Source organism: Phyllostomus discolor, chromosome 8 (genome assembly GCF_004126475.2).
Source record: "Phyllostomus discolor isolate MPI-MPIP mPhyDis1 chromosome 8, mPhyDis1.pri.v3, whole genome shotgun sequence".
Taxonomy (NCBI): domain Eukaryota; kingdom Metazoa; phylum Chordata; class Mammalia; order Chiroptera; family Phyllostomidae; genus Phyllostomus; species Phyllostomus discolor.
In genome coordinates, this window is record NC_040910.2 from 102,665,622 (window position 1) to 102,802,462 (window position 136,841).

The 136,841-nt window shown below is 52.8% G+C and overlaps 9 protein-coding genes and 2 long non-coding RNA genes across 21 annotated transcripts; 9 read left to right on the forward strand and 2 right to left on the reverse strand.

The window, feature by feature from the left end:
- The first annotated feature begins 12,217 nt into the window (after positions 1 to 12,217).
- On the forward strand, positions 12,218 to 17,421 carry HOXB9 (homeobox B9). The gene is made up of 2 exons (XM_028522091.2): positions 12,218 to 12,841; positions 15,503 to 17,421. The coding sequence occupies exons 1-2, from the start codon at positions 12,325 to 12,327 to the stop codon at positions 15,736 to 15,738; spliced, it is 753 nt and encodes a 250-aa protein (XP_028377892.1). The 5' UTR covers positions 12,218 to 12,324; the 3' UTR covers positions 15,739 to 17,421.
- A 5,913-nt stretch (positions 17,422 to 23,334) lies between these two features.
- HOXB8 (homeobox B8) lies at positions 23,335 to 26,293 on the forward strand. Of its 3 annotated transcripts, XM_028522093.2 has the most exons (3): positions 23,335 to 23,577; positions 23,859 to 24,333; positions 25,144 to 26,293. In XM_028522093.2, exons 2-3 carry the CDS (start codon positions 23,910 to 23,912, stop codon positions 25,449 to 25,451), a joined length of 732 nt encoding a protein of 243 aa, XP_028377894.1. In that variant the 5' UTR covers positions 23,335 to 23,577; positions 23,859 to 23,909; the 3' UTR covers positions 25,452 to 26,293. The 3 variants fall into 3 exon arrangements, with proteins under 3 accessions (XP_028377894.1, XP_028377893.1, XP_035889706.1); XM_028522092.2 differs by having other exon boundaries at positions 23,335 to 24,333; XM_036033813.1 differs by having other exon boundaries at positions 23,335 to 24,333; positions 25,147 to 26,293.
- A 727-nt stretch (positions 26,294 to 27,020) lies between these two features.
- HOXB7 (homeobox B7) lies at positions 27,021 to 30,569 on the forward strand. Its single transcript, XM_028522099.2, is given in 3 exon segments — positions 27,021 to 27,805; positions 27,807 to 28,095; positions 30,256 to 30,569. Coding segments are annotated over 3 exon segments (654 nt in total). The 5' UTR covers positions 27,021 to 27,694; the 3' UTR covers positions 30,510 to 30,569.
- A 3,205-nt stretch (positions 30,570 to 33,774) lies between these two features.
- On the forward strand, positions 33,775 to 42,432 carry HOXB6 (homeobox B6). 3 transcript variants are annotated; one of them, XM_028522098.2, is made up of 4 exons: positions 33,775 to 33,862; positions 37,584 to 37,835; positions 40,060 to 40,551; positions 41,527 to 42,432. In XM_028522098.2, exons 3-4 carry the CDS (start codon positions 40,137 to 40,139, stop codon positions 41,784 to 41,786), a joined length of 675 nt encoding a protein of 224 aa, XP_028377899.1. In that variant the 5' UTR covers positions 33,775 to 33,862; positions 37,584 to 37,835; positions 40,060 to 40,136; the 3' UTR covers positions 41,787 to 42,432. The 3 variants fall into 3 exon arrangements, with proteins under 3 accessions (XP_028377899.1, XP_028377898.1, XP_028377895.1); XM_028522097.2 differs by lacking the exon at positions 37,584 to 37,835; XM_028522094.2 differs by lacking the exon at positions 37,584 to 37,835 and having other exon boundaries at positions 33,779 to 33,862; positions 40,028 to 40,551.
- HOXB3 (homeobox B3) lies at positions 33,793 to 89,132 on the forward strand. Of its 6 annotated transcripts, none has more exons than XM_028522084.2 (5): positions 33,793 to 33,862; positions 64,312 to 64,490; positions 82,392 to 82,479; positions 85,384 to 85,982; positions 86,824 to 89,132. In XM_028522084.2, exons 4-5 carry the CDS (start codon positions 85,535 to 85,537, stop codon positions 87,648 to 87,650), a joined length of 1,275 nt encoding a protein of 424 aa, XP_028377885.1. In that variant the 5' UTR covers positions 33,793 to 33,862; positions 64,312 to 64,490; positions 82,392 to 82,479; positions 85,384 to 85,534; the 3' UTR covers positions 87,651 to 89,132. The 6 variants fall into 6 exon arrangements, with proteins under 6 accessions (XP_028377885.1, XP_035889705.1, XP_028377887.1 ...); XM_036033812.1 differs by having other exon boundaries at positions 64,422 to 64,490; XM_028522086.2 differs by lacking the exon at positions 33,793 to 33,862 and adding an exon at positions 48,022 to 48,129.
- LOC118502217 lies at positions 42,289 to 48,040 on the reverse strand. Its single transcript, XR_004904918.1, has 2 exons — positions 47,679 to 48,040; positions 42,289 to 43,050 (listed from the first exon to the last, which is right to left on the reverse strand). It is a non-coding gene; the product is annotated as an uncharacterized LOC118502217 (long non-coding RNA).
- On the forward strand, positions 43,046 to 46,913 carry HOXB5 (homeobox B5). The gene is made up of 2 exons (XM_028522089.2): positions 43,046 to 45,018; positions 45,688 to 46,913. Exons 1-2 carry the CDS (start codon positions 44,457 to 44,459, stop codon positions 45,933 to 45,935), a joined length of 810 nt encoding a protein of 269 aa, XP_028377890.1. The 5' UTR covers positions 43,046 to 44,456; the 3' UTR covers positions 45,936 to 46,913.
- Positions 59,779 to 61,886, forward strand: HOXB4 (homeobox B4). The gene is given in 3 exon segments (XM_028522090.2): positions 59,779 to 60,330; positions 60,332 to 60,440; positions 61,302 to 61,886. Coding segments are annotated over 3 exon segments (756 nt in total). The 5' UTR covers positions 59,779 to 59,982; the 3' UTR covers positions 61,601 to 61,886.
- On the reverse strand, positions 86,760 to 87,667 carry LOC114504319. Its single transcript, XR_003685120.1, has 2 exons — positions 87,582 to 87,667; positions 86,760 to 86,960 (listed from the first exon to the last, which is right to left on the reverse strand). It is a non-coding gene; the product is annotated as an uncharacterized LOC114504319 (long non-coding RNA).
- A 3,487-nt stretch (positions 89,133 to 92,619) lies between the features above and the next one.
- On the forward strand, positions 92,620 to 95,295 carry HOXB2 (homeobox B2). Of its 2 annotated transcripts, none has more exons than XM_036033814.1 (2): positions 92,620 to 93,478; positions 94,227 to 95,295. In XM_036033814.1, the coding sequence occupies exons 1-2, from the start codon at positions 93,097 to 93,099 to the stop codon at positions 94,892 to 94,894; spliced, it is 1,050 nt and encodes a 349-aa protein (XP_035889707.1). In that variant the 5' UTR covers positions 92,620 to 93,096; the 3' UTR covers positions 94,895 to 95,295. The 2 variants fall into 2 exon arrangements, with proteins under 2 accessions (XP_035889707.1, XP_028377630.1); XM_028521829.2 differs by having other exon boundaries at positions 92,621 to 93,478; positions 94,230 to 95,295.
- Positions 95,296 to 103,922: 8,627 nt separating this feature from the next.
- Positions 103,923 to 105,437, forward strand: HOXB1 (homeobox B1). The gene is made up of 2 exons (XM_028520943.2): positions 103,923 to 104,592; positions 105,073 to 105,437. The coding sequence occupies exons 1-2, from the start codon at positions 104,001 to 104,003 to the stop codon at positions 105,399 to 105,401; spliced, it is 921 nt and encodes a 306-aa protein (XP_028376744.1). The 5' UTR covers positions 103,923 to 104,000; the 3' UTR covers positions 105,402 to 105,437.
- The last annotated feature ends 31,404 nt before the right edge of the window (positions 105,438 to 136,841 follow it).

Sequence of the window (136,841 nt, forward strand, 5' to 3'; positions counted from 1 at the left end):
GCAAAGGGAAAGGCTCACTGAGAATTGTGAAGGGAATATGTCACCACTCCCCAGACCCTTTCCACACCAGATCCAGATACTTCAGGCTAAAGGGTGTTTGAGAAATGAGCCAGATAATTGCTCCAATTCCGTGTTCCTCATGGAAGAGGGAGTTCCAGGCCAAGGGGTTCAAGTGGCCTCGCTCATATGGACGTTGCTCTCTAAGTCAAAGAATTCATTATACATATCCAGGCTGAGAGGCACACCCTCCAACACAGTCTGGTTCTCTGAGAACAAAGCAAGCTTCTTCCTCCTCCTCCTTCGCCACCTCCTCCACCTCTTCCCCCCTCCTCTTCCTTGTTATTAACAGTTACTACTTACTATAAATGCTCCCAGTTCACCTGGCATTGTGCTAAACCCCAGACACGTTGTTCATTAGTTCATCTTTACAAGGGTCCTAAGAGTTGCCATATCCAGAATTTGCAGATGCAGAAGCCTCAGTGTGTGTATGTGTGTGTGTGTGTGTAAGAATATTGGTGTGACACTGGCAGATCCGAATGCTCGAGAGGTATAACAGGGATGGAAATAAAATTGACAATGAAAAGCTCCAAGTTTTTGAAATATGGAACGTTTTAATAGAACACAGATAATTTCTCCTGCCCTAAAGTAAACAAAGAAGGGATGCAATTAACTGGCTAATTCCAAGCCCCACATGCTTTCCCTTGAAATGGGCGGATAATGAGGCTGACAGTATGTTTGCAGTTGAATTCGCCTGATGTCGCTCCATTCCGGCCCGCCCCCCTCCACTTTTGTGAATCCGTTGGGCAATCACACACATTCTCATACGCAGGAATGCTGACACTCATGAGCCCGATTTCATCCTGCCTCCAGAGTCTTTTACGACTCAGCCCCGGGAGTCATGTGCCCGAGGCTGTGCAGGGCGCAGGTGCTCCAGATGGGCACCCTCCTAATTAGGCACCTGGCAGGGCCCCCCGCCTGGCTGGGAAGGGCACGTCTCCTGAGCCCCGGGCCTGGGCAGGCACTGCACCCTAGTCTACCGTGGTGAGCAAGCGCCTCTGCCGCCCCAGGCCCCAGTGGTCTTCTAACCCTTTTCTTCCCTTGTTTCCCTGTGGACTGTTGTCGGGGACCGCTGTCCTGAGAATACCTTTGGAGAAACTTCTGGAAGACAGCTGTGAAACATAAAAGTATCTCTGCCTTAGGGGAAGGAAAAGAGGGAACCCAGTTTCTCCTGCACCATGCTTCTCAGATCCTGGATGTCTCTGAGTGCAGTCTCAGGCAGGAGGGGAGGGGGGCGGGGGGGGGGGCTTGGTACAGGATAAGGTTTCTTTTTCCTCACCCTACCCTGTAACCCATAGGCTCCACTGGCGCCAAGGGAGCTAGCTGCCTGCCCTAAATGACCTTCTCTTTCTGGTTTATAGGACAGTCATAGAGTTGACTCCTTCTCTTAGTCATCAGAGCCTCTTTTATAAAGTATTCAAACCTCACAACATCCAGTCTTATAGGTCTGTTTTCACTGGGCCTTTGAGGGCCTGAGACACTTGCTCACAGTCACACGCAGCTAGAAGTCTTATACACCCTGAGCCGGCCTTGTCCTGGAAGGGAGTGGGCCGGGCTTGTCTTGGATTCCAGTCCTAGCTGAGCTCCTCCAATTCCCTTATGTGCTCTCCAAATCTTAGACCCAGAAACCCCTAAACTTCCAACATAGACAATCCACAAAGGTTGCCTTTCTGGAAGTGAATTTTGGTTACAGGAAAGACGTTGCTCAGATCATCATAATTTGGGAGTAAGAATATTCCGCTCGAGTCGAGGATACATTCCCCCCCAGTCCTGTCTCACCGTTTTTAATAGTCGCTCTCATTCTGGCTAACCGCTTCACTTCCTCGGGCCTCCGTGTCTTCTTTTGCATGTGAGGAGTGGAGGTCGAGTATTCTGGCGCTGCCCTTGAGCTGGCTACCGCGGAGATCAAAGGAGATTTGGGCTGTGGAAGGCTCCTTGGAGTCGGGATGGGGGTAGGGGATGCGGAGCGGATGGAGCATGAGTAGCTGTCGATTCCTTTCCCAGCCCTCACTCATTTAATTGTGTTTCTTTCGCTTGGCAGAGGGCGCCAAAGGCGACGCGCCGGCGGCCAGCCCCAGGCCAAACCCAGTACGTCCGCAGGAACCTCTGCAGGAACCGGCTCTTTCACCCCTGCGTGGGACCCGGAGCTGCGCGAAGATCTTTCTCGTTCAGCGCAGACTCAACACCAAGGCGCCGCCTAGAGGTCAGCCGCGGCCACAGCCTCAACCCGCCAGCGACCACAGAGCTGGAGCCCCAAGCCGTGGCCAGAAATGGGGGCGCGGGTGGGGTGGAGTCGGGTGGGGAATCCAGCCCAGGTCTCAGGGACGTGGCTGCCCGCACCTCTGACTTCTCTGAGATCCGCCCCTCGCCCCGCCCTTGCCAACGAACCCTAAGAGGGGACCAGGAAGGCCTAGAAATATTTATTCTTGTGTCTCTTCCTAAATGAAAAGGAGTGATCATTTCCGTTTCTCTGAGGATCCCGTGTTCACACTGCCTTCTCCCGCTATCCAAACTGTCCAGCCCCCCTCCAGTTACGCTAAAACTCTGCTTATCTTCACCGAGAAAAGGGAGTAGGGAAAAGTGGCCCCTGAATCTGACGTCATAGTTATCCACGTTTTCAACTTTCTGCATAATGTGGAGATCGATATGCTTTTGGAAAGTATTCAGAAAACTTTCGAGGGTGAAAAGAAACATCGCCTGAGTGGTCTTTACTCACCAAGTGGCCATCAGCTGGACTAGTGTGTGAGTGACACGCCGGATGGTGCATGCTCGTTGGCACTAGCGCCCCTGTCGGTGGGTGTCTGTGCTGACCATTTGAAAGTTGACTCCTCTGGGGGACGAGTTGACCTGGGAATGAGGAAGCTGGCTGAGGTCTCTGGGAATGGGTTTGAGGTGTTGCTGTTTCGCCCCTTGCGGAGAGTTTTCTTTTGAAAACTGGGGTGCATGGCCTGGGTTCTGGGAACAGGGGCTGGGAGAAAGCGGCCAAGTCCCTGAAAGGTGCACGCAAAACTTGTGTGTGCACAGGTACGTCATTCTAAGGCCGTGGCCTATTCAGACTTTCTAGAGTCTAAGACTGAAATAGTTCAATCCCCTTTCCTGGGCCCAGGGAGCCAGAATCCTAGTTCAAGGAGCCAGTTGCTGAGCTGCCCCCACTGCAGCCCTGGGGGTGGGGCAGGGGCTGGGTAATAACAGTCTTGAATGGTGTGGAGACTGCTGGCCCCTCAGTTCTGCACACCACCCCCCCCCCATCACTGACAGCTCCCAGAGGCGAACCCTGAGCGGAGGGAGACTGCGGGTGCTGCCATCACGGTATCTTTAATAACATTGTAGCACGATACAGTGGGAAATGGGGGAGTTCGGGCAAGCAGTGAGGAGGGGAGCTGGAGGGGCCTCTCCATGCATATCCTGGCATAGGAACGTTAGGATGGAAATCAGCTACTTCTGGTTCTCCGGCTGTTAAGGAGTGCCCCCCTCTTCCTCTTTCTTTGTTCAAGGAAGGGGCCAGGGGGCACCCCCACCACCTGCAGCAGAGTGAGACTGTCTGCATCCAAGTCAGCCTTTCAGAAGATTCAGGAACTGTAGCCCACAGCCTAGTATTTCCCCTGCCTATTCCACTTTTACCCATTTAAAAAGAAATCCCCAGCCGCGCTTTGGCACCATTTCTGGGAAGGAGGGGGCATGGAGGGCCGCACCTGTGTGTCTGTGGAAGGAAGGTGCCCTCGGGGCACCAAACTGCCCCCACCCCAGTCTGCAGCTGGGCCCCAGTGTTGTACCCACGCCCGGCCGGGGCCTGAGCTCCTCTTGGCCTCCAGCGCCTCTAAGACCTGGCCCTTTGGTGTTTTGTTGGTGAATGACTGAGGTGTGACCCAATTCCTTTGCTCTCCCACCCAGAAGCGCCCCTAACCAGGCCCCACCAGCAGACAAAGTGAGCAGAAAATCAATAACTTCGCTCCCAGTCAGCTGGAACCCAAGGCGCAGACGGGTTTTTCCTAGTTTGGGTTCACGAAGGCCTAACGGCGATTCCAAACTCGGAGTCCACCAAGTTGTATAAGAGCCCAACGGTCCAGAGCCGGGAGGAACTGGTACGGAGAGGGCCGTAAGGGTCCAGGTAGTGGCTGTTTCCGTTTGATCTTGAGGCTTTTTAGGAGCCGGAGAGGAGCCGGCGGCAGAGCTCGGCAGAGGCTAACTGGGACCCTACTCCGCGCCCGCCGTCACTTGCGCTTCCCCGAAGACAGCCCCTCGGTTTCTCCTCTGGAAGCCCCTGCCGGCTCCGGCCTTCTGACCCCCTCTCCGCGTCTCTCCAGTACCTGGCAGTAAACGGGCGGGGCCGGGCAAAGGTCTGGCTGCTGGAGAGGAAAAGAGAAAAAGAAAACAACAAAACCCGCTTTCAGCGGACAGAGGCAGAGAACGGAGGTCCAGGGCGTGGCTGGCAGAGCCGGGGTTTCAGCCTAGAAATGCCGGGGCGCCTAACTGTTTTGGCGAAGACGGGGAGTCTCGCCCGCGCCGGTGAGCCGAGCCGGCGATGCGCGCGGGGCGCGGGGCCTGTAGTTCGGGCGGTGGCGTCCAGTCCCGGCCGCGTGGCCGCCCGGGTCCCCGCGCCGGCCAGGGCAGCGCGGCGGCTCCTCCTTGGAGGGAAGGGCCCATCCGGCAGCGGGGACGCCCGGAGCGGGGGCCGGGGGCCGGGGCTGCTGCTCTCCACGCAGACGGTCTGCTGCGGAAAAAAAAAAAAAAAAAAAAAAAGAGGAAAAAAGAAAAAAAAGGGGGGGCCGAGGCGGGGGCTTTTGCGGCTCGTAAATTTGTTTCCCCTGCCTTTTAACCCGCCCCCCGGCCGTCTTTCTTTTCAGGACGCGAGGGGATGTAAACCGTTTGAAGTTCATCAACACGGTGAAGTTTTATTGTATTTCCGGTCCCCAAGATTTATACCCGGGAGGGGGAGCGGGCGGCCAGGCGGACTTCTCCGCTCCCTAGGACTTCCCCGCCGGACACGTGGCCACTCGGACACTCGCCTCCGGGGCGAGGGCGGGAGGGAGCTGGGCCCGACAGGACGCGGACGCCCGCGCCGTCCGCCTTCCGACGGCCGCCTGCACCCGGCGCCGCCACGGCCTGCAGGTAAGTGCGCCGCCCCGGCCCGCCGGCCGCGCGCGCGGGGTGTCCATGCGTGCGCACCTGCGCGGCTGCGGGCGTCTGGGGGCGCGCAGGTGGCAGCAGAGGGCTTCGGTGGGGCCTGGAAGAGGAGGGCCCAGGCGGAAGGTCAGGAAGACGGAAGCGACGTTGTTCTCTGCGGTCCCATCTGAGTCCTCAGCCTGCGGGTCTCATTGGTGAATTCGGAATAGATGGTCTTACCTGGGACAGCTCCGCCTCTGCGGAGCCACGACGTTCCCGGCTGGGCGACTTCACAGCCACCGCTCCCTGCAACCCGCTTTCCCTCGCAGTCATGTTCTTCGGTTTCCGCCCTGGTCGCCCTGGCACTTTCTCACACTCTGTTCTTCCCTCTGTCTCTCCCACCGTCATTTTCTCAGGACGCCTGTCCACTCTCCTGTCTAGATCCCCGTCTTAACGCTGGGGTTTGAGGTAGGGCTTGAAGACGTGGCCTTTCGGATCTACCCTGGGTGACCCTGGAATATGATGAGCACTAATAAGATGGTGAACATAGCTGCACCTTGATAAGTTTGAAGTTGAGAAATCTTTTGATCTGTGAAGACCTCCAGCTGCATAAAAACAGAGGCTGAGAGGCAATAATGACCACCCAGGTATGTCCACCCATGAGGCCCTGTCCAGCCCTGGGGCTGGGCCTCCGGCCCCTCCGGCTAGGCCTCCTGAAAGGGAGCAGAAGTTCTTGGAATCTGAGCTGCCAAGACCAGCTCCAAAAACGCTTCTGCCTAAAGTCTTGCCTCCCGTTCTTTGGCTGTGTTTACTGGCAACTGGGTTCTAGCTGGGGAAGAGGTAGAGGGAAACGAACACAGTTAGCCGCCCAGCCGTTTTGGCCCAGAAAATGGCTGCAGGGGCCTGCCCCCGGTGAGCCTGTGGCCCAGAGCATGAACTGGAACTGCTGAGTGAATTAGGTAGTTTCATGTTGTTGGGCCTGGATTTCTGAACACAACGACATTAAACCACCCGACTCACGGCAGTTACTGCTCCTCGCTTAGCTGGAGGAGTGGGGCGTGGGGCGTGGAGCAGAGTCCGGACTGGTGCAGACCGGTGCAGAGGGCTGGGGCCCCTCGCCCAGCAGCAGCCAGTGTGCTCGCCAGGGAGGAGCCCTGGGAAGTTCTCGGGTGTCTCCCCACTTGTGTGTGTTTTTACCGCGTGTCGGGAGAGAAGGGCACCGAAAGGCACCTTGCTGGGCTGCTCTGTAGAGCCCAAGGATGACAGTTGGGGCCTCAAGCGGCCTTCCTTGGGGTCTGGGGCTCCTTTCTGCATCCAGACTTTCCAAAGAAAGTCTCCCCAACTTGGCAAGTGCTTGATTTCAAGAGACGCAGGGAGCCCTTGAGGTCTTTGTAACCCTTTGGGGCAGAGGGCTCCACCTTAACAGGGAGCTTTAGGTCCTTGAGGAGGGCTCAGTATGGTCCTTTCCAAAAGGAAAAAAAACCCCAAAACACCAGGATCCCTTGCAGTTTCAGCCTCTAGGCCTCCAGGGTCCTTGTAGGCCCCCTAGTGGGGCAGAGGTGGGTTTTTTTAAAGTCCTTTTCCCAGTCCCACAGTTGGCTCCTTCCCCGCCTAGAGGCCAAGGCATCCTCACAGACCCTGGGTCTGGGCTGCAGGTTTATGTAGGTGTTGAGAGCCAACCCCTGGGAAAGGGGCCTGACTTGTAGGCTACTGGGGAGCCCAGGCTGTTGGGCAGCTCATTCAGACGGATGGAGTGACAGGAGATGGAGAAGGGGGTGGGGTAGGGGCAAAGCTGTGATACCCTCTTTGACCCCAGCCCTCTCCGGGCTCCTGGCTCTCTGCCCAGGAAAGGAATAACTACAAGTGCTGGCGGAAGGCGTGGGATGGTCCAAAGCATAAGCTAACTTTTGTTCCCAAATTCCACCCCCCAGCCCCCACCCCTGCTCGAGGCAGAGGAAATGTGGAAAGGGGCCCAACCGGATGGGGCTCCGGCGCCAGGCTGACTTGGAGGGTAAAGGAGGGGGTCTTTGAACAAGGGGCCTCTGCTAGGGTGGAGGGGCCCCTTGGGAGACCCACTCCCAACCCAGGGGAAATGCAGCCTTTACCCCGCTGTCCTGCTGAGCCAAGGCCCACAGCACCGTCTCTGGATATTTTCTCGCCCTCGCGTCTGGGTGAAGGGAGTCTGGAGTGCCTACTGCCTTACCTTGCTTCTCCCTGGGCCTCTTGCAAACCTGCCCAGCCCAGCCGCTCGGAGCCTCACTGTCTTCCATCCGTTGCGTTCCTAGGCCACCCCCTCCCAGGAACAGTGCTGTAAAAAGAGAAAAAAAAAGGGGATGTTAGAGAGAAAGGAGGAAATAAAGTCTTTGGAAAGCAGAGAGTTTTACAACAGCCACAGGTTTTATGGAAGCAATTCCGTAATAACCTTCTACCTGCTCAGCTCCTTTCCGCCCGGCCTGCCGCCCACCCCGTTTGGCCTCCTGGATGCTCCCTCCCAAGGAGTCAGCCGCCCCCACCACCTTCCGAGTCCCTGATGTCTGAGGGTTGGTAAGAAGAGATTCCAGACATGTGCTTGGGCCGCTGACCTCTCAGTCCTTCCTTTCGTCTCGGACATGTTGGAAGGGATGTTGCACAGTGGATTGCGTTACTTTACGATTAAAATCCCCATGTGCAGGGTGTGGAGACACCGAGGCTTGAATTCCTGTGTGCAGATCTGGTGTGATTCGTTTTGGAGGTGGTTTTGTATGAGGGGCGGAGGTTCTGGAGACCTCAGTGTCCTCCCCCATGGAGCAGCTGTCCCGTCTCCTTTCCCAGAGTGGGTCTGGGCTCTGTGATCCTGGGTCAAAAGAAATATCTTGGGGTGCTTGGGGGCATAGACTGGGGGACTTCTCTAATTTCGTTGTCCCCAGCCGTGCTTTTGTGTGACCTCCACAGTTACCTGAGGGCTTTCACATTACACTCAAACATTGGCATCCTGGTCAGATTCGCACTATGGAGAACACGCTCATGCACAAATATGGTTCCTCCGTCTGGGGCCCATCCCTACCCTGAAGTAAGGACCACACAACGTACACTGGCCCCTGCAGCTTTAGGTAAGATACGCAGCCAAGGATGTTTGGTGGGACAAAACATGTCACGGAATTTCATGACCTCCCTTGGAACAACTCGGGGTATATTTCCCTCATTTTCCAGATACATATTTCAGAAGGCAGTTGTAAAAGAATTCCACCTTAAGTCACATGCAGTTGTTGGAGGCTGCGGTATACATTTCACTTCAATATCAAGTCAACAGGCGGGTTTTCAAGTGAAGCTTCCAAATCAGCTAATGTTTTATAGCCTCAATTCAAGTACGCAAACACTCAAGTTTTTGCCCTTTTCACAGGGGGTGTGATGTTTATAAAAATGTGCACACAAGCTTTTGGATCATAGATCTTGTACAAGTAAAATTGTAAACCTATATAACTCAGGGGTTGTTCATGCATCTGCTTATGAACCACTAGATTGTACATGCGAAAGCTGAAGCACACCCAGTATTATGGTTGGGCAGATTTACTTATTACATATTCGATACACAGCATAGAGCACAGCACATTTGCACACTGGATTCGATATTGATTTGAAATATACATCCAGGATGTCAGGATATACACATCTACTCAAACACAGCATGCATACATTTCAGCTTAGTTCACCCATGCAAAACAAACTTTCCCTTCTCCCATGTATTGTTTTTGGGGTTTTTTTTCCTTTCTCTCCATTTTCCCCCTTTGTCTACATTTTCTTTCTCTTCTTACTGACAAGGACCCTTCTGAAATCCGCCCCTAAATCTAGGCACTCACCGGCTGGTCCTGGCCATGTTCAGCCTCACTCAGCTGTGCTCTGGGCCCCAGTGCGGCCAGGGGCTGCCGAGTTACCCTCCCTGCTCTTCCCGGAGCCACCCGACACTGGCCCCAGCTGTGTGCAGGCTCCGCTCCTGTGCAGGGAATGGCAAGAGGCTTGGAGGGGAGGCAGGGTTTTCCTTGTTTCTCTTTAGGATTGGGGGTGGGGTGGGGAGCAGTTTGCTCCCTCAGGACACTGTGACCCCCACTCAACCAACCCCTATTAAGCATCTTTAGACACTGTGCTCCAGGGGCCGCAATCCTGTTCGCCTCCCTCGGGCCTGGTAGGTGCCATTGTCTGGGAGAAAAAACAAGGTTTGGGGGGGAGGTGGTCACAGGCCCTCAACACCCAAACAAGGGGCTCCTTCTCAACCAACCATGTAATCATTTGCCTGAACTGGAGCTGAGCTCCGATTTGGAGCAACAGTGCTTTCTAGAAAAGCCTGTCTGCGTGGGACTCATTGCCTGGCGCATCGAGTCCCCACCTGGAGGGAGGTGAGCTGCGGTGCAGACGCCAGGGCCCGGTGCTGGCTCATGCTTTTCCTCTCAGTCACCTCTGCTGAGGGGCCTGAGGCCCGCAGAGCCTGTCACTTTGAAACTGTTCCCACCCTCCAGCTTCTTTGTGAGCTAAGGCCAAGCTCTGGTCTCAGAAAAGAGGTCTGGGTCCTCTCCTTATTCAACACCCAGGAGCCACCAGGGGGTTCGGGGCAACTCCCCAGGCAGACAGGAACCCCCAACCTGGACGCTGCCTGCTGGGACGCCCCACGCTGGTAGGGCAGGGGCCATGGCCTAAATGCTCTTCCAGCTCTAACTTCCTCCCTGCGCTAAATGGCCCTCTTGACTGCTCTCTTGAGCGACAAATCCAGGGTGGGGAGTGGCAACCAGAGGGCTGCAGTCGGAGTCCAGTGCCCGCGCAGCCTGCGTCTTTAGAGCAGCCTAGCGCTGTGACTTCTCCATAAATTAAAAAAAAAGTCCCTGCCCCCAGTCCGCATGTCCTTTTGGGCCCTAATTTATATATTGCACAAAGCCATATACTCAGCCCGCCATGCTTCATAACACCATTATTTATGGCAGGAGAGATCTTTTTCCTGAAGAATATATTTATTACAGGTAAAGCCAACAGCAGACTCCATACATCTGGCAAATTGAGAACAGGTGCTTTGCCTTAAAACTGTGATTCATTCACACTGCGCCCAGCTTTCTCGCTGGCGAGTCCGGTAGCTCCCTCCACTTTCCCAAGCGTCCTACCGCTACTTAGAAGAATTTGCATGTGGTTTTTTTTTTTTTTTTTTTGTCTCCACACTTGGGTCCCATGGAAAAAGCAGATCTTCCAGCTGTTCAGTTCTGGATATGCTGGGCTGTCGCCCTCGGAGCGCTGGGGTGGAAAAGGAGGGGGGCGGCTGGGCGCCTGCATTGATCTTTAAAAAATCATTTTGAAATCGCCATAATGTGAAGAAATATGGCGCTTCGCCCTCGTATTTCACACGTAATGACACGAGATGGCTTCATTTGGAAAGAAGGGCGGGTGGGAGGGTGCGCGTGTGCGGAGGTGATCTGCAGCCTTCTGCACGGGCAGAGGGGTAAATGGCCAAAAAGATAAAACATCAAATTAGAATGGCCCCACTTTCGTTAAAATAATGGGGCTGGGGACAGCTTGTGTGTTAAGGACCCAGGGCCGGAGAAGGCTGAGAAAAGCTGCCCCTGCCTGCCCCTAAATGCCACGCGAGGGCCACCCTCCCTGGGCACCCACACCACAAGAAGTGGCTGTGTCCAGGGTGGAGACTGGAAGAGCAAAGAGGAGCCAGGGAGCCAGCCAGTGGGGTTCGGGGTGTGTGTGTGTGTGTGTGTGTGTGGATCCCAGCTCGGGGCTGGAAGGATTGATAACAACAAAACAGGGGGCTTGGCAGCTCCAGTGAGAGAGTCGCAGGAGGGAAGGCAGCCGCGGAGCAGGAGGCTGACCCCGCGGGCTCACTGTCCGTGCTGGCGCCCAACCCCGGTGTCTGGGAACCTCTCCGAGGGACAGTGTCAGGTGAAAGGAGCCGGAGGAGAGAGGGGAAAGGCTCCATCCTCACCGGGTGCAAGAGGGGAGATCACTCTGAACCCCTTCCCGCACCTCCGCTCCACTGACACCTTAGGGGAAGTTCCCTCAGTCCTTTGTCAGTTCAGCTCCCCCATCTGGGCGGTTCTCAGGGCCTGGCCTGTTATTCAGCTGAGGAAAGGAGAAATGGCTGTCCCCCTCACCCCCATACTTCCTTTTGGCCAGGGCCAGAGGGAGGCCCGAGACATTTAAAGGAGCTTTGGCTAGTTGCATCAAAGTCAGAGGCTCAACTTTCCAGGGCCTGGTGGATCCCTTTAAACTCACGACGGTTCTGATGTCAGGACAGCTGCATTTTAGGACAGGGTTTTTGGACATTGACCCCCTTACATCCTCCTCTCCCCTCTCAGCTACTGAGGGGTCAGGAGAAGACCCTGGGCCCTTCAGCCTCCTCAAACGGCCACAGAGAGCCCCCTCCAAAAAAGAAGAACGTCTCAAAAATGCCCAACTTCTATCCCCCGTCATTTCCAGTGGATGGCTGCTGCGCAGTTGTCTAATAAACATTTTGTGTCAAGGGGACAGAAAAGAGGAAACGAGGGCCCGCGGGGCGGAGTGGAGGTGCGTATGCAGGGAGTGGGGGGACAGGACCACTTCCTCTTTAATCGTGCTGTGGGCCCCTCTGGCTGCTCCCAGGCTGGGGCTCTCTCCCTCTCAGGCCCGCCTGGGGAGAGGGCTCCGCAGCCCGCGTCCCTCCCGAGGCAGCCCGCTGCTTTCCCTCCGCCTCTCCTCCGCCCCCGCCGCCCCACGTCGAGAACTAGCCCCCCTTCCTGCAAAAGGCGGGGGGACCGGGAGGCCGGCTGCTCGGGCTGAGGTTACGTGGCCGCCCGAGCCCTGACGTGGTAGCACATTGCATCAGCATAAAACAATCCATCCTCGATATGGAATGCGGTGCGGACGCATGACAGGGAGAGCGCAGCCCCCTAGCCGGATTGATTTATGTCGGAGCTGACGCTTTATCAGGCAGTCGGAAAAACTTTGACCAATCATTTTGCAAGGAGCGCGGAGCCGGGCTGCTCCACTGTACTTTGTTGGCTGAGAAGTTGAGCAGGGGGTGGGGGTGGGAGGGTGGGGGGCTGGGGGGGGGGTCGCGTCCGAAAGCCCTCACACCGGTCTGGGTGCCACCTCTCTCCCTGCTTGGGCGCCGCCGCGCGAGCGCTTCCCTTCCCCCTGCGAGCGCCCGGATAATGTCTGAGAATGTCCATTTCTGGGACGCTTAGCAGCTATTATGTCGACTCGATCATAAGTCACGAGAGTGAGGACGCGCCTCCAGCCAAGTTTCCTTCCGGCCAGTACGCGAGCCCCCGGCAGCCGGGCCACGCGGAGCACCTGGAGTTCCCCTCGTGCAGCTTCCAGCCCAAAGCGCCGGTGTTCGGCGCCTCCTGGGCGCCGCTGAGCCCGCACGCGTCCGGGAGCCTGCCGTCGGTCTACCACCCCTACATCCAGCCCCAGGGCGTCCCGCCGGCCGAGAGCAGGTACCTCCGCACCTGGCTGGAGCCGGCGCCGCGCGGCGAGGCGGCCGCGGGGCAGGGCCCGGCGGCGGTGAAGGCGGAGCCGCTGCTGGGCGCGCCGGGGGAGCTGCTCAAACAGGGCACGCCCGAGTACAGTTTGGAAACTTCGGCGGGCAGGGAGGCCGTCCTGTCTAATCAAAGACCCAGCTACGGGAACAATAAAATTTGCGAAGGAAGCGAGGACAAAGAGAGGCCGGATCAAAGTAAGTTATAAAAAGTGAGGGATACCCAGGCCGAAGGCCAGGCGAGGGGGAGGGGACGGGAGAGGCAATAAACTGCGGACAATGTGAAGGGAAACCGCGGCGGTGGCCGGAGAGCGAGCCGGGAGGAGGGGAGAGGGCGGAAGGAAGGAAGGAAGGAAGCAAGCCGGGTGCCCCGAAGGGAGCCCGAGGCCGCGGGAGGAGCGACGCCCCCACCACGCCGAGTCCTGGGGGGACCTGGGGCGCTGGGACCGGCTCCCCGCTCTCGCGGCCTCCCTTGCCCCGCACTCCCGGGGACCTGGCTGGAAGCTCGGGAAGAGGCTGGGCGGAGACAGGAGCTGGCGGGGCCGGGGAGGCAGCCAGCGAGGCGGAGTGCCCGCGCGCGCGGGCCAGGGTGGGAGCGCATGGGGCTGCCCGGGCCCGCGCGGCTGGCAGAGCTCCCCGCGCCACGCTCAGACCGTAAAAGCCGGCCAAGGGGAAGTGGGAGGGGGCTCATTAGGATTTTATTTGCGATGCAACAGCTTGGCGGAGAACTGAGCCTAGCAGCTCTCGCGCAGTAGCGGCTGAGGGTCGGCAGCCGGCGCCCGGAGGGGCGGGGAAGCCCAGCAACCGGTGACGGAGCCCCCTCCCCGGATGCGCCGGCCCCTCCCCGGAGCCTTCCCCCGGCCTCCTCCTCCCCTCCTTGGCATCCACTCCAGGGTTGCGGCTTCCTTTTCTGCAGCGCCCCGCTGCTCTCCACGGGGCTCCCTGGCCCCAGCTGGTGCTGCCCGCCTCGCAGGGAGTCGGGGATCTCTTCCGAACTTTGGGGCCGACAGCCGGAGGGAGAAGGAGGGATCCCAGAGGGACCCTGGGGAGAGGAAGGATGGGGAACGAGGCTTGCGGAGAGGTGGAGGACGGTGCCCTCCGACAGTAGTCCCTCATCACCCCCCAGCTCCTCCTCAAGTGCCCCCGCCAGGAACCCAGGTCTGGAGGATCAGTTCCTGGAGGTGCTGCTGGCTGAGGGTGGTGGTGGTGAGGCTCGTGTGTTTGGTTTTCAGGGCTGAAAAGAGAACATTCGTTGGGGGCTTTTAACCCCAACCCATAACCCTCGGGCTGGTGGGGACAAGTCCTCACCTCTTACTCTTTAGGGAGAGTGGGGACCCGATTTTTTTTAACTCTCTCCTTGCCTGGCCAGATTTCCCACCAACAGAGCGGGGCACAGGCCCTTTGGGGCAGCCCTACTGCCCCACTCCCCTGAGGTCCCTGTGGGGTCCCAGCAGCCAGGTTGAATCATAAGAGCCGGCATTTGAGTAACCCTGATTCTTCCCGAAACAGACCCCCCCTTCTTCTGCTCACACCCAAACAGACACCCCCCCACCCCCCAAACCCCAACTGCCTGGAAAACCCATTATTGCAAGGCAGCAGTTTGGTTAGAATCAATTATTAACATTTTCTTCCCTCTTTCATATTTAATGCGAATGTGGGTCCCATCACAGGCAATCACATTAAGGAAATAGCGCTGCAAATTGGTAAGACATGGTACTTAGTGTAGGATGAACCAGATTATTTTTAAAATAATATATTCCGTGCTTTTTTATTTGGAGAGAAGGAATCAAGCAGAGGGCGGCTATTATTTCTAATAGCTCTGCTTCGTGTGGCAACTTTTCTTGAGTTCCAGGGTGGGAAGAGAGACAGTGAGGAGAAGAGAAGCCTGGATATATTTTTTATTTCCTCTCCCCCTGCAAACCTTCCACTCGATTACCCTGCTCTCAGTTCCCCTTTGCCACACGGAGCCCGCTGGAGTTCGGTGTGCTGTGAATGACTCTCTGTTACCCCCCTCCCCCCATTATCCATGGCTCCCCACAAGGGGACCGGCACATTCTTGCTTCCCCATTTCCCTGAACTTGCTTTAACCAAAATGTGAGCTGAGCAGGAGCGGAAAAGGGGAGACTATTGCAACCATAAGTTATCTGTGAGCCCCTGGCGCTCCCTCGTCCACAGACCGGAGTTGATGGATGGTTGCAATTGGGGCTGCTTGTGAACTGGAGTGTGCTGGGTGTTGGTGCCTCTCCGTGCGGACCTGTGTTTGTGGTATGTGTGTGTGCGGGGGGGAGATGTCTACACAGACACACATGCCTGCTGCCATGTGGCCAAGGGACTCGAGCTTGTGACCAGGGCACAGTGTCCTGGGGCTGAACTGAAGGGCCGAGCCGTCCCGTGGCTGTGGCTGAACAGGAGCTGCTCTCCCCCAGCCTGGTCCTTCTCTGACCTCGCAGGCCTGGAGCCAGGGCCCTTCAGGTCGCCCACCCCTGGTTAGACCGGCCCATGGTGCTGGGAGGGGCTGGCCACGCTAGGATCGGACTGAGTCCTCACCGTTTGGGACACGAGTGTAGGAAGAGACTGAATGAGGACCCGAGACAGGCAAGGCTTTGGGCATGCGGAGCAGCCTGGCACGTGGCTGGCTCCCTCCTGTCCAACTGACCTCTCACCTGGAGCCGTCCCTAGCAACCCATGGCCCATTGCTGAGGCCCCTCCTTGGAACCTGAAGGCCCAGGTGCCCCTTTCTCCAACGTGAGGTGGGAAGTGGAAACCAGGGGTGAGCCTTCTTGGAAGGAGAACTGGAGGGCCCTTCACCCCCCACCCCCTCCCTTCCTTTCTTTGATTCTATCGCTGCTTCTCTTTCAGCCAACCCTTCTGCCAACTGGCTGCACGCTCGCTCCTCCCGGAAAAAGCGCTGTCCCTACACCAAATACCAGACGCTGGAGCTAGAGAAGGAGTTTCTGTTCAATATGTACCTCACCAGGGACCGTAGGCACGAAGTGGCCAGACTCCTCAATCTGAGTGAGAGACAAGTCAAAATCTGGTTTCAGAACCGTCGGATGAAAATGAAGAAAATGAATAAGGAACAGGGCAAAGAGTAAAGATTCTCCCCCCCCATACACTTCCCACCCCTTTCCCCCCTCACGCTTATTTATGAGTGGCGGCTGCAAAGCCAGGGCTGTCTGGGATACAGTCAAGTGAGTGGGGAAGGGAGTCCTTCTCCTCAAAGTCCTTTCCTGCCACCCAGAGCCTCTCTCCTTGGCTCTTACCAGCCCTCTTCTCCCTGGACCTCAGGAGAAAGTTTTGTTAATTTAGAAGCTAGATGTAGTTGGTTGCTAAGAAGGGGATGGGCCACGAGGAAAGGAAGACCCTAGTCCAGCCCCTAGCAGTCCCCTCTGATGTTTGTGGGAAGCCCCAGCCCCTGGCTTCCAGCCTTCCGGTCTCCCCCACACCTATCCCAAAGTCACCGAGGGACACCCCAACTGCAAACAGCCCACCAGATGCCCGCATGCATACAGCCTGGAGCCTGCAGCAGTGCAAGGGGGGAGCTCACAGCCAAGGCTCCAATGAGGTGGCCTCCCAAGTGCACCTCAGATCTGTCAGAACAGCCGGCAGACCATCAGGCGAGATTCTGTCCCTGATGCAAACACACAGCAAGATGTCTAGGGACACACCTCGGAATGAGGCATTGCAGCCCAAAGGGCGGACCACCCCAACACTGACCCCACAGAACCCTCCACTCCACCCCGCCCTGCCCGAGGGCCAGGGGTATGGTAAACGCAGCCCCCAAGCGGGTGGGCTAGAAAGGGCAAGGAAAGGCAGCGGCGGTCTGAGGAAGGTATCTTAGGTTTTATGAAGGTATTCCACACACACACACACACACACACACACGTGTTGTTGCAGGATCTGTCTAATTCTGCATGTTGTTTTCCTCTCCTCCCAACAAAAGGAGGTCAGATCGTGGGTCGTAAGCCTTGACAGTGTTGTCCATCTGTTCATCCGCGCCCCGCTTGACTGAGACTGTAGCTTCTCTCGCTCTCCACCGGCCCCTGCATTCTTCCGCATCCTCCCGGCTCTGAAATCATCTCTGTTCGGTCGAATCCACCTTGCACCAGCGAGTCAAGCCTCCCCCTTGTAGAAAACCCCTCCGCCCTCCGTCCCCTGCTAGGTCGACCCCGCCACAGGCGAGAAAGCCAGGGCAGCGGAGTCCCATGGAGAATTTATTGAGAATCGATTCCTGAGCTCCCTTCCTGGGTAAGTTATAGGGGAGAAGGAGAGCGAGGCCTCCAGCGAGTGGCATTAGGCGTGTTCCTTCCTCCCCACCCCGCCCACGTCCGGAGGAACCCCCGGCTTGGCGGCTGCCCGCCCCAGCGCAGAACGAGAAGGGCCCCAGCGCCCATCTTTGCTTCCGGCGACGCGGGCCTGGATGGCGATCTGCGCGGCTGCTGAGCGCACGCTTCTGGGGAACGGTCCCGCGTGCAGAGGAAAGAGGCGGAACGGCACCTAACAATCATCGCGCCGAAGCTCACCCTCTGCTCCCCTTCCGCCCCCTGCTCCCCCACCTCTCCAGCCCCTTTCAGTTCCGTGGACTCTTGCTTCTGCGTCTCCCGCCCCTGCAAGGGGACATTCCAGTAGAACTTTTTGGCTTTGTCGGTGGCTGTCGTGAAATTGTGCTGTGTTTTGTGATTTCTTTGGGGGGGGGGGTGATTGTCTCGCCTGTCTTCAGTTGTTGCTTCTGTAGGAGGGTGGTGGGTGGGAACGGGGAGGGGAAGGGGCCTAGAGCTCTGATTGTTTTTGGAAGAAAAAAAAAACTGAGAAAAACAACAAAAATATATATCACTCTAGAAAACAAATCTCTCCTGTGTCTTATTCTGTGTTGGCTCTCCTCACCCAGCCAGGGGTAGAGATCCTAGTTCCAAGGGGGTAGTGTGAGGAGAAAACGAGAGACAGAGGCCCCTGTGCCCAGGAAGTTTCTCCTTAGACCTTGCAGAGCAGGCTTCCTGGGGAGCTGATGGAGCAGAGCCTTCCGGCAGGAGAGCTGGGCGACTGGAGGCAGAGGAAAGGGAAGATGAGCAGTTGGGAAGGGGGTCTGCTTTTGCTTCCTCCGAAGTTGCGCTGGGGGGTCTCCCCACAGACTCCAGAGTGAGAGGGAAGGCAGGGCCGGCCGTGCAGCTCCGGGAGGCAGTTACTCCCTCGCGGGTAGAGAGGGGAGGCCAAGGGTGTCACCTTGGTTTGGCCACTTTAAAACACCATGCAAGCAAAGAAGGCAGTAACTTTTTTTCCCCCCCGCTGTTCCCCACAGCAGGGCAACTGGGTAGGCAGAGGCCTCCGGAAGGCTGTGCTGTCCTTTCTTCCACTCCGAAGGAGCCCCACCTGGAATGTGAGGCGCCAGTTTGAGCCAAAGGAAGCTGCCTTGGTTTAAAGCGGGTGGAGGTGGGTAGGGGTGGAGGCTTGAGAAGGCTGCTCCCAAAGGCAGAAAGAAAGGGTGGACTGTGGGACAGCATCGTCTCAGGAGAAAACCCCCTTTCCAGCTGGACCCCAGAGCTGCACCCTGTTGAGGGAGGCACCTCTCTGGCCCTGTCAGACTCTGGTGTCCCCACTCGAGTTCCTTGGAAGATCGCTGTTCTCAGGCAGCTCTGCCCCTTCCATCCAGGCTTTGGGATTTGGCTTCTGCCGGGCTGGCGCTTGGGAGCCCGCCTCCCACCCCCTGGAGACTCCCACGCTGCCACCCCAGAGCAGCCTGCAAGGACCCTGCGGTCCGGGTAGAGGTAGGGACAAAGCATAACCTATAACCCGATTGAAAGGATCCTGGAAGTGAAAAGGCCAGGCCTACCCCTCTCCAGCGAACAAAAGGATGTACTAATCAGAGACCCAGCCGGAACTGGAGAAGGTGGAGCTCCAGGATGTGGTGGGGCCTGGCACCCCATCCTGCAAGGGTTCCTTCCATTCCGGATGGAAAAGGAATCTGGCTTTAGAGCTTGTGTGGACTCGTCTTCCTCCACTGCCCCGGCTCCCTGGAGCCAGCTGGGGCTGCGCGTGGCGGAGAAGGCCGGGTTCAGCCCAGAGGAAAGGCAAAGAACGAGGCTGGGACCAGACGCAGTGTTGCAGGGTAGGGCGTGAGGGCGCGGGGGAAGCCTCCAGCCGCGTCTGGGCCCTTAGCCGTGGTGGCTTCTTTAAAGACAAACAAAGGCGAAGATGCGGAGGCTGGGAAGCCGGAGATGGGGAAATCTGTTGTCATAAAAGAGAGCCGAGATAGTCAGGGAGGAAGACCGAGAGAGTGCGAGACAGAGAAGCCGGGAGAGGAATTCAATGCCGTGTGCGCGGCAATAAAAGAATATGACCGCTATAAAAGTTTATAGCGTATAAATTTCTGAAGGTTAAGAAACTAAACAGCAGCAAAGCAAACAGTGAGGGGAAACTTTCTGAGCTCAGAGAGCCGCAGCTGGGTCTGGGCTCGGGCCTGGGGGTGGGGGGCTGTCACAGCCCCCACCTTCAACGTCCAGTAACTGGGCTTGGGGTTTCCGGGGCCCCAGGGCGCAAAGAGGGGAGAAGAGGGAACGGGGACAGAAAACACTTTGTTGTCGCAAATGTCTTAGAGAACGCAATCGGGACTCTTGTCTTTGTTCCTCACACCCCCTCCAGAATCGGACGTCATAAAGACCCCCCCCCCCGCGCGCACACACACTCACACACTCACACACACTCACACACACTCAGGTCCGGCGGGGCCAGACGTCTGGGCGCGGGCAACCGCCTGGTCCTTTTCCAGCCCCACGGCACCCTCTCAGGCTTCCTCTCCACCCCCTACTAAAAAGCCCAATTGTTTCTCGTCGGAATTTGAAACAAATCGTATTCGTTTGAAAAGGGCTCGGCTCCCCCTTTTACGGGCCAGAAACGGCGCACTGCTTGGCCGTCTCCGCCAGAACTTGGGGTCTTGAAATGGGGAGCAGGAGAGCAAGAAGCTCAGGCTTTTTTTTTTCCTTCTCACCCCCTCAACCTTTTTATTTTTTAAAGCTTATCTTCACGATTGTATGAACCATTTCCTGGCTTTCGATGCATTTTCTCTCGCCTGCTCTTGTTTCCCTCTCCCTTTGCTGCCAATAGCGAAAGTTTCTCCCCGCTTGTCGCCGGGGTGGCCGGCTCCCAGGGAAACTGGCAGAGTCGGGGGCGGCGGCGCCTTTTCTCAGGACGGCCGCTAGATGGCAGCCTTGCTCCACGCGAAAATCCCGGGAGCGGCGGCTGCGGGCGCCGGCGGCTGCACGGCGCACCTTGGTCGGCCCTGAATCTACGAACTGAGCGCTACCAGAAGTCATGAATAATTTGCGCGTAATAAAAATAGCAGCTTCATTATGGCTGTTTCCCCCATTTTATAGATTTCAGATGTGCTCGTATTGCCCCCCTCTCCTCAAATGGTCAATTTTCTGAATTTCCCCCAGGAGGAGGGCTCAGCGCTTCTTATCCACCCAGTTTCTGTGTTCGGTGGGGCAACAAATGCATAAGGACGGGGAATAATAGTAATAGTAGTAGCAATAATAATAATAACAATAATAGGAATAGTGGGTCTAAATAAAAGAGGAGAATTGGTTCGGGGGAAGTGAGAGTTTTCCGGGGAGGGGGCAGCAGGGACGCCCGCGGACGCGGGCGGGCCAGTCAGGTGAGCGGGGAGAACCGGCAGGAAAAGGTCAGAGGAAGAGGAAGCTGCGGGGAACCTCCTGCCCGAGTCGGCGGCAGGAGAGGGAGCCGGGTGAGCCAGCCTGGGGGTGGGGCGGGGGTGGGGACAGTTTTGGGGGAGATGGATCCGTGGCTCCGGTGGGGGTTGGAGGCGCCGGGAGTCGGCGGCGGGGCGCGCAGCGCAAGAGCCTTTGTAAGTGTCGGGGTCGGGGCTGGGCGCGCGTCGAGGGTGTTGGGGGGGACCCGCGCGCGGGGCAGGGCCTCCCCGGAACGGCGAGGTGCAGGAAAGCTCCGGGGTTTCTTCAGGGGGTTCTGTGCGCCCCGAGTTGGGCCGCGGAAAACTTGCGCGGTTTGCAGCAGCGTGGAGGGGCAGAAGCGGCGGCCGGGAGCTGGAGCTCGGTTTTCCCTGCGGTCCGCGCGATCTCCAGGTGTGCGCTCGGGCTCGGTGCGCAAACGTGGGCTGTACGGCTCCCTTCCCAGTTTAGCAGCTGGAGGCCTGGGCTCCGGGAGTTTTTCGTTCTGAGACCCGTGCGCTGTCTGCCCATACCCCCTTGGATTCCACATCTGTTTCCTCCTGGCCCAGTCCCGTCCGGGCCCGCTGTCGGGACAGACCTGAGCGAGAAATAGATCCCCCCCGCCTTAAAACCAGCCCGGCCGCAGCCTCCCCTCTTTTCCCCTAGGAGCAGGTGCGAAGAGGCCGGCGGAGTTTCTCCAGTTGAGTTTCTCTAATAAATCTGCGCTCCGTTGGGTGTTTATAAATTATCTCCTCGCTCTTTCTTGTTTTTCCTTATAATAGAAACATTTTCCTTCCATCAGGAATTTCTGGCACGGTGTAGGGATGATTTAGAACAAGCCATTGAATTTCTGCCTCACCGGTGAGTCCTCAAATCATGACCATAAAATCCGCCGCACTTGATAAAAATGTTCGCTTCGGCAACAACTTAACTCGCCCTTCCACTGCCTCGCCGCCCTCTTAGTCCCGGGCTGCAGACTCGAGACCTCCCCCCTCCTTTTCTCCTGTCTCCCCCCTAACCCCGTCAGCCCTCTCTCATTCTTCACATTCACTTTTGAAGGACCAAGTGGCCGCAATGGTAACTTCCCCTTAGAATGGCGATGGTTTCATTTTTACAAAGGTTGGGGTGAATCTGATCCCCAAAAAGCACTCCTCTGAATACAGGGCAAACCTCTCCCCTAACTGAACAATCAATTGAATGTATTTGGAAAACCTCCACTTTTGTTGCTAGAAATTTTCTCTTCGTTCTCTCCCTTCCTCCTTTCTTTTCTTTCCTTCCTTTGGCCAGTGAGCTCCTTCCGGAGACTGTTGGCTCAGACCCTCAGACCAGGGCCTTCTGAAGCCTAGTCACCATTGTCACTAGGCCTGATAGGCCGGAAAAGGCCACCGGCCTGGGAGCATGGCACCGAGTCAGTTCGAAACTGCAGTCCGTGTCAGCCCCGGGGACTCAGGTCTGGAGAGAGAGCTCAGGGGGAGGAGGGAGAAAATGGGGTGCCCAGTGGCCTTGCTGCATCCCTATCCCCTCAACCCCAAGGTCAGTTTAGGCAGTGACAATGGCTCAAAGGACACTGAGAGCTAAAAGGTGTCCCCTTCTTATACGCCATACAGCCACTGGCTAGGGCAGAGGAGGGCACAGGACAGCGGGCAGCCAGGCCAGGTGCCAGGGCCTTGGTGCCCAGCAGTGGCCCCTACTTCCCTTTGATGTGCGGGCAGTTTGAGCTGTGCCCTCTCACCCTAGGATGCTGAAGCCTGGCCTGCGAAGGCTGGGAGCCCACTGGGCTTGCTCACTGGGTCCCAGGGCCTGGGTGCAGAGGTGGGGCAGCCCAACTGGCTGTCACCCTGCTGGTGGCATCAGGCCCCTCTCCCATCACACATAGTTGGCCCCCCAAAGTGCTGAGTGGGGGCCGAAGTGCCTTCTAGAGACCTCCTCCCCACTCCAGCACTCCCCAAAATGAGGCTGTGCAACACTGCAAAACCCTCAGTTGCAGGGGGCAACTTTGCTCAGTGCTTCACCACTGCCCATTAACCAGAAAGTTTCTTCTCCCCGCCCCGGTCCCTCCTCAAGCCCTCCCAGACCCCTTCTCCAAAGAAAACCTGCGCTTGTTTGTTTAATAGGGGAAAGCTGGTGAGTGGCCTGGGTGGGGCCGGGAGGGGGCGGCTTGGGGGCTGCAGAGACGGGGTGGGACAGGTGCTGTCACAGCTGAGGAGGCAAAAAATCTCGGAAAAGTCACCGTTTGCGCCGAAAAAACCCATAATCGTTTTCATTTCGGCTTCGTCACCCCCACCGTGCTGCAGCCGGGCGGCGGGGGCGATCGAAGCTGCAGTTTTATAGCTGTAGAGGAAAGAACTCGTAAAATGCTAACAGCTTTTATGCGCTGCGGCATAAACAACAACAGACTCCGGCTTTATTGCGTTTTATAGTTTGTTAAAGAGTTTACAGCCGTTTTTTGGGGGGGGGCCGGTTACCCAGCCAATTCCCTCTACAGGATAGTTAAACCTTTATCAATAATAAGGAAATTGATCATTAAAGCTTTAAATATGACTACCTCGTTTGTTTGAAAATATGTTTAGGAGAGGAAGCTGTATGATTTGATAACTTGTATTAAAATACCAATTACATTTATAGGACCTTTTAAAACTCGGCGCAATTAAACCGTGTTCTTTTACATTTTTCCGAAGCGACCCTGACATTTAAAAAGACTCCAACTGCCTCGTTAAAATCACGAAATTAACAGCGTGCTTACGCCTGGCGCGTTGTGTCTGTGTGTGTGCGTGGTTTTTTCCGTGACTCCCCCACATCAGTCTTTGGGGGTGGTCTGCGAAGGTATTTGATTTGTTGTGAGGCGAGAGATATCTCATTAATGTAGGTAGTTAAACAGATTTAATCCGTATTCATTCTCTCTCACCCCCTCTCCTCTCCCCCTCTCTCTCCCCCTCTCTCTCTCCCTGGGTGTGTGTTTTTTTTTTTCTTCCCCTCCTTTTTTTCCCCCCTCGCTCTCTCCTCACTCCCTGGCGCTCTCTCGCTCTAGCTCTCTCTCTCGCTCGCTCTCTCTCGCTCGCACCCTCGCTCTGCGTTCTGTCCGGGAGGAGTACGGAGAAGCCAATAGGATGCGGGGTCTCTAATGGATGCAAATGATCATGAAAAGACAGTGCAAAATATGAAACAACTCATTTGCAGGGAAGTAAATCACCGAAAACTGTTTATGAACTGGCATCCTTTCTTCGAAATGTAAAGCGAGGACCTCTTTAAGTGGCGGTATATTTTTGTTTGGGGGGTGGGGGGTGGGGGGAGGGCGAGCGAGCCGCGGCTGCCATGCAAGCTTAGACTTTTGGAGGCTTCGCCGTCCTTTTCTATTCCTGGAAATCACAAAAAGTGTGGTGGCTTCGAGATCTTCTTCGCCTTTTCTTTCTTTTCTTTTTTTTTTTTCCTCCTCCCTTTCCCTCTCCTTTCCTGGCGAGGGTGACTAGGAGCCGGCGAATCCGCGTTTTTTTTCTCTCTCTCCCTCCCTTTCCCCCTCCCCACCCCCTCCCCAACAGCCCCCAACTACAGCCGCCGCCGCCGCCGCCGCCGCTTCAAAATTCAATAAAATGAGCTCTTATTTCGTCAACTCACTGTTCTCCAAATACAAAACCGGGGAGTCCCTGCGCCCCAATTATTATGACTGCGGCTTCGCCCAGGACCTGGGCGGCCGACCCACCGTGGTGTACGGTCCCAGCAGCGGCGGCAGCTTCCAGCACCCGTCGCAAATCCAGGAGTTCTACCACGGGCCGTCGTCGCTGTCCACGGCTCCCTACCAGCAAAACCCGTGCGCCGTGGCGTGCCACGGGGACCCAGGCAACTTCTACGGCTACGACCCGCTGCAGCGGCAGAGCCTGTTTGGCGCGCAGGATCCAGACCTGGTGCAGTACGCCGACTGCAAGCTCGCCGCCGCCAGCGGCCTGGGCGAGGAGGCCGAGGGGTCCGAGCAGAGCCCGTCGCCCACCCAGCTCTTCCCCTGGATGCGCCCGCAAGGTGAGCTCGCCGCGGGGCGGGAGGGAGACCTGAGGGCCCAAGGCCGGCCATGGGGCCGGACAGGCCGGGGCGCATTTCCTCCAGCTCCTGCTGGACCTGCCTGTTCCGTTCAGATGGCCTCCCTCTTCTTGGCTTCCTTCCTTCCTTCCTTCCTTTTTTTCTTTCTTCCTTTCTTTTCTTTTCTTTTTTTTTTTTGTTCCCCTTGAAGGAGGGTCTCTAAGAGACATTTCCTGAATCCATAAACCCCTCACCCCGCCTTACTTTTCTTCTTCTCCCCCTCCTCTTCCCCCCTTTTACTGTTTTATGGGGGGTAGTGGAGAAAGGGTGGTGGGAGTGGGGGCGCTCAACTTTTGCACTTCTCAATTGCTTTATAGTTTAATTACCCTGAAGAAACTTTTCTTCTGGGGCAGAGGCTGTGGGGGCTTTTCAAGGTGGGTCCATTCGTTCCCATCCCGGCTTTTTTATTCTTATTTTCCCCCTCCTTCACATCCTTCCTTCTAAAGTTTATGGCACTTTTAATAGATTTGAACCACCCTTACCCCACTCTCCGGGGCTTGTTACCGGGGGAGAGGGCTTCCCTTTCTGGTTCCCTTAAATTCAGTGGTGTCTGATCCCCCTCACCACCACCCCCCCCCCGCCCCCGCTGACCGCGGCCTCCTAGCGCCCCCTCCCCCGCGCGCGGGTAGAAGGTCTCTTCTGCCCTTATTATACTGGTCTCCAAGGCTGGTTCACGAATCTTCCAACCTTCTCCGTCTCCGTCCCCTCCCCCACCCTCCCCTCCCTCTGTCTCGCCCTTTCCCCCATTCCCAGCAGCCGCCGGACGCAGGCGAGGCCGACAGACCTACAGCCGCTACCAGACCCTGGAGCTGGAGAAGGAGTTCCTATTTAATCCCTATCTGACTCGCAAGCGGCGGATCGAGGTATCGCATGCGCTGGGACTGACAGAGAGACAGGTCAAAATCTGGTTCCAGAACCGGAGGATGAAGTGGAAAAAGGAAAACAACAAAGACAAGTTCCCCAGCAGCAAATGCGAGCAGGAGGAGCTGGAGAAACAGAAGCTGGAGAGGGCCCCGGAGGCGGCGGAGGAGGGCGACGCGCAGAAGGGCGACAAGAAGTAGGCTCCGAGTGGGACTGCCAGGGCCGCGGCGGCCCCCCGTCCGTCCGCCGGCCTCCCGGCCGCGCCGCCACCACCACCGCCCGCCCCGGCCCGAGAGAGCTCCGGTCCCGCGAGCGGGGCCCGGAGCCGGGCCTCCCACCGCAGCGTCCCCACCGCGCCAGTCCCCGCTAGTGGTAGTATCTCGTAATAGCTTCTGTGTGTGAGCTACCGTGGATTTCCTTCCCTTCTCTCGGGGGTCGTGGGGAAAGACAAGGATTGTAAGCAAGGACTCCCTCGCCCAGCGAGGGTGAGCGGCTGCGGCTTGGCTGAGCCCCCGCCCCCGCCCCCGCCCCCTGTAAAAAGCCTCCTTGTGCAATGGTCTCTTTTCCTTTGAACGTGCTTCTTTGTAATGACCGAGGTACCGATTTTTGCTAAGTTCTCCCAACAACATGAAACTGCCTATTCACGCCGTAATTCTTTCTGTCTCCCTCTCTCTCTCTCTCTCTTTCTCTCTCTCTTTCCCCCTCCTCATTTTCTCCTCCCTCCCCTCTCTCCCTGTTGCCCTGCCTAGCTCGCTGGCTTTCTCTCTTGCTTCTCTCTTTTCCTCCCCACCTTTTTGGTTTGACAGTTTTGTCTTAAGTGTTTCTCAAAAGAGGTTACTTTAGTTAGCATGCGCGCTGTGGGCAATTGTTAAAAGTGTTCTTAGGTTTACTGTGAAGAGAATGTATCCTGTATCCGTGAATTGCTTTATTGGGGGGGAGGGAGGGCTAATTATATATTTTGTTGTTCCTCTATACTTTGTTCTGTTGTCTGCGCCTGAAAAGGGCGGAAGAGTTACAATAAAGTTTACAAGCGAGAACCCGAGGCTGGCCGGGCCCGCGCTCCTCATTTGCTCCCGGCGCCTTGCAGAGCTGTGGGAAGCCGGTCACCGGCCTCCTGCGCCCGCCAGGCCGGGCCGGGCCGTGCGGAGGAGGGGGCGGGGGCTGGAGGCAGGTGGTGCGAGTCCCTTGGCTCAGGGGCGCAAGGGGTGAGGGAGGCGGCTGCGCGTGATTGGAGGAGAGAGGAGCCAGGGAGGGGAGCCAAGAGAAACCCCCACCCTTCGCGTTCCGAGGCTGCGTGGCCCTGGAGACCCCGAGACCTGGCCACGCTGGAGAGACGCGCTTGGACTGGTGGCTCTGTCCTCACCACCTTCCTCTTTTGTTTCTGTGTGCCCTCTCGTGTGTGTGTGTGTGTGTGTGTGTGTGTGTGTGTGTGTGTGGTGGGGAGGGAGGTGGAGGGCAGGGCTGCTAAACCAAGCGTATATGTATTTTATTTTCCCCGGACTCTGGTGGGGGGAGCAGGAGGAGAGGAGCGTTGTTCTTCCTTGCCTCTTCCTCGCTGGGACTGGCCACCGAGGCCCCGCTCCCCGGCGTGTGGCTCGCCGCCTTCCTTCCTTCGCCCCCTTCGCCTCTCCACCGAGGCATCCGCCTCCCGGAACCAGAAGAGCAGCCTACCGAGCCGCCCTCCTCCCTTCCTTTCTCTTCCCACCCACCCCACCCCCTTCCTTTTTTTTTTTTTTTTTTTTGTTTAATTTTTAAGCCACCAGAAACCGCGGCATCCAATGCCCGTGGGCTGGGTCCCGCGCCTCTAGGACACCCACGAAGCCTGGCTCCTTCCCTGCCGGTGTGTCTGGGGCACCGAGGGCGAGCCTGGCGCCAGGCTCACCTCGTTTCTCACCTGAGAGACCCCGGCTGAGTTGCCCCAAAGGCCCAGCCAAGCCGAACTGGTCTCGATTAATAAAGATCTGACCTGCACACGCACCCACCCGCCCCGTGGCGTGCGACCCCTGAGTTTGTTTCTCGCTGGGTAACGGGCTGAGGAGGAGAGGTGGGGGGCGACAACATGGGTCGCTCAGAGGCTATTTATTTTCTTCTCCACTCAAACCCTTCCTCTCCAAATCTCGCCTGCAAGCTGCCTCCAGCCCACGGGGGTGGACAGCGGCCCTTGAGCCCCCGGTCCCAATCCACAGGGCTTGGCTTCCCCATTCATTATTGATCATATTTTATAAATCCAACGCCACACAATTTTTTCCACATTACCGGGAGCCGTGGGGAGGCTGCCCATCTATTGGCGGAGGGGAAGTCACGTGGGAGGGGGTCACGTGGTCCAAAGAGGAAAAAGGGGGTCCTTTTTGGTGTAAATCTGGACTCTAATTCTGTAATATATCAAGGAATCTCGTAAAACCGACACTAAAACGTCCCTGCCTACAAATCATCCGGCCAAATTATGAGTTCATTGTATTATGCGAATGCTTTATTTTCTAAATATCCAGCCGCAAGTTCGGTTTTCGCCACCGGAGCCTTCCCCGAACAAACTTCTTGTGCGTTTGCTTCCAACCCCCCCGCGCCCGGGCTATGGAGCGGGGTCGGGCGCCTCCTTCGCGGCCTCGATGCAGGGCTTGTACCCCGGCGGGGGGGGCATGGCGGGCCAGAGCGCAGCCGGCGTCTACGCGGCCGGCTACGGGCTCGAGCCGAGTTCCTTCAACATGCACTGCGCACCCTTTGAGCAGAACCTCTCCGGGGTGTGTCCCGGCGACCCCGCCAAGGCGGCGGGCGCCAAGGAGCAGAGGGACTCGGACTTGGCGGCCGAGAGTAACTTCCGGATCTACCCCTGGATGCGAAGCTCAGGTAACGCCGCGCACCGAGCCGTCCCGAGACGCAGTGGCCCGGGCACACTCCCTGGAGGGCGCCCCCTTTCCGGTCAACCGCCCCATTCCACGTCCACAGTGCGCCCGGCAGGAGGTGGGCCCTGGGGACGCGGCACCCCCTTGACCGCGACCCGGCGCTCGGCCTCCACCCCCCTTGTCGCTCGGTGCTCTTAGGCTCGCTCTGCTTCCCGGCGGATCCCTCTCTGCCGACGCCGCGGCGCTCCGAACCCCCAGCTCACCCCCCACTCTTCCTCCCGGCCTTTTAGCTTTAAATATTTATCAGCCAGGCCGGCACGGGCTGGAGACGAGGCCGTTTGTCTTGCGGAGGAAGGCTGGGGTTTGCAGAGAATAGCCATTAAGGTCCTCCCCCTCCCCTCTCCCTTACCCCGCTGGGGGATCTCGGCTCTGGGTGTGTCCCCCAGTCCCAGCTTTGATAAGGTCTACAGGAGGGGGCTGCAGCACTGAGCAATTCTTCCCTCCCCCTTCCTTCCCGGCCAACCCTGCTCCCCCATTATTCCCTTCTGGACAATTAGAGGTGGGCTCTAGAGGCCTGGCAGGAGGAGGGGGCATGAGAGATGAGGATTCAGTCTGGGACACAGAGGCAGTGAGGCAGGTGGAAAGAGGGGGGCGCTGAGGCCCAGAGAGATGAGGCTCCTGACCCCCCAGTGAACTTGGGAAGAGGGCGGCAGGAGAACTAGAGGAAAGGGCAGAGGCCGCATGGAAATACCTCTGGCTTCCTTGGGTGCCCTTCCTGGGGCTCCTAAGCATCCTGGAGACCTGGCCAACAAGTTGGCGGGTATTATTCCAGAAGAGTGACTGTCCTCTTGGGGGAGTCACTAGGACCTTATGGAGCCAAAGCAAGAGTTAGAAAGTATAGACCACTGGGCCAGTTGCTGCAGGAACCCCAAGAGACCAGGTGTCCACGGGGTTTCCTGACACATCTTTCCCAGACAGCCGTCTTAATGCTGCCCTAGACTCAGGGCCAACCCCCAGGTTCAGAAGGCCCAAGACTTGTGCTCCAGCCAGGGTTGAGGGCCGGGAGAAGCCCCGCTCTTACACCATCAGCACTGGTGGTCACGGTCTCCATTACCTGCTCCGCAATTCAGCTGCCTTTCCAGCTGATGTATCAAAGCCCAAATTTTTCTGCTCATAAACATTTCAACTTGGCTTTTATCTGACTTGAAATCAGGGCCCCCAGTCCCTCCTCCCACAGGCTACCTCCCTGGAGGGCTGGCACCAGCACCTCCTCCAGTAAACTGCCCCCTAAGTCCCCTCAAGGTTTGGGCCTAACCTGGGAAGCTTTCATCTGCCCCTCGGCCCCCACCACCTGGATACTTTTTGTTCCGCCCCACCTCAGGCTGCTGTCTGTACTCTCCTCCTGCACCTTCCTGGAGGCCCATGGGTTGCTTTGGAGAGCTGGGCTGTCTGGGCAGGTGGACAGGTGGGCAGGCGGGAGAGCCTGGCCCTGTCAACGCCTCAGCCACTCACTGGAAAACAGGCATCAGAGGGCAGCTACTCTCAGACAAACTCCATGCTCCAAGGAAATCTGCAAATTCTCACCAACTCCTCATTCCACAACAGGCTGGGGGGAGGGAGGGAGGGAGGAGAAGGACTGGACCTGTGAGGGTCCTTTGTCTTTTCTGGGGGGGTGGGGGGTGGGGAGGATAAACAACTCAGGCCAGACCTAGAGCCTTACTTACTTCAGGGTCACTTGCATGGTTCCTATTGTCCCTACCTCAAAGACCATCAGAGTCTGCATCCAAGAGGGAGGCTTGGGGTCCCTGGACCTGATGGTGACCAAAGGATTAAGGTCCCTGCATTCCACATACACCCCTTAGGTGCTGGCCCTTTAACAGCCAGCAGTTTAGATGTTAGGTTCAGAAGCTCTAGGCTGGAAGACTTCCTGGCTGGAAAATGGCAACATTTGCCTCTGGAAACCTGTAAAAGTGTGCACGGAGGAAGAGGGCAAGCACAGGCTGGGGCATGGAAAGGGAAAATTTGGTTTAGTGGAAACATGGACCCTTCCAACTTCTGACTTCAAATCACACACAGGGCCTAAGAGAGAGATAGGAACTCTCGTGGCTTTTTCCCTCACGCACTGATTTTTCTCTCTCTCTCTCTCTCTAAACACTGGGCACAGGAACCGACCGCAAGCGAGGCCGCCAGACCTACACGCGCTACCAGACCCTGGAGCTGGAGAAGGAGTTTCACTACAACCGCTACCTGACGCGGCGGCGGCGCATCGAGATCGCGCACGCGCTCTGCCTGACCGAGCGCCAGATCAAGATCTGGTTCCAGAACCGGCGCATGAAATGGAAAAAGGAGAACAAGACCGCAGGCCCCGGCGCCACGGAGCAGGACAAGGCAGAGGCGGAGGAGGACGAGGAGGAGTGAGGGGTGGAGAAAGGGCAGAAGAGGAAAGAGATGAGAAGGGGAGAGAGGAGGAAGCCCAGCTCTGGGAACCGAACCAGGAAACTCCAATCAAATAGGGGGAAAACTCTGCTTCAGTGAAAAGCAGTTCAATTTTTTTTTTTGTAAGGAGAGCAAGTGAAATTTTGTTTTCTTAACACTGAAAAAAAATAACTACCTATAGAAAAGTCTTGCCGGGGGTTTTGTTTTGTACAATATGGGAAGGACATCGTCTCCCTGTCCTATAGCTTTCTGGAATTTGCCTCCCTTTTCTATGTCGCTATTGTCAGGTCTTTGTAAAATTTTGCTGTTTTGTAAGCCCCCTTCTTTGACGCTATCTTTTGTGGTCTGTGGGTCTGAACTAAGGTGTGTCGTTCCCTTGCCCTCCTGAGCCACCCCCACCCCGTGCCCTTCCCAGTAGCCGCACTGAGGGGGCCTTCGGGAGCCCGGAGGACCCACTAAGTCCATTGTCCTCTCTACGCACCTGCCCTGCCCGATGCTCCTCGCTCCTCCCATCCCGTTATCCTCTTTACATCCTATGTGTATCTGAAGAATGCAGAAATAAAACACAATTAAAAAAACAAGCAAACAGATGCTCTGTTTTCTGGGGAAGGGTGAGGGTCAGCCATGCGTCCCAGCACCCCTGTCTCGTAGCTCTGCCGCTGGCCCACTTCTGTACCGGGGCCTGCCCTTGTTCATGGTGCCCCTGCGCTGGGGGGTGCCAGCCAGTGAACCTTGACATCACACACACATTCCCTTTCCTTTTTTTTTTTTTACATATAGTGACATACACAGATGCACACAACCACACACATTTACAGGCTGATGTCACACACACACATACACACGGTCACCTACAGTCACAAAAAAACACTCAGTCAAGTATTCACAAATCCACGCACAGGCACTCACACGTCCCAACTGCACACCCAGACACATGCATTCAGGTTTACACACACTCACAAGTCCACGCACATTCACACTCACTCACAGACACATTTATACATGGCCATGTACATTCACACACACTGGCTTATAAACACACAGACTCCCATGTGCCGCCCCCAAGTAAACACATCGATGAGCCCACATGTTCAACCACACGCATTCACAGAACAAAACAAAAGTAAACCTTTCCGCTTCCACAAACTTCCTCACCGAGGCCTTCAAGCCAGACTGGCGCGGAGGCCGTGCCTCCAGCGCACACGCAGCCGAATGCAAAGCGCTGGGCCTCAGACACGGGAGGAGCAGAAGGAAAGGGAAGATGACCACCCGAACCCACTGGGGTTCTTGGGCGCGCGGGGCCGAGGCCAGGCCGGCAGCGGAGACCCGGAGAGGCCTCCAGCGCCAGGGCGCTCCTGGCGCCCCGCTCGCTCGGCAAATATTTTCCGCAAGAGCTATTCGGTTATTTTATTTCCATTTATTTTGTTTCACTTATTTTAATATAATATTCTAATTTAACACTGTGACCCAAACAAAACTTTAAAATGGGGGGAGGGGACAGCCGAGCCGCGAGATCGCGAACCCGAGCGGTGCGAGTTTACCCGCTGATGTGGCCGCGTCCCGGCACCCGGAGCCTGCCGCGCCGCCCGCCCGGCTCCGCCGGCTTCCTCCGTGCCCTTCTCCCCGTTCTCGGCGCTTCCAGCCACCTGGAATCTTCTCCGGAGCACAGAGAAAGAGAGAGAAAAAAGAAAAACATTTTGGGAGAAGTTATTTCGTTTCTAAATTTGGGTGCTAGTAGCTCCATTCAAAATACCGGAGTATTTCAGGGGGGCTGGGAAACACGAGGTGAATTTTGTTGTTCTTGTGGTTGCTTTTGCTCCCCCCAAACACCCCCTAATTGAGGCACAGAACCCCAGAGGTTGGCGTCTACGCAGCTAGACCTGCAGAGCTGATTTTTAGTATTTATTCCATGATAAACCCTAGATGACTTAAATTTAAAGAACAGTATTCGGACAGACTGGGGAAAGAGGATCGGAAGGGAAACACGTTTTAGAATCGGTTTGACTTGAGTTCGTAAGTAAAAGGCCCCTAAACGCGCAGTTTCCCCTGTGAATAACCGCAGAACCCCCGGAGAGCACAGCGAGCTGTCACGGGGACCCCGAGCAGGCGGGCATTTGGGCGGCAGAGGCTGGGATCCCGCTTTAGCCTCCTCCAGTTTCTGGGGTGCGGAGGCGAGAATCCCGCTGCTGCACTGTCTGTCTTGGCCTCCATCAGGGCCTCCTTACCTCCTTGGGGGAAAGCTAAGCCCTAGGGAGCCTTCAGCCCCCACACCCGCAAAGCCCTACGCTTCACAGGTGGGGGTCCCGCCGTCAATAGGGCTAAGAACGAGAGGGGCGTTCAGAGGAGTAGGGGGGCACGGAAGCTTTCCTTTTGCCTTGATGCGAGTGGCAACTCTGAACACCAGCTGCTGCCCCGGACTCACCCCAAAATTGCCTTGGAACAGACCCTGTGCGGGGAACTGGGGGTGATTTTTTACTAGAAGAGAGGGCAGAGTTCCTGTGAGAATAGGGAGGTTCCAAAAAGAACCCCCTTTCCAGGCTGGACCCTTGGGGCTCCTCAACCTGATGGCCTGCACCCCAAATCTGACTCCTTTTCAGACTGGGGTTTCCCCAAAAAGCGAGGAGGAGAAGAAAAGAAGATGGCGACTGAGAAAAGGGTTGCTGGTGGAGCAGCCATGAAGAAATGCAATAAATTCCTTGTTGTTTTATGAAAATTTACAACTTTGTGATAGAAGTTTATGAGTGGTTGAATCCAGCGATTGGCCGGCGCCGGTCATGTGGCCGGGCGATCGTGAACATGAACTTTTTATCATTTCCCTGGTGGTTATAATGCAGCATTCTTTTGGACACCACACCTAGGTCGGAGCACTGTCGTCCTTCAGGGCTCCAGCCTCTTGATATTTTTATACTTGAGTATCAGTTTGATAAAGCAAAAGAGAGAGAGAGAGGAAGAAAGAGGGGGAGAAGAAAGAAGAGAGAGAGAGAGGGGGCAGGAGGGGTGGGAATTACACAAAAGAGAGAACCAAAAATAATTTAAATTCCTAAGTTAATTTCTTTGCTGAGCTGGGATTTTAGTCATCATGGAGGGCAAATGGACAATCTGCCCAGGACTGCAGCCTGATACCATTTTTCAAAGCCAGAACTTACTTCATTTTCTATGCAAATATCAGAAAAGCGAAACACCCTCTCTCCCAAGTCGGAGAAGGGGAAGCGACGGCTCTCAGGTTGGGACAATATTATATGGAAGATGAAGCAGAAACCGAACGCTCTTTTTCTCCCCCCTCCTTCCTCCCCACCCCTTTCAATCGGAGGAAAGAAACCTCGAGGTCTGCAAAGGTAAGGGAGATTCTACAATTCTCTTCTTATTATTTTGCTTTGATTTTTGTAGGTGGGGCTTCGGTTTGTCTCCCCCCTCCCCTGTCCAAGACAGGGCTGAACCCCACCTCTGGGTGCTACAGGGAGAGGCTTCCCAGGAAATTCGGTGGCAGAGAGAAGGGTGGCCGCTTCCTGGAGGGAGAGCCGAGGCAGGGAAGATGGGAGGAGGAACTGAAAGAGGCCACGGACAGAAAGAGGCCGCAGTCGCCTGTAAGCTGGGAGGAGAGGCTCAAGCGAGGGGGTCGCCAAAGAGAGGATGGGGGTGTCTGAGCTTCAGGGCACCCGCAGAAGCCGGTCGCTGCGGCCTCGGTGGATTTGTGCCCCACCCCCTCCCACCGTGCCTCCCTCCCTCCCTCGTTTCCGCCTCCCCCAATTGCCCCCCGTGTTGTTCTCTTGCCCGGTTCAGGTATCGGCAGTTTCCCTGCTGCATTGGCATGAGGGGCGGTGGCCTGAGGGACGTCCTGGTCTCTGGAGGGCCTGGAATCTCCAAAGAGGCCAGCGAGGGCTAGGAGGCGGCTAGAGAGAGAGACAGAAAGAACAATTTACAGAGAAATGCTCATTTACCTCCCTACGGAGACATTTCTGAAATTAAAGGGCTGTAAGTGGAGGCACCCAGATCGAGGGACACCCCCAGGAAGCCTGCCCGACAATGCCCAGGTCTCTCGCCACTCCCACAGGAGGGAGCCTCGCTCTGCAGGGAGACAATTTTGTGGTTTTTAATGCGGTAGGTCACAGTGTGTTGGTTTCTGTGCAATATTGATTCTATTACAGTACTTGTGTTTTATTGGTGTGTGTGTGGGGGGTGGATTTCCGCGGAGAAAATCGCCATGTGTGTGTCTGATGTTGAAACATTTCGAACTTTCCTGCGTCCAAACCTGGTGATTGTGAAGAAGCTGTTTAGTGTGTTGTTGTTTTAGGCTTGTAAACAAATCCAAAAAAGAGAAGAAAATGAAAAGAAAGCCCAAGTAGGGGACCTAATGGTGTCAGGACTAGAAAGCTGCCTAGCGCTGAGCTTAGAAAACTAGTCCTATCCCTCCGGCGCCTGATTTCATTGCCCAGGCAGGCCTCCTAGGGGGTGGGGGGTGGGGAACCTTTGGGCTAGAGACCCAGATTCCTCAAGTAGCTGGTGGGGTGGAAGAAGGCGCAGCCTCTAGGTGAGGAATTAAAAATAGAGCGAGAGGGCTTCTGAGGAAGCTGCAAACCAAGAGATAAGCGACTTTGGGCGCGGAGGGCAGGAGAGACTGAATTAGTTTGGTTTGCACAACGAGGTGATTGCTTTTCTCTTCTTAAAGCCCAGACGCAGAAGCGTGTAGCCTCAGGCCTCTGGTTGCCTAGGGATTGCAGGGTCTGGGGGCTGTGTAAGGGGATATTGGCCCTCTCAATTCTGAGCTGGGAAGAGGACTCAGCCACTTGTGGCGCGGGAGGGGGCCCGTGGAGGCCCAAGTAGATGCCCTCCCAGCAGGCCGGGGCTGGGTGCCTGGAGGGACCCCTCGCTGCGCGCAGCCACAGAAGTTCTCGGTCAGCACCCAGGGCACTTGGAGCCCAGTCTCAAAGGGAAAATTCCCCAAACCCACCCAGACTAAAGGTCTTTTTCTCCTGTAGCCTCGGCAGGGTATAAATCATCCCTTAGACAGTTTGCTGTGTGACCCAAATTATGCGGTTTGCTGCCATCTACCGTCCGTTTGGAGACATGCGGTTTCGGCGCCGCGAGCCGGGCGACGCGCCGCCTGGATGGTGCCCGACGCCTGGAGCCTGGACGCTCAGGTTTGGCGGGATTCGTGGGACTCCGGGCCCAGATTGTCGCTTTCCGCCGAATCCCGGTCCTCGCGCGCCTGTGTGTGGATTAGCGAACAAGTGTCCCCTCCTGCTCGCCCGCTCCATCCTGGCTCCAACCCTGGTGGCTGGCCGGGACAGCGGCTCTTCCTAGGGCGTGTTTAAAGAGGACTAGTAACTGCATCCCGCGGGCAGAGGGCCCCGGGCGCGCGAGCCTCCGCCCCCCACCGCGAGCGCGAGAGGGGATCCTCCGGGCCGCTCGCGGGATCCGAGGCCAAGGCTGTTCAAGGTTTATTTGGTTTTCTTTTCGGCCAAGGGAGGGGCTGGCGGAGGAGGCGCCGGCCGGCCCGGCAGTTCCACTCGGTTGTCAAAAGACAACCGGGCCAGTGTTCTCCCGGTGTGCCGGTGGGTCCTGCCAGTGCCTCGGCTGGAGGGTCCGTGGTGGAGGCACCGGGCCTAATTCTCCGGAAGCTGTTGGTGTCTGAAAGTGAGTGCGGGCTCTCCTTTGCTCCCGATCGTTTCGAGCGAAATGGACAGATATGCTTTGGGGAAAAGCCGGGAGTGGGAGTGAGGAGCGCTCATTAAGGAATCAGCCCGTTGTGATCTCCGTCCCTGCCGTACCCCTCACACCCGCTGAACCGGACCGCCTTCCCAGAAGGGGTGGCGAGGGCGGGGGTCCGCGCCTCTGCCGCCGCGTTTGAATATTGGCCCCGGCCTCACGGGTTACTGATTAGCTCGGGCTTTCAAGCCGCTGGAGGAAGCTCTGGCCATTCCTTTCAAGGTGCTGTGGCCCCGGTTCCTGGGCGGGGGGCTCCAGGAAATTGCCTATGGTGCCAGGCAGGCCGAGGTGTTACTAGGGTCTGGCCTGGAGCTGGAAGAGCTGCAGAGGTCGTGCGGCCCCGCCGTTCTGAGAGCAAACACCAGGGCTGCCGCCCCCCCCCCCCCCCCCGCGCGCCTTTGGCGCCTCAGGAGTCTGAGCCTGAGCCGCAGGGGCAACCCTTTCAGCTACTCCGCAGCGAGAGTGACTTTCCTGCGGTTAGAAGGCCCGGCCCCGCGCGGAAGGCCCCGAGGGAGCGCGCCCCGAAAGTATTGGGCCCCTCGAGGATTTCTCTTGTAGGCAATCTAAAGGACAGGTAGGGAGGGGAAGGCGTTTAGTACAGAGGGTTAAAACACTTCAGGGCTCTTAGGGTGCTGGTGGACCTGGGGGGAGGGAACTGGGACAGCCAGCTCAGTGCCTAAGCCTTCCCCACCTCCAGATCCGAGACAAGGTCGTTCATTTGCATGATGGAAATGAGGTCTTTGTACCGAGCTCTGGATCGGCCCATTTTAAGGCCCTGTCCCATATAAGCAGCTCCCAAAGACTGGGGGCCACCACATGACTCCCTCTGGGGACATTTATGTTTCCCAAACCCAGAGAATCGGAATTGGGTAGACATCTTCATTTGCCACACCCCAGCCAGAGTTGGAAGTGGGGTGGGGGAAGGTGCCTATGACCCAAAGAGCTGGGGCTGGGGGTGGGGGGGAGATTTGTAGCTGAGAGGAAGGAGGAAGCCTGGACAACGTCTCAGCCTCCCCTCCCCTCCACATGCAAACAGGCACATAGCCCTCCCTGAGGTGGGTGGTGGAGGAGAATTTTCCTCCTGAGCCGAGCACAACTGAGACATTTCCCTGGGAGCTGGGACGTGTGTCCATCCGCAGGGCTGCAGATTCCCAGCACAGAAAACTACAGTTACAAATCCTGTGTGTGGGCTTTCTGAGCGATCCCTGTGTTGTGCGCTCAAGAACGGGTGCACATTTGTATCCACCTCTCCATACACGTGCTTCCTCGCTGAGGCAGGAGGGGCACCCCGGAGGGGCAGACGGCGGTGCCTGCCGTGTATTTACATATTCCCCCCTTGGAGACAGACAGACAGACAGACGCGGCAGTGGATGGAACCACAGACAGATTCGTAGAGATCTGGCTCCAGAAACCAGGCGGCCTCTGGCCCAGCTCTGCCTGCCTGCTCTTTCTCCCAAACAAACGGATCAGAGGAATAAACGCTCATAAATACCTCTGGGCTTAGATAAGAGCGATGAGGCGCTATTTCCTTTCATGCTGGACTACAGGCGCCCAGGCCCTGCCTTTGCGGCTCCATCTCGTGACCACAGGCAACCTGCAGAGGTGAGGTTAATTTGGGGCTGTGACTCTAAGGATAAGGCGATTATTTTCCTGCTTCTATCACAGGGGAATCTTACTTTGTGCAGACTCCACAGGCAAGCCCACACAGTCCCCAGATGGAGACTCTGTGGCCGGGGAGGGGCAGGGATGTCTGAAGCCCAAGGCCCAGCCTCAGTGGCAGGGAGGGGGGAGGTGCACACACAGGCACTACCCCACCCTGCTCACCTTGCCCAAACGCTCCTCACGCTCCTGTGGGAATAGGCCCAGTCACAGCTAGATTGGAGCATTTATGATTCCCCATCGTTAGGAGGCTTGAGTTTACTTTTATTAAAAGATTTAACGACTGTTTCATCTTAAAAGATGAAAAGACTGTAGAGTCTGGCTGGGAAGGGATGGCCTCTCGGCCATGAAGGGGCAGCCCAGAAGTTATCCCGAGTTCAGGAAGCCTTGTAGGCCACTGTGCAACCAGCCAAGTCCCCACCCTTAGTCCCCAGCCCCAGTCCCTACCACTCTCCCGTGTGTCTTTCACCATCTGTCGTGGGCAGAGCTGGCCCACAGAAAGAAGCCCAAAGGGCAAGGGAGAGAGGAGGCTCAGCCTGTCCCCTTCGTCAGATTTTGCCCCACACCCAGGCCCATTCCCAGCTCAGGTCCCAGGGTTGTCACTCTTTGCTGCCTGGCCTCCACGTGCACATTAAAATGTTGGAAACACATTGCGGCTCAGTCCTCCAACCTGGCTTCAATGTTCATTTTCTCTAGACGAGAGAGCCGGAGACACACACTCTCGCTCTCACTCAAGCTTGGGAGGCAGCAAAAGTGGTGATACAAAAAAAAGGGACGGGGGTGGGAGGGGACTGTACAGATGCTGAGAGAGACAGAGTGGTGAGCATCTGGAGAGGGGATTCAGGCTGATAGTTGTGAGCTGCCTGCTGAGTCCCCAGGAGAACCCCAACACCCCTCCCTCATCAAACTAAACTAAAATCGAGTCTCAGGAAATAATGCATTTTTAAAGGACACCCGCCAGCTTCTGGAGAGACTTAGAAGAGGTGCGAGGTCCTCTCTCTTCCTGATGTTTCTGATCACCTCAAGTATCAGGAGGATTTGAGGACCCCAAATTGGAGGAAGACCAATTTCTTTCCTATACCCACTTTCCGAGACAACCTTGATTCCTGAGAATCTGTAGCCCAGGATATCCTTCTGTCTTTGTGGGTAGGAGCTGGGGGTGAAGGTGGCAGGCAGGACAGGGGTCAGACACACCTAGGCTGGGGGAATGCCCCTCACACCTCCTCTCCTTGTCCCCAAGCGAGGAGAGGGCTAGTCCCTGTCCCCAGTGCCCCTTCCCACGCCGAGAGTGAGCGGGGCACACTCGAACCAGGTGAGAGAGAGGGCTGGGGCAGCAGCAGGCACAGCCCTCCGGGAAGCTCCTAGCCTAGCTGCAGAGCCAGAGGGAGAAGCTTGGGCGCAGACACTCCTCCCATTTCCCGGCCTTCCGTGTCCTCTGGGCAGCAGGCTGTGACCTTACTCTCAGACCACGCGAGTTGTGGAGAAGCAGAAATAATAATCTGGGACTCGGGGGAGACAGAGTAGACCTAAGAAATGGGGGGAAATGGTTTCCCAAACCTGGGAAGGAGACAGTTTCTTCTCGGCCTCTCTCTTTCCGAAAACGATGCTAGTTAGCAGAGAACTCTTCTCCGCTTCAACCAACACAAAACCCTAGAAATAATCCTTCCCCTTTGGTTCTCCCCTAGCCTGATTAAGATTCGCGAGATTCAGGGATGAGTAGCCACCCTTCCTTTCAGGGAATGGGGCTCAAGCAACGCAGGGGTTAACTTTTCTGAAAACACAATTAACTTTTTCCTATCCTGCGTGGAAAAGGAGGGATATATTTATTTAATCACTGGGGGATGGGGTGGTGTCAATTCAAAGCTCCCTCCTCCCTCAAAGGCACAGACGCCTTTTTCGCAGATCCTACGTAGGTGGAACAGGACGGGTCGTGTTGTTGGTTGGGGGGGGGGAGAAAGGAGAAGGAGAAGAAGGAGGGGGAAAAAAGGTTGATAGGTTTGTGCGCGGGTCCCTCGTGCGGGCTGCGCTCCTCCTGGGTGCTATTTGACAATTCCTGCCTCTGCCATTGGTCAGTGTTGGATCAGATGGTTGTATTTCCTTCTGGCCCTCACTGGCACCTCGCCATCCCCCCTCAGCTAAAACCCAATCTCAGATATACTACTAATAGGCGCGGCGCTCGGACTATAAAACACAACAAATCATAAACCCGGCGGAGCAGCAGCGGCCGTGCGCGCCTCCCTCCCAATGAGTTCCTATTTCGTGAACTCCACCTTCCCCGTCACTCTGGCCAGCGGGCAGGAGTCCTTCCTGGGCCAGCTACCGCTCTACTCCTCCGGCTATGCGGACCCGCTGAGACACTACCCCGCGCCCTATGGGCCCGGGCCCGGCCAGGACAAGGGCTTTGCCGCCTCCTCCTATTACCCGCCGGCGGGCGGCGGCTACGGCCGAGCGGCGCCCTGCGACTACGGCCCGGCACCGGCCTTCTACCGCGAGAAGGAGTCGGCCTGCGCGCTCTCAGGCGCCGACGAGCCGCCCCCCTTCCACCCCGAGCCGCGGAAGTCCGACTGTGCGCAGGACAAGAGCGTGTTTGGCGAGCCAGAGGAGCAGAAGTGCTCCACGCCCGTCTACCCGTGGATGCAGCGGATGAATTCATGCAACAGTGAGTGAGACTCCGTCGTTGCCGTGGAGCTGGCGGGCACCCACCCGGGGAGACAGAACTACTGAGCCCCCATTCTCTCACGGGGTACGGGCTGGGCACCTTAGTTAGGATCCAAGGGGAGACGGGGCGCCAGCACAGGGTCTGCTGCTCTGTCCTTTTGCCCTCAGGAGTTACAAAGTTTGCAAAGTCCCAGCCACACTCTGAGCCAGGGAGGCGAGTGGGCTCTCTGGAGCACCAGGCCAGATCCGGGATCTCGGGTCAGGGGTCGCAGCCAAGGGCTTGGCTTTCCCTTGCGCCCCTCTCCTGGTCGGGTTCCCCACCCCAAGGCTGTTCCATTAAAAACCGACTGCGTCACGGGAAGGGGGGCGCCGTGACGCTGGCAAGGGAGAGTGGAGTCTGCCCCCGGACTGTGTTTCCCTGGGGGTCGGGGGCTGGGGAAAGATGTGGCACCAGGAAAGGGGTCGCAGTCAGAAGAGGGAGGGAGAATTAGAAGTAGGAAGAGGGGGGAGCGGGCGGAGGGGAGAGCCGGAGAACCAGGCGCCTGGGTCTCAGGTTGGATTATTTGTCGGCCTTAAGTCCCAAATTGATGTCCATTAGCGGGACACGAGAGTGAGAGCCGTTAATGCCGACTATGGATCGATCCACGTCATTACGGATTAAGGGCTGGAATCTATCACACGGTGGTGGGGGAGCCACATGTATGGGGGGAAAAATTGCAGCTAGGAAGAAACACACCTGGTCGGTACTTCCCCAGCCCCTCCCCCTAGGCTCAGGTGGGATTTTAAACTGCTCCTCCCATCCCCCCACCGAGAGTCTAGACTGGAGGCGCAAGCCGAGGAGGCCCGGAGGGAATCTGGAGGGGGCGCTGCAGGGAACAAGAAAGTAGAGGCTGGAGTCCATGTTTGAGGGTCGAGTGAGGAAGGGGGCTCTGACCCTGGTGACCCCAGGCCTCAGCATCTCCTCTCTGCGTAACAGGTTCCTCCTTTGGGCCCAGCGGCCGACGCGGCCGCCAGACCTACACGCGCTACCAGACCCTGGAGCTGGAGAAGGAGTTTCACTACAACCGCTACCTGACGCGGCGGCGGCGCATCGAGATCGCGCACGCCCTGTGCCTGACCGAGCGCCAGATCAAGATCTGGTTCCAGAACCGGCGCATGAAGTGGAAAAAGGAGAGCAAACTGCTCAGCGCATCTCAGCTCAGTGCGGAGGAGGAGGAAGAAAAACCAGCGGAGTGAAGGCGCTGGAAAGGGAGGGGGGACGCGAAGGGAGAGGCCCGTGGGGAGCTGAGGGCATCGAGGAGCTCGAGGAGGCTCTGCGGGCGGGCGGGGGAGCCCGGGGACCTGCTCTTCCGCACAAGACAGGCGGGGCCCAGCGCTCTCCTGAACGCCCCCATCCGCAGAGCTCTCGCTGGGCGTTGAAAGGCCGTGCCGCCTGAGGCCACCCAGCACTCCTCGCGCCCCCTCCATCCCCGCGGAACCCGCCTCAGCCCGATCAGGCTCCCCCGCGTGAGAACTAAGGACTGGACTCACTTGATGTTTCCTGGAAGCAGAGCAAAACACTCTTGTCCGTGTCGCGTCTCATTTCGTCCATGTCCCCCGAGCACGGTTCAATGGTAGCTTCGCAGTCCCCTCAGCGGGGGCCTCGAAGACTCCCTGACCCCAGACCTCTCTCCCCACCCCCTCCTGAAAGCCACTGGAAGGAGCACACACTACCTAGAAGTAAGAAGAGGAGCCTGAGAAGAAAACAAAGTTCTATTTTATTAATTTTCTATGTGTTGTGTTTGTAGTCTTCTTGTCTTAGCTCTGGACGTGAAATACTGCGGTAATAATATTAATATTATTAATAATGATGATGATGATGATAATAAAGATGTAAAAACTCGCCGCTCAGTCACCTCTGCTCCTCCCTGCCACTCCCCACCCCCGCCACCGCCCGGCGGTCTCTGTGCCGGAAACTCCGCAGCGGAGCCTGGAGCCTGGCGGGCCCCAGCCGGCATGACTTGACCTCGGAAGTTACAGTCGAGATAAAGGCTGGCGCGGTCCTTCTCAGTCTCAAGAGCTGCGCCCCGGCTGTGCTGAGGCTCGGAATGGCCTCTCTAGGCTCAGACTTGGGAGACAGAGAAGGGCCGTTTCCCCCGTATTCTCTAGCTTTCGCTCGTTTGTCTGTGGCACGAGGGACACCGCCGAGGCCCCCTAGCCCGAGCCCTTGCAGAGACGGAGCCAAGAGGGTCCGGCACCTGAGCAGCGCTTTTCGGTCCTCCTGCTTGCTGAGGCCGTGGCTTTGGCCTGCCCACGCGGCCTGGTCTCTGCTGGCCTTGGCCCTCTGCTCCTGGCCTGTGGCTCCGGAGACCAAATCAGGGTTGCGGGATATCTCTCCGCCCTCAGCTGAAAGCTCCAGGCGCCTTTTCCTGCCTCAAGGAGGAGTTCAGCGACAAGTAAGGGAATGCGAAGCCATCAGCAGTCGCCGGCTGAAGGGCACGACTTTTTCCTCCTTGGAGACCTGAGGGCAGGAGGCCAGGTTATAGGAGTTTGGTCTCACCCCCTCTACAAAAAAAAACCGATCCATTCTCTCGTACCCCCACCCTCACACGGGCGACAAGTTGCACGCTGTTTTCCTTTCTTCCTCCTTCTCTCTCTCCCTTTTTTATTTTTAAAGAAAATAGCTGTTCAGCAGAAGGGGCCCAGCTGCGGCGGTCTCCGGCCGCCCAGCGCGCTCAGCATGGCACCGCCGGTCCTCAGAACCCCTTCCCAGGGAAGGTGTGGGCCGCCGGGCGCATTCAGAAACTACCCAGACGCCAGCGAGGGGCTTCGAGCGGGGCCTCCCGATGCAACAGCGGGCATCTGGCGAGGCGGCTAAAGACTCCCGCCTTGGTCCCGTGCTCTCGAAATCACGTTTTCACCCAGACCCCAGACGCGATGTGGTCGCCGCCACCGGTTTCCCTACAACTAGGCCGCTTAGCACCAGCCAAGCTCCGCCTCTGAGGTCCCTGTCCTTCTCTGCTATTCCCCAGGCTGGGCTAAGGATAAGAAGGAGGTCAGGAAACAGATTCCAAACTTCTAAAAGACACAGGAGAAGCGAAAGTTTTTCCTTCGAACCCACAGGCCGGCCCTGTCTGCTGGGCCTGAGCGCAGTGGAAGGGCCCCTGCAGCCCCTTAGGAACCAGGAGAGAACGAGGGGGTGCGGGAAGTGGTTGGAAACCTCCGTGTCAATCACTGTTTTTCACACATATCTTCCAACCCTCTCCCCCATTTCCGCCCCCAACTCGGATATTTGCAAAACGCGAGTAAGGGAAAAGCAACTCAACGATCCTCTCAGCTAGAGTTAAAAATAATAAGGACAGGGAGAAGAATGCAAATAAAGAGAAGTCACTACACTCCCAAGAAAGCGAGGAAAGGCTCAACCGGGTCCTTCCTGCGAAGATTCAACCTTGCGGGTGACTCTAGGCCAGGTTTCTTTCTCTCCCGGCGTTTGCGCGGAGCCAGCAGGGAGGCAGCCTTCGCCGCCATGGCGGTCTGCGGCCCGCGCTCCCGACGATTGCCGGGAGGTGGCGCGCTCTGCTCAGAGGCCGCCGCCAACCTTCTCCCCGTTTCTCCCCCTTCTTTTTCCCCCTCTCTCGGAGGCTCGCATTGAATCGGCCCTAACGATTCTCGGATCGTCATTATTTGTAACCATAGAGCATGAATTACCTCTTGAGGTCATCAGCGAGAATTTACGACTGGTCAACAAAAGCACGTGATTCCCTAACGCCCCCCCATCCCCCTTTCAACCCCCCCCCCCATATTTGGCCGCATACATAGCAAAACGAAGTACAGTGCATCGCTATAATTCATTAATACATCATAAATCGTGAAGCACAGGGTTATAACGACCACGATCCACAAATCAAGCCCTCCAAAATCACCCAAATGAGCTCGTACTTTGTAAACTCCTTCTCGGGGCGTTATCCAAATGGCCCGGACTATCAGTTGCTAAATTATGGCAGTGGCAGCTCTCTGAGCGGCTCTTACAGGGATCCCGCTGCCATGCACACCGGCTCTTACGGCTACAATTACAATGGGATGGACCTCAGCGTCAACCGCTCCTCGGCCTCCTCCAGCCACTTTGGGGCGGTGGGCGAGAGCTCGCGCGCCTTCCCCGCGCCCGCCCAGGAGCCCCGCTTCAGGCCAGCGGCGTCGAGCTGCTCCCTGTCCTCGCCTGAGTCCCTGCCCTGCACCAACGGCGACAGCCACGGCGCCAAGCCCTCTGCCTCGTCCCCCTCCGACCAGGCGACCCCGGCCAGCTCCAGCGCCAATTTCACCGAAATAGACGAGGCCAGCGCGTCCTCGGAGCCCGAGGAAGCGGCGAGCCAGCTAAACAGCCCGAGCCTGGCTCGGGCGCAGCCAGAGCCCATGGCCACCTCCACAGCCGCGCCCGAGGGGCAGACTCCGCAGATATTCCCCTGGATGAGGAAGCTTCACATCAGCCATGGTAATTCTCGCTCTCTCCCTTTTTTGTCTTCTCGGTGTTCCTTCTCTGCGTTGGGGTGGGGGGGCAAGGAGAGCTTGGCTTTTCCTCGAATATAGATATATTTTTTTTATAGAGGGACTCTAAGAGAGTCCTTACAGCTCAGGGGACAGAGCCAAAGAAGCTCTTTAGCTGCGGGGGGGGGGGGTGTTGGGGAGTAGTATTTTAAATAATTTGTTCCCAGGCTCGGCTTAGGTTTTATTCGCCCAGCTGCACTGGCTTTGGGATGGAGGATAAGGTTTATGTAAGGTGGGGAAGGGTCTTGCTTACCCCCGAAATTCTGAGACTACCGCTAGCAAAGGAGGGGCGAGCCAAGGAAATTTCCAGGGCAAAAGTGCAGCCGCTCTCCTCCCTCCCGGGGGCCAGCGGCCGCCTGAGCCCAGCCAAGGGTGAGGCACAGGAGGGAGCCAGAGACAAAGCCGGGCGCTTCGCTGCCGGCAGAAGTGGGGGCTGCAGGAGAAGGGGGTGCAGGAAGGGAGCTTGGATGCGGGGCGTCTGGAGTGGGGAGGATTGGAGCTGCGGCGAGCTGGAGGCCGGGGATGCCTGGGTCCTGCTCCACGCCCCCCTCCCACCCAGTGCCCCCTCCCTTAACCGGAATAACGTTGCTTCGCGGCTCTCCTCTGTCTGCTCCAGATATGACCGGGCCAGACGGAAAAAGGGCCCGGACCGCCTATACCCGCTACCAGACCCTGGAGCTGGAGAAGGAGTTCCACTTCAACCGCTACCTGACGCGGCGGCGGCGCATCGAGATCGCCCACGCGCTCTGCCTGTCCGAGCGCCAGATCAAGATCTGGTTCCAGAACCGGCGCATGAAGTGGAAGAAAGATAACAAACTGAAAAGTATGAGCCTGGCTACAGCCGGCAGCGCCTTCCAGCCCTGAGCCCTCCGGGAGGAGCCCTGGGCGGCCCAACTGCCCTCGCCGCCCCCAGCCCCAGCCCCTCAGAGCCTCCCCGTGCTGCCGCCGCCCGCTGGGGACTGGTTCCCTCGAGCCTGCCTCGCCCCGGCCTTGTGTTACGATTTTTCGTTTGGTCTTAGATCTTCCTGTGGCACTCTCTCTCCTGGACTGGTTAATCTTGTTATTATTGTTAATAATAATGATAATTATTATTTCCCCCCCACGCTCCTCGCTCCCCTCCGCTCACCCCAAATCCACCAGTGTTTCTGAATGTTCGTGTCTGTGGTTGCACTCCTTCCTCCAGGAAGAAAAGAAACTCGCATGTTTAATGTGAACTTTCCCGTCCCCATCTTGTTCTCCTAACTTATTTATAAAAGGACGATTGCTGTATTTTGAGTTTCAGCTCAAAACTTCTCTAAGGGGCAGCAGTTAAGGTGGGGCGTTGCCGCAGTGCCGGGGCCCAGCTGAGCTGGCCTCGAGATGGAGTCCATGACTGTGTCTCTTTCTGCCCTCCTCTTCCTCCTCCCTCACCACTCCCCAGGCCCAAGTCTCTTAGTGGCTTGGGCCTGGGGTGGGAAGGGGCCAGGGAGGACCAAGGGGATGGTGTTGAGAAGAGGGAAGGTATATAGTGATATTTGAGTTCCTGCCGCCTGGGTAGGCCCCACAAGGCCTGGTCTGGGAGTGTACGGAAACAAAAATAATCTTCAGTGTAAAATGTTTTGTGTATTTCTCTGTGAATCCGTGGGTCTGGTGTAGAGGGCCCAAAGCTTGTAAATATGGGGATAGTCTGGGTCAGACCCATCTCCTCCCCCCCTACCCATTTCGCTTCCAAAACATTTGTAGTGAGCGAGTGGATACTGTGCTAAGTGTGAAATCTGTCTCTGCCGGACCTGTCTCAGTGATTCGCTTTTGATATTTGTTTGTAGCTTTCCTTGAAGTCAAATAAATGTTTCCCCTACTCCATTGCCCTTCCTTTTGTCTTTTCTCTGGGGTGGGGGTGCCTGTGCCATCCCTGGGCACACCCTAGACCATTCTTGGTAGATCTGGGGTACAGGGAAGGGAAAGCAGGATGCCCACCAGCAAGCCCCTCCTAGCCCCCTAAGTCCCTGGCTTGGTCAGCGGTGCTTGGGCCTGAGGACACAGGGCACGCTTGGGGCGTGCCTGGGGGGACTGAGAGGCCCAGAAACCTCAACATGGAGCCAGGGCAAGGAAGGGCTGAGCTGGGCTTTGCTCTGGCCTTCCACCAGCTGGTCAGCAAAGCCTCTGGAAACCTCTTCAAGGAAAGTAATTTGGGCCTAAGTCCTGAGCAGGAGGCTCCTGGCCAGCTGGGAGTGGTGCAGGCCTACCCAGCCCCCCTGTCCCCTGCTCCAAATCCCAATTCAGTTCTGCCACCCACTAAGGCAAAAAAAAAAAAAAGAAAAAAAAGAAAGAAAGAAAAGAAAAAGAAAGAAAAGGAAAAGAAAAAAGAACGAAAGAAAAAGGAAGAAAGAAAAGAAAATCAGCTGGATTTCAAAGGTTTTCTCTCACCCTTAGCCTTCTTTGCACTTATCAAGTGCTCGCTCTCTCTCCAGAGGCCTAACTAACCCTCCTTCTTGATCAGGAATGGAGCTCCCTCCTGGAAGGCCCCTGGTTCCCGCTCCAGGCAGAGTGGCCCAGGGCCAGGGCCCAGTCCTACACCATCCAAGTCAGCCTCCACCCTAAGCACAAGAGTCAAGTCTGGACACTTACCCGCTCATCCCTTCCAGCTTGGCCCAACTTCTTACAGGACTTGGGGGGGAGGGGGAGGCTGGTGAGGAGGCAGCCCAGGGCCTTGGAGGCTCTACTGGGCCCTCCTTCCCCCTCACCCCTTGACTTTGTCCCCCTTTGTCCATAGCAAACTATCCCAAAAGTCGCTATGACATTTAGATGTCAAATGGATAGGGGTTTTATCTCGAAGTTAGATCGTAAAAATCACCGAGAAGTCAGACAGATACCCCTCACTGGCTCGAGAAAGTCACGTGAGGTCCATAAAGTTAGTTTTATGGTTTTGGGGAGTTGACACCGCGCGGTATATTTCACATTCTCCAGAATGTTAAGTGACACTTTAACTGCTCGCTGTGGTGGGGAAGGGGGCAGAGGTAGGTGAGGGCTCTCCCAGCCCAGAAGGCGGTGGCAGCGGCGGAGGCCCAGCGTTCCCGCAGTAAGTGGCTTCCAGCTTTCGCTTTTCCCCCTCGCAATTTGGGGCTTGGAACTGGGGAAGGAAATCATGCCTCCGGCAGGGCTGTAGGATTAGTGGGTGAAATTCAGTCTGCTTTTTGCACCCAAATCTGACAAGCTGGGTGTCTGCAGTGAGAGGCGGTTACTCAGTCCGATAAGGCCTCAGCGGTTGGGGCGCCTGGTTTTTATTTGCAGTAGGGTCTGACTCTTTGTGGAGAAAAGGGCTTGTGTGGGGGTTCCTTCAGTGCCCTTGGATATTTAGGGGGTAAGGAGGAGGGGTGTTGTACTGCTGAAAGAAGGCTCCCCCCTTATGGGGGCCACTTCACTGCTGGATATCTTCAGAAAGACATATCCCACCCCCAGGAAAGAAACTTTATGACAGTCATCTGTCAGGGGTGTGTGGGGTGCGCTGCTGGGCACTTTTCTCTGGATACATGTGAACCGAGCAAAAGCATGGGGAAGGGGAAGGTAGCTGCTGTGGGCTGCCTTGCGTTGAAACACTCTCCGGCTTTGAGATCTCTGAACCCCATGGAAGGGGCACCACTGATTCACCACAGCCGCATCAGGGTTGTCCTAGATGGGGCTCGTAGCTCTTCTGCACCCCACTTCAGCCTGTTGGTCCCAAGCCAACCCTTCTGCTTGGTTCTAAGGAGGGTACTGAGCTCCGAGTGGGGAGTGGATGGGGGGTAGTCCCCTCAAATCCAAAACCTAACTCCCGGCCAGCAGCGGGCAAAGGAAAGGAGCTTCTCCCCTTGCCTGGAGGACTTAAATGCTTAAGCAGGTCCTTGGAAAATCCTTCCATGGATCAAACTTGCTCAACAAAACAGGCCTCGACTGTCGGGAGAGAAAAAAAGGGGGGACTCAGGAGCTGGGAGAGAAAATGGGAAAGGTGCTGTCTTTCCTGCCCTCCGCTCTCCTCTCCTCCCTCCACCAGACCCCTGAAAGCCCCTTTGTTCTGGGACACCACAGATCGGGGGGATTTCATTATTTGACCTTCAGGGGCTTATTTTTTCCCCCTAAGGATAAGTCACCCTTCTAAAACCTGGAGGCCTCTCCTCCACCAAACTGACCCCCAGTTTGGAGACCTGTGGGGTCAACCACCCTGTCACTCCCGCTTTTGACAGCCCACCGCCCCTCGCCTCAGCTTCCTAACTCCTGTGGATAGTGCTTGAATTGGACGTGTGACACCTTAAGGGGCTTCTGATCTTTGGGACGAGGAGAGGGTCACAGGGTCCCCGCCACTGCCCGTGAACGGACATGCCCACTCTGTCCCCCTGTCCTCTCTCTGCTGCAAGCTGCTCTCTGTCCCCTGAGCTCTTCAATCCCGGCCCAGGCCTGACTTACAGAAGGCCATTCCCAGGCTTTGAGAGCCAAAAGGACATCTCCCCAAGAATGGTGGGGCATCTGTATACCTTGGGAAGGATGCTCTTCTGCCAAAAGATTCGCAGCACTGTAGAAAAGACTAGTAAAGATCGCAGCCATAGCTTCCACAGGCTTCCACGCTGGGTGAGCCCACTGAGTTGAGGGAGGTGCACAGGAAGCTGGTGCAGGGGCAGAATCCGACCTGGGCCCTCCTGGGAAGCTCCATCCCACTGTGTCCCTTGCTTCTCTCTCTCAGGAACCCCAGACCGTCATGTGCATCCCTGGAGGTTTTTTCCCCCCTCCCACGTCAGTTTTGCTAATTCTAACAAAGGGTGTGTGGGGCAGGCGGCCCAGGGATATCTGCTAGGCGTATCTAGACAGACCTTCCGGAATGGCAAAGAGCGGCCCCGGACTGGCAGGCGGAGTGTCCATCTCTGCTGCGGAGGCCCAAACCCTTGGAGGGTCTTCTGCTTTAAGCGGGTCCTGGAGAAGGCACCCTAGCTGGGATTTCCTCTTCCCCACTTCGGGCTCTCGGGCCAACAGTCTCCCTCGAACCCCAGCACGGACCTGTTGGGAGAGGGGATGAGAGGTGAGAAGGGGTTTCTGGCGCAAAGGAACTCTCTCTTGCCCCAGACCCACACGCTTTTCTCCTGCCTTCTTCAAACAATCTCAGGGAAAGAGAAAGCTGCTTCTCCCTCTCTCTCTCTCTCTCTCTCTCTCACCTTTCTCTCCTTCCTCTCCCACCCGCTTCCCCTTGGTGCAGGCCTCCACCTTCTGAGCTTCAGGCGGGTACCATCTGTTCAGATCTTCGCCCCCAGCCTCCTCGCCCAGGCACAGCCTCCACCTGGGGCAGGGCTGAGGAGGCAGCCGTGGGGCTTTAAGCCTACAGTTTCCCTTTCTCCCCCAGAAGCCAGCCTGACGACCACTCAGTAGACAACTTGATTGTTTTGTTATATTTGGTTATTCTGTTTTGTTTTGTGTTGTTTCTTCATGGCCACAGGGTGGGAGGAAGTATAAAGAAGTGTAAACAGGAAAGCCGGCCGGGCCTGGAGTTCTGAGGGCCCATATTTCATCGGCTTCCTCTCCATAAGTGCAGCAGGGACACTTAACCCTTCCCTGCCTGGGAGAGTGTGTTCACCGGGGACTGGCGGGGGCAGGGTGTGCGGACACGATCCGAGATGGAAGCTCCTTTCTCCGCTGGCTTCCTTTCATCTCCGAGGTCTGGATGCTGGCGTGAAGGCCAAGGATTCTGAGCAAGGGGCAAGACGGCCCTCTCCGCACAGTCCCCCAAGCTCAGGCCCCTCAGGGACAGAGAGGAGAAGGCTCAAGCCATGTGCTTCCCTGCCTGGGGACCACCCAGGGCCGACCAAGGAGGGCAGAGCCGGCAAGAACCACTCCCTTCTGTGAGGGGAGAGCCCACTGGTCAATCTCTCCATTTTGGGAGAGTCTAGGAGTAATCAGATTTCAGGCTGGGATCTGCCCACAGCCGGGGTTTATCGATTGCTGCGGTGCTGTTACACATCCATATTAATTAACCCAGACACCGCCTGGACGCCGGGGAGGGGGAGGGGAGAAACAGGGGCCCCTTAAGGAGCAGGGACAGACCTCTCTGAGCGTCCCTAGGTTCCAGATTGGAGAGCCCTTCCCCACAGGAGCCATCGGTCTTCCCCAAGCTCAGTCCCGACCCTTCTCTGCAGGGGTGGGACCGACTCTCTGCACTGGGAGCCCACACCGAGTCTCCTGGGGGAGGGTTCGGAATTAAAGGCTCCGAGGCCTGACTGGCTTTTCCTAGTTAGAGCTAGGATGCCCCAGTCCTGCATGGGCGGAGGTCCCGGGAAATGTGCCCAGCCCAGCCTTTTTAGAGTGGTGAACACCCCTCACCACCTTCCTTGGAACTTCTCCAAGGTAGAAGCTTTTTCTAGTTTGGGAGATTGTTTTGTTCGGTGTTTGGTAGTGGTGGTGGCGATGGCCTACCCCTTCCACCCACCCCTCCCTCCAAAAAGTGATTAAAATCTGTTAAAGGATTTAATTAAGAGAGTTAAATGAAAAGGAAGGAGGCAGCAAATGAGTTGGGGGAAAAAAACCCACACCAAAGCTATTCTCAACGATTAAATCGCCATTTTAACAATATAATGGAGTTTGCATCCTGAAAGGGGAAATCAACGCTCATATCTCATCAATAATTCATAGAGTCCGGGATCACGCAGAGGTCAGCAGACGGGGCCGGAGCGACGGCCTACTTGGGGCTGCCAGCCGCTGCCGCATACATTACTCGCCACGGGTCGCACCTCCACCGCCACCGCCGCCGCTCTGCTGGGGCAGGGGCATGCCGACAGGTTTAAGCGGATTTTGCGTTCTTTCATTTTGGCGAATGTATCGAGCCTCAGATTTCGGGCTTCAAGGGGAAATGGGGGATTCAGGAGACTGGAGAGGGTTGGACTTCAGGCAATTCGGGCCTGGTCGACCTCGAATATCACCACCCACCCAAGTTTTCATCTCTCTTCCTCTTATTTCCCCTCCTCTTTTCTCTGTTTTAGGTGTCCTCTGTCCTGTCTCTTCTCTCCCTAACTTTCCTCTAGGAGAGGAAGGTGCACTTTCTGCAGCATCCTGTAGCTTCTCCGCCTTGGAGCTGCTCCCAGGCAGCCCCGCTGTGCGGTGGGCGGCTGTGCTTTGGCCTTGCTCTCCGCGTGGATTCGGGCTGAGCTCCCAAGGCTGTGGCTTTGACTGCCACTCCAAGGCGTCCGGCACAGGGCCCCTCAGTTTTGGTGGCAGGGGTCCTGTGGGCTAGAGATGAATGTATCTAAGGGGGAGAAGGTGCGGTGCCCAGTTTTGGTTCGCCTAGCCAAGGGATGGCCCAAGTCAAGTGGAAAGAAGGGGATGCAGCCTGGAAAACAGCATTTAGGGGAGAAGCGGAGGGAGAGTCCCAGCAAGTGGGAACATCTCACCTCGGGGACTTGGAGTCCGGAGGAAGGATAATCTCCATCTTCCGGAGTTTCTGCAGGCTCATTCCATTTTCCTCTTTCTCTCTGGGTGTGTCTCTCGAACTCGCTCTTTCTTTTCTGTGTTCTGACTCCCGAGAGCCCCTAGGGGAAGAGGGACGAAACCCTCCCTTGTGAGAGGTGGGGAGCCTGGAATGCGATATTTGGGCGCAAGGGAAACAAACAAACAAAAAAAGCGCAGGTCATCCGCGCTGCCGCTGCGCTGGCCGAGAGGCAGAGGCTGTAACGTCCCGGAGCTGCCAGTAGAGTCCGCCTTAGACCAAGTTCACAGCCAGGCTGGGGCCTCCGAGGCGCCAGCGAGCGGCCGCGCAAGGTGGCCCCGAGCCCACTGGGCCTCGCACGGCCTGGATACTGAGCTCTCTCTCTCTCTAGGCCTGTGGGGACTGTCGCCCCCTCTGCTCCCAAGGAACCCTTGCTCCAAGCTCTCCCCACTCTTCGCCTTAGAAATCCTCTCCTCCAGGTCAGGCCATTCTACCGCTCCGTGTACATCTTGCCAGCATCCGGCCCCTTTCTGGGGGGCAGTGATGGAGAGAAGTGGGTCATCAATAGCTCTTCTGGGCATCCTAACAGAAGGGACCCGTGAAAAAGCGGGAAGTGGGATCAATACGGGAAGTGGAATTGGAGCCTTTTCGCAAAGGGTTATTTAATAATCAACCTCCTCCCCAGGTCTAAGGCCCCTAGTGTGTGTGAAGGGGGGTGGGGGACAGGGAAGGCCTTTTGCGCTGGGGTTTCTGCAGCCGGCGCAGCAGAATGATACCCTGGGCAGTGAGGCCAGTGTTATTGCCGGAGGGGTCGCGAAGTTGGAGGGTCAAAAGTTTACCGCGTGCGTGAGCAGGCGGCGGCGGCGTCTAGTGGCGGGGGCGGGGTGGGAGAGGGGAGGAGGCTGTGTGTGAAGAGAGAAGAGAGCGAGCAAGGGATGCTGGAGGTAAGGAAGGCTTGCGGGCTGGGGGGTGGGGGGCGTGGAGGAGCGGAGCTGGGCGGGGAGGAGAGGCAAAAGTCCGGGAAAGGAGAAACTGAGAGGGGAAGAAACGCTTCTCCAAAAACCACGGGAGTGGAGTGGGGAGCTGTACAAAAGAGAGCGCTGAGGATGTGGCGAATTCTCTGCGCAATTTTCTCTCCCAAAGATAACCTTTGAGTCACGGTATAAAATTTAATTAAGACCTACCCAGAAGCACACATTTAAAAAATCCAATTACCCACACGTCCTGCAGGAGGTTTGGCGGAGGGAGGGGTGGGGGGCCAAGGAAGGCTTCCAAGGTGAAGGCCTGAGTCCCAGCAAGGCCAACCCACCCCACTTAACCTAAAGGGGCCAAACAGCTGGCACCCCAAACCACCCCCTCTCTAGGCAGGCCTGTTTTCCAATCAGGGTTTGCCCCCCAGGTTGGGTCCAGGCGGCTGGAATCCATGACCATGGGCCAAGATTGGAAGATTTCTAAACTTCCACCCCTCTTTTCAAGTTGCTTGGGCTTAAGAACTTGGAAACTGAAAGAAGTTTAGCTTATTATTTCTCTCACTGTCCCAAACCTCCACTTGTACGTTTATCCAGGATCCCTCTCTTCCCATTGGGAGGAGGGAGGGAAATGAGAAGGAAAAATACTGAATGGTCTCACAGAGAGCTTTTTAACTGCAGCTGAAACAGGCGACCTGAGATGAACCTTGAATCCATGCATTAAGCTTAGCTCATAAGTAAAATGCTTAGAGACTTTGTAATTATAACACCAGGGCACATGCCTATTTTTGGTCTTTAAATGGCTGTTTGTTGCTTTATGAGATGTCCTCATATTCTCTTCTAAACATTTAATACAGGAGGTGTACCGTGGGTGTTTGTTCTGCCAGGATAGAGATAACCTGAGAGTTTCCATAAAGACATCTTTTGAAATATGCTCAAAAGAGACAATGGCTTCATGTCACATTTCAAATCGATTTCACCCCAGTTTTTTGACTAAGCCAACTGGATGTGGGTCCCCATTTCTACTCAGCTTTCAGGCAAGAGTCTCTGGACAGTCAGGTCAGGAAGGAATTCCTGGGGTCTGGAGGAGGTGGAGGTTAAAGCCTGAACTAGAAAACCTGTCTCCTTCAGTCCATCCCAGGACGTAATGTTAGCAAATGTGTGGTCCTGTGGGGTAGACGGGAGCGGCTCGAGATCCTGGGCTGGAGGAGCCTGAGGCTGGGAAAGGAGAGTCCTCTGCCATCCCCGGCCAGGTTGGGGGCCTTGGGGCTCTCTCCCCTAACCTCCTTGTACTAGGGGGGCACCACACTGCCAACACCCCCTCTGAACTTGAACTGGATAGAAAGGGAGTCACACCTGACTTGCCTCTGTGGGTCCCTTGGAGGCTGCAGAAAGGGGAAGTGTGCTGTTGGCAGTCACCGGGAGGGGTTCTAATCCTGGAGGGACAAACAAACAAACAAAAAAATCTCTGAATATTTTTGATGCCTGTTTAATTTGCCCCTGAACTTCATTGTGCCTCATTGTGGTGGTGATAGGGATGGACAAGGGAGTCACGGTATAGATGAGAAGTGGTTTTAAACAGAGTTTGCGGGCAGGGAGGACTTTTTTTTTTTTAAGGGATAATTAAAGCATCTGAAAGCCAAGCCTCCGGCTTGGACTAGTGCATTTCTCTCTGTTTTTCCCAAACGTATTGGCCTGTGAACCACATCTCATGTACCCACCACCCAGGTGGAGGGGCCGTTCCTGGGGGCTCTGGAGCCTCCAAAGTCTTGGCAGAAATGGGGGGGATATTTCTGACATTGGAGGATAGAATAAAGCAGATGGAGTATGCAGTGGGGTTGGGACACTGGCCCTGCCAAATGCAGCCATTTATAGGGGAGGCAGGAGGGAAGGGGGCTCCGTCTCCAACCACAGAATCCTACCCTCTTCCTCTTTGCCAGAGTGGAGGAACCAGAACTGACAAAAATATAGGAATGCTAGACTATCAAAGCAAAGGTCCCCCCATCCCACCCCCGCAGGCTGAGTCTTATCGGAATGGAACTTTTTTGAGTGTAGAGGTTGGGTTGAAGGGAAATGAAGGTTCTGGCAAAAAGTGAGCGGGAGAGGACAAGCTGAACCCAAATCTTGCTCTGTCATTTTTTCGCCCAAGCAATGACCTGCGCAAAATTCCTTATGACCCAGCGCACTGCGCCATCGTATTATAGCAACTGCCTGCTCGTGGGGAGGCCTGGAGAGGGGTGAACCTCAGGTCACGGCGTCTAAAAATTATTAAAATGTTTGAGAGTCTCGTGACGCGCCAAGCTGTTTAACAAAGACTGCCAAACTATGAGATTAATACGAAAACTTGCGCTTCAAAAACAAAAACACACCAAAAAAAAAAAAAGTCTTGTTCCGGCCTCCAAGGGGGCCCAGAGCTGCTCTGTCCGGTAGCCGCGGTTCGGTTTTCCGGACACACAATAGTGGACCAGAGCGAGCTCAGCTGTCGCCGAGCGGGTCCCGGGCCGGGGGGCGGCCGGGAGGCGCGGGGAGTCGCTCCGTGAGTACTCTGCGGGCTCCTGCCCCGGGCCTCCCACTCTTCCGCACGGCTGCCGGTGCGGTGCGCGGGCCGGCGGGGGGCTCGCCTGCGTCGCCCTCCCGTTTCCCTCTTCCTCGATGTCTCTTCCACCCTTCCAACAAAAGGTAGATGACTGCGCGCTGGCTGGGCGGTTGCGGGGCGCTGAGCGGCGAGAGGTCACTCGAGCAACCTGTGGCTGCCGGGAGACAGCGACCGGCAAGGCAGCGAGCGAGTCACCCGGGAGCGCAGGAGAGGTGGCTCGACCGCGCGCGAAGCGCTGGCTCTGTCTTATTTTTATTACTATGCATATTGATTCTGGGGATGGAGGAGAGAGGCAGCCTCCTGCTCTGGTGAAACCCATTTTGGGAATGCTTGATAAACCTTGTCCTCTAGCCAATGCGGCTGGACTCGGCTGGGGTGGGAGGTGCGGCGCTTCGGTGGGATAAGTGGAGCGGGCAGGTGGCGGCTTCCAGCGTGCGGAGGAGAAAATCTCCACTCTCCTAAGTCCCTAAGATCAGCCATGCCCAGCCTCTCAGTGGCTCTGTTCTTTCCTGGGGTGTTCTGGGCACTTGGGCCATATCCCTTGTGAAATGTAGAACAGCGGAGAGGCCGGGTGGTCAGCTCAGCGGCCCTCCCAAAATTTCGAAAAGCCTGCTTACGAGGTGGACGGGTTTCAGAAACCCAGAGAGTTGAGAAGAAGGTATGGGGTGGGGGAGGGGCCTGAACAGTTGGAATGGGTCGTGAAGCTCCTAAGTGGCCTTTGACAAGACTTAGAAAGGTCGTCGCTTGGCGTTGAGGGTCTGGTGGGGGTCCACCTTAAGCATTTTGTCAGTGAGCTCAAGGCCAGACCTCAGTCTCCCTGGGTGCCCAGATGGGGGTCTGAGATTAAGGTAACTACAGTATAATTGAGTGTGTGTGTGGTACGTGTGACTTTTTAAATACATAGGAGTCCAGCCTGGCTGGAAAAGTGTTGGTGTTAAAAATCAGGCCTGGAGGCCAACATTGGCCATCTAGATTTGGGATAGAAAAGAGGGTCTCTGGACCTAGTTGCTGGCAGGTGAGAACTCTCCTCCTACCCACCTGCAAAGGTCCCAGGACTGAGGATGAGCAGAGACCTCTTGAGTGTCATGGTTAAAAGGTTGTTTTTTTGTTATTGCCCTATTTGTTAATGAAGTTGATATTTTTCTGACTTGTTCACCAAGGACACGAATATTTCTCAGACCTAGGGAGATGGGTAGAGAGTCTGAGTGGGGAAGAGGTTGCTTCTATTACATATTCCCTTACCTTGGGAAGGCCATCAGCTTTCACAGTCTGGGGCTCAGTTCCCTCCACCTCACCCCCACTCTCCCAGTTTAGTAAATTCAGTGGCTACTGGAAGCCTCAGGAAATTCGTTTGGAAACCCCAGATTCCCCAGGTTTCCCAGATCCCCATTTGGGTCCCACTGCCAGCAACCCTAGCAGGTGGCCCAATAAGCAAGTTGAGAGAGAAATAGAGAGGGAGAGAGAGCCTGCCTGGGGCTAGGGAGGTGGGGAGCCCGGGTCCCTCCTCACACTTCAGGGATTAACCTCCGTTTCTGGCCCCAGGAGGTTTGGGAGGTTGGGAGGGACCGGAATATCATCTGGCTGCATCTTTTATGGTTCCTCATTGCCCTTCATTCGGAAATGAAACGCCTTTGATCTTTTTCTCAGGTTGTAAACAGAATTGCCCGTCATTAAATGTCCGGGGCCCCATCTGCTTGGTCTCCCAGCATTTTTCTTTACAGCTGTTTCTCCCTCATTTTACCATTGAATTTTTCCAAAAGGACTTTTATGACACCCCCTTCACACCCAGCCGCCTTTCCCCCCTCCCTTTGCTAAGAGGCGCCTTGAAAAATATCTAGATATTCGTTTGATCGGAAAACTAAAGGCTGCAAGGGTCACTGGAGGAGCCCATTGGGGTTTTGTTTTTCTTTAAAAAAAAAAAAAAAAGTCCTGGGGGATGGGAGGGGCGCGAGGGCACCCAGAAGGGCCTGATTCTGACTCGCCGCAGCCTCGGGATGACCCTTCCTCCTTTTGTGTTTAGCTAATGTTTACATCTCATAATTCATGCGCCACCGCCGAGAGAGTTGCGCAGCGGCTGCGAGGTTCGCGTCTCTTTGCCTGACGGCTGCTCCTAGCTCTGATAGAAAAGAAAGAGAACTGAAAAGCTTGTAATCCCAAGGATGGACCCGCAGTGCCTTTTCCTGTTTCCAGAACTCAAAAAATCAGAACAAACGAAATAAAACCAAAGCACTCAAACCACATCCCAAACGAAGAACACTCGGAAAGTAGGAGGACTGGAAAATTTCTGGGCCAAGAAGATCTGTCTGTCTTCTGTATATACCCTGTAGATCCGAATTTGTGTAAGGAATTTTGTGGTCACAAATTCGTATCTAGGGGAATATGTAGTTGACATAAACACTCCGCTCAATTTCCCCCCTCCCGAAGAAAAAATTTTTTTTCCTAAATGAGGACCATGCGGTGACTGACCACACGAAGACTCCTCCCTTCTTCTTTCTTCCTCTTTCTTTTCTTCCCGCAACTGGTTAGAGACGCAGGAATCGTCTACCTGAATTCTCCCCATGTTTGCCTCTGGGAGCCTGGGTTTCTTTTCACTTCTCTCAGGAGGTTAATGTTGGTGGTGTTTTTTACTCTATCCTCTTCCTCAAGCCCACCTATTCTCTAGTCTGGGTTCAGGGAGGCTTTACTGAAAATCCGGAAAGAATGACTCTTGTCTTCAGTGTGTGAAGGCAAAGGAAATTCGCTTTACAAACGGACACTGAGGTCGCCTTTTCGTTTGGGTTCAGAACAAGGTGCCCTGGAAATGCGTGATTACCAAGGGGTGTTATTGTGTGTGGGGGTGGTGGGGGGTCACCCCAGTGCTCCTATCCCCAGCATCACAAGGATGTGAGATTTCTGTTCTCTGAGGAGGCCGTGGCATTAGTGACAATTAGAACGTCTCCACCCCGTGGTTAGTGTTGCTTCGATGGTTCTGAAATTAGCAAATTGCTATTCAATGTGCTCTCCAAAGTTGCTGGTTTTTAAACTCCAGGGCCCACGTTCATTGTGGGAAACCACGTCCTTTCTCCTGTTTGGGACGTGTGGGGTAAGGGGAGGAGTGGATGGGAGAGGGGAACAGACGGAGGGTCTGACAAAGCCAAACTAATAGCGCAGCTAAATGCGATTTGGAAGGCGAGGTCTCCCCGAATTAGTGCATGAATTTCCTATCGATCCGCCCGCGGTTCCATTCATCTCTGACAAGTCCCTCCGTGCACCCGCCTGCTTGCTCCCAACGCCTCTCTCGCTCCCTACCCCTCCCCATGCCGCTGCAGAGAAAAGCCCCACGCTCAGTGCCTCTCGTCCCCAAGTGGGTTCCCCTCTCTAGGCGAAGACCCCAGGCTGCTTGTCAATTCCCTCCCCGCGCAGAGGCAGGGTGCATAGGCCCCCTGCCTAGGGAGGAAGGGATGGGGGTCCATGGAAGACAGAGAATGCGAGGCGGAGGTGGGGCAGGACAGGAGGGGCTACACTGGGGACCCCCAGCTTCCGAGGGGATCCAGGGATTGCATTCCGCTTAGGGCCCCAACAAGCCCTCTGTTGGCAACCTGCTCTCTCTCTCTCTCTCTCTCTCTCTCTCTCTGATCTTGGAGAGAGCGAGGCGAGGAGGCGGTCGCCCCGCGGGAGCCCTATGCAAATCCTGTTGTTGGGTGGGTGGGTGGGTGGGTTGGGAGGGGGGAAGAGAAGAAGGGGAAATAAACCTCTTTGGCTGGAGTAGGGTCCGGGTGAGCAGATTTCCTTATCCGGGAATCGCAGGCGGGGCCGCCATTGGCTCCCAGGATCACGTGGGGTCCTAACTTTGTTCACTTGACAGTAAGTAGGAGGGCTTTCGGAAACAGGAAAACGAGTCAGGGGTCGGAATAAATTTTAGTATATTTTGTGGGCAATTCCCAGAAATTAATGGCTATGAGTTCTTTTTTGATCAACTCAAACTATGTCGACCCCAAGTTCCCTCCGTGCGAGGAATATTCACAGAGCGATTACCTACCCAGCGACCACTCGCCAGGGTACTACGCCGGCGGCCAGAGGCGAGAGAGCAGCTTCCAGCCGGAGGCGGGCTTCGGGCGGCGCGCGGCGTGCACCGTGCAGCGCTACGCGGCCTGCCGGGACCCCGGGCCCCCGCCGCCTCCACCACCACCCCCGCCGCCCCCGCCACCGCCCGGGCTGTCCCCTCGGGCTCCTGCGCCGCCACCCTCCGGGGCCCTCCTCCCGGAGCCCGGCCAGCGCTGCGAGGTGGTCAGCAGCAGCCCCCCCGCCGCCTCCCTGCGCCCAGAACCCCCTGCACCCCAGCCCGTCCCACTCCGCGTGCAAAGAGCCCGTCGTCTACCCCTGGATGCGCAAAGTTCACGTGAGCACGGGTGAGTGCGTGGGCACCCCTTCCCCCTCCCACCCCCAGCGCTTTGCACCAAAGGGACCTCGGAGGCATGGGGGGGGGGGGCGGGGAGAAGCTGGAGGAAGCCAATTGTCCCCGCTATAAACTCGCCATTGCCGAGATTTACGGTCGCCTGTTTTCAGAGCCACATAATTACATCCCCCATAAATTTTTATGGCCTGGTGGGCCCTGCGCCTTTGAAGTCGGTTCCCCATCCTCTTTGCCATTCTCACCAGCGACTTTTTCGCCAGGGACACGTAGTCTCAGTGAAGTTGGAAGTTGGGGAGGGGGTGAGAGGTTGGGGAGAAGGAGGCGGCGGCAATCTGTATTTAAGCAGAGAGTTGAGCGAACTCCTACTATTTATTTTTCCGGCTTTCTTTCCTCTAGTCTGCTCCTTGGCTCAAGAAGTGGGCAAAAGTTTTTACTGGGGGCAGGCACTGCTTGGAATCTGAGCGGAGAGGGTGGGAACTAACAGAAGAAAGGTTTAGGGAAGCCCCCTCCCCTTTCACCCCGTATTCTCCCACCCCGGGCCTCAGGCCAAGGCAGGAGAGGACCGATTAAAACCTTGTGAAGATCTCTCACTCCCCCCCCCCCCCCCACGTCTCCCCCTGCCAGACACCCAAACATCATCAAGATAACCCTCTAAAATTCTGAGGTCTCTTTTCCTTCCTGGGGTCCCTCTTTCTTCCCTTTTCGTCCCCCCTCCCCACCCCACAGGAAGAAGAGGTGGCGGGAGAGGGAGGGAGGAAGGGAGGGAAATACTGTGTTAGCTGGAAGAAAGGGCTCTCCCTCCTCCCTTTCTGGGCAATAAAACTTTCTCTTTCTCCTTCTCTCTGTGTGTGTCCAGTAAACCCCAATTACGCCGGCGGGGAGCCCAAGCGCTCTCGGACCGCCTACACTCGCCAGCAGGTCTTGGAGCTGGAGAAGGAATTTCACTACAACCGCTACCTGACGCGGCGCAGGAGGGTGGAGATCGCCCACGCGCTCTGCCTCTCTGAGCGCCAGATCAAGATCTGGTTCCAGAACCGGCGTATGAAGTGGAAAAAAGACCATAAGTTGCCCAACACCAAGATTCGCTCCGGTGGCACCGCGGGCGCAGCCGGCGGGCCCCCGGGCCGGCCCAGCGGAGGTCCTCCCGCGCTCTAGTGGCCCCCACGCGAAAACCGTGAACCTGGGGTGGGGAGGGTGGCGAGCGCCCGGGAATACAGGGGGAGAGAGGCGGGAGGGGACTGGGCCCGGAAAAGCCTTCTTGTCCCCCCCCCCACCCATTTTATCTATTTACACGAATAAACGCAGAGAAGGGGGAGGGGAAGCTTTATTTATAAAAACGACAATAGGGAGCCCGGCGAGGCCCCCAAGAAGCAAAGCTCAAGTCTCTTGCTTTCTTCCTTTAAAAAAAAAGAAAAGAAAAGAAAAGAAAAAGAAGAAGGAAGAAAGAAAAAGACAGAAAGAGAAATAGGAGGAGGCTGCACTCCTCCTTTTCAGCTTTGGCGAAGATGGATCCACGTTTCATCTTTAATCACGCCAGGCCCAGGCCCATCTGTCTTGTTTACTCTGCTGAGGAGAGGACGGAGAGGACGGGCCTCGGTGGCGACCATTACCTCGACACCCAGCTAACAAATGAGGCCCGGCCCGGCTGCCGCCGCCTCTGCTGCTGCCGCTGCTGGAAGACAACCTGGATTTTCTTTCTTTGTCCCCCCTTCCTGACACCCAGCGAAAGCACCCTCTGATTGCCAGATAGCGCAGTGTTTTAACCACGGTAACACACACATACAACCTCCTCCCCCTCCGTGACCCTTCTCGGGGGACACTGACTGCTCGCGACCCCTTCCGCTGCGGGGCTGGGATGGGGGGCAGCAGGAAGGGGCCGAGTGGAGGCGCAGGGAAGTTGAGTCCAAGCAAAAAAAGAGAGAGACTTGAAGACCTGGGAGTGCCTTCCTCTGGAAGGTCAAGCCATTCCTGGCAGGGAGAGGGGCCACTTGAGTTCTGAGAGCTGGGCACAACCCTCTCGCCCAGCTAGAGCTGTACAGAGACGTGCTCTCCTAGACTGAAATTGAATGTGAAACTAGGACATAAATCGGTGTGCCCCTCCCGGTCTGGGAGAGGATGTTGCAGAGACCTCTCCCATAGTTTATCATTGTTGCATTGATTATTATTAATTATTATTATTATTATTTTATGTCATGTGTGTCCTCTCTCCTACTTCTTGTCCTGACATTCCAAACCAGGCCTCCTTCCTAGTTCTGGGGGGAGGGGGGGACGCCTGAGCCTAGAACTCTAAGTTGGAGTGAAAATTTGTGTCCTGTACAGAGTGACAATAGAAATAAATGTTTGGTTTCTTGTGACCAGCACGGCGTGTTTTTGTTGAAGCCTTGATATAAAGATCGGGACAAATGCCACCTAGTCTCTATCTTAAGCGCCCCAGTTCATCCGGACTCACATTGTATGTGGTTGATGATTTTTGGGGTCAGAGTCTGGGGAATTTCTGTCTCTGAGGACTCCAAACTGTAGTAGCTGGTTTGTTTTTCTTTTGGGGTGGGTGTGTTCTGTTTGGGGCTTTAAATTTTTCCCGTCCAGTCCAAAAAAAAAAAAATGTATGGAGAGGACTGGGAGGGCTGACTCCAATCCCTAATGGGGGGAAAATGTTTCATTGTAGGACACAAGAGGCTTAAGTACAGCAAAGCCTTTCATATCATGATTTATTTGTCATAAGCAAATAAAATGCGGTTAAGCTGTCTCCTTCTAGACAGACGGCTCTGTGCTTATTAAAGTTCCGCGAGAGGATTCTGCGAGGCCGGCCTCTTTCCTCCCGCGGAAGAAGGTATCGTTTTCCTCTGAGGTGTTTAAGGCTTTAATGAGTCTAATTTTTTGCACAGATGTTTCTGGGTGTTTGCAGGTTTTCAGAGTATTTTTATATTACAAAGGAGCTAGCCAGTGCCATAGCTCAAACTCTGACAAGCAAATAGATAATCAAGAAGACAAATGGCCTCTTTTGTGAAGCCCTGCTCCTGTATTAATTTTCATTTTCTTTCTCATAGAAAGTATCGAAAGTAGGACTGGGGACCAAATAGCTTTCTGTCTCGGAGGTCCCAGTCACCCCTAGAATGGAGTGGGGGAAGGGGGGTGGGGGTACCGGAGACCCTCAGAAACTCTGTGAAGCTTGGGCCGCTTTTGTGCATCACCCAGGAGAAGTTCTAAGGTCTGGGGGGCTCCAGCCTAGGGGTCTCTGGTCCTCTGGTGGCCCCGGGTACAGCCACCTGCCTCCAGAAAGCTCAGGGCTCGGGAGAGCATGTGCAGTTAAAAGTCTTTTTGTTGTTGTTGTTGTTGTCCTTTCTCCCGTCAGAAAAATAAAAAGAGCCAAATCCACCCACACATTTTATTGTTATTTCTTTATGACATTCCCCCGGTTTGCAGCACCCAGGAGTTTGAGGCTGGGTAGGGCCAAGGGACAGACAGGGCCAGTGTCCCCAGAGCCTGAGAAAGGGTTGAACTGCTTGTTTAAACGCTGCTGGGAGACTCATAAAAAATCACCCAGACCTGGAGGATGAGAGCGGCCAGCTTTGTTTCGGTCAATCTCGGTGTGGTGTTTAGCTGCCAGGGGATGCGGCCGCCTTTAACAGAGGGGGAAAATAGTTCTTAAAAAGCATATGCCCCCCCCCCAATGCCCCTATAGAACCAAATCAAAGCTGCTCCTTGGAAGGTATGAATAGAATAAAAAAAAGATTTCTATGGAGCTTAAAGTTCACAGCCATTCTGTGTAGACAAGAGCTAAGAAAAATGTGAGAATTATACAGAAAACCATTAATCACTTCTTTTCTTTAAATACGTATCCTCTCTCCTTTGTTATTATTCAACAGCAAATCTCCGCAGACCGGCTGTTGGGGGAAAAAAGTGTTAGCCGTCTCTCCCAGATCTGCGAGGGGGAAAAATTTTGGAACCGTAAAGTTGAAAACTTTTTTCTCTTCAGTTTCGAAGAAGCCCTTCGTCATGAATGGGATGCGAGGAGTTCAGGCGAAAGGAGGCGAGAGGCGCAAAGGTAACGGAGCCCCCCGCCTGGGCTGGCGTTTTTTAAAAAGATCGTTTTATGAGCTTTTTGTTTTTTTACAAGGGAAAGAGGAAACCCCTATCTTGGTGGAGTTTTTATGGTGGATGCCTGGTCAGGTTTGGGGCCTTTTATGGTGACCCATGCTGGGGTCAGAGGGAGAGAGAGGGGCCTGACACCTGGAGAGTGTTTGAACTGCTGAGAACTGAGGTGTCAGGGCCCCTGAAGGACCCCAGAGAAGGTGGTCTGTGAGTGCTTTCCCGGTTCTGGAAGATGCAGGCGGGCCTGTGGAGCCCTAGTGTGTGCACGCACGTGTGTGTGCAGCGAGGCGCACATGTGGCCGGTGTGTTGCTTGACTCTGCCTGTCTGCACTGGGGGCTCGTGCCCCGTGTGTCTGTTTACTGGTGAGAGCAGTCACTGCCACCTCCTGGAAAAACGGAATGCATTTCTTGGATGAAATGGCCCAGCCTTGGAGCAGAGAATAGGCGGCTGTCTTCCTTTTTATTTATTTATTTGTGTGTGTGTGTGAGTCTAGCTTGGGATTCTAGACAAATATGCTCAACTCTCTGGAGCAAGAAACTGCTCCATTCACATGCAAAGCTCCTCGACACAGGAATCCTCTCTTTCTGGAGGCTCAGTGTTCGGTGTGGTTTCCTTTTGCTCTCCTGATTTGGGGGCTCTGTCCCCCCCACCATCCACCCCGACCTGGGGCCCTGCTTCTGAGGGTGAGCCAGCTGCCGAGCCAGCCGGTGGGCTCTGCCTCAGACCTGAACGTGCTGATCCTTTTTCCCTGGGGCTCACTGAGAGTTTGGAGGCAGGAGGCTGGCAGGAGAGAGAGTTCATGGAAAGGCCACGTTTTCTAGGCGATTAGCTCAGTATTAGAACCGCAAAATGACCTCGGAAGCCCCTTGACCTCTCTGAGACTGGACATTGTGCTGGCCCTGTGTCCTGCCCGGGAGGGAAATTCACACCTCCACTGGGAGTGGTCTTCGGGGTGTTGTGTGCCCACCTCCAACCCCCTCTCGCCCTCAACCCCTTCCTTGCTATTTTGGGGTTTCTGGCCTGTTTTTCTGTTACTGGTCACTGGGGAGAAAAGGAATACAATTGTTAGCTTGGGTGTAGCTGGGGGAGGGAAGAGGGTGCTGGCCTGTCCCTCTGTGCAGACCTCCTTTCCTCAGGCAGGCTCCCCCCACCCACCCCGTGTCCAGTTTATCCCCCTTTTTTCCCTGTTTCCTTTGGAGGAAGCTGAGGGAAGACAGACAAAGGGAATCGGTAGGAGAGGTCCACAAGGCTTCAGAGGGCTGCAGGAACATGCCCCTGGGTCCTAAGGACAGAGACACCCCCCCACCTTTGTTGGGGGTTGTTGTGTCTCAAAGTCTGATATCCAAATCCACAACTTCCCAGCCCAGTTTTCTGAAGGTCCTTTGTTTGGGAAACTATTCCTGTCACCACTTTCACCCCCTTCCCCGGATCCCCAGGTCCACCCCAGCTGCTCACAAGAGCCCGGGGAGCACCTCCCCACCACAGGAGCAGGAGAGACGGGGAGAAGGGTCAGCACAGACCCCTCTGACCATTTCCAGGGGCAGCTCTGCCATGTTCACCCAAGTTTCCAGAAACTTTTAATGTCCAGAGGGGTGGGTGCAGGGAAAGGTGCAGGTTTTCTGAGGTGTGAACTCTGAACATGTTTCCAAACCTGCACTCCACTTGCTGTATCTTAACGAGCCACCCTGGCAGCCACCCTCTCCGGAGGAGAGAGACACAGAGAAACAGAGACGCCTGCTGGGAGCAGGAAATGCGCCCTTTGGGTTCAGGCTGGGAGAGACAGAACCTTGCTGGGATGTGTCTGCTGTCGGTTTGCATTTTGTAAATTGTCTGTTGTAACTCAGGGACTCGGTCTCAGGCAAGAAAGAACTGGAACTGGTCGGTATCTTTTTCTTTGTCCCTGGGTGGCATAATAAAGGCAGGCGGTTGAGGCCTTTCGGGAGGGGGAAAGGAAGGGAGGGACGAGAAAGGTGAGCTGGGCTGCTCTTGGACGGGAAATGTTTGGGGCTCGAGGGGGATGTGCACCCATTACTCATTAGGGCAGATCACCAATTGTGGGGACTCCACAGGCCCAGGTGATAAAGAGCTGGTCACTTGGGACTTTACTGGCTTCTCTCTGGCAGTGTGAGGATTAGGGGTTCACCAATGGGAAGGAGAAGGAAAACAACAGAAAGGGAAGGTTGGAGTTCATACAAGGATTTCAGTCCCACAGGTGGGAACTCAGAGGTCTCCCTTCCCCTCACCCCTAGACCCCACCCTTTGCAGAGCGGAGTGTGGCCTAGGGCCCCCCAGCCCGCTGGGTTCACCTCCTACAATTCTAGTGGCTACCCCTGGTCTTCCTAATCTTTGACCTCTCTTCCCTCCAGGCCCCTGGTCCTCCCCCATCTTTCTCCTACTTTCACCCACCTGGGTGGACGGGGGCAGCCCCAGCACCCTGTGGTGGGTCTCCCTGGGCAGCGGCCAGGGAGGGGGCCTGGTTGGAAAACCGAGTGGGGAAGTTTCCCAGTGTGAGCTGAGCGCTGACGGATTTGTGATCGGCCATAAAACCGGCGCGTTCGCATTCGTAAATCAATCTCGCCTTTCTCACAGTATAAACGTTCGCTTTATCGGCAGTGAGAAAGTGCTCAGCTCGCGCTTGGCGCTTGTTTATTTGAACACGGACATTCCCAGGATCAGAAGAGTGTGGGCATTTTAACAGAACCTGCCCGGCATGCCTTCGTGTCAGTTCGCTGTTCTTTCTCTTGTCCTTAAAAAGAATTTCTCTGTTTCAGGGATTGCTACCTTCCCATGCTTCAGCATATTCTGTCTTCTCTCTTGTTGGCGCATATTTTTCTTTGCGGCTTGAGTGGACAGTTTCCTTTAGAGAACCGTTGTAATGGATTTGTGGTCAGGACCTTGCAGGGAGTTGCAGGGAGTTGCTGAAGCTCTGGGCTCGGGGCCCACTACGGGAGGCGGCAGGCTGAATTCAATACCAGTCTGCGTTTTGTATCTGAACAATCAAAGCCGACCACCCCCCTACAGAGTCCGAGCCCTGCCGGCACCCCACCCCTGCATCGGGATCTGGATTCCAAGAAGGCCAGGCCCAGTGGCCGGGTGCCTTCTGCCGGGGCCTCAGTGCCGTCACAGCTGGACGCTACGGAGACCCGCACAGGGGCGGCTGTCTCTTTGAGGGTTGCTAAACCATCTGGGTCCTCAGCCTTGTCCCCATTGAATTGCTCTCGGTTCAGACCCCTCCAAATAAATCAGAAGGGGAATCCCCACGCTTCTCTTCCATAAACCTCATTTGTCCTTTCCCTGTCCCGCCTGCCTGGGCCGCTTGTGGCCAGGCTGCCCCAGAGCTGCAGAAGATAAGGCTGGGGAGTGTGCAGTGAGGTGCTTCTCCAGGAATGTATTTTCTGCTCCCCTTTCCATCCGTACCCCGTATCGTAGCCAAGAACCCGATTCTGGTTGTAACTGCTCTGCTCCTTCTGGGTCGAGCTGTACTTGAAGGTCCGGGGTGGTTTTGTTTATTCCGAGATAAAGGTGTTTGTGTGCTGTTTCTCTCTCTCTAGGCCTAGGGAATGGGTTTCTTCTACCATCCCGGTGTTCCCTCCTTTAATATGCAGCACCCCTCATCCTTCCCCATGGATCTGCCTGCGTTGTCTGTGGGTTGGAAGCTCAGGGTTCTAACACCTGGGAAATAGAGACCTGAGGCCGCCAGGCCGACTTCAAAGCCTCTTTCTTCCTTTTTCTCTCCCCCGCTCCAGTTCAAACCTCCAGCTGTCTTCACTGGAGTTGGGGGTGAGGGGACGGAGGCAGGGTGTGACTTAGGTAGAGAGAGGCTGGGAGTCCACTCCTTTTGTGTGGAAACCTCAGTCCGGGTCTTTGTGTCCGGACGTGTGTCGGTCGGTCAGTAGAATCTGCTTCCCTATGACAGTAACACCACAGATGAAAAAAGTGTCTGTTGCGGTTATTCTCCACTCCGCGAGTCCCAGAGTCGCCTGTTCACCCTGCCCCTCTGTAAAGGTACCACAAAAGATCAAAACGAGAATGAAAGCCAGAAGCCCCATTCTTTATACATATATAACGTGGACTTATGAAGTGTTTCTTTTGAAGCTGGTCCCTTTAGACGTTCTGTGGATTGTTTAGGAAGAGGGGGAGCGGGTCCCACTAAAATCAGTATCCTAGGAGTGAGGGAGAGAATGGAGTTGGAGGGAATCTTGATCTTAAAGGATGCAGAGAGAAGGACTGGAAGCTGAGAAATCCGGGGGCTTGGAGAAGGGCTCGCGCCCACCCCACCCCCACCCCCGACGCCCCAGCAGACTATTTCTGCACCTCCACGAACTAAGCAGAAGCAGGAGAAGAGAGAGAGGAGAGGTGGGCTGTAGGTAAGTGTGTGTCGGGGTGGGGGTGGTTAGGGAGCTGTAGATACGGGAGGCAGAGACGTGCATCTGGGCTAGAGAAGGAGAACTCGCTACTATTCCATTGGTGGGGTTGGGGGGGAACCTATTTTGCAGGAAAATTTCTCCTCCTGAAGGGGAAGGTCAGAGTGGTCCTTTGAGCCTGAAATCGAAAGACCCCCTTCCCCCTCCTGGTCACGTGATTCATTAAATAATTAATGCCGAGGTTGCAGAATAGATATGTATTCGTCAGGAAAATCGCAGGCTTCGGTCTCCCTGTTTCTGACGTGCAATTCAACTGTCCTTTGAAAAACAAGCCTGTACCCTGAGAAAAAAAAAAGAGAGAGAGAGGGGGAGAGAGAGGGAGAGAGAGAGAAAAAGAGAGGGAGACAGCAATAAAACAGCCCCGCAGCCGGAGCCACACCGCGGGCTGGGGTATTGTAAGTAGAAGGGGTTTCTCACTACCTACCGCGTCTTATATGTCCATGTAAATTTATTGTTTGTTATTAATGTTATTGTCGTAAACTGTGACAAATAGCCATCTTCATTTCCTGCCATTTCTCTTCACACGGTGCTCTGTGTGTTTATACCCATTGAGGCATTGCATAGAGATTTTAGGAATATTCCTCTCCCCTCTCTCTCTCTCTCCCTCTCTCTCCCCCTCTCTCTCTCTCCCCTCCCTCTCCTCCAACCTTTTCCTTGATTTATAGCAATAAGGGTGTCAGCTCCTCAGCCGGCATGCCAGCCATTGTGTGTGCGTGTGCGTGTGCGAGCGTCTGCGTGTGTTTGTGAGCGAGTTGTGTTGTTTATGGCCGTGTCTCCGATAAATCATTTCTCACTGAAAATGATGTGGGAGCTGGGCTGGTTCTGCGGCCGGGAGAGAGCCGCTCTCAGAGGCACTTCCTCCCTCTCTGCGCTGCTCCCAGGAGTTGGTTATTTCACACGATTTACAGTAATATATCAGCAGTTAATATGAAAGCTCTGTAGCTGGAGGTCTTAAATTACAGCATCCGTGATTATCAATTAAGGCGAGATTTGTATAAATTTGGTAAACCAGAAATGCCTCATTGGCATATAAACCCAGTCAAAGACCATGACCTAATATAAAAATTATATTTGTGAGCCTGATACAGCCAACATTCCTGCAGCAGCAGACAGAGCTTGATTTTTTTTTTCCCCCAGTGGTTCTCCTCCAGAGTTTGGCTGCTCCGACTCCAGCCAGGGGGAAGGGACCCAACTCTGAGGGCAAGAGGAGCCTGGGGGCAAGCGAGGTGGAGGCGGAGGAAGAAAGGACTGGCGTGGAAGGCAAAAAAGATTTTTGTAATCGATGGGGACCAAATCCAGGTCCCTGTGCAATTCAGCTCTAGTGCTGAAGCTTAACCTATAGGGCTGAAATGCGTGGCGGGGTGTTTAGGGTGGAGAAGGGGCTGCCCAAATTGAGGGAAACAATGGAGACAGAGGGTGAAGGGCAGGGAGGCAGGCTGGAAGCCCGGGCTCCCCACCCTCCTGGCTAACAAAACAAGGAAATGAATTCACACCCCAGTAGCCTTCCTTCGACCTCCTGAAACAAAGAAAGTTTCCTCAGCAGTGAGGGACTGTGTGTGTTTGGGGCTAAGTTCTCCCAAGTTTTTCTAGAAAAGAAATGTTCCGGGATCAGGTGGTCCCACAAAGTCGAAGTGTCTTCTGGGACCTCTCCCTAAGCCCCCATTCAGAGAGGAGGCAAATGGGCTAGAGACTATGTGTGGGAGGGTGGGGGGGGCGCTGGTAACTTTGCTCTAGGGTTTCATATGGGGGTCCCAGTCCCACCCCACGAGGGAAGAGCCTGCTGGTCACGAGAAAAGCTAGAGGTGGCTTCTGGGGCAGGCTGGCTGTGCCGCGCCTCCGAGTTGTGATAGATGAGGGCCAGGGGGCCAGAGCCTTTGCCAAGTCAGTCCCGGCTGCTGCTGGCTTTTTCTTCCCTGACTGGAGCTGGGCCAGCGGACTTTACAGCTACTATTATCTGTGATATTTAACTCTGCCTGCTAGTGTAAACCTCTGAGTAGGAAAATGAGAGCGACTCTGCGCCCAGGTGTTAATTATTTATGGCACCAGCCTCCCGGAGCTGTGGCTCAGGCCCCAGTGGTGGAGCGTCCAGGAGCTGGCCTCCGCACTGTGCTCCAGGTGGGCGTGGAGCCCTGTCCTTGTTAACGGGCGGGTTTGTGGGTGGGTGAAGCGTCCCACTTTGGGAGTCTGGGCTGAAAAGGGAGGAAGACAAGAAGAGGAAGAGACCCTAGGCTAGGAGGGATGGGGGCATTACCTGGCCTGGATCAAAGGAAGGTGGAGCCCGGATTCACTCAGGGCAGCTTTGACAGGGCTGGAGACCCTGGGGGCGGGGTGAAAGGCCAGGGGCAGCAGCACAGACACCTGAGAAGGGGGGGGGGGTTGCTCCAAGACCTTCAGGCCCTCCATCCTTAAATGTTGGAGGATCCCCCCCACACACACTCCCAGACAGTGTGGGAGGTGAGCTTTTCCTTCTCTCTCACCTGACAAGGAGGGTGTAAATGTGGAGGCAGTGAGTTCACCCCCAAAGTAGTGTTCCAGAATTTAGGCCCAAGCCTTGGAACCCTTGAGAGAGCGGGGAGGAGGGGAGGATTACCTCTTCCTTGGAGGGGAAGAGGGACACAGAGAAGGAGGAGGAGGAAGAAGGGAGACTTGTGTTCATTAGCTTCTGAATTCAGCCTGTCTTGGAGGGTGGGCAACAAAAGGGTGCGGGCTGAAGGCTTCCGTCTTCAGGAGTGGCCATAGCTGCGGGGGGGGGGGGGGGGGGGGGGGGCCAGGCCCCCAGGCCCCTACCCTTGTGTCGCCAGCTCCTCCCCTCTAGCTGGCCTCCCCCCTGCTGCCTTTGCTTGTGCCTGTGACAGCGCGGTCTGACCCCCCCTCTTTTTCTCTCCATTCTCTCAGCCCCCTTCAGGTCTTTGTCTCTTCTGGGCCCTGGGGATACCCCCTCCCTTTCCCTTTTCCCAACTTACACACAGGCTCTTCCCCAGGAGACAAAAGCAGGGAGACCATCCCTTCCCACCATTATCCTTCAGTCGCTGGCCCTTGCGTAAAGCTCCCTATGTGAGGCCTGATGCTCTCCATCCGGGCCTGCAGGCCTACCCCCTAAATCCTCAAGTTTGAAAAGACTTTGTTGTTGCTGTTGTTGTTTTTTAAATAGACACATTGGGTTCCTTGAACCTCTGTCTCTTACCAGTTCTGTGTGTGCGCGCGCACACTCCGTTTCCTTTGGGGCTTGCTGTCCAGGGGACGGGGCAGGACACATGCGATAAAAGGGGTCTGAGGGAAGCTGCTGACTCTGTTTTCTCCCCAGACTCCACTGGTGTCCACTTTGTCTAGAGGGCTCTCATGCTTTCCCTGTGCCTTTGAGAAGCTGGGCTGCCGCTGCCTTAATGGCCAGAGGAGTTGGATGGAAAGATGAGGAGAGAGGGAATGAAGGGAAAAGAGAGGGCCTCAGAGAGAGCACAAGCAGCAGAACCCCTCTCCGGGGCGGGGAGTCGAGGGAGAGTGCACGGAGAGGACGACAGGGCGGGTGGAGACAAAGGCCGGCCAGGGAGCCAGGAGGCTGTCCTGGAAGGCGCAGCCCCGCCACTCGGATGAACACACACAGCTAAGTGAGAAGAAGGGGAGTGGGGAGGAGACCCCTGGGGTTGCCCCCTTCTCTGAAGAAGAGGATGTCTCCCTGACAATAGGGTGGGTTTTACCCATTGAGTCGAGCGCCTGCCCGGAGGCCAAGGGTTCCCCACTGCCCCAGGGAGAGGGGCAGCCTAATAAGCAAGCCCAGAAGTGATTTCTGGAGACACTCCCACGTCCTTCACAAGGCTCAATTCAAATTCACTTAAGACACGGAGAGAGGCAGGGTGTGAGAAGACAAAGGGGCTGTGAGGAAGGGACATAGACAACAGAGATGGTGAGGAATGGGGGTGAGGAGGGGGAGAGGGAGAGAGAGGCAAGGAGAAGGAGCCCAGATCCTTTAGGGGGCAGGTGCAGAGGGGAGAGGGCTGCAGGGTCTGGAAGCTCCCCCACACTTTGCTTTCTTTACAGGCAGTTGCCCAAAGCTGGGACCATCCCAGAAACAACTGCCTCCGGAGCAGGCCTGGTGGGGGGCAGGTGCTACGTCAGGTGTGAGGCAGCTGGGGCGGGACCTGCAGCGTCAGGGCATGGCCAAGACGTCTTGGGCCCTTCCATGTCCTCTTCTGCCACCACCCTAAGTAACTTAGTGGTTGGACTGACCCCAAACAGAGTTACACCCTAGATGGGGGTGCTGGGCTCAGTTTCTCACACCTGGACCCTGGGGTCTTTCTGTGGCTTCCCTCTCCCCTGTGGGTTCGGTGTCTTCCTTTCCTCTTTAGGGACCAGGAGAAGTGGGTCCTCCAGCCGCCTACGAACTTCCCTTCTCGCTTCCCATCCACAGCCCTTCCCAGAAATCCCCAGCCCGAACAAACGAATGCTCTCTGCGCCGAACTCCTCCCTTCCCCGTCTTTCAGGAAAGAGAAGGAAAAAGGGGGAAGAAAGTTCCTACCACCCTAAGTGGCTTTTAAAAACCGGGAACACTGGAAAATGTGACCCTTTTTCTCCTCTCCAGTCCCTCTCTGAACCCTCCGCCGCTGCTCTGCTGCCTCCATTGAGCACCCCCCACCCCCACCCTCCCGTCCCGTCCTGCCTAGGACTCTCTCCCTTCCCCTCCCTTCTCCGCCGGGCCGGACATATGGAACCCATTTCGCTGGTGACATTGAAGAGCCGCCCGTGCGCCCGCCTTCCCTTCCGCCATGGCGCCCCCGGCGCTCCCGCGCCTCGCCGTGCCCCCCGTCAGTCGCGGCTCCCCTCCCCGGCAACTTGGCCGGCTCTCAGAGCCCAGACCCCAGCACGGCGCCCGGCCGGCCGGGCCGAGGGGGAGCCCGGGCCTCTCCGGAGAGCTGCGCCCCGAGCGCACACCCCGCGTGCCCCGCCGCCCCGCGTCCTCGAAGGCCGAACAAAGCCCGGGGCGGAGGCGGGGGCCGGGTGCGGCAGCGCTGCCGGGCCTCTCCCCGCGGCTGGCCTGCCGTCTCGGGGCTGCCAGGGTCTGAATGACCGGGATTCAGCCGGCAGAGCCCCAGCCGGGGCCAAGGGACACGGGCCTGGCTGTCGGCTCCCGGGCGCGCGCCCCGTTCTCAGCTGCCTGCCGCGGCCTGCGCCCTAGCGGGAGACGGACGCACAGGTAAGTGTGGGTGCTGAGCCAGGGCTCCCGGGGTGGGCTTGGGGTGGAGAGCAGGGTGATGGGGACCCTTCTCCCCTCTCTCCTGGGTCAGCAAAGAGGCTGGATCCAAACCGTGGAAGACAAAGGTGAAGGTAACTTAAGAGGACAGTGGGGGCTGATGGGGTAGACGAGCCCGTGTGCAGGGCAGTGTGCAGGAATGTGGGTGTGCATGTGGTCCGTGGACAGGAACGGAGTTCGGAGTGTGGGGGAGCTCGCCCTCTCAGGAAGGGTGTGGGAGGCTATGCAGGGCTTTCCGGGGTTGTGAGGGGCATCTGCTGGGGAGGGGGCAAGCGTAGCTGGGCCCCCTGCTCCCTCAGTCCAGCTGCCAGCATGGCCAAGCCTGTTAGCACCTTGCGGGTTATTTGAAGCTGAAACTACAAGGGGTTGCGCTGAGGCTGGTGTTAAACTGAGAAGGTAGGAGAGGGGGTGATTTATGGCTTCAGAGAAGCTGTGTTGACTCCCTGCCTGCTTTGGAAACTAAACACCAAACAGAATAGAGGAGGGAGAAGCCCCTCTCCTTGGAGTAGGAGGCAGTGCCAGGTTGATTTTCTGGGATTTATTTTCTCAGATGTGGGGAGGCGGTGGGAATGGTCCCTTTGCAGGCGCAGAATGTGGTGGGTCTGCGTGAGGTAGAAGGAGAGTGTGCACCCATGCACACGTGTAGGTGTGTTTGTGTACACGTCAGTGCTCGGGTTGGGGTTTGTCGGGCTCAGTGTGGCTTTGTGAGTGGGCACACAGGGAGCTGGGAGCGGACTGGGTGTTCTCAGGTCCTGGTGCTCTGGACACACTCTGCTGCTCCGTGCCCTCACCCTAGGGTGCTGCTTGCTTCCGCCTGTGTTTTCTTTCCTCCCATGGCCACGAGCAGCAGAGTCTACTTGACCGGGCCCCTGGCCCTTCTGTGCCATCTGCCCACGCGCCACCTGATGTTCACTTTGAACCTTTAACTTTGCCGTGGGAGACTAAGGGATTAGTGAGAGTAGCTGTGTGAGAAGGGGAGGGAGAGAGGAGGAAAGGGCCCGGGATGGCAGGAGAGACCGTGGTTTGAGGCTGGGCCTTGGCAGGCTTGGGTCTCACCATTTCTGGTCAAATTCCCCCAAGTCCCTGCTTGGGGGGGAAGGGGGGCAAGGGAGCACAAAGGGGAACAGGGCAGGACGGTGGGGGTGGGGAGAAAAAGATTTTGACCCCCAGATGGTTATTTCCGCAGGCCAACTGGTGGCTCTTGCATTTCTGTCCAGACGCCTGGCTTTGCCTGGAAATTGTTTTGCATTAAATTTTCTCAGCCGCAGAATTATCTTTCCTCGCCTCCAGCTAAACTTGCATTTTTCCACCAGACACTTGGGCCCCGCACCAATGAAATCTGAGAGGAAGCGGCTGGGCCCTAAGTGGCCGTAATTTAATTGATTTTATCATAAATCATCAACTTGATGAAGAACCCGAGGTTTCAGTGAAGTAAATTGATATTAATGGGAGTTTCTTGAAATGCAAACTCGCTGTATTGTTGGGCCATCTTGAGCTGGGGAGGTGGATTACATGCGTCCCAAGAGCAGGGAGCCCGAACCTGGAGCCCTGCACAGCTTCAGGGGGTGGGAGAGCGAGCTAGGAGGGGCAGCTGCAAGCAGGCTGATTTCTGGGGGGGGGGGGGGGAGCAAGCAGGGAACAGAACTTTGTGGGGAGGGAGCAGAGTCTGACTCCGTGAACCCTGCTGGCCATCTTGGGAACGCTGGTCTCCAACTGGGGGGAGGCAGTCGGAAAGCTGGTAGGTATGTGGGCAGAGCTGGGGGGGTTGGGTGAGAAGGCCAGGCTGGTACAATGGGCGCATTGACTCCTGGTTAAAAATTGCCAGGTTGAAGCCTTCCTCCTCTAATTATACAAATTAATTATTTACTGCTTAGGTTTCTGGGTCCATAAACAGCACTTTTGACTTGGTGATGAAGGTAGGGAACACCCCCCCCCCCCAACACACACGCACAAACTGCAGAGCAGTAAAAGCTGGTGCATGAGCCTCTGGGTAGGCAAGAAAGACCAGGATGGGGTTGGTGTTCAGTAGTGAAGGTGTAAACATTTAAATCCCCAAAGGAAATGCCCTGTCTTGGGCTTCGTTGGTGCCTGGCACTGTTTGAACTCTGTCTATCCTTACTGCTTACTGTTGTCCCCTTTTACATCAGCACACGGACAGCCGCAAGCTCCCAGTCCAACAAGGGACCTCAGACGATCACTGAGCCCAACCCAGCCCCCTTCACACACGCTCTGGCTTCACAGAAGAGTACCCTGCAGCCCAGGGAGTTCTCTGCTTCAGCTCACACGGCCACCCTAGGAACACCTAGAATGTAAGGCTCCTGACTCCCAAGCCTATCTCAAGGATGACTTAAGAGAGGTCACTTCCCCACTCTGGGCCTCAGTTTCTCTATCTGTAGCAATGGCAGGAGTGGACAGGATAATCCCGGAGTTCTTCCAGTTTTGACCTGGAGGAACTCTCTAGGGCTTGGGAGCAGCTGCCTTGCATGCAGTAGTCACTGCACGCTGATCTGCGTTATACAGGGTGTTGGAACCTGCCCAGAGCCTCTGCCCAGAGCAGTGGATGGTGACGCAGGCTGGCTCCGGGAAACCCACTGGAGTCTACACCATTCCTCCTCCTGAAGGCTGGAGGAGAAGCCCAGGCCCTTGAGAGCAATGGAAACAGAAGGCAATGGAGTGGGGTTTGCTAGGTGGTTGGGCTGGAATTGGCATAGGATGGAGCGTGGTTCTGGAAGGAGGGCTCGACCTCACGGAACAAGGCACTCTTCCTGCCAGGCTCTGGCTGGGGCTGGAGGTGTTCAGAATGCAGTTCTTGAGCTTCTACCCCAGCCAGGCACTGAACTGTGGTTTCAGAATTTGGATTCCATGATGGCAGGCTACCCACCCCCAGCTTCACCCTGATCCCTGGGCCTTTGGACCCTCTCTTCCCGAGAGAGGGCGACCACGGGGGTGGGGGGCACAGCACTACACCAGACCTCCTCCAAGGGCAGCCAGGAGAGGAGACCTGCAAAGGGGGTGATCCCCAGGTCCATTCTTGCTCTTATTGTCCATCTCTTCCCCCCCACTGGGAGAAAATAAAATTCAAAAGGGGTGTGAGCTTCTCAGAATTTGAATGGTTATGAGAGGGGAGATTTCCTGTAGGATCAGGGCTATGAGGAGTCCAGGCGGAGAGGAGGAGGCTGCCAGACTGCCTTGGGACGTGTGGCCAGGGCCTGAGTTGTGCTGGAGGACTGGAGGACTGGAGGACGTGGGAAGAGGCGGGAAACAACTTCGTCTTGGTTCTGAAAATCAGAGTCTCTGGCCAGATGATCCACTTCCTAAGGCCTCATCCCAAAACTTATTTTGAGAGATAGAGAGGGAGAGAGAGAGAGGGAGGAAGGATATAGGGGACTGGCAGGTTCAGACTCTGGCCCTATCCCGTTTGACTTTGGAGTTTTATATTTGGAGGCAATTTGGAAGGCCTTCCGCTGATTGGTCATTAATCCGGTGAGTTATTGTCTGCTAAACAGAGGTCACTGGGAGAGAGACATCCAATCTGTCAGGAAAGACCTGCGCAGTCACTCGCAGCGGCTGGGCCCCTGGTCCTCTCTTTCCTACTTCTCCCTCCCTTCCCCAGCACCCTCCACCCAGCCATGCTGGGTTCCCCCCTCTCCCTCTTGCTTTCCCCACTCCGCCCACCTTTGTCTGGACCTCAGGACATCAGCCCCAAGGGGTGGGGTTTGCTAGGCCGGGACTGAGCTTCTAGATGAGGCGGGACGCCTGATTCCAAAGGGCCTCTTAAGCCAGCAAGGATCCCGCCTGCCCATAACTCCCAACCTGGCCGGAGGCAACCCCATCAGTGTGTTCAGGCGGCCTCCGTGGTCGCTGAAGAAGCTTCGCACATCCCCATGGCCGCCCTGCTTTTTTTTTTTTTCCTCCTGCCTCCCTTTCATCCTGCCGCTTGGGGTAGCGGGGAGACTACAGCTTGGATTGGGGGAGAACACAGTTTGGATGATTCTTCTTCAGCCCCAGTGGCCTTTTTGTTCTTTCGATCCCGGCTTCTGCTGAGCCGGGTCTACACTGGCCTCTGCTGAGGCGCCAAATCTCCGCCGCGCTGCTGCCCCTTTGTTCCCGTCTGCTCCCGCATCCCGAGGGTGGGGGGAAGGCAGGTTTGGGGATCCCGACACCAAGAGCGGTCTTCGGTAGCAATTCCCATTTTACAACCCCACAGCTTGAAAAACCTTTATTAATATTTAGGAAGAGATGGAAATTCATTCGTGTGCGTGTGTGAACTTTACAGGGCTCTGCCGCTGCCACAGGACTGGGCAATGAAGCTAGGAGGGTGTGGGTCTGGGAACCCAGACCTGGCCAGAAAGAGTCATCGTGAAGAGGCTGATTTCAGCCCCAGGTCCCAGCTTCTCTAGGACCCGCGCACGGGTGGGTGGGATTTGGGGCAGGCTGAGCTAGGGGCAGCATCCTTGGTCGCCCCAAGGCTGATAATCAGAAATCAATGTTAAAGGAGCCAGCCAACGTATGCTTCTTGAGAGGGGAATTTTCGTTTGCTCTTTGATGGGTTTGTGTTGGGGGGAAACAGCCCCCCAAAGGCCTGGAAGCCTGGGCAGACAGGGATCTCTCAGGGGAGTTTAAAACACTTCTTGTCCCCTGGTACTGGGTACAGAGTAGGAGTGGGGGAGGGGGTGCCAGTGCTCAAGGAGAGCAAGCGCTCTGGCTTTTTGGAAGCTGAACCAGAGAGAAAAGAATGCCTAGGAAGGGGGACATTTTCTCTAATTTGTACCTTTATTGTTAACTTTTGCCTTTAATTATTAGATTACACTAAGGTCTCTGAGTTTTCATCTTTCTCCCCATTTTTTCAATCTCTCTCTCTCTCTCTCTCTCTCACACACACACACACAAAGTTGCTAAGTTTCCCACCTTAAATCCAGAAAGAAATGTTTCCTTCTCCTCCCTGTCGCCTGCCTCTGGACCACAACTTCATTGGCAGGGGTGACACCCTCTCCTCCCCTCTTGCTGCAGACTCCAAAATCTCCCCACGGACACTTCTGGTGTCTCCCACCCCAAGCTCCCTGCCCGAGCTCCTCGCTGCCCTGCCTTTGTCCCCGAAGTTGGACAGGTCCCAACCCCGCATCCACACCTCCAACGAAATGGGAGCCCCCCAGGGCTGCCCCTTCTACCAGCCACAACCCCCACCCTCCTAGCCCCAATTAGGGGCAACCGGCCAGCCCGAAATCTCTGAGAAGGGAAGGAAAAAAAGATAAGAAATAAACCAAAATGGGTTCTAATCGCCTCCCAAACATTTCAAATGGGCTCTGTGCTCCAGACTTGACTAAGAGGTCCCACTCCATCGCCTACCGCATTTGGGGGTGCGTATCCTCTGAAATGTGTCTCCAGGTTAGTATTCTTGCTCCCCACTTCTTCTTTTTTGCTTCCACCCCACTGTGCCCCACTTCCTGGTACAGCCAAAAGGGACCACAGTGAGTTGAGGAGGCTCCAGGAGGGGAGGGGCCCACTGCTGTCCCAGGAAAGCCCCTCCACCCTCAGCTCAGCTCCAGGCCAGGTCCGCCCGAGGCCCGGGCTTGCAGGCCTGCAGCTGGCCGTGCGTCCTCCGGGCTGTCTTTCTGTTCCTTGATGCAACCAGGTTCTTCTCTTCTGTCCGCTTCCTGACGACCTTCTCTAGCAGCAGCAAGCAGAGCTGGGGGGTCTGAGGTACCTTCTTGGCTTTTGAGGTTTGGAGAGTAAGAGAAAAGACCCAAAGATGCTGGTTCCCTTAAGCCTCTGGAAGCACCCCCTGGGGCCAGTCCCTGACCCACCAACCGCAAAGCTTCCTAGGGTCCAGCTCTGCTGGTCTCTCACCAGGGACTAGAGGTCTCAGGACGGACCCCTGAGTATCTGGCAGCCACATACTCAGGCAGCCCTCATCCCTCTCTATGAGGGTCCTGGCGTGAGCTCCAACACTGTGTCTGATCTGGGTTTCTTTTCTTTTCCTTCCTTTTCTTTTCTTAATACTACTAATAAACACAGAAAAAAAAAATGGCTCACACCCTCCATCTTCATATACTCCCACCCAATTCTTTAAGCCACCAACTCTCTAGGTGGGTGGTAGGATCCTTGGAGACATCACAGTGGGAAGCTCTCCTTGTGGTTCCTACTGCTGGAGGGTATGGAGGTCATGCGTACCCTGTCCCCTAATTCAGCAGGACCCTAGGGAGCCTGACTTAGGGGCCCTAGAAGAAGTGAGAGCCAGAGGCGTCCACTTCCTATGAGAAGAGAACCCTTCCTCAGCCCAAGGCAGAGCCCGTGTGTGAGGAACACAGGGTATCAGGGAAGCTTTGCCAGACACGACCACCCTCTCCTGGAAGGGAGACAATAGCTGGAAACCATCTCTCACCTTTGTTCACCCAGTCCAGTCTCTCCTGGTGCATCCAGATGGGAGAAGGCAAAAGCCAAATATTCTAACCAGGAGGTCACACAGTAGTGGCTGGTTCTATCTACAAAAAGTTAAGAGAACAAGTTTTCCAAGCTGCCTTTGTAGGAAAAAAAAAAAAGAGAGAGAGAGAGAGAGAGACTGTTTGCTTTTTATTTTGTCTCCTAAACCCCGAGTCAGCAGTTAGGCCGAGTTCAAACACTCCCGCGTTTGGAAACGTCCTGCAGCCCTTTTTGCCTTTTTCTTCTGCTGGGAATGACTTCCCCACCCCCAGACCCAAATCTGCAGACACCTACATTCTTGGCTCCGGCCCTCCACCCACAGGCCTCCTCCACTTTTCCTGCCCGTCCCAAACACGCCTTAAGAAAAGTTTGGCTTCTGTGGTCTTCCTCCCTTCTGCCAAGAATCATAATCTGATGGAGCTCAGAAAACAACCAGGTTTGCTCCGAGTAATAATAATGAGGACGACCATCACGGCAGCAAAACGTACCCCCCTCACCCATCCCTTCTGCCAGCGCTTTTAAAATCAAGCCATTTTGCTAGTTCTTCTCATCTTCTTAGAAGTACAAATACCCTTATCACCTCTCAGCCCCTCCTGCCCACCCAGAGGTGAGAATTGTAACAGAAACTTCTCCGGGAAGTTCTTACAGACTCTATCGCTCTCCGGTCTTGAGCTCCAGCTAAACACGGGGTCCTCCTTTTGTCACCCTCTCCTCCCCCCTCCTCCCCCTGCAAGATGGTCTGGAGTTTTAAAATCGTCACTCACCGCTTGTTGTCTGTTCTCAAAAAGGAGGGGCTGTTTAAAAAAAAAATCTGGCCTTCCCCCCCTACCAGTTGGAAACTGGGCCTGGAAATTTGTGGGGAGAGGGGGAGAACTGAGTGGGTGTGGGGGGAGAAGAAACAGATTGGGAGACTCGGATGGAAGGAGTCAGAGCACAGGAGACCCAGCCACTAGTCCCCGGAGGAGTGAAACTACTTTAAAAAAAAAAAAGTCCTAGTGTTCCACTGCCTATGAATGCATGGGGCACCCAGCACCCCCACCCCGGGGAAGACGTGCCTTTGACTAGGCCTCCCAACAGCTACTTCTCAATTAGCATAATGGTTTGCTGCTGGGGCGGGGGGAGCTGTGACTCCAACTGGCTTGCCTTGCCTTTGCTCCCCCTGCCTCCCCTGCTTAAAATCTCCATTTAAAAATTTACCTGTTCTAAAAAAAAAAACCAAAAAAAAACCCCCACAAAAAACCAACCCAAACCTCTTAACCTTCTTTTCTTACACACTCTTTTTTTGGGGAGGGGTTAAAAATCCCCCCTCCCCCAATACCACGATCACCTTCCCTCCTTATCAGGCATCTAAGCTCGCTAAAGGGGGAGAGGTGGGGGTGTGTGTGAGCTTGTGTGTGTGTGTGAGTGTGTGTGTCTGTGTGGTTTTTTTTTTTTTTCCCTGTGCAAAAGCAGAGGCCATTGTTACGGAGAGTAGGGCGTACCAGTCTTATAGGGCAACCACACTGTGGCGACTTGGCCGTGGCGGAGCCCGGAGCTGGATTCTCGGCGAGCCCAGCAGCCCGAGCACCTTTCGGTCTTCTGTTTTTCCCCCGCTCCCCACCCCCTCCCTCCTGCGCACCCCCGCTCCTAAGCCGAGTGAATTGAAGCGGACGCCGCGCGGCACCTCCGGCCGGTCTGCCCCTCGGGCTCCCCAGCCGGGGTGGCTATTGGGGAGGGGGGGCGACGCAGCTTTAAACAGTGGTCTTTTTTTCCTTTGCCTTCAAGGAGGGGAGATTTCTCGCCTGCCGCTCGCGCTGGGGCTCGATGTGAATATATATTATGTCTGCCTGTTCTCCCCTCGTCGGTGGCTAAGGTAAGCTGGACTAAAATAGGCTATCAGTTTGTGAATGGCGGAGAGTATGTCTCAATGATTTATGGCCCATATGACTCCAATCTCGGTTCAAGAAGAGTTCACAAGCTTTAAGCTTCCTTCCACGCAGCGACTGACTCTCTCTCTCTCTCCCTCCCCTCCCTCCCTCTCTCTCTCTCTCCCTCTCTCCCTCCCTCTCTCCTCCTGCCTCTCTCCTTTTCTCTTCTTTTCTTTCAGCAGCCAGATCCAGGGCTGAATTTTTCTCCCGCTGCTAAGAAGAGCCTAACCTTTCTCTTCCTTTCTTGTTTTATTTTTCTTCTTTCCATTAAAAATTTTTTTTTTAAGTCCTGGAAGGTGGCCTGTCCCCTCTCCCGGGGCTTCCTTGGCTCTTCCGAGAGTGTGCCTGGCAAGGTGGGGTTCTTGGGGTGGCTCACTCCAGCGAGACCCTGGGGGAAGCCAGGAGCCACCGTCTAGCTCCGGAGAAGCCATATGGAGCCTGGATTTTTCCAACATGGAGGCAAGGGAAATAGTCATGTTTGGCTTGGTAGAGCTGCTCCCCACCCCCACTTCTCCTGGATCCCAAGATTCCGGATCCCCCTCGGGCACCTTTCCCTCTTCTCACTGTCCCGGCAGACAGGCCTCGGCGCCCTCCAGCTCAGCCTGGCAAAGTCCCGGAGCGGAGTTGCTAAAGCGCCTTTTAATTCGGTTACCTCCAGCGCCCAAACTTGCTGCCGCCCGTAGGGCTGGGCCCTCAACCCCGTGCGCTTGGAACCTGCCATCGCTAACCGTTTCGGCATCCTGAACGCATTCTCTTCGCCACCTTGGGGCAGCATAGCTGGTCGCCAGCTACCGCGGCAGCAGCGGCCGAGACAGCCCGGCGGCAGCGGCGGCGGCGGCGGCAGCCAGGGGCTAAGCGCGTCCGCAAACCTTCCGGGCCCTTTCTCGGCGGCGGCTGAGTCTCCATTCTTTTCTATCTCGCCTCTGGCTCCTTCGCTTCCCACACTCTCCTGGCCTTGGTCCTGCGGTGGTTTGCGGGTTTATTGCAGGGGGAGCGACAGAAATTTCGGCCTCGGGCATCTATTCAAATTATTATTTTACCATCATCATCATCATCATCATCACCATCACCATCACTGCTGTAACAATCATTTAGCCTGAATAAAGCCAGGGCCCAGCCAGCCAACCCCCACCAACGTTTTTATTTTATTCTTCTATCTATTAATAACAAACTCAACTGATGCCTATTAATTAATCCCCCCTTCAGCCAGACTGCTCCGAAGCTAATTTTGGTTAAGTCATCAGAGGCTAATGGTAATAATAATAATAAAGGGATTGGGTCAGCCTGGTCAATTGAACTCCAGTTCTCCCTGAAAGGACCTGCTGCTTTGAAGACCCGTGTGTATTTTCCAGAAACAAATTCTTCCCGGAAACCAATCGGAATTGAGGGCCACCTTAGCTTTCTTTTAAGTATAAATCTGTGCCATTAAGAAGGGGATTTATGTGTGGGAGGGATTTCCTTCACCTCCACTCCTTTTATTTTCCTATTTTGAGTCCTATGTTTAGTTTTCTTCGGAGTTGGCCAGCTGGATTGAATGAGATTTAAATATTCTGAACTCACATGTCAGAGGAGAGGGCCAGTCTGGGGGTTTCATGAAAAAGTGATGGTGAGACATTGGTGAAGACAGAGGGGGAGAGGAAAATGAAGCCAGAAGTTTCAGAAGAAATAGACAAAATCCTATGACAGCTTCAACCTTTATTCCTGCCCCCACCCCGCACACTTTGAAAAGACTGCACGAAAAGAATGATTGTATTTCTTTATTTCTTTGCCTTAGAGAACTTCAGTAAAGAGAAATACCCTGTTTCCAATCCCCAAAATAATATTGTTCAGATTGCTTTGTTGACATTCTTTTTTTTCCTAGGGAGGTTTTTTTTTTTTCTCTTTCAGAAAGCCTTTTCCCATCTTTTGGTAGAAAAGTCCAGCAGTTATCTAGTTTCTTTCTTCTTCTTTTGAAGAAATCAAAGGAAACAAACTGTCAGGAAAAGGGTGGGAAAAAAATGGAGGAGAGGGGAGATCTGGGCCAAATGGTCACAGCACCAGCGAGCCCAGTCAGGGCAATCGAAACAACCCTGCTCCGTTTGGGGGCTCTGTGGGGGCCGCTGGCTGACTGGCCCCAGACTTGGCTGAGCAAAGACGCAGACTGGAGGCGGTGGGACCGGCAGCAGGGACTGGGGAAAGGCTCGGTTCCTCTGGCTCTGGAGGTTCAAAGTCTTCAGGAAGTTTCTAGGTCAGGCCGCTGTTGTCTTCGGGAGGTGGGAGGGGAAGGAGAAGGAGATGATCCCCCAGACAGGAAGGCTCTCTGCTCAACTTGCGCTTCTTTCTGTCTCTTTCGGAGATTTGTTTTTTCCTTCAGGCAAGACTCCGCTTCCATGAGAGAGACCTAGATGGACATGGAGGGAGACAGAGGCAGGAGGCCTCTCAGCTCAGAGAAGAGTGTTGATGCTTTTATTAGAGTCTCCCAGTTTCCCCCCTCTTGGGCCGCCCTATCTCAAGAGTTGGGGTAGGGGAGATAGGGAGAGGGAGGAGGAGAGGTCAGCGGCCAGCGTGCAGGCAGGAGAGAAAGCAATAAGACCCTCCCAGTAAGAAGTCATACCTAGCCAGTCCCCAAAGGAGTACAGTCCTTATTTTTTAAGTGGAAATGAAAACTGGCAGGTTTTTACTTTAAAATGAAAGCATTGAAATAAGAAAAATCCATTTCAGGTCAGGAAGTGGCCTCAGCATCTGCTGTGAAGATGTTGGGGTGGGGGAGAAGAAAAATCCCTATTGATGTCAGTTCCCTTTTCAGTTCCTAAGATGGATTCGAGCCCCAGTCCTCTTCTCCCCCTTGTGTCTCTTCTCTCGCCCCGCAGGTCAGCGGCTTGGAACAGACCCCGGGAGGAGGGGGGCAGAAAGGGTAGGGGGGGTCCGGCGCCTCACGTGACCCCCGGGGGTGCCAATGTCTGGTCCTGAGGGTATCAGGCCCTTGCAAGTTGCCACCCACTGCCCGGGTTTCGCCCAGCGATGCAGAAAGCCACCTACTACGACAACACCGCGGCTGCACTCTTCGGAGGCTACTCCTCATACCCTGGCAGTAATGGCTTCGGCTACGACGGTGCCCCCCAACCCCCCTTCCAGGCCGCCACGCACCTGGAGGGCGACTACCAGCGCTCAGCATGCTCGCTGCAGTCCCTGGGCAACGCCGCCCCGCATGCTAAGGGCAAGGAGCTCAACGGCAGCTGCATGAGGCCTGGCCTGGCCCCTGAGCCCCTGTCCGCCCCGCCCGGCTCACCCCCGCCCAGCGCAGCACCTACCAGTACCACTAGCAACAGCAGCAATGGGGGCGGGTCCGGCAAAAGCGGCCCCCCCAAATGTGGTCCTGGCTCCAACTCCACCCTCACCAAACAGATATTCCCCTGGATGAAAGAGTCGAGGCAGACGTCCAAGCTGAAAAACAGCTCCCCCGGCACAGGTACCAGCTTTCTGCCTTCCTCACCGTCCGCTTTTGTCCGGGCGAGGAATGTCACTGTTATTGTAGCACCCAGCTCCTAGGCGCCCAGGCGGCGGCCTGGGAACAATATCAGGTGCCGGGCGGCGGCGGCGCAGTTCCCTCACCTCCCAGCACCTGATGACCCCTGACCCCGCCAACACCCTCTCCCTCCAGCCACCTTCCACTGGACCTCCTGAGAGCTCCCGAAGGCCGGGCGCTGGGCCTCAGGTCTTCCAAGGCAGCAGCCGCTGCTGGTAGACGCAGAGTCGCCAACAATTGATTATTATTAAGTATGATTACTGTGGGTATTAATCACAATCGCTCGGGCTGCCCCGGGTCCCGGCCTCCAGGCACGGCAGCCTCTTTGTGCCATACTCCCGTGTCCTGCCCACGGATGTCCAGATTTCTTCAAGGGTCTTCCTTGACCACCCACCGTGGTCCACAGGACAGGGCAGGAAGTGGGGGAGTGTCTTCCCAGACCTGGACTTGGGGATGGGGAGAAAAAGTGCTCGGGAACATCCAGCCCTAAATAAATGGCCATGTGGCTCTGCCTGCGTGACATGATCAAATTTTCATAAGCTGGGGCAGCGAGAGGAGAACAGGTCTCTTAATAAATGCCACTATTATAGAGTGTCCGCTAATGCGACGGGTGTGTGTGTGGGGGGTGGTTAGCTAGGAGGAGGCGGGGATGGGAAGGGGAGGCGGAGAGGGCTCCGAGTCCAGGCCTGGATTTATTAAGAAACGATGCATTCAATTTCGGCGTGTTCAGTAATTATCTTTTATTTCATTTTCTCCTCTTCCCACCCCTCCCCCTCGGATCCAGCGGAGGGCTGCGGTGGCGGCGGAGGAGGAGGCAGTGGTGGCGGGGGCGGTAGCAGCGGGGGAGGGGACAAGAGCCCCCCGGGGTCTGCGGCGTCCAAGCGGGCGCGGACGGCATACACGAGCGCGCAGCTGGTGGAGCTGGAAAAGGAGTTTCACTTCAATCGCTACCTGTGCCGGCCGCGCCGCGTGGAGATGGCCAACCTGCTGAACCTCAGCGAGCGGCAGATCAAGATATGGTTCCAGAACCGGCGCATGAAGTACAAGAAAGACCAGAAAGCCAAGGGCCTGGCCTCTTCGTCTGGGGGCCCCTCCCCTGCCGGCAGCCCCCCGCAGCCCATGCAGTCCACGGCCGGCTTCATGAACGCCTTACACTCCATGACCCCGAGCTATGAGAGCCCGTCCCCTCCCACCTTCGGCAAAGCCCACCAGAATGCCTACGCGTTGTCCTCCAACTACCAGCCCCCTCTCAAAGGCTGCGGCGCCCCACAGAAGTACCCCCAGACGCCGGCGCCCGATTACGAGCCCCACGTCCTCCAAGCCAACGGGGGCGCCTACGGGACGCCCACTATGCAGGGCAGCCCGGTGTACGTGGGCGGGGGCGGATATGCGGATCCGCTGCCGCCCCCTGCCGGCCCCTCCCTCTATGGCCTCAACCATCTTTCCCACCACCCCTCGGGGAACCTGGACTACAACGGGGCGCCCCCTATGGCCCCCAGCCAGCACCACGGACCCTGCGACCCCCACCCCACCTACACAGACCTCTCCTCTCACCACGCGCCTCCTCCTCAGGGTAGAATCCAAGAAGCGCCCAAGTTAACACACCTGTAATGGGAGAGGGAGGGCGGAGGGGTGAGGTCAAGGGGACAGCCTAGAGGCGCAGCCTGGAGGGCTGCAGGAGGAGGCAGGGAAGTGGTAGCCAGGCTTCCTGGGAAGAACAGGCCTGGAGCGCCTTCCCCTCCTGGCCTGAAAGGTTGCTTTTTAAAATCCTCCAGCTCTTGTTCCATTTGCCTGCCAACCCACTGGAAAGGAGTCCACAGCAGATTGACGATGACCCCATCAACCTTAGGCCTCCAGCAATACCCAGTTGGAATTCCACGCTTGGGAGTGGGGTAGAGGAAGGAGAAAGAAAAACAAGGCAGAGAAGCACACTTTAAAAAAACAGACAAGATGGCTAGGCCATCACCAACCAACCAACTTACCTTCCGTCTCTGTGGGTAATTCCCCCAAATCTTGTTGGGTTTTTTTTCCCCCTTGCAATTCTCCTTTAAAAAGAATTAGGAAACATTTCAAAACCAGGGGCACTAAGCACGCTCCCCTCCCACTTCCCTGAAGCCTCGAATTTCCTCGCATCTATCTGAGATGAATTGGGCACTCCTTTCCAGCCCCATATTTTTCTGCTCCAGGACATGAATACCCATACCCCGCCCCCATCAATGACAGTTTTCAGAGGGCTCAGGGATGGTGAGAGATCTTGAAAGTCAGAGCTGTCTATATTATAAATATATATATATTTTTTCTTTTATGGAAAAGCTGGGAGGTGAGGGCAGGCAAATTGTCAGGACTGCAGGTTTGCCCTTTCTGCTGCCTCCCACTCAGCTCCAGGTCCATCCCGCTCCTTCCACAGAAAGCAATCGGAGACACGAGGTTCTTCTACACTTTTCTTTTCTTCTGTTGCTCTCTTGACTTAACGTGAAAACAGGGTATATTTTAACAAACTGTCTGTCCCAGGCAGGGGCTGCAGCTGGGCCTGTATGCTGTGCGTAGCCCTCTGACAGGACACTTTTGTTGCACTTAGAGTTTACATTTTAATGGATATAAAAACAACTGTGAGAGATGCCTGGGCCTGCAGGAGTCCAGCATCGCTCAAAAAGTGTGTGTTCTAGTGAACATTTTCATATATATTTATTGGTCATAGCCTGTTAAAATATTTTCTTTTTTTTTTGTATTATTTATCCCCTTACATTATGTATTTATATGAGGGAAAAAAAGGAAAAAAAACTGTACTTTTTTTTTTTAGTATTTACTTGTTATAAAGGACGTGTTTCCTGTCATGTAAAACCAGCTATTTTAGTTATTATTGTACTCTAGAAAAGAGCTGTAGGTTTATGTTACACTCGTACTTATGAGCAATTGTAATTAGTTCTAAAAGGCATGAACTCAGCTCCTAATTGTCACTGTATAGTCCTGAATTTGTAGAATTAGAGTTAATTCCCTCTTGGAACTTTCTTTGTTCTTCCGTAGTTACTTTTTTCCTTACTTAAAAGGGTTGTCTGTCAAACAATTCTTGAATAAACTTTCTGTTATCAATTTTATCTTGTCCTGGTGGTCCAATTTAGATAGCAGGGGGGGGGGCAGCTGACTGCCAAATTTCCCCCAAGGGGATAAAGGACATGGAAGGCACTGTCCTGGCCTTTTTGTCCACTGCTCAGGCGCCTGCCTCCCCTTGCCGTGTCTCCTGTTTATATAGCTTTTCTCACAGGGGCCGGGAACACACTGCCAAGTTCTTTAGATACAATTTAAGTTAGAAGTTGTGGGGGGGGGGGGGGGAGGACTCTTGGGTGTTCTCTCTAGGACTTTCTGTTTGGTGGCTTTGACTCTCCGTTTTTCTCATTCATTGACCTTTTGTCTTCCTGCTCCTCTGGCCACAACTTCCTGCCCCCCTCCCCCATCCCCCATAAGCAGCAACAACAACAACAACAACAACCACCACCACCACTACCACCAAAAATGGGCCTGATCACTGCCCCTTCCAGGCAACCTAAACTTCACGGTTCTCTTCCGGAGCTGCAAAACAGTCGTCACGTGACCTGAAACCCACCCACCATTGGGTCTAAAATGAAAACAAAGAAAAATGATTAATCTAAGAAAAAAAAAAATCTGAGGCCTGGACTTCTCAGGTCAAACCTTAAAGCCAAAGTGAAATTAAATCACTAAATAAAACTGGGGGTGGAGGCGCCTTTGATTTCCCTGCCAGGGAAAGGGGGAGAGGAGGAGGCTGAGGGAAGCTGTTGGATCCAAGCGTCAATAAAATGGTCCCCAGGCTAATGTGTGGCTCTGTTTCCACGATCCTTGGGAAAACTTCATTTCTTAGTCGTGGTTCTATAAAAGTTTTATCACATTGGAGCGAGGATAGAGAGGGTCTGTCAAAGATGAAATGTCACCGCTGCGTCGCTGGAGTCGATAAGAGCGAGGAGACGGGGCGGCTGAAATATGGAGCTAATTCGTTGAAAGGGAAGCGATGGCTGCTTGCTGAAGAGTTGCATAATTCTAATTGTAAGCGATGCGCCCGCATTGCTTAATTAGGAGCATATATTTGGTGGAAGTGATGGGGGGGGGGTGTCGTTGAGAATTGTTGCAGGCCCTCAGCCTTAAAGCGAGGGCTGATTTTCATTTTTATGTTGCATCCTGGCAGTCCAAGGTTAGTAATTACAGTCTTTATGCAACAATAAATAACAATAAAAAAGCAACCTGAGTTCTACACCCCACCCTGTAGGATTTTCACTGGACTCGGCTCATCCAAGCAGCAAGCAATTTAGCATTGGGTCAGGCTATAATTTAAAGGCATAAGAGCGTGCAAAGTTTGATTGGGATCAAATAACGCTCAAGGGTTTTTCTCCCCCCCACCCCTTCCTCTTCTCTGAATAACATTTTTTGAATGGTGTGACTAGATGAAGAGCCGTGTTTGGTTCTGGGGGTGCAGTGGATTATTTAGCAGGAGAGAGGTAGGCCAGGAGAGGTGTAGGCCAAGAGAGAGAATTCAGCTCGAGTTTGAAAAACAGAGCTTTGGTTTAAAGCTGGAATGACAAACCAGAAAATTAAGGGCCGACGAGGCTGGGTGTCTCCCACCCTTTATTTTCTGCGGGGTTCCAGCGCTAGCTCAGCAGCCAAAGTCATGGGGAAAATATTGTGCTGTAAGATTCACAGCACAACAGGGGGGGTGGGGAAGCGGTGTCTCTGGGAAGGAGGATCTGCTGGCCCCTTTTAACACCCAAGTTTTCTGCTGTTCTCTAATCTGGCAGTAAAATCTGTCAGCAGGGTTAGGGAGAGCCGTATTTCCTGTAGGGACAGCTTTAGCCGGCTGTTGCGGAGAGAAGCTCTGGACCCTGCAGCCAGCTCGAAAGCTCGTGAAAAAAAAAAACTTCCAGGGCTTCTCAAGTGGGTGGCCAAGGGAGAACCCCTTCTCAGGCCTCACTGAGCAACTTCCAGAAAACCACTACTCGGATTCTCCTGCCCCTCCCCCATCCGCACCTGCAAATGGTAACATTTGATTTCTTTGGAGCTAAATTGGACAGAACGGACCCTGGCCACTGTGTTCAGTTCATAGCAGTTCTCTCTGAGCCCTCCAGCGTCTGCCACCTCCCTGTCCCTACAGCCCTCGCCCTTCCATTCAGGCATCTCTGTCCCTTTTCAATACTCACCACCACCCACGCGGATGAATACTCACCACCACCCACGCGGCTGTTACATTGACAGAAAGTTTCTAGTTCCAGCTCCCGGCTGAGTTGCCATTTCTCTGCTAACCAGCCTTCTTCTTTCTGGGCAGCTGAGAGCCCGAGGGGGAGGGGAGGCCAGAGCCGCGGGAGTTCTGCAGACAAACTTTCCACCCAACTCAGCGCCCTTCCCTCTGTCCCCATTTCCCATCTGTTTCCCCGATCTCCCGGAATCACCTTTCTCTTGTGCTAACACCCCCCACCCCCAGGCCTTTTAAAGGGATGTGGAATTTCGGCTGTTCCTTCTGCTTTCCCAAAGAGCCAAATTCTTTGATGCCATCGGAGGGAGCTGTCAGGGGGCTAAGATTGATCGCCTCATCTCTTCTCCGTCCCTCTGACCCACTTATTTAAAAATCTTCCCCCGGATCGACTTTTCATTTTCTGCATTGAGACCTGGTTTCCCACCAATTGCTTGGGGCTCGAAGTCTTGTGCCCCCCCCCCCCAGTAAATTATAGCACTCCCTAAAGTTCACACTATCTCAATTCTTTTAAAAATAAAAAATAAAAAACAAACAAACAAACAAACAAACAAACAAAAAACCTCCCTCAAGGGCCAGACAAGGGATATCATCTCAATAGTCATTATTTCCATCCCCTCCATATTCAGGGAAATCTTTCTTCTTGAGAGTGATTTTTTTTTTTTACTAGCACAATGAGAAAAAAACGGGAAGGGGCATCTCTTTGTCCTAGGGGAGGACCCCCCCCCCCCACACACACACATGGACCTGAGCTTTGAGAGTGCACTAAGTTAAACAAATCGTTGGCCACCTTGGCTCTTGTTCCCGTCCCTGGATTATAGACACAGATACAAGCTTAAGGCAATACATGAGTGAGTGCAATACATTTTAGACCCGAACTGTTGGAGGGTGGGGGTCCTAGAGGAACGCAGAGGCGGTCAGGTGAGGAAGGCAGGTGGACACAGGGGCAGACACAGTGCGGCGAACACCGTGCAGAGAAGGGAACAGAGACCACACAGCTATGGAGGCCGAAGGCCCAAAAGGGCCCCTCACCATCGCCATCGATCTCACTCCTCTGTGTCAGCCTGGGAGTGTCTGTCGATTTTCCAGGATTTATCTGTTGCTTTTGGAGGGTGGGATGGGGACAGTGGTGCTGATGATTGTAAATCTCTTCTCTTCCTTATTGCACCTTAACACTGACTTTTCTGAAAGGGGGGGAGCCTCTTTCTACTACCTTTCCCTGCTACATTAAGAACCTTCTCTTTTTTGGGGGGGGGGATGCTGCTTGCCATGTACAGGAAGCATTAATTTACTCTGTTAAAATATTCAGAAAAGAGGAAAATCTCTCCCTATACTCTCCTGTGTTCCAGGCTCCCGGAACCTCTCCTGGTCTGAAGGACAGGAGGGAAAGTTTCTCTAGTTTTTCCGGAGAAAGGGAGGTACTGGGGAGAGGGAGTGAAGGACTGGGGGGTCTCCTGGTATCCAGGTTGGGGTCCTCTAGAGTTTTTGAATCAATTAAAGCAAATAATGCTCTCTGTTTTCTACCAGGCCCAGACAAGCGATTGGCCAAGGCCGGTCGCGTGACCACGAATTCCCTGCAATTTCGCCGGAGTCCTGGGTTTAATAGAGAGAGTCCCCATACGCTTGTATTTATCAGCAATATACAATTATAAAGGCCCAAAATTAAAAAAAGAGATAGAAGGAGAAATCTCCCCCTCCCAAAATCGCTCCATCACATAAACCTGGGGGGGGCAGGAGGGGGGGTCCCTTCCGATCCTCCCTCCTGACGCCCCCCCCAGCAGGCCCCCTCCCCCACCATTGAAAGCCATGAATTTTGAATTTGAGAGGGAGATTGGGTTTATAAACAGCCAGCCATCGCTCGCCGAGTGTCTGACTTCCTTCCCCGCTGTCTTGGAGACATTTCAAACTTCATCAATCAAGGAGTCGACATTAATTCCTCCTCCTCCTCCTTTCGAGCAAACCTTCCCCAGCCTCCAGCCCGGCGCCTCCACCCTTCAGAGACCCGGGAGCCAAAGGCGAGCCGAAGATGGCCCCGCTCTGCCGCCGCCGCCGCCGCTCCCCGCCGCCCCCCTGGCCCCCGAGTTTCCCTGGATGAAAGAGAAGAAATCCGCCAAGAAACCCAGCCAATCTGCCACATCTCCTCCGGCCGCCTCCTCCATCCCGGCCTCCGGGGTCAGCTCGCCCACAGGTCGGTAAACGGGTTAGGGGCTGGGTGGGTGAGGGGCGGCTAGCAGAGAGGGGGAGAAAGAGCGATGGGGGAGGAAGGAAAGGTGGCGAGCTTCTTGGGGTTCCTTGCCCCGTTGATTCCAGGGACGAGGAAGCAGAATAGATCGCTGGGGTGCAGGCCTTGGCCGCTGCCAGATTTTTCTTTTTAATCCTACGGCAGATTTTGTAAGCTTGTTGGGAAAGAGCCTTTTCTCTGCCAGGAGAAAAGAATTCGATTGACCTTTATGTGTGTGGAGGAATGAACGTGTGTTGTTAGGATTGAATCTGGGCGCCGGAAAAGATTTGGTCCCATTTCCCCCAGCTCTTACCCCAGTGGAGGAATCTGAGAGCTAGGGAGGGAAGGAGGTGAGGAACAGTCCTTCTTTATACACCTTCTTCCCGGGTGGAGTCCGAATTAAGGGGTCCAGTCGGAAGGCTTGGCGGGGGGACTCTGAGGTTCTGGGAGCAAAGGAGAGCCGCTTCCTAACCCCTGCGTCGCCCGTGGGCGGCTCTCTGAATGCTTTGCCCTGACCCGGGCCGGCTGTGGGAGGGAGAGGGATGGGGAGAAAAGGGAAAAGCAGTGAGAGAGGGCCGATTTGGTGGGCGGAAAGGAAGGGGTGCTGTGCCATCGACCTGATACTGTTTTCAGCGGATGGAGTAGTCTTTATTTCAGCTGAACTGAGGCTGGGAGAAGAGGACGGCCCGCTCTGACGCCCAGTCTGCTTTCCCAGCAGATAGCCAGGGGCTGGCGGACGCGGCCGGCGGCGGGGCGCGCAGACTGCGCACGGCTTACACCAACACTCAGCTGCTGGAGCTGGAGAAGGAATTCCACTTTAACAAGTACCTGTGCCGGCCGCGCCGCGTCGAGATCGCGGCCTTGCTGGACCTCACCGAGAGACAGGTCAAAGTCTGGTTCCAGAACCGGCGCATGAAGCACAAGCGGCAGACGCAGCACCGAGAACCGCCCGATGGGGAGCCAGCCTGCCCGGGTGCCCTAGAAGACACCGGCGAGAGTGCTCGGGAACCCGAGGCCAGTCCCTCCACCATGCGGGCGGCACGGGGAGCCTGCTCTCACCCGCCCGAGGTCGTGCCATGCCCCCAGGGCGCCCCGGCTTTGGCCTCTCGCGGGGAGGGCGCAGGAGCGCCGAGCCCCAGCTGCGCCCTGCGCAGGGCCGGCGGGCTGGAGCTAGAACAGTCGCGCGAAGACGCCTTCCCAGAGCGACAGGATTCGCCTTTTCTGCCCGACCTCAATTTCTTCGCGGCCGACTCCTGCCTCCAGCTGTCCGGAGGCCTCTCCCCCAGCCTGCAGGGCTCGCTTGACAGCCCTGTTCCCTTTTCCGAGGAAGAGCTGGACTTGTTCACCAGCACCCTCTGTGCCATCGACCTGCAGTTCCCCTAACCTTCCCCGCCCCCCCGGCATTCCTGCCCCCCCCAACCCTCCCCCCCGGGATCCCTCACCCCCCATGCGGTTTAGAGTTCTTTATGTGTTTTGCTAAAATTCAGGTGTTATTGAATTAGCGTTTAATCCATTTCCTCTCTTCTCTCTCTAAAATTTTGGGCACTGGTACGTCTTTTTGAAATCACACAGAAAAATTCCGTTTGGTAGACTCCTTCCAACGAAATCTCAGGAATAATTAAACTCTAGGGGGGCTTTCTTTAAAAAGAACTAGAGGAACCTATTTTCCTCTTTTTTTTAAGTTTTAGACCGTAGATTATTTATTAAAACTCTTTAATAATAGGAAAAGGGGAGAGTATTTATTGTACATTATTTTCATAGATTAAATAAATGTCTTTATCATATGAATAGTCGTATTCTGTTGGGACGCAGCCCCTTTCCCCGACGCCCCTAGGCCGGCCAGACTCCTCTTCCCGCCCGGGGTTTGTCTGGCCCTGGGCCGGGTAAGCCCGGGTGGTACAAAAATGGTACCATTTGGCCGCCGCTTCTCTCCCCGCAGCTCCGAAAAGACTGGAGGCTTGCTGGAAGCTGGGTCACATCGCCACGGCCTGAGAGGTGGCCTTCGGCCCTGCGTGGGTGTTCCCGGGTCTCTGCTGGGAGCCGGTGCAGGGGGAGTGTGTGCTGTCTGCAGGATGGGGTGCAAGGAGAGGAGGCATGGGACGCAGGCTGCGGAGTCGTGGCGGGGCTGGGCGGCACAGAGGTGCAGCCGAATTGGGAGGGATCCTGGGGTTTCCCTGGCTTCTCGCTACAGTGCCGCAAACGGGGTTGGAGGGACTTTTGCCAGAGCGCAGGAAGCCTGGGCACTCGAGGCCGGGAGGCCCGGAGGCCCGGCCTGGCAAAGCGGGGGAGTGGGGTCGGGACTTTTCTCGGGAAGCACGGCCCGGCGCCCCAGAGGGCGGTGGGCTTCCGAGTGGGCAGCGGTGGAGGCCGGGTGGGAGGCGCGCGCCCCCGCGGCCGGTCCAGGGTCTCTGGCGTCCGGAGCATGTCCGAGGAGCGGCTGGTCGACCAGCCCAGGGAGCCCGGGCTGCACCGGCTCGCGGGGAGGAAGGAGGAGCGAGGAGTGCGGGAGGGAGCCGGGGAAGCGAGGAGGATGCTCAAAATGGCGCTGGGGCGGCGGCGGGGCGGGCGCGGGAGCGCCGGCGGCCGCCATGACAGCTGCTTCGGGGCGCGCGGGGCTCCTCGCGCGGGAGCGTCCGTGCACCCTCCTTCTCCTTTCTGGGTCGTCCAGTCGACAGGGAAAAGAGGGAATCGGGGAGCCTCCTTTTACCTTTTGTTTTATTTCAAACAATGAGCCCAACGGATGCAGAGGGCGCGTGATGGACGGAGAGTCCGCGAGGGAGTGGGAAGGGGAGGGGACGCGGCGGCTCCGCAGGCCCCGGTCCGCCTCGGCGGCCCAGACTTTTGATCCTTCGCTTCTGGGATTTGAAGCCTGGCCAGAGCTTTCTCCAAATGCAGACCTGTCTTTGCCAACAACTTCATTTGCCATCTCAACGCTATCTCCTATCCCCCACCGCATCGGCCGGCGACTTGCAAACCCTGTAAGCGGGAAGCAAGAATCGATCTTCCCCATCTGCCTTCTGGCTTCTTCCAGGGAACGTGGAGATTTAAAGGGCCCTGGAAAGCAATCCATCCTCCTTAGGTTTATTTAATATTTCTCGGGCTCAGAAATAGACACCGCAGGGCTACCTCCCTAGCAGATGCTGCCGGTCTCTGAAATCGGTTTATTTCCTGGGCCTCCCAGGCTTTCCCCTGGACCAGCAGGACCACGACTTGGAGTACCAGGTACCGACCAGCAACAATTGCAAGGAAAAGCCAGGAGCCAACATAGGTCGTGACAGATAGGACTAGACAAGCCCTCGCATATTTTTTTTTTTAAAAAACCGGTTCCTCATTGTAGGAAGTACACACATCTTATTCAGCTGAAACTTAATCCCTTAAACTGTCTTAATATAAAATTTATCTCCTGCATTAAATAATCTTATGTCATGTTAAATTGCACTTATTTCTTTTATAAATAAATTAACATAGAACAATTAGATGTGTTATTATAATATCGTGTATCTTATTAGTTTATTTTTCCTCAGAAAATATATAGGTATGAAATAAATTCAATATATTAAAGTAATAATACACAGCTTATTGGCTTGTGTGTTTATTTTCCTCATAAATAAGTGAATATACAATATATTAAAGCCACACTATACATATCATTGGGCTGTGTGTTTATTTCTCCATAAAATAGGCCCATAGGCAGTGTTAAACATTTTAAAAGTCACAGCACATAGCCATTTCCACACTAACAAAATGAAACAGACATTTCAGCTGGGGCTTTGAGTTCTATGGACAGCCAAACTGGATAATTTGGTCTAATTAAAAATGCTTTTTCAGCTATAACAGGTTGTTACAAAGATCAAGAATACCAGAAGGATCTTGCTAATTGCCCACTTTCCAGCTTTCTTTGGTCAAAAGGAGAGCACCCTTCATCAATGCCAAAAGCACAGGATCTGCTCTGCTGGAGAGAATTCACATCTTGGGATCACAGCTTGGTCTGCAATATTCAGGGGCCTCTGAGGCTCTGGTTCTTTAAGAGCCTTACTGCTCTGTGGCCCAGCAGTATCAGCACTACCTGTGAGCTAGTCAGAAATGCAGCATCCTAGGCCCTACTCCAAACTGAATCAAAATCTCAGTTTAGCAGATGCCCAAGGTAATTTCTTTGCACATTCAAGTTTGAGAAGTACTGCTAGACCCTAGTGCCACCTTGCTCCCTGCCTTCCTCCCATGCTAAAGAATTTTTGACCTACTTGACCCCGCTCTCGATTGCCTTCCAAGCCTCCCCAACCCAAATCAGTGGCCCAAAGGGCAGGGAATCTCAGCTCCCGTCTGAGGCAGCATCAGTCCTGACTCCTACCTTCCAGAGTAAATGGGGAGCCAGGAGGTCCAGCCAAATGCTCCGTCTACCTGTCTAGTTGTAGGTACTTTGTGAATCCCAGGGGTGAGAAACAACCAATCCAAGGGAACTGGAAGTTTCAGCATTTCCCTTGGTTGATTACTAGAGAGGAGCTGGAACTCTTTTTTATAGGCAACACACAAGCCTTTCTCTCTCTCACCTTTCTTATGCTCCCAAAACTCACTGTTTCTGATGCCACCACAGAGGAACAAAGAGGCAATGCACTTCCAGAAGGAAATGACTCCAGCTTTCAATCTTCCCACCCAATTTCAAATTCAAAGGAATCCTTTATTCATAAAGGATTGGGATTCAGGATGCCTGTGTTCCCAATTAGCTCTTTTTCTTTCTCATCTCTGGGGTCAGTCTCTTTAGCCTGAGTTTTTCTGGCTGGTTTTGGAGATGGAAGGAGAAGAGGAGGGGTCCCCAGATAATGCAGCAGACCCCGCAGCCATGGCAGGTTAGAGGGCGGTGCCAAGCGGCCGCACTAACTTATCTCATCCTGACTAGGTCAGGACCAAATGTGAGTGGTCTGTGGCACAGACTGGATATAAATTGACTGTGGTCGGAGTGGGAAGGTTGCAGCGCCATCCCGAAAGCTGCTGGTCAGTCTGCCCTGCTTTTGGTGAGTCACTCTTTTAAAAAGAACGGCTCATTAATATTATAGTGAAAGCAAAGGACCATTAGATTGAGGAATTGTTTGCAATCACGATAACCCTGAGTCATTAAAATAATGCAACTTAGGCCTGGGCAAGTCCCTTTCCCTTTTCAGACCTCAGTTTCTCCATCTGTAAAATAAATGGAGGAACTGAATGCCTCTAATGTCCTGCACGTCGATATGTGCCAACAGTGTATTCATTAGTCTTCCCAAACAATGTATTAAATATTTATTGTGGCTGGTGCTGTGTGCTTTTACACGGAGGTGGTGACAATTGCCTACCTTCCAAGTATCTGGTAGAGCCATTTTAACAAATGATAATATGTTATCTTTACACCAAAATCGTGCCCATAGTTGCTATTTAAATGAGAAGGGAGCGATATCTTTTCAACAAGCATGTAAGTGGAGGCAGTACTGTATGCCAGATGCCAGGTATTCAATAAATATGAATATTAAGAAGTGTCCTAGCCACACTTTCCTCTGGTGTTCACCCTCTGCCATCATCCCCAACATTTGGTGATGTTTACCTTTTGTTTGAAGAAGAGTTGGATGTATACAAAAAGAGGCAGGCACCAAACTTCTTCTTTGGCATGCTGTACTAGACTTTCAAAGACCCCTTTAGTCAGGTTTTATCTGGTTGCTGGACATCAGAGCAAATTCTGGGTCTCCCTACATAGGCCCTGCCGAATGGTCCTGCCTACCTTTCCCCCAGGCCTCTAATAAGCACTCAAAGCCCCCAAAGTACATCTTCCTGAAATGTGCTCTAGTCAAATACATTTCCTCGGTTTGCAGAAAGTGGGGCCCCACATCCTCCCCTTTACCTGCTGTGGTTGGTATGACCCCAATCTTCCACTGACCTCTCTAGCTCAGCCCTGCTCTTTGAACTAGTCTTGAGGCACGCCGCCCCCTCCCACCCCTCCACCAATGCTCTCTCCACACTCAATGGTGAGACAGATATTCAGTGCCCGAAGGGCATCTAACAAACCACTTCCTCTTCTACAGAGAGAATCAACAGTGAAAGAACCCTCCTAAGACCTTCTCTAACCACCACAGAAAAATCACAGTCTGGACAGTCATTCAGATACAAATTCAGCTTGATCAATACTTGATAAGGTTTTCAAAATGGATATTTCAGCCACAACTCTCACACTTGGATAAACCCAATTCAGTAGGAAATTATTTCAATTCTTCATGTCACTCTAATCTTTCCTTTTAGAAAGAGCCCAACTCCCTGACTTACTTCTTTTCTCTTTGGATGGAAGTTTGCATCCTGCTGGTCTAGATGATAGAAGTGAGGTCCAACCCCCCAGGAAAGATAGTTTCTTGGCTAAATGCCTCCAGGAAGGAGAGACCGTGTCCTCCCTAGAAAACTTTCCCCAAATATTTGGAAAATCAGGAAGTTCTTGCTAATATCCAACCTCAAACCTCTCTGCTGCAATTTTAACCATTTGGATTCTTTACAGATTAGGTTTCAGTTTTCAAAGAACTCTTCAGCTTAGAAGAAAATCCCTTCCTAAACAGAGTCATCCTTCTCAATTCTCGGTGACATTTGCATATGACAGAGTACATACTGGATAACATATGATGATATGTTACATGCAAATATAGCACATACACAATTCTCCTATCACATGGTTTCATATTTTAATATGCTAGTTATATTAAAAACAGAAGACCGACTCATATCATTTCAGAATATGCATACAATGTTAATATCATAGTTTTACAGAGCTGTCTGTGGTTCATGTTTTCTCGTTTACTTTAATCCTCCTAACAATGCCGTGAAATAAGGAGAATTAAATCCATTCCTCTCCTCTGAGGCTAAGCCTCAGAAGCCAGGAAACTTGTCCAGGATCATAATGCCAAGAACTGGTCAAGTAAGGATTTGAACCCAAGTATTCTGGCTTCCAAACTAATAGTATTCTCATTACAATACGTACCACCCACCGTGCCTGTGGTTCTCAGCCAGATTTGTGACCATTTAATTAGCTTGCATTAAAAGAGACACCACTGAATTCAAACTCTACCCTGTCCACAAACAGCAACAAGAGACCATCTCTTATAGAGGAAAATTATAACCCTGAATGTCCTTTTAATTAAGTTCCAACTTTTGATTTTGGGCTTGGCCTCCAAGACCTGGGCTGGGGAGAGCAGGCAGAGACCCTGAGAGACCTAAGGAAAGAGCTGTTCAGATCGCTCCTGCCAACCCCAGCCACAGCAGCATCCTCTGCAGAAAAGGATCCAGAATCAGGTGTGAATGTCTAACACATCCTGTTCTGATCAGAATGGGCCCCCTGTCTGCATTGTCAGTGTGATAAGGACCAGCACCTCTCAAACATAATTTCAGTTCTGAACATTCTTATGTTCTCCTTGTTCTTCTCTATGTCATGTCTAAGTGGATTACATAAACGAGGAAATCAACTTTATTTCACTTCGGTGTTGGGACCATCCAGTCCTTCTCTGCTGAAGTTCCTTTGGTCAACCGCAAAATCCTGTAGCCCATAGGTTACCCCAGACGTGGGTTACTTGTCTTTGTTTGTTTTGTTTTGCATTCATCTGTGGGTTTAGCAAGGCATCCAGGCTCCACAGACTTTCTGTTCAGGCCAGAGGCTGCTGGAGCTTCTTTCAAGGAGATAGAGGCTTGGGAACCTAGGGAGTCAAGTTGCTCCCCCCCCCCCCCCCCAGTCCTTTCTGCTGGGGCTGGGAGAGGCAGCAGGAATTTTGGGAAAAGTTGAAATCTTGCCACTACACGAAGGAAGGAAGCAAGACTCAGGAATGAACAGGGGATTATGGCGACTCTGGAAAGCTGGGGCTAAAACAATCACTGACTGGATGACTTGAGGCACTTCGCCCCACCCCCTTTTATTCTTGTCATTAATAATGGACTACTGGGGACTTCAGCTGTTACTCAGGAGACTGCATTTCCCTAACCCCCACCCCGATTTCTGCTGTTTCATTCAACCGATTTGGAATTCACTTCCTCCTTGAGACCTCAAATTGCTCCCCTAATTAAGAGGGCAAGGAGTAAGGTGAGTAGATGCCGTCTGGGCTGAGGGGAAGTGAAGGAGCCTCAAGTCTCTCGGAAGCAGGGCAGCCAGGCCTAGCAGGGGCTCGGTTATAGGCCTAGCTCAGATTTGAGGTTGGAAGGCAAACCCTAGTTCCCTATACCTTTCTCCTCCACAGGCTGCTGTGGAGAACATCTTAAAGTGAGAGAGGGAAAAGCTGGGAACATCCACACACCCAAAAAGGGGAAATAGAAAGAAAGATGTTTGTTCTTACCTCAACACCTTTTTTTTCCGTCAATCCTTCTGCGGGCCACCCCTGCCTCCCATCTCAGCCCTCCTCTCCTTTGTCTGCCCTCCTCCCTTTGGCAGTGAACATTCTCCCATCCTCCCTATTGTATCTCTCTTAAAGAAGTTACCAGCTGGTCCCCCTTCCCCCAACTTGTCTTGGTCCTAAGCAGGGTCTGAAGTAACATGTGAGGAGGGAGAGGGGCAGGGGTCCTGTGAAATGCTTTGAGCTCTTTCTTGGTTGGGGGCCGGCGAGGCCCACCGTTGTTCGGAGAAGAGAAAGGCAGAGTGATCCTGGGGATAAGGGTGGAAAGCAGGGGAGGCCACTGTGGAGGGCAGGCGAAAGGCGGGGATATGGGAATCGGAATCGGAAAGATGAGGAGACACAGAGACTTAGAGGTTCCTTAGAGGCAAACTTGGGGTTCCTTGCAGGAGGATGAGTACTCACCCTGCCCTTCTCCAGGGTGGGGAAGCCTGAGAAATTTTGAGGTTTCTCTCTGGACCTGTCCCACCTGCTTCTCTTCCTCTCCTGAGCTCAAGTGTTTACAAAGATCCTTCCCTGAACTCTTGCCCTCCTGGACTTGCCCTAGCCCCGGCCCCAGGCCTCCAGGCCAGGCAGACACCCTGACAGGTTACAAATGAGCGTGGGTGTTGGATTGCACCAAGCTCTTGTCCTCAGAGTCTGGAGGAGGAGAATCAATGGGCCCTACCTAAGAGTTTCTCTGCGAGTCCCAGCCCAGTGTGAAGAGAGGGTAGGAGGCACTTCCTGTTCTCCTCTCCTCCCCAGTCCTTGACTCAACAGACACACGGGAGCAGAAAGGCGGGAGTCCACTCCTGAGCCTCAGGGCATCCGCGCTAAATCTCTCATTCTGAGCAAACTCCCTTGATCTATTCTAGAAGGGCGTGGAGAATCTGAGTAATCTTTAAGGTGTAATTGGTATCGCGCTTATGGATCGGAGGCTTGGTATTCTTTTGGGGGGCTGGGGGGAGACATGGAGGGTGGTGAAGGAGACAGAGGTAGGAGGGAACTAAAAAAAGATGCAGGATCCACACTAGTTTTAAACACTTCAAAAAAAAAAAAAGAATAAAAATGCCCTCCTCTTCACCTGTAAATATCACCTAGCTCGGTGCTCATTATGACTCTCTGGAGAGATGCAGGGAGTTATTTGAGTCTGAGTGTGCGAGCCAGCTACAGCTATGGATGGCTAGAGAGAGGATAAATACATCTGGAGAGATGAGTTGATGGATAGGGAGGGAATGAATATAAATATGGAGAGAGATGGACGAACGGAGAGATGGATTGAGACAGAGGGAATATGAAGAGAGGCTGAGGGAGAGAAATGGATGTGGGAATGAGGAGAGAGCATTTATGCAGAGAGATGGAGAGAGAAATGGGGCATTTCTCATCCTCCCTCTATATTTCTGTCCTGTCCTTCTCCCTGAAATGCCAGTTTCCCACCCCTTAATGAATTCATCCTCCAGATTCTAGACTCCACCTCACACCCTTAGGTGTCTTTGCACCCTCTTCCTTCACAGTCATCCATTTGGCCCGAGATAACATACCTCACCCGGCTGTCCCAGCCCATCACCCCAAGACAAATTGGGAGAAAGAGTTCTGGGCAAAGGAAGGAGGCCGGATTCCCTACATCCCCATCTACACAGCCTTAGGGGGAAGGCTCCTTTGGGGGGGGGGGAAGAGCGAGGGGGCAGCTGGGTTGAATTTATCCAAATCTAATAACCCAGGAGCCCATTGAAGGTCTTGGGGGTTGGGAGGGGAGGAAAGTCTTGAATATTTCTCTAACCTCCCCCCCTTCCCTTCTTTCCAAAAGTCTTTGAAGAAAGATGTTTTTGACGCTTCCACGTCTCCCTCAGATGGATGGGCTGCGGGTGATTGAAGTGTCTTTGTCATGCTAATGATTGGGGGTGATGGATGGGCGCTGGGGCTGCCAAACTCTGGCCCACCGCGCCCATTGGCCTGGGAGAGATCACATGCGCCCCTCCGCCCCCACTCCCTACCCCCTTCTTGGGGGAGCGCTGGCCCAGGCGAGCTGGCCCAGGCCATGGACGCGAGCTCCAGCGCTGTGACATACTGCCTAAAGGTTGTAGGGCAAGAGGGTGTCTCCCCCAAACGGGCCGACCCTCCTGCGGCCTCTACGCATGGACTATAATAGGATGAACTCCTTCTTAGAGTATCCACTCTGTAACCGGGGACCCAGCGCCTACAGCACCCACAGCGCCCACAGCACCCCTACCTCCTTCCCCCCCAACTCGGCTCCTGCTGTTGACAGCTACGCAAGCGAGACCCGCTATGGCGAGGGGCTGCCCAGCCCCGCGGTTCAGCAGAACTCAGGCTATCCCGTCCATCAGCCACCTTCGGCCCTGGGGGTGTCCTTCCCCAGCTCCGCGACCTCGGGGTACGCCCCAGCAGCTTGCAGCTCTAGCTATGGGCCTCCTCAGTACTACCCTCTGGGCCAACCAGAAGGAGATGGAGGATATTTTCATCCGTCGAGCTATGGGGCCCAGCTAGCGGGCTTGTCCGACGGCTATGGAACGGGTGGAGCTGGGCCCGGGCCGTACCCTCCTCCGCCGCCGCAGCCCCCGTATGGGACAGAGCAGACGGCGAGCTTTGCCCCGGCCTATGCTGATCTCCTCTCTGAGGACAAGGAATCGCCCTGCTCCTCTGAACCCAGCACCCCCACAACGCGAACCTTTGACTGGATGAAGGTTAAGAGGAACCCACCCAAGACAGGTAGGGCTCAGGCGTGGCCACCCTCTCTCTGGGGTTCCAAAGCCGCTCTGCTGCCCCTGCCCTGAGGTGTCCAGGGTCCAGGCTGGTTCCCTTTCTCTGAGATGCTCTGGTAGAGGCAGGGAAGAGCACTCTGCCCTGTCTCAGGCCGGTGGGGTCTCCCCACCCAGGGAGTGCCGGTTTATCCTTGAGAGTAAGCTTCCACCCTTACCCTCCACTTTCCGGACCTGTGTGCCCAGCACTGGCCCAGCACTTGGTGTGCCACATGGGGGTGGGGGGATGTGGGATGTGGGGGAATGGAAATGTGGGAGAGGTTGCTCTGCATTTGGAGAACACCTTGAGGGTGGGGTGTGCCTGGTGATCCAAGAACTTGGAGGACAGAAGTTGGACAGAACGGTGAATGGGGTGCAGCGCTGGCCGGGGAGGAGGGAGGGGAGGGGAAAGGTGAGAGAACTGACGTGCCCTTCTCCGCCCCGCCCCTAGCCAAGGTGTCGGAGCTGGGCTTGGGCGCACCCGGCGGCCTCCGCACCAACTTCACCACGCGGCAGCTGACCGAGCTGGAGAAGGAGTTCCATTTCAACAAGTACCTGAGCCGGGCCCGGCGCGTGGAGATCGCCGCCACCCTGGAGCTCAACGAGACGCAGGTCAAGATCTGGTTCCAGAACCGGCGCATGAAGCAGAAGAAGCGCGAGCGGGAGGGAGGCCGGGTGCCCCCAGCCGCTCCGGGCTGCCCCAAGGAAGCGGCCGGAGACGCCTCCGACCAGTCGACGTGCACCTCCCCGGAGGCCTCTCCCAGCTCCGTCACCTCCTGAACTTCCGCCACCTTAACCGAAGGGGCCCCCCAGCGCCACGGTCCTCTCCACCGCTCTGCCTAACCCCGGCCCGGGCTTTACTGATGGGAGATCATCACCATGGCTGGGAGCCCGAGTTTGGAGCTGCCTTTGGGGGCAATGGGGAAACGCTTTCCTCCGGTCTGGGTGGGGTGCTGAGGGCTGGGGACCCAGTCGGACCGGAGGCTTGGGAGACACATAACCTGTCAGATGTGAAGGGAAGGGTTTCCTTTCGCCTTTGACCTGGGGATCAGCACTGGGGTGGGGTGGGAGCAGACGGCATCTTGCTGAATTCCGCTTGCCCTTACAACTTCGGTTTGTGCTGTTCAGTGCCTTTGAGTTGCAAGGACGGTCCTCATGCACTCACTCCTGCCTTACCTCCCTTTTCTAGGCCTGGGGCACAGAGAGAAGGCCTTGAAGTTTCTTGTGTGGGAGGTGTTTGGGTGCAGGCACATCACAGACGCTTAAACTCACCAATCACCGTAGACCTTACAATAGCACCCGTTGCCTTGTGATAGACCAAAAAGCTCCCCCATCTAACTTTATTAACCCCTCCAGCACATTTGTATTGCACTAACGCAGCCTCCAGAGGTTGTTTTCCGACACCTGACCCCTTCCGCCAGCGACCTCATTTCTAAGCCACCTACATGGTTTGGAACTTGGTACTGCGGAGACTTCTGGAAACTTCTGGAATGATGTGCGAGGCCTGCCCCCAGTGAGCCTCTACCAGGAAGGTGCAGGCATGCCCCCACTAGTTCCTCCCCTATTTATTGCCTCCTGGAAATCCCCAAAACCTCCTCCCCATCTCCACTTCTGCCCCCCACCCCCCGCCCCGCAGAACAGACAGGCTCAGGTGCAGTGAGAGCTCCTAGCAGCAGCAAGCATTCCTCTGAACCTAGGAGACAGTGGAGGCACTGCCTGAATTTCTGGAAACCTGAGCCCTGAGCAAGCTGGGTTCTCTCTGTACCTCCAACTACCTCATTTCAATAAAGTCTGTGTGTTCCCTTCTTTCCGCCTGCTCTGCTCCTCTACCTCATGGTGGAAGAGGCTTCCTACCCCAAGAACCCCCCGGGGAGAGGTGAGGATGGGGTTGGCCAGGGCTGGCTGGGCTGGAAAGAACTGGGTGGATCTGAGGCAGAGCCTGGCCTGAGGCCTCCTGGTCTGACAGATGTCAGTTCTTTGGGTCACTGGAGGAAGCAAAACAGAGTTGGAGGAAAAACGTGGTGGGAGGAAACGGGAGAAGTCCTGAGAGGAAGGCAGCAAAGGAGAGAAACAGATCTGTCTGGAGAAAGCAGAAAAAGGTGTAAAAAGAGTAGGAAGTGTGGGGTAAGGCAAGGGGCAACCCGGGCCCCCCCCCAGCTCCCACCCCCACACCTACACAGTGCAAGGCCTGGCAGGCAGTGGGCAGCCAGTGTTTGCTGAAGGAGTGAAGCAGGGTGGGGAGGCTGTGTAATGTCCTCCTTCCCGCCAATTCTTGCAGAGAAGAAGTCAGAGGATGGGTCACCGCCAGCCTAGCTCCGCTGCAGTTGGCCCACCTCCAAGGTGCCATCCACCCAGCTCAGCACCATCCTCCTAGGGTGAATGCCCCAGGTCCCTGGTGCTGGACCACAGGAGGGCGGGAAGTGGGGGGTGGAGGTAGGTGCGGGAGAAGGGGAAGGTGGTCGCAAGAAGGGCAAGTTAGAGGACAGGGACTGGGGATGGGTTTAGGAGGCCTAGGTAGATCCAGATCTGGAGCTGACCTTTTTACCTCGAAGAGCCTCTGGGTTTTCCAAACAAGCCAACAGAGCGCCTGTGGAGGTAGCTATTGTCCCCTGGCAGGTCCCACTGACAAACCTTTGGTTGGTGGAGGCGGGGTGGGGTGGGGGCGGGGCTCAGGAAGCTCCCCCACAGCCAACAAACCTCCATGGCTCACTGGCCCCTCACTGCCACCAAGATGACACAGGCCTGAGGGCTCTGCGGGCTCCAGGCTAGGAGCCCCGCTTTATTGATTCCCGTTACCCAGGGAGCCCAAATGCCCTGGAGCCAGGACAGCTGGTTGGGGGGCTGCGAGGCCAAGGGGGACGCTTATCCACTTCATTTATTTAATTTTTGACCTTTCAAAGGAAGAGACATGGCGAAGAGGACTAAGAATGTGTGTAAGAGATGCTGCGTATTTGCTTCCTAATGAATTTGGTGCCATTAGAGGAGAGGCAATGCTATCAATAACTGCACAGCCCAGCTGGAGAGGAAAAGAACTGTGTTGCAGGAAGAAGCCTAGCTTTCCCAGAGGCTGCTGTCTTACCCTCTGTCTTAAAAAAATCTATTAACTGCTTTTCTGTATTTAATTGAAATTGCCATTGAGGTTGGCTTCCCCAAAGGGGTCATCTTAACAGAGGGGACAGAGCAATTAAGTGTGTGTGGAAACAAGACTCCCCTTGCTTGGAGCCATTCAGTGTAAGCCAGTAGGGCCTTCTGGTTGAGGTCATTGTGGATGCTATAACTTTGGATCATCGGTGGGCAGGAAAGCAGCGATGATCAGTGGTCAGAGAAGGGCATGGGGGTGGTGGAGTTGGGCCTCCAGCGGGGGTTGACAGGTCCTAGGGGAGGGTGGTGTGACGGAAGGGACAGGAGGAAAGGGGAAGGCTGCCCATCTGATTTTTGGTCATAGCAGAAAGAACCGTGAGATTCCCCCAGGGAAGGATGAGGGGCAAATCAATTCTCTGTTACCAGAGGGGCGGGCTCAAAATAATCCACAATAAATATGAGCCTCCTTAGATGCAGAGCTCTGGACCCCTTTCCCTTGGCTTTCTCCAAAGACCCCACTTTGCATCTGAGGTCTAACCAGACTGGTCTACACAGGAGGCACTTGTTTGGAGAAAGAAAGGATCACTGTGCATTTTCCTCCCATAAACGATACAAGAGATGATGGTCAAACAAATAAAACAAAAAAGCAAAAACACATTTTGTTGCAATTGCATTCCGTTGATGGTCTTTGTTAAACTTTCCAGTTGTAGGTTGCTGCATGCCTTTTGGGCTGGTGGATTTTTCACAGCCCGCGACGGGGTGAAGGGAATTGTATTTACCAGGGGGTCTGAAGGTGCTCTTTAGGCAAAACCTGAAAGCCCTCCTTCCACGCTTACACCTTCATTTACTAGATTTCAAAAAAAAAGCTCCTATTTTGAAAGTGAAAGTTTTAAGAGATATTTTTTTTTCTTGTTCTTCATGGGAGGGAGGCTCCCTAGGGCTGGTTGAAAGTTGGTCAAGATGAGGAGGATCTTCCCGCCCCTCCCCCACAGTTGTTTTTGGGGGGGCAGTCAAGCCTCCACTTCACCCAACCCTCTGCACCATCTGTTTCTCAGCCCCAAGTGTGAACTTCTCCTCTTTCATTTGCCTTTTTCTTCAGCATTTGTTCTCCCAGTGTGAGGCCCTTTGATCCTCTGGACATGAGGGACAAGAAAAAGAGAATGAACAACTCCTGAATTTCTCCTTATTTTTTAAAAAAGTATATTTTATTGATTATGCAATTACAGTTGTCCGATGTTCCCCCCTTTATTCCCCTCTGTCCTGCACACCCCCTCCCACCTGCATTCCCCTCCTTTAGTTCATGTCCATGGGTTGTACATATAAGTTCTTCGGCTTCTGCATTTCCTATACTATTCTTAACCTTCCCCTGTCTGTTTTCTGCCTGCTAGTTATGCTACTTATTCTCTGTACCTTTTCCCCCTCTCCCCCACCCACTTCCCTGCTGATAACCCTACATATGATCACCATTTCTGTGGTTCTGTTCCTGTTCTAGTTGTTTGCTTTTGTTGTTTTCTAGGTTAAGTTGTTAATAGCTGTGAGTCTGTTGTCATTTTACTGTTCATATTTTTTATTTTTTTCTTAGATAAGTTCCTTTAACATCTCATATAATATGGGCTGGGTGATGATGAACTCCTTTAACTTGACCTTATTTAGGAAGCACTTTATCTGCCTTTCCATTCTAAATGATAGCTTTCTAAAGTAATCTTGGATGCAGGTCCTTGCCTTTCATGACTTAAATACTTCTTTCCAGCCCCTTCTTGCCTGCAAGGTTTCTTTTGAGAAATCAGCTGACAGTCTTATGGAAACTCCTTTGTAGGTAACTCTCTCCTTGCCTCTTGCTGCTTTTAAGATTCTCTCCTTATCTTTAACCTTGGCTAATGTACTTATAATGTGTGTGGGTGTGTTCTCCTTGGACCCAACTTCTTTGGGACTGTCTGAGCTTCTTGAACTTCCTGGAAGTCTATTCCTTTTGCCAGATTGGGAAAGTTCTCCATTATTTTTTCAAGTAAGTTTTCCATTTCTTGCTCTTCCTCTTCTCCTTCTGGCATCCTTATAATTCAGATGTTGGAATTTTTTTAAAAGATTTTATTTATTTATTTTTAGAGAGGGAAGGGAGGGAGATAGACAGAGAGAGAGACAAACATTAATGTGCGGTTGCTGGGGGTTCTGGCCTGCAACCCAGGCATGTACCCTGGCTGGGAATCGAACCTGGGACACTTTGGTTCCCAGCCCACGCTCAATCCACTGAGCTACGCCAGCCAGGGCTGGAATTTTTTTTTTAAGATTTTATTTATTTATTTTTAGAGAGGGAAGGGAGGGAGATAGACAGAGAGAGAGACAAACATCAATGTGTGGTTGCTGGGGGTTCTGGCCTGCAACCCAGGCATGTACCCTGGCTGGGAATCGAACCTGGGACACTTTGGTTCCCAGCCCACGCTCAATCCACTGAGCTACACCAGCCAGGGCAGATGTTGGAATGTTTAAAGATGTCCTGGAGGTTCCTTAGCCGCTCCTCATTTTTTTGAATTCTTATTTCTTCATTCTGTTCTGGTTGAATGTTTCTTTCTTCCTTCTGCTCCGAACTGTTGATTTGAGTCCCAGTTTCCTTTCCATCACTGTTGGTTCCCTGTACATTTTCTTTATTTCACTTTTCATAGCCTTCATTTTTTCCTCTAATTTTTGACCATACTCAACCAATTCTGTGAGCATCCTGATTACCAGGGTTTTGGACTGTGCATATGATAGTTTGGCTATCTCTTTGTTGCTTAGTTGTATTTGCTCTGGAGCTTTGATCTGTTCTTTCATTTAGACCTCCCTTTTTTTTTTGGTCTCCATGGGCCTGTTATGTATGAGGGGCGGAGGCTTAGGTGTTCACCAGGGCAGGGCAACTCACGTTGCTTCGCTGTGACACTGTATGTGGGAGAGGGGTCCAAGAGGGAACAGTGCCACCTGCTCCGCTGTCTGCCAGCTTTCAGTCACTTCCTCCTCTACCCACAACCAAATTGGGCCCTTCTGGTGCTGGTTGCAGGGTGGGTGGGCTTGTGCACCTTCTAGGACCCTGTGGGTCTCTCCAACGAACTCTCCTGTGGGGCTGGGAGTTTCTTCCGCTGCCACCTCAACCCCCACAGGTGTTTTCAGTTGGAGGTTTGAGGCTTTATTTCCCCCATGCTGGGACCCTGGGTTGCATGGTCTATCTCGTTCCCCAGTTGTTCCTCCTGGTTTATCTGCTTGCAAATGTGGGGCTGCCCACTCTGCCAGCAGCTGCCTTGCTGTGAGTCCTCTCTGCACGGCTGCCTGTCTCCACCCCTTCCATAGGTCTGGATGAATGCTTCTCCTTGGTTGTTGGATTTCCACACAGTTCGATTTTCTGTCAGTTCTGGTTGTTTTTTGTTTTTAAATTTGTTTTTGTCCTTCTTTTGGTTGTGCAAGGAGGCACAGTGTGCCTACCTATGCCTCCATCTTGGCCGGAAGTCAAGTTCTCCTTACTTTTAATGTGGATTTTTTAATGAGCATTCTTTGCACCAATACCACTGGGCTGGTGGGAGCTGGTGAGATGGGGAGTAGAAGAGGATGCAGATGGGAAGGCGGGGGGCACCTCCAGATGACTGAGATGAAGGACATCCAGATGAGTCTGAGAGGAAGGGATGTCTAGGATGCCTGGGTTCAAATCCTTCCCCCCTGGCCTCTCGCAGCCTTGTGCCCTTGGCCAGGTTGCCTACTTCCTATGCTCAGTTTCACTTTCTACAAAATGGAGATCATCATAACAGTATCTATCTCATAAGGTTGATGTTGGGATTAAATAATGTAATATGGGTAAAATGCTTGGAGCAGTCCCTAATAAATAATATGAGCTATAATAGTAATAATGATCATCACTAAAAGGGATATGTCCTCCCCCTTTTCTGTGGTCCCTAATATATCCCAGAGCACATGTTGACCTTGAGATGTGCACACACACTCACTTCTTACACTTATATGTTGTCTGACCCCAATAGGTGTGTCGTACTAGAGACAGGCTATGGGGTTAAGTTCAGGTAGAAAGGGCTTCCTTCTTAGCAGCTGAGAACACCTTGAGGGCCCTAGTTGAGAACTCTTCCTTTCCTTCAGGCCTCAGCCTACTCACTTGCAGAAGAGGAGAGTTATCCTGAGCCTCCCACACTCTTCCCGCCCCCTCCATTGGGAGGGTGGATAGGAAGTCTTGAGGGCAGGCACTCTGAGGTCCTGGTTTAGAGTGGTGCAGGGCAGGGGTTCTGAAGTATAACTCAGTTACCTATGGGGTCCCTCCCATGGGCTGGATGAGCTTATGCCAGTTACTCAGTTTCCCTGCGCTTCCATTTCTTCCAGATATAAAATTGGGATGTTGAAGAATACATGAAATATGTGAGAAACACTTAGAATGCTCCCTGGTCGTGTTCAGTAGAGACTCACATAAGGCGTTTTTTTTCTACTACTTTTTCACACTGACTTGTTCTCGGCACGATGGAAGCAGGCACCCCTTCAGCCTTGGTCCTCCTGCACTGTCCCACAGACCCACCTGGTACCGCACTCATGAAACTTGCTGCTAGGGAATCAGATAATTATGAAGGAAAGGGTTCAGGGCAGTCCCACAGAATACCGGTTTATTGCAAGTAGAATATCATAATGAGACACGCTTCTGGCAGGACAGCCTCATTACACAACTTGGGGAGCACGTTCTCATGTAGTCCATGACACTGGCACCCCCTGCAGCTGTGCCAGATTTTTTTCCTGATGGTTTAGTCTTGGCTCTAAGGACTTCTTTGCACGACCTCCCTTTCATGACTCAACCGCAGTATTCCAGATGCTTCAGCTTTTGCTTTATATGAGCAGAGTGAGTCTCGGGTGGGACAGGAATGGGTGAGGAAAAATATTTAATATCCATTTCCGGGAGAACAGAGAGGCTCAAGCCACTGTAGCCTTCAGCTCAAAGACGGAGCTCCTCATTCTTCTGCACTCTCACTCTCCTCATCAAAAATATAAGTGGATCAGATGCTTCAGTGAAGACAACTTTCTAGGAGGTTAGAATACCAGCGTTTCCTCTACCAAGGGCTCCTTGCCCGTTCTCTCGGGGCCTGCTTCCCCAGTTTTGAATACAAGTTGAATCGTACCACTTTATCTTGGCTCAGCCTTTCCTCTGGGGATAGAAGAAGACGTAGGTAAGAAGGAATGTTCAACTTGGTCCGGGATAGGATAGTGTTGCGGGTGGAGGGGAAGCATCTTGCTGGATATAGTCTACTGGCCTAGTTAGAGCTAATTAAAATCACTCTCACCCTTATTGCCACCCCCCCCCCTCCCTGTCAGTTTCCTTCAAGCTCTCAAGATCACTGGCCTGGGTCCAGACAGTTCTGAGCCCTGCAGTTCTGTCTGCCTGCAGGGCAACCTAAGAAGGAAGGTGTCCCACAAAGCATGTGCCCTCTGCTCCTCTGCGGCCTGAAGCTCCCTTTAGTTTACTCTGGCTTGACAGCTCCATCTCAACCCCCGCCCTGGAGATGAGGGGGCTCAATATTTACTCAGCCAGAGAGGTTTGCCCAGAAGCCTTGCCTCCTCCCTAGCTTGCTCCTGCTGGCTCTGCTCTTACCCCCACCCCCTGCCCTTCCTGGTTCATGGAGAGTTCAACCCTGCAGTGGTTTGCAAATCCCCCACCCCCCAGCCCCCGCCAGCAGCCTGTCCGAGGATTGCTAAGGCAGGAGGGGCGGGGAAAGGGTCCTGGTCATGGGGTCATGCCCTGGTCTCTTCACTCTTCCCAGACCAGCAACCTAGGCCTCCCAGAGGAGAGAAGACTCAGAAAATAATTGTCTTTTTTAGGGAAGGGGTGCATGGAGATTGGCTGAAAAGATACTGTTGGGTTGGGGAGATGATCCAGGACTGCGAAGGGCTGTTTATATATCTCTGTGTTATTAGTTGAATGGTAGAGAGTTGGTGAACTCGTCATAGTTTAGACTGTTTCCAAAGACATCCCCAAAAGTTAATGTAATAAAGAAGTGACACGCATGTTTCCAGCAACCATATATGAAAACAATCTCTCTGCCTCCTAACATTCTAGAATGTAAGTTTCATCAAGACTGAGGTTTTTGTCTGTTTTGTTTATCGCTCCATTTCTAGTGCCTTGAACAATGCTTGGCATGTAGTAAATGCTTAGCAAATGCTTGTTGGATAAGGGAATATTGGAGCAACATTTTCCTGTCTAGAAGGCAGGGCACTCAGAAACTAGTGTTCGGAAATGATGATGGTTTCAGATGTTTGATCAGTCCAAGAGTGTTAGCGGAGTCAGTGTATTAACAGGAAGATAATAGGAGAAGGGTTAGAGATGGGAGTGGGGGTTGGTAGCATTTTCCTTTTCTCCAAACTTCCCTTTGTGAAACGCAGAGGGTTCACTTACTTTATAGCTTCAAAGCAAGTATGCTCCCAAGGCTGCCTACCATTCTTGTTTGTTTGTTTTGTTTGGGCTTCCTTTAGCAAGTGTCAACTCAAGAGAAGACTCAACTTTGGAGCTGTGAAGGATCTGCAGGCCCAGCTGGATGTTGAGATGGGTAGACATGTTGCTTGCAAAGGGACAGAGAAACCATCCTGCTGCCGGAAGATGCAGGGTAGCCGCTCCAGTCAAACAAGCCTTTCTTCCTTTCTCTTCTCCATTCCCCAGCTCACCCCGCATTCCCTCCACCCCCCACCTCCCCACCCACAGAGTCAAGTGCCCTTTATACACAAATGCACCAAGGTTTCCTTTGATCTTTTAAAAAAACTGTTTGGGATGGCTTCCCCTTCTGGGGCCAATAAAGTGAATTCACACAGGGCAGTGCATGGGCTCGTTTGGTTCTAAAAGCAGACAGTGAGAAGCATTACTTTCAATATTCATGGAACTCAAGGTCAAGAAAGGCCACCTGTTAGGAGTTTCAGATCCCTGAGGAAGATCACCCAGTTGGGCCTGGCCAGTTACCATCAGTGGAAATTGTTGGGAATTGATGGCATCCTGTTGCTTCCTCCCGCTACCATGGATCTACACCCATGAATCCTGATCACAGAAACGGGAGCCTAACAAGGCAGGAAAAGGAAAGGGAAACTGTCAAAGTCACCTGTTCGGCCTCCCCAACACTTTATCCTGAGTTTAGAGCTCTAGGTTAGGGCCCCCAACCCAGCAGAACAAAGTTGAGGGAGGGAATTCCTCCGTAGCAAGCGGAAGGAAAGCAAAGGTTCAAGGGTCAAAGACATGGCTGTAACAATTTTGGCCAGGGTTCTTTGGTTCTCCATTTCCATCCAGCTTCCCGCCTCTGCTAGGCGCTGTTGTTTTTTTGAGATGGGATGTCTGAAGAGGTGAAATCTGGACACCCAGCTGTTCAGGGGGGAAGCCTTTGAGCTGATGTAAGGACACACAGGCTGGCAGCTTGCTGGAAGAGTTATTCCACATTCTTCTCCAGCGCCGAACTTCCTCTTCTCTCATCTCCTGCCTCCGGTTCCCCCAATGTCTGTCCTGTGGAGACTTAGTCATTTTCTGGAACTCAGTTTTTAATAGTCACGTTTGGGGCTCAGCAGGAGAGACGTGGCCCAGGGAGCTGAGCTAGAAAGAGTCGGAGGAAGGCAGGAAGCAGAACCGTCTTCCCTGGAGCATGGGTGGAGTAGGGTGGGACCCGAGTCCCAAATCCAGCATGGGGTCTCTATTCAGCAATTCAAATTCAGTAATCGGGGAGCATTGGAAATGGGGAATTGCAGAGATGCCTTTCAAAGGGTCTGCTGTGCCTGCAGGCTCCCACCCACAGTGCAAACATTTCAGAACCCATTGAAATCCACACCTTGACACATTCCCTCCTACGTGCTGGCCTCCCTCACACAATTACAGACTTATCTAAAAACAAGCATGTTACTTGTGCCCCCCGCCAGAAACACAGCTCGCCGCCAGAGAAAACAAGCTGGGGGTGTATTGTTACTTGCGTGGAAAGTTTCTCTTTCTCGTCCACTCTTTGGAGTTTTTATTTTGGCTGCTAAGTGGTGCAACAATGAAACTTCTGAGAAGTGCGAGTGGAAAACAGAAGAATTCTCTGCGTGGACATAAGAAGTAAGAGGGTCTTTTGCTTAAAATCTCTCAGTCTATCCCTACAGAATTCCCAGAAGAGAAATGAAAATGAAAGGAATTGAGAACTTAGTCAGCTTTTCCACGTTCAGTGGTGTGTGGCTAAGCACTCACACAGAAAGCAAAAATTAAGGCAAAGCAAAACAAACACACACAAAATTCCGAACATAACTAATCTACATTTTGGTCACCGAATACCAAAGGTCTGGCCAGCCAATTGGCCTGGTTTTCATTTGGGTGTTTGGATTCAGAGCTTAATAGGCTTTACCAGAATTTCCCTGACTTGAGTAGGGAAAAGAAAAAGCACTTGTAGTTATCCTCACAATTTAATAATGAAGAACAATGGGACGGATACAAAAATGAAAGAAAATTAGCGTTCAGTTCATGTCTAAACCCAGTCTTAACCTCTGGGTTCTTCCATATCCCAATGGATTTTGAAAAAAATTAAACTTTCAAATATGCATTACATAAATCTACCAAAAATAATCTGAGTGTCTTCTCAAGTCACCCCTTTCTGAAAAACTCTCACTAGAGAAATATTTATTTTTTAGAATTCCTTTTTGAATAAGAAGAGTATTTATCCTCAATAGAGATAAGTCTTTCTTTTGCCTCTTTTTTTCTAAGTGAAAAGGATATAGAAGATGGGAAAAAAATCAAAGCACATTTTGCTTTACTCTTTCTCTTCTCCCAGCTCTCTTGTACAGAAATCTCTGGGGGGCGGGGTGGGGGGAGGAAGCAGGATCCTAGGGTTGAATTTAATTTAATCAGTGTATAAACCTCTTGCTCGTATGTTTTCGACACTGACCAGGTGCTGAGAAACCCCCAAGGTCAGATTCCTCCCTTAGAAAACAAGAAAAAACCTGATTCCCTCTTTTTTTCCCCCTCCCAGATATTTCAGGTTTAGTTTTCAATTTTATTTTTGCTGACAAGTGTAAATGTTTGCTCACTTGCTGAGACATAGCTCAGATTCTTCTCTCAGGTCAAGCAAAGCCTGGAGGAGCACCCTTCCACCCTCTCCTTTCAACTGAGTCAGGGATCGAGAGGCAGACAGTGTTCCTGCATCGCAGAGGGGCTCACTCAGCCCCCCTGCAGCCCCATCATGCTGAGGCCTGGCACTGAGAGCGGTTTCCTGCGTCACAGGGTCCACCCTCCCGTGGGGTCTGGGGACCTCGATCGGGAGAGGAGAGCGAGAAGCTCACACATCTTTGACAGGTCTGAACAGTCGGTCTCTCTATACTAGGTGTGCCTGGAGAGAGAGGACTCTGACCCCCTCCCAACATGCACACACACACACACACACACACACCCTCACAACCCTGCAAACTTAAAGGGATTTTGTTAAGGGAATGGAAACAGGAGGAGGAGTTACCTGTATTTCGCCATGTATAATGCACACCACATTTTTGCGCTTATTATACACGGGATTATTATATTCATTATTATATCCATGCTACGTAATCATTAAATCTATGTATAATGTGCATCCTTATTTTTCCCTCAAAAATTTGGGCAAAAAAGTGTGCATTATACACAGCAAAATACAGTAAGCTACTCCGCCTTCAGCAACAGGCCTTTGGCAAATGGGGACAGAAATTGCTGCCCAGTAACAAGATACTAATCTGGCTTTCAGATCAATGTTGCCTTTGAATAGTTTGTCGACCATCTAGCTGCCTCCTTAGGACGCAGAGCTGAGGAATCTGCGTTGCTGAACTCTCTTCTCTCCCTTCCTTCCTTTTCCCACGCACTCCCTGCACACAGCCCCAAAGCCTTTTATTTCTCCTTTAAGTAAGTACATTTCCCAAGCCATAGCAGTGCTGAAGCTGTCTGTTGCTGGGAATTTCTTGATTTTCTCACCCTCATTAAGTGCCAACCTGAGATGGACTTAGAGGATAAAGGTGGGACAAATCAAAGCAAAAGAAAAAAAAGACTAAAAGCTTGGAGATGGACAGAATGTAAAGACCTTGTCCTCCATGCCCTCACCCAATCTTGACTACAACAGTCTGAGCTCAGACACCTCTAGCAACAGGAGATTGCTATTAGGAAGATTCCTCCAATCTTGGACTTCTCTAAATGATAGAAAATATCCCTCCAAATCTTTGGAGAGGGTTGTCCTATGTGTCCCTACTCTAGATTATGTCTTCCCTTCTCTAGATTATGTTAACCATTCCAATTCCTTAATTCGTGTCTCTTAAGACCTGGTTTCCAGATTTTTCTGCATTCTGTCTTCCTTCCTTAGTTAATGTTTTCCATCATACGAAGTGTCTAGAACTAAACAGGAAATACGAAGTATGACTAGATCAGTTCAAAGTAAAGTGGGAGTGACCGGGATCTGGGCACCGTATTTCTGTTGATACAGGCAGGACAGCTTGGGCATGGAAGGACAGGTGGCTGGCTGGTGGCTGGCTGGTGGCTGGCGAGCAAGGGGAGGAATCCTTTCTCTCTTGCAAATTGTGTCCATCTACTTGAGCCCTAGGCTGCATCAGTTGCTGATACCATAATCCACACGTGCTTCTAAGATCAGGGAGAGAGCTACCAGATTGGTGGCTATTTGTGGGGAGCAAACATTTGCCGAGTAGTTTGTGTAATTTGTGAGAAAGGAAAGGAACATTAGAGTAGAGAAACCAGGTAGACAGGTGAGAAAGAGAGGCCTGTTATCTCAAGGGATGCAAGTACAGATGACCTTGGCAGAGGCAGCTTACTCCAGTTCTACTTCTCCTTATCATCGCTGTCCAGGTAACTATTTCTTTCACAGTGCTTTACCCTGACCTCCCTTCTTAGTGGCAGCTGTTATTATTTTTGTGACCACTGTTGTTGTTATTGACATTTATATAGCACTTTGCTATTAGCCCTTACTTTTCATCCCATCTCTGGAAGGTTAGTATGATCATTACTCATTATATGAGGAGCCTGAGGCTCAGAGAAAATAAGTAATGCATCCAAGACCACATATCTGAAAAGCAACATATCATTTTCTCTTTCTGCCTCTGGCCCTCAAGAATTTATATATATAAGTCCACATATTTGAAATATGCAATGCATTTTGGGTGATGGCCTCTCTTCCACCTCATCCTACCCCCAGCCCCGCCCTAGCTATCAGACCACTGGGCATTATTCAGGGTCTTAGGTCACTGTCTTTTTTCTTTTGGAGGAGAAGAATTGAGCAGACTCCTCAAATATGGAAGATCACCAGGTTCAACTAGGGACTGTCCCTCTCTGTGTAACCCTTAAAGATGGAGATTTCCTGCAAATAGCGTCCAAGGCAAGTATTGGTTGACCTGCAGATGCTGTGAAAAACTCTAAAGGTTTAGGGTTTGGCCACGATAGGAGGTTTTGCTTTAGGGCCCTCCCGCTTTCAGTGGTCTTCCCCAGGTTTGGAAAGATGGAGACACTTCGAACATGACCAATCTTGAAGTTGAAAGGTTCAGGCTGGGAATATTACAGCCAGCCTGGGGAAATGGGAAGGGGGCTATTGAAGTGAATTTGGGAAGGGTTCTCTTTGAGGACACATATTTCCAAATTCTTCCGATGGATGCTATAACTTCCCAGGTCCTGGGGGTCATGAAACAGGGATGGATAAAAAGTGAGGGTTTTCTGCATTGTCTAGGTGTCTGCTCTGTTATGAATTGGCCTCCACCATGTCTACCCACCACCTTTTTGGAGATCCTGGTCATGGTAGACATATAGGTCAGAACTTTAAAGGCTTTGAGGATAAGCAGATCAAAAGTCCACATCTCTGATCTCTTCCACCTGTGGCCATCCCAGCATTGGTCCGCACAGCCAAGCCCAAGGCAGATGGAAGGCAGACACCTGGAGGCCACGAACAGCTTCCCAACCTACAACTGAGCTGGTTCCTGGAGACCTATAGAGTGATCCTGACAGTATAATGGACAAGATGGGAGATAAGAAGAGGGAAGGAGAGGGACACAGAGCCAGGTTAGGGGCAGTAGATCCCTTGGGTCTGGCATCTACTCTCCTGCTTTATTCTCCCCACCACTCTGTCGGAGATCCTGGTCATGGTAGACATCTAGGTAGACATATGTTGCTTTAGCCACAAAGAAGCCACATTCTGGGATCGGCCTGCTATTTATTTAAAAAATACGCAGACTTTGCAACCCATCTGGAAAGCTCTGAAGGGGCTCCTGATAAGGCATCTCATCATATTCCAGCAACAAGGCAGTAAATTGAGAACATGCAGAAACATCAAAAAAAGCCCTTCCTTGGTCAGATGTTGTGAAGAATTTGCCACGTCTGCAGATAAGGAGATCACTAGAGAGAGTGCATGTGTGAGTCCCTCGGAGAAAGCCCATTTATTTTCTCCTTTCCTCCACCTTCTGCTTTCTAGATGAACAAGGCATGGCATGCACAGTGGGTGGGGGGGGGCGCGGTGAGAACTGGTCGTGAGGCCATACAGCCCAAGTCACCAGGTGCTCTCAGGAAGCAATGTGGGCAGAATCTCGCCTTTCCTTACCTGTTCTGGAATACAAGGCACAGAGACTCAGTGGCTTCCAAGGTAAAAGGCTATCACAGAGCAAATACTTGAACGAGAGAAACATATTTGAGAAAGAACAGATAACATTTTTAACATATTTAGAGATCCTAGCCCTCATCTGACTTTGGTATCCCTTTACCTGAGCTTTTACTAGTAAGAAGCATCAAAGAAATGAAATAGTTTATGGGAAGGCAGGAGCCAGGCATCTCTCCTTTTTTCATGTCTTGGAACTGGCATGCTGAAATAATGGGTCTTGGTAATTTTAGGAGCTAAGGGTCTGTAAGCATGCCATATTTCACTTATTCTGCAGATAGTCATTCAGTTCCTTGACCAAAGGAAATATAAATTTTTTTCTGAGAATCAGTAAAAATCATTAAAAAGTAATGAGAGAAAGAGTGTGTATGGAGGGGCGGGTATTAACGTTTCTTTGTATAAGGTCAAGTTAGGCTTTATGAGTCTCTTCCACTCTCATTTTCATCCCTCCCATCATCAGCCTTGCTTGTTAGCTAAAAAAGTGGGCAGAGAGCAAAGGATTTTCAATGAATTGGAAGTAATATTGGAGGCACCAAGAGTGCTACACACATACCATACTTGCAGAGAGTGTCCTGATGGGAGATTAAAGACAAGCCCATCAAAGCACAGAATTAGCAGGTGGGGTGTATTTTTAGGGATCAAATATCTGAAATATACAATCAGAAAGAGACAAATTCCAGGTTGCGATATCTGCACATCCTCTTAAAATGTAAGCATAGGGATCCAATATGGTGGAGGAGTAAGTGGAAGCTACACTAACTTCCTCCGAGGACCAATCTGGAATCACAACTAAATTATAGAGAAGTCATCCTGAATAACCAACTGAATAATAGCTGGAGAGAAGCCTTACAACCAAGGACAGACAGAAGAAACCACTTCACCACAATGAGATGGTAGGGAGTGTGGAGGAGGCACTAGAGGGCTGGCGGGGCTCCCACGGGTAGCAGATGAAGTTCTGGAGGGATATTTCAGTGGCTGGGGAGGTTCTCCCTGAAAAGTGTGGGGCCTAAACTGCAAGCTTGGCTTCCCAGACTATAGCACTGGAGCCATAAAGGAACTCAAATAACATTCGGCTGTGAAAAAAACAGCAAAGGTGAGATGCTGGAGGTGTAGACAGCCTCTTAAAGAGCCAATGCACAAAATTTCATTTGCAGCTACTTACTCTGGGGGCTGGCAGAGGGAGGGCAGAGTGCACTAGAGATGCTTGAGGAGAGTCTGGGGTTGTGGCTTTGGGGAGAGAACTGAGGGAACAGTCACCAGGATTCCTGTGCTAAGTCATTTCTCACACTGCAGGAGACATTTTTCTCAGGCAGAGTGCTCCTCTCCAAGGTGCATCAGCCTGAGGGGAAGCAACAGCTCCGTCTGCAGGAATTACTCTGCCTCACCTTGTGGGGCTTAAGGAGCTGGTTACAGCTTGAGGCTCTATCACTGATCAGTTTAACAACTAAGGCAGAAAATACAAAGAAGCAACCAAAGTGGAAAGACAAAGAAACAGACCCCAAATGAAAGAACAAGAAGATTCTTCAGAAGAAGAACTACATGAAATGGAGGCAAGCAATTTATCAGATAGTTTAGAGTAATGATTGTAAGGATACTCAACAGCATGAAAAAAGACATAGAACTCATAAAAAAGGACCAGTCAGAAATAAAGAATGCAATATCTGAAATGAATAATACACTGGAAGGAATAAACAGTAGATTAAGTGAAGCAGAGGACTGAATCAATGATTTGGAAGATAAAGTAGAAAAAAACACACACACAAAGCAGCCAAAAGGAAAAAGAATTTTAAAAAATGAGGAGAGCTTAAGAAATATTTTGGACAATATGAAGTATAGCAATATCCACATCACAGGAATACCAGAAGGAGAAGAGAGCAAGCAAGGGATTGAGAACCTATTTGAAGAAATAATAACCAAAAACTTCCCTAATCTGATGGAGGAAAAAGACACACAAGTCCAGGAAGCTCAGAGAGTCCAAAACAAGTTGGACCCAAAGAGGAACATACCAAGACACATTATAATTAAAATGACAAGGCTTACAGACAAGGGGAGAATCCTAAAAGCTGCAAGAGAAAAGCAGGTAGTTACATATAAAGGAGCACCAATTAGACTGTTATCTGATTTCTCAACAGAAACATTTCAGGTGAGAAGGAGAGGCATGAAATATTCAGGATGATGAAAAAAGGGGACCTATAACCAAGGCTACTTACACCCAGCAAAGCTATCTTTAAAATTAAAGGAGAAATAAGGAGCTTCCCAGACAAGAAAAAGCTAAAGGAGTTTGTTAACACCAGAGCAGTACTGCAGCAAATGTTAAAGGGCTCACTTTAAGAAGAAGAAAAAAAGAAAGAAAAAAAAAACCTCAGGAAAATAGTCTAACAATAAAATGACACTAAAGTATCTATAAACAATCACCTTAAACGTACATGGCTTAAATGCTCCAACCAAAAGACAGAGGGTAGCTGAATGGATATAAAAATTAGACCCATGTATATGCTGCCTCCAAGAGACCCATCTCATATCAAAAGATACAAACAGACCAAAAGTAAAGGGATGTCAAAAGATATTTCATGCAAATAGAAAGGGAAAAAAGCTGGGGTAGTAGTACTTATATCCAATGAAATCCACTTTAAAATCAAGGCTAGAGTAAGAGACAAAAGATACTACATAATGATAAAGAGAACAATCTAAGAAGAGGATATAACCCTAGTAAAAATTTATGTATCTAACATAGGAGCACCTAAATATGTGAAGCAAATCTTGATGGACATAAAGGGAGAGATCCACAGAAATATAGTCATAGTTGGGGAATTTTAACAACTCATTGACTTCATTGGATAGATCTTCCAGACAGAGAATCAACAAGAAGACAGCAGCCTAAAATGACACACTAGCTCAAATGGATTTAATCAATATCTTCAGAACATTTCATCCCAAAACAGCAGAATATACATACTTTTCAAGTGCACATGAAACATTTTCTAGGACAGACCACATGCTAGGACACAAAACAAGTCTCAATTTAAGAAGACTGTAATCATATCAAGCATCTTCTCTGACCACAATGCTATGAAACTAGAAATAAATCTCAAGAACACTGAAAAACACCCAAATACATGGAGGCTAAATAATATGTTATTAAACAATGAATGGGTCAACAATGAGATCAAGGAAGAAATCAGGTATACCTTGAAATAAATGAAAGTGAGGACACAACAATCCAAAATTTAGGAGACACTGGGAAAGCAATCCTAAGAGGGAAATTCATAGCATTACAGGCCTATCTCAAACAAGAAACAAGAAAAAAACAAGAAAAAAGCTCAAATAAACTCTTTAACTTCATACTTAAAGGAACTTGAAAAAGAACAACAAAGAAAGCCCAAAGTGAGTAGAAGGAAGGAAATAGTAAGGATCAGAAAAGAAATAAATGAAATAGAGTCTAAAAAAATACAAATGATCAGTGAATCCAAGAACCAGTTCTTTGAAAAATTAAACAATATTGACAAACATTTTACCAGACTCATTGAGGAAAAAAGAGAAAGAACCCAGATAAATAAAATCAGAAATGAAAGAGGAGAAATAACAACTGCCACCAGAGAAATACTAAGGATTGTAAGAAAATGTTATGAACAACTATGTGCCAACCAACTGGACAACCTGAATGAAATGAATAAATTTCTAGAAACATATAGTCTTTCAAAACTAAACCATGAAGAATCAGAGAAGCTGTATGGACAGATTACAGCTAATTAAATTGAAGCAGTAATCAAAAACTCCCAACAAAAAAGTCCTGGACCAGATGGCTTCACAGATGAATTTTACTAAACATTCAAAGAAGAACTGACACCTCTCCTTCTCAAACTATTCCAAAAAATTCAAGAGGAGGGAAGACTCTCGAACTAATTTTGTGAGACCAGCATTATCCTAATTCCAAAACCAGAAGAAGACCCTGCAAAGAAGGAAAATTATAGGCCAATATCCTGATGAACATAGATGCTAAAATTTTCAACAAAATATTAGCAAACCAAATACAGCAATGCATCAAAAAGATCATACACCATGATCAAGTAAGATTTGCAAGGTTGGTACAACATTTGCAAATCAATAAATGTTATTCAACACATAAACAAAATGAAGGACAAAAACCACATAATCATATCAATAGGTGTAGAAAAAACATTTGATAAAATCCAGCACCCATTTATGATAAAAACTCTCAGCAAAGTGGAAATAGAGAGAACATATATAAACATAATAAAAACCATATATGACAAACCCACTGTCAGAATCATATTCAATGGGCCAAAACTACAAGTGTTCTCCTTAAGCTTGGGAACAAGACAGTGATGTCTGTTTTCATCTCTCTTATTCAACATAGTACTGGATGTCCTAGCCACAACAATCAGACAACAAGAAGAAATGAAAAGCATCCAAATTGGAAAGGAAGAAGTAAGACTGTCTTTATTTGCAGATGACATGATACTAAACATGGAGAACCCCAAAGATTCCACCAAGAAGCTACTAGAACTGATCAATGAATTCAGCAAGTCAGCAGGACACAAAACTAATATTCAGAAATTAGTTGCATTTTTATATGCCAATAATGAACTAACAGAAAAGGTAACTAAGAAAACAATCCCATTCACAATTGCTTCAAAAAGAATAAAATACCTAGGAATAAACCTAACCAAGGATGTAAAAGAAATATACTCAGAAAATTATAAGACACTGAACAAAGAAATAGAAGGAGATACACATAAGTGGAAGCACATACCATATTTATGGATAGGAAGAACTAATATTATTAAAATGTCCATACTATCCAAAGCAATCTATAGATCAGCACAATTCCTACTAAGACTCCAATGATGTATTTCATAGAAATAGATCAAATATTTCAAAAATGTATATGGGATCACAAAAGGCTCCACATAGCAACAGTGATCCTGAAAAAGAAGAACATAGTTGGAGGAATCACACTATCTAATATGAAACTCTAAGTCCGTAGTACTCAAAACAGCATTGTACTGGCATAAAAACAGACACATACATCAATGGAACAGAATGGAGAGCCCAGAAATAAACCCACACCTTTACAGTCAACTAATATTTGACAGAGGAAGCAAGCACATATGATGGACTAAAGATAGTCTGTTGGTGATAGGAAAGTTGGACAGATACATGCAGAAAAATGAAACTAGACCACCTTCTTATACCACACATAAGAATAAATTTAAAATGGATCAAAGACTTAAATGTTAGACCCAAAACCATAAAAATCATACAAGAAACCATAGGCAGCAAAATCTCAGACATTGCTCATTGCAATATTTTATCAGATATATCTCCCCAGGCAAGGGAAGTAAAAGAAAAAAAATAAACAAATGTGGACTACATCAAACTAAAAAGCTTTGGCACAATAAGGGAAATTATCAACAAAATAAACATCTCTTGCACATTGATGTTTCTCTCTCCTTCTCCCTCCCTTCCCCTCTCTCTGAAAATAAATAAATAAAATCTTTTAAAAAATGTGGAAGGTTAAAGACAAAGAGAGAATCTTAAAAGTAGAAAGAGAAAAACAGTTAGTTACCCTCAAGGGAGCTCCCATAAGACTGTCAGCTGACTTCTCGACTGAAAGTGCAAGCCAGAGGAATTGGCAAGAAATATTCAAAGTGACAAAAAGTGATGACCTACAACCAAGATTACTCTACCCAGCAAAACTATCATTTAGAATCAAAGGACATTTAAAGACCTCCCCACATGAAAAAAGCTAAGAGTTCATCACCACCAAAACAATATTACATGAAATGTTAAAGGGTCTTCTGCCTTGGCTGGTGTGGCTCAGAGGATTGAGCACCAGCCTGCAAACCAAAAAGTCTCTGGTTCAATTCCTGGTCAAGGCACATGTCTGGGTTGTGGCCCAGGTTCCCAGCTGGGCGTATGTGAGAGACAACCAATCAATGTTTCTCTCACACATCCATGTTACATTCCTCTTTCTCCCTCCCTTCTCCTCTCTCTGAATATAACTAAATAAAATCTTTTTAAAAAACAAAGGGTCTCCTTTAAGAAGAAAAAAATATAAAAATATGGCAGATAAATGGCAATAAATACATGTATATTAACAACTGATTCTAAAAAACAAAATAAACAAATGAGCAGAACAGAAACAGCCTCATAGATATAGAAAACATTTTGATGATTGCCAGATGGGAGAAGTATTGAGGGTGTTGGGGGAATGGGTAAAAAAGTTGAAGGGATTAAGAAGTATAAACTGGTTGCCATAGAATAGTCATCAGGATATAAAATACAGCATAGGGAATATAGTCAATAATATCCTAATAACTATGTATGGTGTCAGATGGGTATGAGATTAATTGGGATGGTCACTTAGTAAGTTAAATAAGTCTGATCACTGGGGTGTATACCTGAAACGAATATAATATTGTATGCCAACTGTAATTGAAAAATAAACAATGATTTAAGTAAAGAAAAAATAATTAAAGATAAAGAAGCATTTTCACTGAAGATAAAAAATAGATGCATATCATCAGCACCCTCTCCTTATTGAAGATTAAGAAGGCATTTCCCAATTCTGTCTTTTATAATAAAGCTACTAAATGTAAGCCCAAAATGAATAAACAAAATCCAGTCTCCAGGGTGTCAAACACTTTGCCTATTTAACTCATGAATATTCAATAGTTTCTGAGTCTGTTTTGTGACACCAATATGTGCTATCATCTCTATATAAAAATGTCTTGGAACTCTGTCTCCTGCTGATAGTTGAAAATCATTATCAATAGGTAAAAAGCCTTAGGTTTAGTTACAGAGATAGAAAGCATCACACAGTTAGTTTCTGGATATTTGCAGAACACTCAGTTGTGGGGAACTGGACAATATTTCCCTCCAAGCCACCCAATATCCATTATAAGAATATGCTGAGATTCTTGGGGCAGCATGCTCAGGTAACTGGCCACTTTGGAAGTATGCTCCACAGTACATATATTTTATTTTAATTCTAGCTACATATTACTGAAAGCATAGATTCCATAGCCAATGAGTATTTCTGTCAATAATAAAAGTGATCTTTTAGGGACAGGAATATTAATGGTACTTGAGGCAAATCATTAAAGCAATGTGATATTCTCAACATTTCCAGAAAAATAATTAAAGGTAAAATACATTTTAAAAATAATTAGTTGGCCATATACACATGGGCTTATTTTTTATTTTCTATTTCTTTCCATTGCTCTATGTATCTATTTTTATGACAGTACTATACTGTTTTGATAACTATAGCTTTGTAATATAGTTTGAAAGTAGGAAATATTATGCCTCCAACTTTTTCTTCTTAAGATTGTTTTTGACTATTCAGGATCTTTTGTGGTTTCATATGAATTTAAGATTATTTTTTCTATTTCTGTGAAAAATGCTGTGGAATTTTGATAGTAATTGCAAGATTTTATTTATTTATTTTTAGAGAGGGAAGGGGAGGAGGGGGGAGAGAGAGAGAGAGGGTGGGGGGCATCAATGTGCGGTTGCTGGGGGCCATGGCCTGCAACCTAGGCATGTGCCCTGACTGGGAATTGAACCTGTGATGCCTGTTTCACAGCCCACGCTCAAGCACTAGTTCTTTAAACGTTCACCAGTGATGCCCTGGCTGGGTAGCTCAGCCGGTTGGAGCATCGTCCCGTTATGCTGGGGCCGGGCATGCGATCCTTGCTCAGGACACAAGCAGGAGTAGACCAGTCAATGTATGGGTGGGCAGAACAGCAAATCAATGTTTCTCTCTCTCTCTCCCAAAATCAACCAATAAATAATTTTTTTAAAATGTTCACCAGTGAAGGCTTTTGGCCCTGGGTTTTCCTTTTTGGGGAAATTTTTGACTATGGATTCAATCCCTTTACTTGTTATTGGTCTGTTTAGGTTTCTGTTTCTTCATGATTAGTCTTGGTAGGTTGTATGTTTCTAGGAATTTATGCATTTCTTGTAGGTTATTCAATTTATTGGCATATAATTATCAATAATTGTCTCATGATTCTTTATATTTCTGTGGTAGTATGTTATCTCAATCTCCTCAACAGTAGATAAGGTACATATATTTAATCTCCAATTTATAGATAAAAAAGTGAATCTCAGAGCGGTTAAATGGCTTTCCTGAGGTTAACAGCTGGTAACTGGAGGAGCCAGGATTTGAACCCAAGTCTTTCTATTCCCAGTTCATTGTTCTTTCCTTGTATAGGGCAAGGAGAAAATAGCCGGAAATGCTGAGCTTGGAAAAGAAAAGACTTAGGGTAAAATTATAGATATTTTCAAAGATCTCAAGGAATATCACGTGGGGTTCTTGAAAGGGCTTCCACTCATCCTATTTTCCTTCTATGAGTGAAATTAGAAAAGGCATAGGAAGAGTTTCATGACAGTAAAGGCTGTACAGAACTGACCTGGTCTTCCTAACCAGCCCCCTATCACTCAAGGTGTTAAAGCATCAGTATATGACCTTCTGTCAATGCACTGCATGGCTGGCTTAACCACAACCACCACCAGAAATGGGCATCCCCACTTTGCAGAGAAGTAGATCATGTCTTACTCCTAGAAGCAAGTAAAGAAAACAACTCTGAAGTAAAACAACAACAACAACAAAAAAAACTGGTTCTCATTAGCAAGTATGTTCCTTCCAGTGATACCCAGGATTACAATACTAAAGAGGCCCTCATTCCCATTGGAGCCAGGAAATCAAGATCTCCAAAGCTCAGAGATGTGACCGACGGGGAGTAAGAGGAATATATGCATTAGGGACTAGGAAGAGGGGACTATTGAGCAAGATTTTCCATCAGGAGGCCACATCCTTCTCCGGGAGCACTTTGAAAGCGTGGCCTTGTATTGTTTATGGGAAAAGAACAGAAGCCAGAAACCTCAAGAGTCAGGGTGGGAAACTGGGACATAACCCAACTGTCAAGTGCCCTTCATACTCCCCTGTCAAAGGCCTCCAGGAGATCCAGACTCCTAACCACTTCTGGGAGGAACGGGTGTTGGAAGAACATTGATGCCTGCATGTCCAGGATTTAATAATCCAGAAGCATATTGTGCTCACCCTTCCGTGAACCTCGACCTTCCTTTCAAGTCCCTGGCCTCCATGTTCATTAAAAAACCTGATCACCAGTGACCTGGGCCCCAGTGTAGCTGACACTGCCTCCGCCCTTTCATTTCTGCTCTGGCCCTGGCAGGCTCCAGGGATGCAGAACAGCCAGGGCTCAGTGGTGAGAAAATAGCTTGCCTGAGAAATCTATCTATAACAAGGATTTCAGTGTGGAGCTAGGAGATGGGAAAAGAACAGCCGGAAATGAGAGGTTTGGCCCTGCTGAGCAGAAAAAATATTGTTTTCACGGGCCACAAGGAGGCAGGGGTTGGGGCAAGGATGAAACTCTGAAATTCTCTTTTAAGGAGAGTAAAGCAAGAGAAATAGCGTCTCCAGCTGCTGCCCAAGTAGCTTTAGGGCCAGCCTCTGGGTGAGGTCTGGCCTCTGGTTTCCCCTCACAGCTTTACATTCTGGATCTAAGACCTGTCTCCAAATACTTTTCGAAAGGGTGGCTTGAGTTTTATTCTTGACAGCTTCTTTTTTGAAATGTAATTTTGGGACCTTGCCCACTGTCTCTGTCATTCTCGCCCTGAACCCTTAATGAGAGAGAGCACTGGAGACTTTGGACATGATGTGACATTTCCCAGGCTTTGACAATGAACAAGGACGTGAGTTATGGTAAGTGACTCTCTTGGTCCAACAGGATGTGCACACTGAGGGGCTTCTCCGAAAGTGGGGCTGAGACGTATTGAGTTACCCATTCTCTCCGGCTTAGGTGCCTTCGTGACAGCATTTGCCATGTGACCAGCTAGGCTCAGGGGTGCAACCTAAGACTGAGCCAGTTTTTCCTAGGCATGGCCTAGCAGTTAGCAACAACCCAAGTAAACGTTTGTTGAGCACATACTTGGTGCCACACGCAGTGAGAGGCAGGGCCATAACAATCGATGTTTGCATACCACTTCCTTTATTAAGGCCCTTTCACGGATATCTCCTTTCCTCTAAACAAGAGCTCTGAGAAATAAGCACGGCAAGTTATTATTATTTTCAAGTTCATTTTGTAGATGAAGAAGCTGAGCATCTAGTGATTTAAGTAAGCTGCCTAAGGTCGTACAACTGATCAAGGGTGGAACACGTTTTTAACTCCCACGTTCCCTCGCCTATAAGAAAATCGCCTACACCTGTGACGGAAACAGGTGGCTGAAAACAGACTACCCCTCGCAGGTGGGTGCGGACACAGTAAGATGGGCCCTCACTGATATTTGCTGCCGCTGGGTGCATGGGAGTCCGTTATATTCTTTTCTTTGTGCATATGTTTGAAATTGGCTGTAATAAAAAGTTTTCTAAAAAGGAATAAACCTGTGTCCTGTGCTCAAAGTTTACCCCTTTGAAACTTTGCTTAGGTAAATCTCATTTTCCTGTCTCCTCTAAATGTTTAAGATCTCATTACTGATAAGGGCTGCCTTTTACTGAGTGTTTATTGTACCAGGTGGGTACGCTGGTAAGTGCTTTCTTTACACGGATCTCTGTTGAATCCTCACAAGCACCCTGCGGCGAGGTACTGCTCCGTTTTTCAGAAGAGAAAACTGAAGCTTAGAGAGGTCACATAACTTGCCTGAGATCAGACCTTTGGTAAAGGTCAGAGCTGAGACTTGAACTCAGGTCTGTTCAGCCTGAGAGCCCTAGCTGTAATTCTGTTTCCTACCTTACAACCGGAGGTGGGGAGGGGGCCATCCTTCTCTTGGAGGAAATGCTGTTTGAAATGTGCTTTCATTCTCACCGGCTTATAAGAAGCTCTGAACATGGAATTGGAGACATTCTCATCCCCACTGCTGGAAGAAGAGGACTTGCAAACAGAAAAGCTCTTTCATTTGGCGGGGCCTGTCTGTCCTCACCTCCCTTAGGGGATTCAAGCACTTAACTTTGTTTTGTAATCCCAGGTGCATGAAGCTGGCATCCATTACCATCTAAGCACAGGGGTCATGGGTTTCTGTGGGTTTTTTTTTTCTGTTCCTTCTAGTGAACTTCCTATCAAAGAAGTGAGGGAGCAGGGGGAGTGGAGCGGGGAGGTGTAGTTGCCTTCAAAAGAGATTTAGGTTCCATGTCTCTTCATGGATTCCCAGACCAACCTTTGGCAGGCAAGGTTGGAGTAGCCAAGGTTAAAAGACACCAAGCCCAGCGTAGCTGGGACAGCACCACCTCAAACCCTGCTTAAGTTTAGCCAAACCTCGCTCCCATTAGTCCTCCCTCCTCTCTAGCGGCAGCCTCCTCACATTAGCGAGAAGAGCCTTGGGCCGTTATCTAGGGCGGTATCAAATATTTAGCTGGAGAACTTTCAGAGCGCTTCAGGGACGCGGGGAGCTGTTTGGATATCAGATTCTCTCCTGCCAGGTCAAGCGGACCCCGTGTTGACGAATGGCTGTGCTTCCTCAAGCATCTTCCCCGGCAGCGAGGTATCTCGTGTGCCCTTTACCTCGCCGTCCAGCTGAGCGGCCCCAGGCCTGCAGAAGCTGTTCTTGTAATCCTCATCTCGGGCTCCAGCTGCGGCGGTGGGCGATGGAAGGTTGTTTACAGAAGACGAGGGCTCGCTGCCTTGCACCTGGTTTCTGTCTGGCCCACGCTGACGGGGATGAAGGATCCTTCATTTATCTCAGCTTCTCTTCTCAGGCAGCTCCTGCTGTCACGGCAAGCTCGGGCTGGTGTTTCTTTCCCTGATAAGCAGCTTTCTGAGGAGCTGGGGAGAGCCACTTACAGGCCTACATACCTCTCCGAAGCCCCCCACCCGGGTTGGGCGGGGAAGGGGGAGCAGGGCCCAACGGGGTAGGGGCTGCTGAGGGTGTACACAGAAGGTCAAGTGGGCCTTGATTCCAGCAATCGGGTGGGCGGGTCGCTTTGCTCTTTCTCTGTTTACAGATTTTTGGAATAAGTGGCCCAAGAACCCATTTGCCCTTTTTTGCCTCCTGGAGAGTAAGCAAGAAAGGACACCTGCTGGGCAAACAGCATCAGGAACAACCTTGTTCTATGAAGAATGAAAACAGTGTGAAGAAAGGCCCACTGAGACATACACAGCATTCTAGAAGGATGGAGTGTGTGTGGAAACCCCGTCCCTAAAAGCCCCTAAAGATAAAGAGACATTCATGCTAATAATTAACATTTATGGGGTACTTACTATGTGCCCAAGCCCTGTGCTAAGCACTTGATCTCATTTAATCCCAAGATGTAAATACTCTTATTACATCCATTTAATATACAAGGAAATAGAGGCTTAGAGAGATTAGGTGTACGGCCAGGACAAAGAAGAGCTGAGATTTCAACGCCGGACAGCCCTGCTCAGGGCCCGAAGCCCAGAGACACGCAGTGGGCGGCCGAGCCTAAAGGCACGGGGTTCTGTGGCCACCGACACGTGGTTAGGGACATTTGTGTCTGGTTTTACTTGGTGACAAGCCTGGCACTTGAACCTGGAGTGAGGAAGCAAGTGCAGGTGGCGAGTTAGGGAGAACAGATAGCAAAGGGTAAGTGTGAATTGGCCTCTCCACAAAGCTGAGTTCGGGAAAGGGCGGGAGACCGCAGCAGGCAGGCCCCTGCCGACTTCTGGGTTTTGGAGAGGCAGCTCTCCATGAAAACAAATGCTCGTCTTTGACTTGGATAAATCCTCTTGCTGCCTTCCACCTTCCTGGGGAAAGTCAATAACACTTTGGAATAATAGTAGATATAGCAGTGGTACTTTTGGGGTAAAGCAGGAAGTAAATAATTTCATTTTGGGGGGGTGAATCTACTCCAAATAATTGAATAATGCACTGACCCTCTAGGAAGCTGTCTCCGCCCTCCTGGGACAGGTGTTTGCAGTGGTTTGGACAAGCCACCACCCTCCTCTGTGCTGGAGGGACGCTGGACTCGTTCACAGGCAGGAAGCCCCGGTACCTGTTATGCTGATGGTCCTGCAGAACCAGGCCAGACAGCGTGGATGGGGCAATGACGAGGCGTCCCTGGCTGTCACCCAGTCCTGGTGAGGGGTCTGGAGCGTTCTGACTGTCAGAGCTGGTGGCAGTATTGGCAGCTGAGTAGAGAAGAAGGACTGAGGCTCTTACCGCAGGCTTCGGTCCCAGGAGGGCTAGTCCAGGGCCCAGGAGCTCTGTGTTCTGACTTTTTAAAAAGACTTTTAATTGATTTTAGAGAGAGGGGAAGGGAGGGACAAAGAGGGAGAGAAACACTCATGTGCAAAGAGATACATCGATGGCTTGCCTCTCACACTTCATCCACAACCCAGGCATGTTCCCGGACTGGGAATCAAACCAGCAACCTTTTGGTTCGCAGGCCAGCGCTCAATCCACTGGGCCACACCAGCCAAGGCTGTGTTCTGATTTTGATTCCACCACTGAGTTGCTATGCATATTAAGAAAGAGGCTTAATGATCCCTGGACCTCCTCTTCTGGAACGAGAGAGTTTGTCCCATTCCCCAGCATTAGAATACGACCAGGACAAAGACAAATAGGGCTGCTTAAAATAGATGGCCCCAACATTCAAGGCAAGGTGCCTTTAACCAAGGTAAGTCCATGTCTCTGTCCTCCTTCTGCCTCCTGCTGCTGAGGTCTGGGCTGCTGCTTTAATGTAACGGCCCAGTCAACCCCCCGGGCCCCAACTGTCTTGGGGCAGAAGGCACTGCCAGAAGACCTTCAAGCTCCATTCCTGCAACTGCAGCTCCTATCTGACCCCTTGAGGACAGACAGTTGGAGACAAGGGGAGAGGGGGGTGGGGGAGGGAGGAACGCTCTGTTTCACACTCTCCCAACCCGACGCCGCCAGGACTGGGATGGTGACAGGTCCTGCACTCCGCGTTCAGAGCAGCCGAATCTTGTGGACAAGAAGCAGATAAACCACACCGGGCCTCTTAATGAACCCAGCGCCAGCTTCAGATAAACTGTCGCCACTTACTCCTCCTGACCCTCCCTGCTCCAGGAAAGACTCTCCGCTTTGCAGCAGCTTTGGAGCCGGCCCGGCCCTGCCCCAGCGACTGTTGCTCTCCAGGGAAGTTCTGCAGGGAGCAGGGGCTCTCAGGGCTCTGATCAGAACCTTGTTTGATTCCTCCTCGCTCCAGCTGAACCCATCTCTCCAGGCCTAAGTGGAAGCAGGAAACCAGCAACTATCAGGAAAATACAGATAAAAACACTCGGGGGTCCTGGCTGGCGTAGCTCAATGGATTGAGCGCGGGCTGGAAACCAAAGCGTCGCAGGTTCGATTCCCAGTCAGGGCACATGTCTGGGTTGCAGGCCATGGTCCCCAGCAACCGCACATTGATGTTTCTCTCTCTCTCTTTCTTCTCCCTCCCTTCCCTCTCTAAATATAAATAAATAAAATCTTAAAAAAAAAACACTGGGGGAATGTTAACTTAAAAAAACATTGTGTTCTCTGGTACCTCAGAGTGTGACTTTTCTTTTTTGCAGATTAGTTTCCTTAAAGAGTCAATTAAGGTAAAATGAGGCCATTAGGGTGGGCCCTGATCCAGCACGACCAGTGTTCTCACGTGAAGAGGAGATTGGGCCTCAAACCTGCACCTGGGGAAGACCACGTGACATCACAAGGAAACAATCGCCTTCTATAAGCTAAGGAGAAAGGCCTGAGTAGAAACTGATCCTGCCAGTGCCTTGATCTTGGACTTCTCATCTAAGAATGGTTAGCAGGAAAAAAAAAACCCTGTTCTTTAAGCAAACAAGAAAGAAAAACAACCAATGTGTTTACGTTATTGCTTTTTACCACTCTGCTTCCCACAGAAGTATGGACATTACGAGCTGGTAAATTCCGTTTAGAGATGTTGAAAACCCCATCCCAGATCAGCAGGGCGGTGGCAAAGATAAGACTACAATCTTGGAATATTGCTCCCACCAGGGATACTTCATTATAATATTCCCCCTCCTATTTATCTCAATAACTGCCTCAATTTTATACTTGGTTTTGGCCCTTGGAGACCTGACCGTGTGGGTTCTAAGACATGGATCCTCTCTTTGTGGGTAATTGGGATCAGCAGATTCAAGCTCATTTCTTCTACTTGTGCAGTACTAGGATGACTGTAACAGTTAGACAAATGTTAACCAAATATTAATAATCCTGAGGGTGTGAGCCAGTGGCCATTCTTACTAGGAAACTGAAGAAGGCTTTTCTGAAGGCATCTGAAAGAGAGGTATGTGTTGCTCACTGGGGCAATGTCAGTGTCCAGAAGCAGGTTGGGATGATGTCGGATGGGTCTCTGACCACTAGGACAAGGGCCAAGCCCAGGCCTGGGGAGGATATGAGGTCCCTAACCTCAAGCATATCTATTCCAACCATTTTAAGAATCCATGGGAATCTGGCAGAAGAGAGTTATAATGCGCCGGATATGGTCTAGCTACATCAAGGACTTTCCGATTTTTAGATCAATGTTTTACATCCAGGGTAAATGTTTTTGAGTGAAGGAGATAGGAGAATTCAATTTTTTTTTCTTTCTAGCCTAACTGCAGAGTTTGAATGGATTGGTAGTATTCTCTAATGCTTTCACTCAGCTCACTTTGCTAAGTAAGCAAAGACATGCCATCAATGTCTTCTGTTGCCCACACAGTGGCTGCTGAACACAGCCCCGATCACTCAGCAGGACCCTACTGAATTCTGAGTGAGTTTTGGATGGTGATGCTCATCCGCATCACCGTCCTTTCCATTGGACTAGTAAACAGTCCATAGCCTTCGACTCCAAGTGTGATCCGCGGACCAGCCTCAGCAGCGTCACCTGGGGGCTTGTTCGAAGGGCAGAATCTCGGGCCCACCCACGTGTATTAACTCCAAGCCTGCAGTTTAACAAGATCTCCAGGTGATTTGTATGCACATTAGAATGTGAGAAACACCGGTCCATACTGCATCATCTCATTTCATTTTCTCTTCTACATGACATAGGCAGAGCAACTATTTTTACTTCCACTTCATATCAGTGGAAACTGAGACTTAGAGGTCACGTGACTTGCTCGTGCTCTCACGGCTAAATGGGGGAGTTGAAATTTGAATCCAGGTCTTTGGACTGCAGATCCCAAGCTCCTTCTGCTATGCCATGATTCAGACGGAGAGGCAAACAATGAGTTATTCAGATACTCGATCCCTTTGTGCTTCTGAATGTTTTTCTTACGTGTGAGATGCTCTCCGAAAGAGGGAGTGTGATGATGATGATGACTTCAGTTCTGCCTTCAGTCTTTTCCTCTGTAACTACCTAACAGTATCACTAACCCTGGCCAACAGCACAGGCTGTTAGCAATAATTGCCAGCACCTGTCACAGTGCGTGGCATTTAGTAGGTACTCAGCAAATGGCTGTTGAGCCAAATAGAATTACCTAGCGTTAGTGGGAGCTCTCGGCTGTTGATTACCAAAGTGCACTGGCGAAGGAGTCTTCTGGGTCATTGTGACCCCTCTCTCAAGGCATAGAGAAACATTCAAGTTACAGGTCCCCCCCGA

Excerpts from the sequence above, each read along its gene's own strand:
- HOXB1 (XM_028520943.2), top strand. The coding sequence starts at position 104,001 with ATGGACTATAATAGGATGAACTCCTTCTTAGAGTATCCACTCTGTAAC. Across the intron at positions 104,593-105,072 it reads GAGGAACCCACCCAAGACAG|CCAAGGTGTCGGAGCTGGGC; the intron begins GTAGGGCTCAGG and ends CCCCGCCCCTAG.
- HOXB5 (XM_028522089.2), top strand. The coding sequence starts at position 44,457 with ATGAGCTCGTACTTTGTAAACTCCTTCTCGGGGCGTTATCCAAATGGC. Across the intron at positions 45,019-45,687 it reads GAAGCTTCACATCAGCCATG|ATATGACCGGGCCAGACGGA; the intron begins GTAATTCTCGCT and ends TGTCTGCTCCAG.
- HOXB2 (XM_036033814.1), top strand. The coding sequence starts at position 93,097 with ATGAATTTTGAATTTGAGAGGGAGATTGGGTTTATAAACAGCCAGCCA. Across the intron at positions 93,479-94,226 it reads CGGGGTCAGCTCGCCCACAG|CAGATAGCCAGGGGCTGGCG; the intron begins GTCGGTAAACGG and ends CTGCTTTCCCAG.
- HOXB9 (XM_028522091.2), top strand. The coding sequence starts at position 12,325 with ATGTCCATTTCTGGGACGCTTAGCAGCTATTATGTCGACTCGATCATA. Across the intron at positions 12,842-15,502 it reads CAAAGAGAGGCCGGATCAAA|CCAACCCTTCTGCCAACTGG; the intron begins GTAAGTTATAAA and ends CTTCTCTTTCAG.
- HOXB8 (XM_028522092.2), top strand. The coding sequence starts at position 23,910 with ATGAGCTCTTATTTCGTCAACTCACTGTTCTCCAAATACAAAACCGGG. Across the intron at positions 24,334-25,143 it reads CCCCTGGATGCGCCCGCAAG|CAGCCGCCGGACGCAGGCGA; the intron begins GTGAGCTCGCCG and ends CCCCATTCCCAG.
- HOXB6 (XM_028522098.2), top strand. The coding sequence starts at position 40,137 with ATGAGTTCCTATTTCGTGAACTCCACCTTCCCCGTCACTCTGGCCAGC. Across the intron at positions 40,552-41,526 it reads GCGGATGAATTCATGCAACA|GTTCCTCCTTTGGGCCCAGC; the intron begins GTGAGTGAGACT and ends TCTGCGTAACAG.
- HOXB3 (XM_028522084.2), top strand. The coding sequence starts at position 85,535 with ATGCAGAAAGCCACCTACTACGACAACACCGCGGCTGCACTCTTCGGA. Across the intron at positions 85,983-86,823 it reads AAACAGCTCCCCCGGCACAG|CGGAGGGCTGCGGTGGCGGC; the intron begins GTACCAGCTTTC and ends CCTCGGATCCAG.